Below are 144179 nucleotides of genomic sequence, written 5' to 3'. Positions count from 1 at the left end.
GAGATCAAGGATTTCCTAGAGGGAGTGGACCTTACGTCTAGATCTAGGAATTACTGAAGAGGCAGACAAGACTATTACAGACAGAAGACAGAGTATGTGCAAAGGCCCTGTGGTAGAAGGGAGCATGAAAAACAAATTGAAGCAGATTTATGCAGTTGGAGCAGAAAGAGTAAGATCAGTGGACACAAGATGAAGCTGAAAAAGGCAGGTAGGGGCCGGACTACTAAGACCTATGGATCTCGTCAGGGAATTAGACTCTATTTAAACACAGAAACTATGGCACAAGAAGTTAAGTAACGTGCAGTACACTGTATAGCTAGTGAAAGACAAGCTAGAGGAGTCTGTTTATCTCTAGACCCAAATTCTGTATTCTATTCACTTTGGTTTTATGTTTGCCTAGTGTCTTTACAAATTTCCCTTTATGAAACTCCAAATGCTCTCAACTAAACTAAAAGGAAAGGAAATTTTGTTCACACATAGACTAGAAAGTTAGCAAGTCCTCAACATCAGCTGCAAACCAGAGAAAGCCTCATAGAGAAGTCCTAACTGCAGAGAAAGAAGTACAAAGATTGGGGATATCTGTGTTCTGTACTCTCTTCTCATTTCCGAGGTTCATGGAGACTTATTAAATTGTTCTTTATATTCCATGTCAAATAATGGTCTTTAGAATATCGCCAGACTCCTTACCAACTCTGACGTTCCTTCTTCATCTAGCCCCTGCCTACCTCTGTGGTTGTCATCACCACCTCATCGGCCTCTCTCCCCTCTGAGAAAATCGGACAACTTGAAAATTTCCATGAAAACTCCTTCTTTAATTCCTTCCGCTGGAAAGCCCTCCCTTTGTCTGGATACCTGCCCTTTTTTAAGAGTCAATCCAGCAATTACTCCTCAGGCCTCCCTTTCTGCAGGAAGCCTTCCTAGCCTCTTCCCCACCTAGCCAGAACACTGTGCTCCTGTTTGCTCCCACAGGTCCCTGTGTTAATGGCTAACATCCTGAACTACTGCTCATGGTCAGCCTTCCCCACTGGACTCTGCCTGACAGCAAAGAACTTATCTGATAGGCATTTAACATTTTCCATGTAGAGGTTAATTTGCTGTTACTCCACTTGTTTCTGCTTCTTAATTATCCTCATATTTCTCCTTTCGAGTTCCTAGAGTCAGCAGTTCTCAAAGTGGGATTCCTGGTCTGACAGCATCAGCATCACCTGGGAACCTGCTAGACATGCAAATTCTCCAGCTTTCCTCCTTCTCACGAATCAGAAACTCTGGAAGGCCAGCAATCTGGGCTTTTCAGAAGCCTGCAGGCAGGTCTGCTGTGCACTAACATTGGAGAATCACTGCCTTGGAGGAAGTTACTGTTCATTAAGCTGCTGCTGGTTCCCTGAGCATGGCACCCAGTTGTTTTCAATCTGGAAAAGAAAAAGCAGAACTGAGGAAATGACAATTTAAGCTTTTATTAGGCTGGTGTTTTAGAGAAGGAACGTTCTGACAGAGCATTTCAAATATGCGACTGGTTGAACGAAGGCTCTCCTTCATATGCCTTTAAAACAAGGCTGATTCTCCTCCAGTCTGGCTCAGTCCAGCTTGGGTGTAATTTTGCTGAAGGGCTGGGGTTTGGATGAGATAACCTCACCACCTACCTTCTAGTGCTCAGGTTCTCTGCTTCTAGGATATTCTATACACTATGAACGATAGACAAGTTAGGAAGCAGAGCGTTATTGCTAGGGGACTTTAGGCTTTCAATCCACAAGGAAGTATCTGCTTATTTTTTCCCCCCTCATAGGTGAGTCTGCCACTCTACACTCGTAAAAAGAGATGACCGGGACCTTTTGAGAAAGGTAATTGTTTGGTGTTAGGTCATAAAAATGAATCCTTGCTTTGTTTTCAAAGGAACACGCTCTTCATGCAACCTGTACAAACTGAATGACAAGCAGGTGAGGTCTAAGATTGGAAAGATAAAACTTCGTTTGTTGATTTTTGGCCTAGAGCTGAAACAATGGGACAAAGGAGCGGCTTGTTGGTATAAGCCCCATAAAACATAATAATATTAGTCATGTAAACAGAAGAAAACAGGAGAGGCTTAATGAGATAAATTACACCAGTCACCACAGTAGGGATTAAAATATTCTGATAAAGCAAACACTAAAAGGTCCAAAAGAAAGGATAAAGGGAAGAGTGATAACTTCAGATTGGCAAAACAATGGATCCTTCTATCTCTCACAAGAGGAGCTTTCAGAGGCTGCCTCGGCTGACTGGGAGTGCCCATTAAGATCCCACTTTTCATCCAAAAAAGAAAAAAAAAATCTCCCTCTACTCAAACCAATGGCAGACAAAGCCAACATGTTCTTTTCTTCTTTTCTATTCTTTTTTTTACCCCTTCACAATTGTGAAGCAATCCATTTTGTTCTGGAAGTCTGTGAACAGAATAAAGGAGCTCACAGGTTTGCAACTCTCTATTAGCATTCTCGAGATTTGCTGGTCTGACTTCCAAAGTGTTCCCCAGCCTAGGGGAAAACAGACAACTTATGGATGCTTAAGACTGCCCATGTACACAAATGCAAGTTTTTCAACTGGTTTCATAAGGACATTTGAACAACTGAAGTACAGTGCATGGATTTGTGCTGTTTAATAGGACTTGGTGTAGACAGTATATATCTATCTATACCTATTGGTTTGGCATAGATAGTATATATTTGTATAGTTATCTTTTTAAAGTGTATATCTCTATCTATGAAGAAACAGAACTTTTTCAAAAGTTAGAACAAGTAAACTCTCACTGGCTCACACTTCTGTAAATTTCTTGGCAATGGTAATGAACGAACACAAGGTTGCCAAAAGTCAGTGAACATTTTAAAAACAACAACAGCAACAACCAGGCTACCAGACTCAGTTTTAGGTCAAGAGCTGACAATGCAACTGCTAGAGGAGGACTCCATCTGTGCTTTTCAGGAACATCCTTCCTGAGTGTCAAAAAACAGAACCTCGGTGTTTTCAAAATAAACTTTGGTGGGTATAGTTTTTAAAAGTAATATGTACTCATTGAAAAAGCCCCCGATGCTGGGAAAGACTGAAAGAAAAAGGAGAACGGGGCAGCAGAGGATGAGATGGTTAGATAGCATCATCAACTCAACAGGCATAAATTTGAGCAAACTCTGGGAGATAGTGAAGGACACAGGAGTCTGGTGTGCTGCAGTCCATGGGGTCGCAGAGGGTCAGACACGACTGAGCAACTGCACAACAACAACATGTATGCATTTGTTATGGAAGATATTGAAAATGCAGAGATATTAAAGAAAAAAAATAAAGCAGCTTTGATTATAAGACCTACATAAAGTCACATTTTGGTTTGTTTCCTTACAGGCTTTGTTCTGTGCATATATTAAGATGTACACACACACATATACACAAATATTATCTAACTCAATATCATACTATGATATACTACATTTACGATTACACATTTATTATATATGTGTATATATATATACATTTATTATATATGTATATATTATATATGTATATATATTTATTGTATATATTTATTACTATATATTTACTACTACAGAACCTACTTTTTTCATGTAACAACTATAAACATTTTCTTGCCAACAAAAACTTGAAAGCAAAGGTTGTAAATTGGTGGCCAATGAAAACTAAGATCATGGCATCTGGTCCCATCACTTCATGGGAAATAGATGGGGAAACAGTGGAAACAGTGTCAGACTTTATTTTTTGGGGCTCCAAAATCACTGCAGATGGTGACTGCAGCTGTGAAATTAAAAGACGCTTAGTCCTTGGAAGAAAAGTTATGACCAACCTAGATAGCATATTGAAAAGCAGAGACATTACTTTGCCAACAAAGGTTCGTCTAGTCAAGGCTATGGTTTTTGGATGTAAGAGTTGGACTGTGAAGAAAGCTGAGTGCTGAAGAATTGCTGCTTTTGAACTGTAGTGTTGGAGAAGACTCTTGAGAGTCCCTTGGACTGCAAGGAGATCCAAGCAGTCCATCCTGAAGGAGATCAGTCCTGGGTGTTCATTGGAAGGACTGATGCTAAAGTTGAAACTCCAATACTTTGGCCACCTCATGTGAAGAGTTGACTCATTGGAAAAGACTCTGATGCTGGGAGGGATTGGGGGCAGGAGGAGAAGGGGACGACAGAGGATGAGATGGCTGGATGGCATCACTGACTTGATGGACGTGAGTTTGAGTGAACTCCGGAAGTTGGTGATGGACAGGGAGGCCTGGTGTGCTGCGATTCATGGGGTCGCAAAGAGTTGGACATGACTGAGCGACTGAACTGAACTGAAGTGAAATACATCTGATGGGCTCACAGGGTGTTCAGACGTGTGGAACTCGGCTGATCCTGTGTGATAGGACTGTGCTTCTACTTTACTGCAGTTCTCACTGTGCCCTGTGGTTCTCCAACTTAGACTGTCAGTTGCTGTTTACAATTTCTCTTATACTCTTTGAAAAATTAGGAACATGAAATAGTTCTCTTCTCCATGTCTCCATTTTATAGCCAGACTACTTTACTCCTATTACTGTCTGGCATCCAAATGCGGAATCCTTTTACTAAAGGATGCTTTGCAAAGGCTTTTGAAAACACTGCATTATATGACTTCCATAATATATTGATCCAAAATTCTGTTATTGGACATTCAGTTTGTTGATATTACAAAAAATACTAAAAGGGACATCATTTTACATAATTTTGAAAAGATGAGTTCCTAGAAGCAGAATTGTTTTTGAAGGGTAAGAATATTTTCAAACTTTTGATCTATACTTCCAAGAGACTTTCAGAAAAATTGCCCAAATACATTATACTAACAGTGGAAGACTTTTCTTATTTCCCTCTCTATACCAAATCATTACTTTTTTTTTTTGGCCAATTTGAGGAGTTAAAAATGGCATTTCAAGCAGTATATTAAGTGAAACAAATCAGACAGAGAAAGACAAATGCTACATGATCTCACTTATATAGGAAAACTAAAAAGAAAAAGGCATTTTATTTTTGCTTAATATGTATTTCATATTCATTTTTTCATATGTATTGATAATTGTATTTCCTTTGGGAATTGTCTGTTCATGTGTTTGCTCATTTCTCTACTAAGATAGTCATAGTTTCCTGAACGGATTACATAAAGTTTATATATTAATGACATTACTTGATCATCTGTGCCACAGGATTACCTCATTTCTTTTTTTTTAAGATTTTTTTAATGTGGATTATTTTTTAACAGTCATCATTGAATTTGTTACAATACCTCTTCTGTTTTATGTTTTAGTGTTTTGGCCACATGGCATATGGGATCTTAGCTCCCAGTTCAGGGGTCGAACCCTCACTCCCTGAATTGGAAGGCGAAGTCTTAACCACTGGACCATGAAGGAAGTCCCTCTACATTTCTTATATTAATGTTTTCTTATGATCTCTTTTGCCTGCTGAAGCATATAACATTCAAATGTGGCAATACTTTGTTTTTCCCTTTGCTTTTATGCTTACAAAGTGCTCTATCTTGTGATCAGGTAAAATTTCACCTCTATTTTCTTCTGTTCTTTTATGGCTTCTTTTTTTACATTTATGCTTGTAGTAACTCTCTTGCCCTCTCAGCAACATGACACAGGGATCTGCAGTAAAACATTCTGTTTTTTGGTTCTGTGCATTTCATTATCCAGAGATACCTATTACTTCTCTATATTCTCAGACTTATAATGGCTTCTAGCATTTTTGCAATCTTTTAAACAAATATTTCTTACACTGATATGTGCACAAAGGGTAATTTAGAGAATACCTTAACATGCAGTTGTCCTGCTCCCTGAGGTAGGTCCCAGAAATATGCATGTTCACCAAGCATCTGAAAGATTTTTTCTGCAAAGTGGTGTAGGAACTATTCGGCCTTATTATCCATTTGCACATGTCTATATTTATACATGTATGTCTACACAGATCTATCTCCACAACCATGTCTGCGTAGCCTCCATTGAACATCTTCAGCTGTGTATCTCCCAGGTGCCCCAAACTCAAGCCAAAGGAGAATTCATTACCTCTTCATTCAAAACTCTTCATCCTTTGAGCACCATTTTACTTACTGACAGTGAAAGTGAGAGGTTTCCCTGCCCCAAATCTGAATGAGAGATTTTTCCCAGAAGCTCTGGTACCTATCTGTGGATAATAGTATTTAGAAACTAAGACCTGGGCACTAGGTATACTTATAATTATCTTGTCTTCCTTTTAACTCTTTCCTTGACCACCATCCCAGCAGTGGGATTATTGGATTAGAGAAGATGAAATATTTTATGGCTCTTGATTCAATATTGACAAAGGTATAACCAGTCCATTTGTGGGCTCTGTTGGGATACATACCATTGCCTGTCTTCCCCCAGACAGTGTCAGTTGCTAATATTAAAGCCTTAGCATTACCTAACAGTGTCCTCCTGATATTAGAACTTCAGGAAGAGGTTCTGAGGTATAGCTCCTGTCACTGCCCTCTCTATTCCTCCAGGGATCTTTGCCATAAGGGAGAACAGACACACACTGAACAACAGTCAAATGGGGAAAAGGAACCAGCTGGGCAAGTGCCATGTCCAGCTCCCATACCTACCCCCTTCCAAATCAGTGTGTCTCTGATTCATTTGGAGAGAAAGATGGGGCCAAGACCAGGACTCCTAAACAAATCTCCCTACTTTGCTTTGTTTCCTTAGTCTAAACATCCTCAGAAGGCACCGGGAAGGCCAGCCTGGCCCTTCACAATAGCAGGAAGCAAAAAAGAAAAAGGTTAAACAAAGTTTCTTGACTGCAATGAACAGTAACAGAACCCTTCAATAAATGTGTCCTAGATTATCATGTTGGGGGGAATGGAAAACACTGAGGGTGGTGGTCAAGAAAGGGGTAGAAAGGGGGCAGAAGTACAAGGGCAAAAGGGAGCCCCCAGAGTTACCATCTGTGATGAGACGGGGGCTGGGGGCAATCCTGTCTCCTAGAAGTGCCACCAGGCACATTATCCAGCCATGTCTGTCCTCCCTTCCCTGTGACGAAGCCCACATTTGCCCACTCAAACTAACTCTACAGGAGACCCAAGAAGCCCTGAGAAAGAACAAGTCTTACTACAGGCTGTTTCAATTTCCTTAAGGACTATAAGAAAAAAGATGCCAGGGAAGAATCAAAGCAGGTGTGGTTTGTCTTGACAAATCTTACACCAGTTCAAAAACATGCCATTTCTGTGTTGTTGCTGTCTGTGAGTTCAAGAGAGCACTCTTCTAAGACTTTTCTCACGCTCTGGGGTGACAGGAACTCTGACCATTTCCAAACTGGACTTCTCTAGGTCCATCTTCTTCAGTTAAACCCAGAGGTTAGGCTTTGGCTCAAAGTGGTAGTCAGTAACCCACCTGAGGGGTGGCAGCCCCCAGGTTGAGGAATGCTGACTACAGAGTATCTCTGCCACCCACTAGCTAGTGAGATTTGAGGAAAGCCAGTAACTCTCTGACAAACATAGACAATGTATTAAAAAGTAGAGACATTACTTTGCCAACAAAGGTCCATGTAGTCAAAGCTATGGTTTTTCCTGTAGTCTTGCATGCATGTGAGAGTTGGGCCACAAAGAAGGCTGAACACCGAAGAATTGATGCTTTTGAGCTGTGGTTCTGGAGAAGACTCTTGAGAGTCCCTTGGACTGAAAGGAGATCAAATCAGTCAGTCCTAAAGGAAATCAGTCCTGAATATTCATTGGAAGGACTGATGTTGAAGTTGAAACTCCAATACTTTGGCCACCTGATGTGAAGAGCTGACTCACTGGAAAACACCCTGATGCTGGGAAAGATTGAAGGCAGGAGGAGCAGGGGACAACAGAGGATGAGATGGTTGGATGGCACCATTGACTCAATAGACATGAGTTTGAGCAAGCTCCGGGAGATGGTGAAGGACAGGGAAGCCTGGCATGCTGCAGTCCATGGGGTTGCAAAGAGTCAGACACAACTGAGTGACTGAACAACATCCACAACAAAGCAACTTTCTCTGCCTCATATTCCATATGTGAAATAGAGATCCTCTAGTCAGAGTTCTCTAGAGATAAACAGAGTCAATAGGATGAGTATATATATGTGTGTGTGTGTGTGTGTGTGTATACAGAGAGAGAGAGGAGAGGAGATTTATCAAAGGAACTGGTTCACATGACTGTGGAGGATGAGAAGCCACATGATCTGCAGTCTGCAAGCTGGAGAACCCGTGAAGCCAGTGTGTAGTTCAGTCCAAGTCCTAAGGCCTGAGAACCAGGAGCATGATGTTGGACAGCTTAAGATATTTGTCTCAGCTCAAGCAAAGAGCAAATTTGCCCTTCCACGTTGTTCTATCCATTGGATGATGCTCACCCATATTGGTAAAGACTATCTCTACTTCGTCTACTGATTCAAATGCTAACCTCTTGCAGAATAACCCTCAGATACAGCAGAAATAATGTTTTAACATCTATCTGAGCATCTCATAGCCTTGTCAAGACGACACACAAAATTAACCAGCACAGGAGGTGATAACATACTGACTTTAGAATCATTGTGAAGAATAAATGAATTCATACATAAAGTATTTAGACGAGTGAACTCAGGAATGATGGCTAGAAAATGAAGATAATGATAAGTAGGACTATAAAGCTGCCAAAAGGCATCTTCCTTCAACCTGCCATGGAACCTGAAGATTCCCTTTTGATCACTCTTACAATTTTCAATGGTCCCCAAAGTATGCTTCAGGGGGTGCAAGTATTTCAGGGGCTGAGCCAAAGTAACTCACTGCTAAAACTGAACAATGACAGCCTTCCCTGAACCCATTCTTCACTAGCTGCAGACCAAATTAAGCTAATGGATACAAATTTTAAACTTAAATTTTCATCCTACTTATAAGTTTTTATACCTTTGGTGCTATAAGTGTTTGGAAGGAATTAAGGGGTAGAAAATAAATATTATTGGCAAAACTCAAATGCTTGGTTGCCCAAGCCTAGCTCAATAGCCAGATGACTTTTCATGAAACTATACTCAATGGTTTTTACTTTAGACTGAAGACCTGTGAGTCATTTTTTGCTAGTAATATTAGTTTTTATGTATATGAGAGAATGAAATGTGTCTGTATTTGGTTGTGCCCTAGCATGAAATAGAATCAAGGCTCAGTGCCACCTGAAAGAATGAGTCCCTTGGTCAAGTATCAAAGGTCGTCATTGGTACCATCTCCAGGAACATGGCTCCACTAATCCCTACAGGGCTCACTGAGTGTAACAATCATTTGACCCTTAGCATGCAAGGGCGGCAACCGAGATGAGCTACCGCACGACTGAGGTCAAGGGCGGCGGCCCAGAGGAGCAACCCTACGTCCAAGGAGCGGTGGCTGCGCAGGGCGCAGGAGGGCCGACAGGAGCTACTACACATTCAAGGTCAGGAGGGGCGACCTTGTCCAAGGTAAGGAACAGCGCTTGCTTTGCTGGAGCAGCCGTGAAGAGATACCCCATGATCAAGGTAAGAGAAACCCAAGTAAGACGGTAGGTGTCGCAAGAGGGCATCAGAGTGCACACACACTGAAACCATAATCACAGAAAACTAGCTAATCTGATCACATGGACCACAGCCTTGTCTAACTCAATGAAACTAAGCCATGCTGTGTGGGGCCACCCAAGATGGACAGGTCATGGTGGACAGGTCTGAAAGAATGTGATCAATTGGAGAAAGGAATGGCAAACCACATCAGTATTCTTGCCTTGAGAACCCCATGAACAGTATGAAAAGGCAAAATGATAGGATACTGAAAGAGGAACTCCCCAGGTTGGTAGATGCCCAATATGCTACTGGAGACAAGTGGAGAAATAACTCCAGAAAGAATGAAGGGATGGAGCCAAAGCAAAAACAATAGCCAGCTGTGGATGTGACTGGTGATTGAAACAAGGTCCGATGCTGTAAACAGCAATATTGCATAGGAACCCGGAATGTCAGGTCCGTGAATCAAGGCAAATTGGAAGTGGTCAAACAGGAGATGGCAAGAGTGACTATTGACATTCTAAGAATCAGCAAACTCAAATGGACTGGAATGGGTGAATTTAACTCAGATGACCATTATATCTACTACTGTGGGGAGGAATCCTTTAGAAGAAATGGAGTAGCCATCATGGTCAACAACAGAGTCCGAAATGCAGTACTTGGATGCAATCTCAAAAATGATAGAATGATCTCTGTTCGTTTCCAAGGCAAACCATTCAATATCACAGTAATCCAAGTATATGCCTCAACCAGTAACACTGAAGAAGCTGAAGTTGAATGGTTCTATGAAGACCTACAAGACCTTTTAGAACCAACACCCAAAAAAAGATGTCCTTTTCATTATAGGGTACTGGAATGCAAAAGTAGGAAGTCAAGAAACACCTGGAGTAACAGGCAAATTTGGCCTTGGAGTGCAGAATGAAGCAGGGCAAAGGCTAATAGAGTTTTGCCAAGAGAACGCACTGGTCATAGCAAACACCCTCTTCCAGCAACACAAGAGAAGACTCTACACATGGACATCACCAGATGGTCAACACCGAAATCAGATTGATTATATTCTTTGCAGCCAAAGATGGAGAAGCTCTATAGAGTTAGCAAAAACAAGACCAGGAGCTGACTGTGGCTCAGATCATGAACTCCTTATTGCCAAATTCAGACTTAGATTGAACAAAGTAGGGAAAACCACTAGACCATTCAGGTATGACCTAAATCAGATCCCTTATGATTATACAGTGGAAGTGAGAAATAGATTTAAGGGACTAGATCTGATAGACAGAGTGTCTGATGAACTATGGACAGAGGTTTGTGACATTGTACAGGAGACAGGAATCAAGACCATCCTCATGGAAAAGAAATGCAAAAAAGCAAAATGGCTGTCCGAGGAGGCCTTACAATTGCTGTGAAAAGAAGAGAAGTGAAAAGCAAAGGAGAAAAGGAAAGATATAAGCATCTGAATGCAGAGTTCCAAAGAATAGCAAGGAGAGATAAGAAAGCCTTCCTCAGTGATCAATGCAAAGAAATAGAGGAAAACAACAGAATGGGAAAGACTAGAGATCTCTTCAAGAAAATAAGAGATACCAAATAAGAGATAAGATAACATTTCATGCAAAGATGGGCTCGATAAAGGACAGAAATGTTATGGACCTACCAGAAGCAGAAGATATTAAGAAGAGGTGGCAAGAATACACAGAAGGACTGTACAAAAAAGATCTTCATGACCCAGATAATCATGATGATGTGATCACTGACCTAGAGCCAGACATCCTAGAATGTGAAGTCAAGTGGGCCTTAGAAAGTATCACTACGAACAAAGCTAGTGGAGGTTATAGGATTCCAGTTGAGCTATTTCAAATCCTGAAAGATGATGCTGCGAGTGCTGCACTCAATATGCCAGCAAATTTGGAAAACTCAGCAGTGGCCACAGGACTGGAAAAGGTCAGTTTTCATTCCAATCCCAAAGAAAGGCAATGCCAAAGAATGCTCAAACTACCGCACAATTGCACTCATCTCACACGCTAGTAAAGTAATGCTCAAAATTCTCCAAGCCAGGCTTCAGCAATACGTGAACCGTGTCAACTTCCAGATGTACAAGCTGGTTTTAGAAAAGGCAGAGGAACCAGAGACAAATTGCCAACATCCGCTGGATCGTCAAAAAAGCAAGAGAGTTCCAGAAAAACATCTATTTCTGCTTTACTGACTATGCCAAAGCCTTTGACTGTGTGGATCACAATAAACTGTGGAAAATTCTGAAGGAGATAGGAATACCAGACCACCTGACCTGCTTCTTGAGAAACCTCTATATAGGTCAGGAAGCAACAGTTAGAACTGGACATGGAACAACAGACTGGTTCCAAATAGGAAAAGGAGTACGTCAAGGCTGTATATTGTCACCCTGCTTATTTAACTTCTATGCAGAGTACATCATGAGAAACGCTAGGCTGGAAGAAGCACAAGCTGGAATCAAGATTGCCGGGAGAAATATCAATAACCTCAGATATGCAGATGACACCACCCTTATACAGAAATTGAAGAGGAACTAAAGATCCTCTTGATGAAAGTGAAAGAGGAGAGTGAAAAAGTTGGCTTAAAGCTCAACATTCAGAAAACTAAGATCATGGCATCTGGTCCCATCACTTCATGGCAAATAGATGGGGAAACAGTGGAAACAGTGTCAGACTCTTTTTTTTGGCGGGGGGGGTGGTGCTCCAACATCACTGCAGATGGTGATTGCAGCCATGAAATTAAAAGATGCTTACTCCTTGGAAGGAAAGTTATAACCAACCTAGACAGTATATTAAAAAGCAGAGTTATTACTTTGCCAACAAAGGTCCATCTAGTCAAGGCTATGGTTTTTCCAGTGGTCATGTATGGATGTGAGAATTGGACCATAAAGAAGGCTGAGTACCAAAGAATGGCTGCTTTTGAGCTGTGGTGTTAGAGAAGACTCTTGAGAGTCCCTTGGACTGCAAGGAGATCCAACCAGTCCATCCTAAAGGAGACTAGTCCTGGGTGTTCATTGGAAGGACTGATGCTGAGGCTGAAACTCCAATACTTTGGCCACCTCATGTGAAGAGTTGGCTCATTTGGAAAAGAATCTGATGTTGGGAGGGATTGGGGGCAGGAGGAGAAGGGGACGACAGAGGATGAGATGGCTGCATGGCATCATTGACTCGATGGATGTGAGTTTGAGTGAACTCCAGGAGTTGGTGATGGACAGGGAGGCCTTGTGTGCTGTGATTCATGGGATCGCATATAGCTGGACACGGCTGTGCGACTGAACTGAACTGATGCACTGTTTTAAAGTTGTTTTTTATTTTTATTTTTTATTATTTGTTGTTGTTCATTCGCTAAGTTGTGTCAGACTGTTTGTGACCCCACTGACTGCAGCACACCAGGCTTCCCTGTTCTTCACCATCTCCCTGAGTTTGCTGAAATTCATGTTCTTGAGTCAGTGATGCTATCTAACCATTCATCCTCTGCTGCCCTCTTCTCCTTCTGCCTTCAATACACAGTTTGAAAGCATCAGTTCTTCAGTGCTCAGCGTTCTTTATGGTCCAACTCTCACATCCATACATGACTACTGGGAAAACCATAGGTTTGACTATGTGGACCTTTCTCGGCAAAGGGTTGTCTCTGCTTTTTAATACACTGTCTAGATTTGTCAAAGCTTTCCTTCCAAGGAGCAAGAGTTGTTTAATTTCATGGCTGCAGTCACCATATGCAGCGATCTTGGAGTCCAAGAAAAGAAAATCTATCACTCTTTCCACTTTTTCCCCTTCTATTTCTCATGAAGTGATGGGACCGGATGCCATGATCTTAGCTTTTTGAATGCTGAGTTTTAAGCAAGCTTTTTCACTCTTCCCTTTCACCCTCATCAAGAGGCTCTCTAGTTCCTCTTCACTTTCTGCCATTAGAGTAGAATCATCTGCATATCTGAGGTTTTTGATATTTCTCCCAGCAATCTTGATTGCAGCTTGTGATTCATCCAGGCCGGCATTTCACATGATGTACTCCACATATAAGTTAAATAAACAGGCTGACAATATACAGCCTTGTTTTACTCCTTTCCCAATTTTGAACCAGTCCATTGTTCCATGTAAGTGTCTAACTGTTACTTCTTGACCTGCATACAGGTTTCTCGGGAGACAAGTAAGGTAGACAAGTAAGGTATTCCTATCTCTCTAAGAATTTTCCAGTTTCTTGTGCTCCACACAGTCAAAGGCTTTAGCATAGTCAGTAAAGCAGAAGTAGATGTTTTTCTGGAATTCCCTTGCTTTCTCTATGATGCAATGAAAGTTGGCAATTTGACCTCTGGTCCTGTGCCTTTTCTGAACCCAGCATGTACATTTGGAATTTTTTGGTTAACATAATGCTGAAGCCTAGCTTGAAGGATTTTGAGCATAACTTTACTAGTATGTGAAATGAACCCAACTGTACGATAGTTTGAACATTCTTTGGTACTGTCCTTCTTCAGGATTGGAATGAATGAAAAATGATCTTTTCCAGTCCTGTGGCCACTGCTGAGTTTTCCAAATTTGCTGACATACTAAGTGCAGCACACTTTCACAGCATCATCTTTTAGGATTTTAAATAGCTCAAGCTGGAATTCCATCACATCCACTAGCTTTGTTTGTAGTAATTATTCCTAAGGCCCACTTGACTTCACACTCCAGATGTCTGGTTCTAAGTGAGGACCACACTATCTTGGTTATCCTGGTCATTAAGACCTTTTCTGTATAGTTCTTCTTGAATTCTTGCTACCTCTTAATCTCTTCTGTTCCTGTTAGTTCCTTACCATTTCTGTCCTTTATCATGCCCATCCTTGCATGAAATGTTCCCTTGATATTTCCAATTTTCTTGAAGGGATCTCTAGTCCTTTTCATTCTATTGTTTTCCTCTACTTCTTTGCATTGTTCACTTAAGAAGACCTTCTTATCTCTTCTTGCTATGCAACTCTGCATTCAGTTGGGTATATCTTTCCCTTTTTTATTAGTACTCATCATTTAAAATATAAGTTTGTAAAAACAGAGTTGCCGTAAGATCCAACAATCCCATTCCTGGGCATATAGCCAGACAAAACTATGATTCAAAAAGATACATGCACGCCTATGTTCACAGCAGTGATATTCACAATAGCCAAGACATGGAAACAATATAAATGTCCATCAACAGATGAATGAATAAAGAATATGTGATATATATTAATATCTACACATATATATATGCATGTATATATACAATGGACTATTACTCAGCCATTAGTAAGAATGAAATAATGCCATTTGTAGCAACATGGATGGACCTAGAGATTATCTTGCTAAGTGAAGTAAGTCAGAAAGAGAAAGACAATACCATATATCATTTATATGTAGAATATAAAATACGACACAAATGAACATACTTATAAAAGAGAAACCAACTCACACACATAGAGAACAGACTTGTGGTTGCCAAGGGGCAGGGGGAAAAAGGAGGGGAGAACTGGGATTAACCAAGGCAAACTATTATATATAGGCTGGATAAACAACAAGGTATATAGTATAGGATGGGGACCTATATCCAATACCTTGTGATACATCATAATAGAAAAGAATATGAAAATAGAATACATATATGTATATGTATTCATATATATTTTTGCTGTATAGCAGAAATTAAACAAAACATTGTAAATCAACTATATTTCAATAAAATTAAAACAAAGTATAAGCTAGATTTCCCAGCTATACTGCATGCTCTCTGAGAGAGGAATTAATGTTTATATAGCTCCTGATGTCCTCAAAGCCTAGGGCAGAAACTGTTTTTGGTATATCCAAATAAACATATTAGCTCATAACTTGTTACCTGGAATGAATTATGCTTCACAACTTTTAATTTTCATTTAATCCCCCATTGGAATTGGAACATTGGGTAGCTAAGTCTTAATGGTTAAGACAGTAGAAAATGTCCACCTACTGAGGATCAACAGCCCAGTTCAACGGATCTAGATGGATCATGAAAAGGTCCATAACTGGAGCCTCACGAGTAGGGCATTAATCCTTATAAGAGTTATGGCTGGAAAAAACCCACTTCACCACAGAAATTCCATTCGCTTTAAAGGCTTGCTGGGTTGCAAAGGAATTGTACTTTTCTGGTTTCTAAAGTTAATATTTGAAGAAGCTGTTTCCCTACTGATTCCTTTTACATAGAGAAAAACTGTACAGACCACTGAGCTAAACCCAGTGAAACAAAATCCAGCTTGAGATTCCTCCTGAGTATCTGATGAAATTGTAGAACTATGCAGAATCCTTTCAAAACACTTTTCAAGAATATGAATGATAGGGTTCACAGAAGGAACATCTTAGGCTCTTTTTCACACTGGAAATAAAAAATTCCCATCATTAATGTCTTCCATCCACAACCAACACTCACACCCTGGTCTTTCCCCCAATCCATGTTTTTTTTCCATACTCAACCTAAAAGGATGTTGGAAATGAGAATACTTCATTCATTCCTAGAAAAAATTTCCTAATTTTAGCCCAATGTAACTGTGGATCTTCTAATCCATGCTGGTCCTAATGTCTGCTAATCTATTATTATGTGAACATGCTTATTGAAAAAGAGGGCTGTGTTTCCAGGGATTTGTCTGAAGACGGCAAATACGAGTTGACAGACTGCAAATTCTAGATATGCCTCCCAACTGACACTGAAGGAATTCTTACTAAGAAAAATTTAAGAACTAAGTACCACCTACTCCTTGTTCATTATCCCTTCCTCTTCTCCCCTCCCCCACAGCTGGGAACTCTGTACTGTTCACAGCTTTGTTCTTTCTTCCTAAATAGAACTCCTCCTTAAATGGCTGCAGTGGGGGAAGGGTGTGGCAGTGATGTAAAAGCTGTGAGAATTGGTCTATGGACACAGCAATGCTAAACATACAACCCTTTATAAATCATGAGGATTATGTTTTTCTGTTTTGTTTTTTTTTTAAAGCCTGATTTGGGTAGCCAAGCTTCTTTACCCAATGGTCTAATTGTTCCTTAATGTAAAAAGTGAAATCTAGAAAGAAAAATCCCTTCTCTTTTTCTTTGATTTACTCTCTTCACAAATGAATGTCTTGTATTTCAATTTTTTTTATCTTTCTAGGGTAGCCCTGATTTCAAACAAAAGATGTCAAATGAAGAAAGACACATAGAAGAGGTCCTAAAGAGTTCCTTGGTTGACAGAGAATTGTTGGATTTAAAGATATTTGAGATTGACTTCTACCACAGAACAGCAATCCATGGCCATTAGGATTCTTACTTAGCCAGGGCCCATCAATTCTCACTAAACCCTATTCACAGAATGAGAGACCTCAGCCATTGCTAATTAAATAGATGATGTGGAAGGAAAGTGGAAGTTCCCAGTTCAAAAAGAATCCTAGGGCAGATCACATTCCTCAAAAGAATTAAGTTAATATCTAATCGACTTCCTAATTTCTATATGTGTTTCTCAAGGTCTTCTCAACACACAACTTCACATTCATAGGGTGAGATGGTATGACACTCGAGCGTATTTGAGACATAATTCCATTAACCTCTTGCTGGTAAGCCACATTTTTCTTGTTATATTATCTAAATGAGGGAATTCAGGGGATTTAGCCATCCAAAATAACCACTGTATGTAGCTCATGATTTGTTTTCACAGTACTACTCCCACACCAAATTGCATTTTCACTTCCACAAAGATTTATTTACTTATTTAATTTTTTGACTGTGGTGGGTCTTTGTTGCTGTGGGGGCTTTCTTAAGTTGCAGTGAGAAGGGGCTATTCTCTAGCTGCGGTGTGCAGGCTCCTCATTGCAGTGGCTTTCCTGGTTGCCAAGCACAGGCTCTGGGCACAAGGCTCTCAGTAGTTGCGGTTCCTGGGCTCTAGAGTGTAGGTTCAGTAGTTGTGATGCAGGGGCTTAGTTGCTCTGCAGCATGTGGGATCTTCCCAGACCAGGGATTAAACAGTATCCCATCCAGTATCCCTGGCATTGCCAGGCAGATTTTTAACCACTGGGCAACCAGGGAAGCCCCTTCACTTCCAAAAAGATATGTGTACCAGTGGCATTTTTTCTTGAGTATGAAACAGCCTATGAATGGGAGGGCATTCATGATCTATGGCTCCTGCCTTTTACAAGATCCATTTATCCTGCCTCCAAGAAACCCATAGTGATGTATTTCTGGGCTGCAGAGTATTCTTGGGCCTCAGACGTATTTCTTGGGGCCCCCACACAGGCCATGGCTGGACTAGAGTTCCTCAGATCACCCTTTTAGAATCTGTCCTGCTAGCTGATTTTCAAGGATGCATAATAGCAGGGGGGATAATCCCCCAGCTCTTTAGTGACCTAGGTTAGGGCCCTTCTTTCCAGGCAAAAAAGGGAAAGGAACAAGGTTCTTAGGGCCAAGCACTGAGTGGAATAGGATACTGTGTTATCTCAGCTTATCTCTTTCAGTCCAGGCAACCACCTTGAGAGACCTGTGCTTTTATCCTGGTTTTATGGGTGAGGAAACTGATGCTCAGAGAGGGGAGTAGTTTGCCCAGTGTCATACAGTAAGAGGCAGACAGGGATTCCATTTCAGGATCCTCTGTCTCTAGGCTTGGTGCACTTTTTGTTAAACTTCTCTAGGCTTCAGGGTTGGGTGGGGCAGGGAGGAGAATGAAGGATGTCACAGGATGTGGATGGGGATCCTGAGAGGGGAGATGGAAACAAGAGGCAGGAAAGGGCCCTCAAAGAAGAGAAGGACAAAAGAATTATGCAGGAAATTCTCTGAAGGCCTTTGAATCTTACTGATTTGGAACTTTGTAACTGAATGTAGGGCTTCCCTGTTGGCTCAGTGGTAAAGGATCTGCCTGTCGATGTAAGAGATGAATTCCATCCCTGGGTTCATCCCTGAATTAGGAATTTCCCCTAGATAAGGATATGGCAACCCAGTCCAGTATTCTTGCCTGGGAAATCCCATTGACAGAGGAGCCTGGCGGGCTACAGTACAGAGGTTTGCAAAAAGAGTCGGACAGTAGTGACTAAACAAGAACAACTGCATTTAAGGCACGGATTATGATTTATCGTTGCCAAAAGTGTAAAGAAAGGTCCTAACGTTATTGAGCAGACTTGTTTCACCATTTTTCATGAATATGGTTTTGGGGTTAATGACTTTCCATAAGCTGAAGTTGTTAATAATCAAACTGAAAAATTCTATAGCTGTGATGGTTCATTTCAGGTGTCAACTGGGCTAAGGGATGCTTAAATAGCTGATAAAGCATTTCTGGGTGTGTCTGTGAGAGCGCTTCTGGAGATAAGCATTTGACTCAATAGACTAAATAAAGCTCACCATCACCAATGCCCAATGCCGGCGGGCATCATCCAATCCATGGGGGCTGGGGGGGCCAAACAGGACAAAAAGGAGGAAGGGTGAGCTCTCCACTCTTCTTGAGCTGGGATGTCAAGCTCCTGATTCTCACACAAGTAGCCCTTGGTTCTCAGGCCTTTGGACTCAAAATGAATTATACCACTGGCTTTCCTGGTTCTCCGACTTACAGATGGCAGATTCACGGCTTCCATAACTTCAGGGGCCAATTCCTTTAATAAATCTCTCCTCTCTTTTTCTCTCCTATTGGTTCTGTTCCTCTGGAGAACCCTGACTAGAACAGTAACAGTAATAATTTAAAGTAATGTTTTAAAATCGTGCTGCAACCTGTTTATATGACCCCTGTGAATGTAAAAGAGAAAAGAACCGGACAGAGATTTTTTTAAATGTATTTCTTAGTGTGGTTCATGGTCAAAGATATTCAAAATCCATTTATTTTAGGAGAATTTGGAGGATAGAAACAATCCATTTACATTCAACAGGTCAAATGTTTCCAAACATATTATCAGGACCCAGACCATATGTCTACCATTACCAGGACACCCCAAACCATTATTAATTACAGAATTCTATATATCTCCCTGCCTTTTTTTTTTTTTTTTTTTTTTTTATCATTTGTGACATTGTAAATCAGGACAGTTGCTTTGCTATCCTAGGTGAAATTAAGACTTGCTGTCTTTGGCGTTCTTCTGCTTCATTTGGCTACTGAGTCCATCTTTTTTTTTTTAACTGAACTGCAATTTAGGGCATGGATTGGGTGCTTCCAGAAAGCACATAACTGAAGGTAGCTGCCTTTCTCTGCTGGCAATGCACACAGTTCTAGAGCCCAGAGGCAACTCTGCAAGAATATAAGTCCTTAAAGTATCAACCTCACCTCCAAAGTACTAAGACAGCCTACCAAGCTTGTGAGCAAAATACATATAAATGTTTTCTATCAGGAGATCAATGAGGGATTTGATCAATGAAAGAGAACTCACTGTGGCCAGTGGCTGCTAGTGAGTTCTCTGGAGTACCAGGCTTCAGAAAACCCAGCTCTCCTACAAGTGACTGAGAAAGTACTGGGCCTTGGGCTTCTGGTCAGTAAAATAGGTATAGTAATACAAATGCTTTGATGGTCAAATGAGGTAATACGAACAATAAAGCACTTAGAACAGTGCCTGACACACAGTAAGTGCTCAATAAACAATGGTATGCACATTCAGGAAATGAATAGGATGAGAATCCACTGTAAAACTGGTACATACCCAAAAAAGAAATCCTACTGACTTTAAACATATAACTAACAACATACACAAAATGTGTCATAAGCATTTTTAAAGGCATAACGCGGTGTCACTAAGTACATTCACGCTGTTGTGCTGCCTTCACCACCATCCATCCAAGAACTCTATGCCTCTTGCAAAACTAAAACTCTGTACCTGTTAAGCAATAACTTCCTCTCCCCAGCCCCTGGCAACCTCTGTTCACTTTTCTGTCTATAAATTTGCCCAGTCTAGGTACTTCATATAAGTAGGATCATAAAGTCCTTGTCATTTTGTGTCTGGCTTATTTCACTAGCATAATGTCCTCCATACTATGGTATGTGTTAGAATTTCCTTTGCTTTTAAGGTCCATTGTTGTTATTTTTCAGTGGCTAAGTCATGTCCAACTCTTTTGTGACCCCCATGGACTGTATCCCGTCAGGCTCCTCTGTCCATGAGATTTCCCAGGCAAGAATACTGGAGTGGTTGCCATTTCCTCCTCCAGGGGAATCTTCCAGACCCAGGGATCAAACCCGTGTCTCCTGCCTTGGCAAGCGGATTCTTTACCTCTGTGCCACCAGGGAAGCCTAAGGTCCATTGATTATTTAATTGTTTATATATTTTAAAGGTTACACTCCATTTACAATCATTACAAAGTACTGGCTATATTCCCCGTGTTGTACAACCCAGCCTTGAGCCTATCTTATACCCAATGCTTTGTACCTCTCATTCCCCCACCCTTATATTGCCACTTTCCCCACCTCGTCTCCTAGCTGGTAACCACTACTTTGTTCTCTGTATCTGGAGTTTGCTTCTTTTTTGTTATATTCACTAGTTTGTTGTATTTTTTTATATTCTACATTAAGTAATAACATACAGTATTTGTCTTTCTCTGATTTATTTCACTTAGCATAATGCCCTCCAAGACCATCCAGGTAGCTGCAAATGGCAAAATTTGTTCTTTTTTATTGAAGCCCACTGACCTGTCAGACGGTAAAGAATCTGCTTGCAATGCAGGAGACCTGGGTTCAATCCCTGTGTCAGGAAGATTCCCTGGAGAAGGAAATGGCAACCCACTCCAGTATTCCTGCCTGGAGAATCCCATGGACAAATGAGCCTAACAGGCTACAGTCCATGGAGGTGCAAAGAGTCGGACACGACTGAGTGACTAACACACGCACATACACACACACACACTGATCTTTTAACCTATCAAATTTTTGAAGTTTTCAGAAATTAAAGATATAAATATGAAAATGCCTCCTTTCACTAGCAAAGGCAAATAACTTCTTGAAACACTTCCTGGAGTTACCTAGAGATACCATCTCCATAGAAATGCTAATTAGAAATCCAGTTTTCTTAAGAAAGGTATTATTCCTTGAGGCAGGCTGTTTACATTAATCAACATTTCTCTAATACTAGTCAGTGTTTTGTAACACTTTTTCAAGTGCCAATTGTAGCTTGCCAGTTCTTCTGAAGTGTGGAGAACACCAATGGGGGAAATTAGAATGGTTAACTCTGTCCCCATGGGATTTTTTCTGTCATCGTGAAGGAGTTATTTTTATCGTTTTCACTTTACATAAGCATTATGTGGATGGTGGCTAGAAATATTGGACACTGTGTAGAAAGTCCTGGTTTTTCTGTATTTTAATATTTGCCTCCCTGTCAGGCACTCAAGTTTTTCAGTGGAAATTGTGGATTTAATCTGTTCACACACAAACTGGAATCTGTTTACTACTGTCACAGAAATGTTTCCTTTCAGTCAACATAATGGCAATGGGGAAAACAAAATTCATGCTAAATGGACACAATTAAAGGGAAAAAACTGATGGATGGGGCATTCCAATAGTCAATGCTCAGATTATGCTTTGTCACTTTTCACAACTTTTTGGAAAACTATTTACTTGCACATCATAAATATGTGCCTCTGTGATTCTAGATGAACATAACATCAGAATCCAAGATTTAGTGCTATTTTCATTCCTTTTAAAGATTAATATTTAAAGCCTAATACACAGAGCAATAATCAGTTTCAGTATTAAATTTAAAAATCTTCAGGAAGTTTCCAAATCAAACTAACAATTTATAAATTTCACTGCTGGGTTCAAGTGATGGAAAGGCCAGCAGAACACCTATTTATAATGGGAATTAAGAAACTGATATAAAATTTATTTGCTACAATCTTATTCTTAATATGTAAGTAGTTTTGTTCCTTATTTTATAGTAGATTTTCTGGTTATTCTGAGCCTGATGGTCCACAAAACGATGCATTAGAGGATTGCTAATGTAATGCCCTAATTTGTTTAAAGATTTTCATTTTATGTTAATTGATAACTAAGGGACATTTGAGACAGCGGGGAAAAAATAAAATACCATTAATAATAAAAGAACTAAAAGATCCAGAGAAAAACACTGGGTAATACTTTGGATATTAGTACAAGAGCTTTAACATGATGGGGGGGCACTTTTTTCGTACTTTTAAAAACTGGAAACATCATAAGCCAATCTTTTAACTATGAAGGGAATTTTTATTACCATGTGAAGAAAAAGATGCAGACAATGAACCTAAAATGGCTTTCCCACTTTTTGTCATGAAAAATTTCAAACAGAAAACTTGAAAGGTTAGTAAAATGAAAAACGACAGACTCTGCTCCTAAACTCTACAGTTTCTGTTTACAGATTTGCTTTTCCTTTCTTTTCAGATTTGAAGATTTGGTTTCTCTTTCTCTACCTACACATTTTCTCTGCAGTTGAAGACTTCATTTGAAGTTGCATGCATCAGTTGCAAGCATCTTCTCAGAATATCCTTTGACATGATCACAATTTTTTAAAAAAATTAACCATAATCCCATATTACCTAATAACCAGTCCATATTAAAACTTGTGAAGAACATCTTTCACAGATACGTGATGGGTTTTTGTTCTTTGACCTAGGAACCAGTATAGATTCATATATTGCATTCTCATCATGTGTCTTTGCTTTTATGGAATAGTCCTTTCCATTTTTTTCCCCTCTCATGACACTGAATTTTAGAGCAGAGGCCAGTTGTCTCATGAAATGTTCCAACATTCTGTAATTATGTCACTTGACTTGTTCATCTAGGTCTACACTTAGCATTCTAGAAGCCACGGAAGTATTTGAAATATTCACTTGCTATCTATCCCATTTTTCATCTCCAGGGCTCACCTGCCTTCAACCAGTGAGGAACATCAAGAGATCAGAGATTAGCTGAACTCAGCTTTAACCCTTCAAAGAAACTGTGTAGCTCCAGGAAGAAAAGTTATTTAAATGATACTCCCAAAGAAAAGGCAGAGGAAAGGTGCCCCTGTGTAATTTTTCCTAGTAAGTCCAAGGCCTGTGGTAAAGTGGGTCATTGAAGAGAATTATTAAATCAACAAAGTTTGCTCCTTTATGTGAATCCCTAGGAAGGAGCGTCAAAGGTACTTCCTTTAACTACTTTTTCTTTTGTCTATGAAATACCCTTCAGCTTCTCTTGAGCTAAATGCTAAACTGAAAAGTTAAAAAAAAAGTGTGTATTATTCCAACTAGTACCAGGCCACATTAACAAATTAACACGTGCTCCATACACGGGCAAGAGATGTAAACAGGCCTAGAAGGGGCAGTGAGATGGAGAAGAACATTTGTATCTGCACTTCTAGGATGACTTATAAACACAGGCTATTTTGGACCTCCACCTCTCTAGAAGTTCAGACTTAAATAAACACAAGTTCGCCCTGGCTGAGGTGGTTTCTTCTGCAGGCGAGTGTTTTTTAAAACATGATTGGCCAGCTAAGAAGTTTATCCGCCTGGTGCCTCAAATTCTCAAACAGTTTATTTGAATACCGTGTGAATGGCTAATCTCCGACAAGTTTTGGGGCTTTAGCAAGGTAAACAAGTGGGTGGGCTCTGAAAGTAAACACTGCATTTCCTTCCAGTCTCATCCTCCTCTCCCAAATTCCGCTCCCTCATTCCTTTCAGCAGCCCCAGCCTCCCCCTTCCAAAGCTTGGTCTCTTGTACCCTGTAAATGTACTGAAATTGCAAAGGAGACATTTTTAATTATAAGTACTACAGTAATGAATTCAAGTACACTCGTTTATCATAAAGGGCTTTTCCATCTGTCTCTAAAGTATACTTAAAAAGACTGTGTATTTGATAACATTAGCACTGAGCATCTTCCACATGTTGATGTTCGGCGTTTTAGATATTCGCTCCCCCCACCCTCAAAGACAGCACGGTGGTGGTTCCAGAAACAGCACATTTATCTCTGTGTTTGGGAGTGCCTGTGTGGTCTCTTCCTAATTTATTTGCACTCCAATCCTCAGGGGTAGCATCGCAATCCCCCTAGGCAAAAGGAGATTAGGGACTGGGCTGTCTGCTTCTCCCCACCCTGACAGAGAAGGGAAAACAACTTCCCCAAGTCCCACAAGTTCTCTGGCCACTGTACAAATTGTTCTTGAGCATGGAGGGTTTCCAAAAGCCCTAATTAGCAACTCACAGCAAACATTTCTTTGCATTAGCTAATGATCCGGCTACACTTGTAAGCAAACAGAACCAACATATCTAATCAATGCTGAAAAACCAACCAAATGCCTATTAAACATCTGGATGTAATTTTCTAGTTAGAACAAAATGAAAACATATGCAGGTTCCTTTGATCTGTGTTTTAACAAAGAAATTGTTGATAAAAAAGCATACTGGTCAGTCAATGTGTCATTTTCATAAAGTCTGCTCATTTCTCTTCAAATGCTCCCAGTTTAATTTAGTTGGTTTCCTGCAATCTCTAATTTTACCATATTGTGTGAAACCGCAAGAGATTCTTTGGATGTGATTTTATTTGAGGTTTTACTGCTTCATGGATTTGCTACTGACTTTTTTTTCCCTTTCCTTCTCTGCTTTCTCCCTTCCAACCCCATGCCCATCCTGTTCTTTTCTTTGGTAAAATGCTGAGGGAAAAAGGTTATAAAGCAATGCTGGGAAGATTTCTTCTGGACCCTACATTCTTAGGTTTAAGAAAACTTCCAGTTTAAAAAAAAAAGTCAAATGAGAAAATGTATAACAGCTGAAAGGAAGAGAAAATGACAAAAGTGATCTTTTTAAAATGTGTGTAATTAGTATTTATTTCAAATAAAAAAGTGACAGATTTAAAAGATGTATAATTTCCATGACCAGCATTCATAATTTTTCCTATTGTGTCTAGTACCTATACTACAGATAGCACCTAGTTTTTGTAATCACTTATACTATTAGTGAATTGAAAATCTGATAACTCAGCAACAAATGAATGGAAACATACATGCATCAATGATAAAGAGCAATCTTTTTGTTTTCTTGCAGAGGATAAAGAGGGAATTTTTTTCAGAGACAATTTCCTATGGAAGCAGAGTACTTAATATTTCATGTAAAAACATCATCAACGTATGAATATGTTAAAGGTAAAGAAGATTATGGTTAACAGACTTTAAACAGAAGACCAAAATTACAGATTTCGTGAGTAGAACTATTTTCCTTTAAATAGGCTGTAGGCAATCTGCACATATATTATTTATTTAAAACATAAGATTAAAGCTACTTGATTGTTTAAACACCATCATTTGTAATGCAGTTTGATGAGAGTTTTGTAGTATAATTATTACAGCATGACAATCACATAGGAAAAATGACCTTGAAAGGGGGCCCAGCCTCCTCTCTCAAGGAGGATGCGCTGTAAGAGAAAGAAGCCATCGAAAACCAACCATCTTTATGCACACAATTGAAGGCCTTTCAATTTTCAAATCAGTATTCTTTCTTTTCGCCAAATACTACATCAGAAGGAAATCAGAAGGCCTGGTGTATCAAACTCTACTGGTAAAGAAGCACGAGTTAAAAGAGAATTTCTTGTTGTTCACCTGAAACTGTCACAACATTGTTAATCAGCTATATCCCAATACAAAATAAAAAATTTAAATAAGCAAATAAAAGAAAATTTCTAATTTTCCCCTTTGGCAGACTAGGAAATATGGTTGAGTAGACATGTTCGCTGTGAAAAGTTATATTAGAGACCATTGGCCTGGCTGCAGTCCATGGGGTCACAAAGAGTCAGACACGATAGAGTGACTGAACTGACTGACTTACTGACTGACAATATATTAGGGATTTCCACAGTGGTCCAGGGGTTAGACTCTGGGCTCCCAATACAAGGGGCCCAGGTTCCACCCTTGGTCTAGATCCCACATGCTGCAACTAAAGATCCTGCGTACTGCAGCTAAGACCCGACACAGCCAAAACAAATACATATTAAAATTAAAACAAACAAACAAAAATGTGTTAGAAGACATTTTGAAGGGGATGAGGAAGGGTGAGAAGTAGCAACATTTTTACTCCTGTTTTAACTTCTCTGAAAGTGAAATTGCTCAGTCGTGTCTGACTCTTTGCGACCCCATGGTCTGTAGCCTACTAGGATCCTCTGTCCATGGGATTTTCCAGGCAAGAGTACTGGAGTGGGTTGCCATTTCCTTCTCCAGGGGATCTTCCCAATCCAGGGATTGAACCTGGCCTCCCACATTGTAGGCAGACGCTTTACTGTCTGAGCCACCAGAGAAGTCTTAAACTTAACTACTAGCATGTGCCAGTAAATCAAAGTAAAGTTTGGGTAAAGCCATGAAGTCTTGGTTGCCCTAGTTGTCCCCGCATGCAGAGGCATATTTGTGGAATCCAAGAACTTTCTACACAACCCTGGAGCTGATTACGGGATGAAGCAACCATAGACTGGTATAGGTGACCCAATACTATGTGATTTCAAGGCACATAGGTTGCCAATCCCAACTCAAGGAAGCTATGAACCAAGCCGCGCAGGGCCACGCAAGAAAGACAGGTCATGGTGGAGAGTTCTGACAAAATGTAGTCCACTGGAGAAGGGAATGGCAAACTACTTCAGTATGTTTGCCTCAAGAATCCCACAAACAGTATGAAAAAGCAAAAAGATATGACACTGGAAGATGAGCCCCCCAGGTCAGTAGGTGTCCAGTATGTTACTGGGGAAGAGTGGAGAAACAGCTCCAGAAAGAAAGACTCAATGGACATGAATTTAAGCAAACTCTGGGAGACAGTGAAGGACAGGGAAACCTGGTGTGCTGCAGTTTATAGGGTTGCAAGACTCAGACACGACTGAGGGACTGAACAACTAACAGGTTGCCAACCCATGGTTGTATGATTCAAAAACTCCTGTATGTGGAGCAAGACTACTCTCATCACTAAATATAACCAAGAAAAGGGGCAGTGCTTCCTTGCTATTCATTTCCAATGTCAGCAGAAATGAATAATAGAACCCACTCCTTTAACCCCACTTAATGAGCCACAATTCTGAATTTGTTTGAGAATTACTATGGCGTTGTACAGACTGGCTAAAATCGCTCCTTCAATTTTTCATTTATAATTGATATTTGGGATTGATCCAATTATAGACAAATCAATATCATACATATTTAAGAACTCCACCAGTGAAACGTATTATCTAAAATGATTCTTTTAATATTTCAAGGAAAAGATCTCTGTAAAAGCAAATCTTCGAATAAATTGTATTTCTGTTTAAATAAATGCCTTTCCATAATTCTCTTGAAAGTAAAATAATGGGAACATGGGGGCCATTAACACCAAAAACTGAAGTATATTCCAACATTAGATGAATGCTTGTCAAAGATGTGTCTTTCTCATGGAAGAATTCACCCCTATTTGGCTAAAACAGCATTATTCACTTACCAATCATGTGGAAATAGCTCAACTGAACTGCTCTTTAACGTATAAAAGCAGCAATATTGAAGGTTTTCTGTGGGATGTATTTTAGAAAAACTGACAAAAACTGGAGATTTACGCAGTATGCTCCGTTTATTTAAAATCTTAAAATCCTTTTCAAGTCAAGTTCCAGCTCATAAGAATTTTTTTCGACGTCTTTTCCACAAAGCTTCCCATTTAGCTCCTTACATAGCTTAAGGTAGGGGGGGGGTACCACCCGAACTATGGGGGTGAGGTGGGCAGGACAGGTTTTTCAGGTCTCAATGCTGTTTATCCCATTGTCTCCCTTTGTTTCTAGAAATTGGAAACAGACTCGTGGTCGTGTTCCTGAGAGGCCCCTGGAACTCTCAGTAGCCCTCTTCTACCCAGTACAGCGAAATCGGGACTTTAAAACAGAAGGACCCGAGATTTCGCGCGGCGGGCAAAACATCTCATCCTTGATCGGGACGCGCCAGCCTTACCCTGACAGCTCCTCGGGTATCCTTCCCGCCCCAACTCAGGTCGATCTTTTTCCAAGGTGGTTTGAAATACTCCAATAAAAAACAATTCCTACCACCTTGAGTGCAAAAGGGGGCGTGGGCATTAGAAGCCTAGTCCTAAGCCGCTAGTGTATCTACGCAGCCAATGAGTTGCCTATTTATGCAGTTTCCATGAAGTGCACAGTCCACTCCTCGGGCATCCGCGTAAAGACAGCTCAAGGGAAAACAATCCTCACAGAAATTTTTTTTTTTTTCAGAAATTTTGAATATGACCTCACTTTCTAGAGTAGCATCGAACAGGGGCCTCCGAAAGACACCTTTGGCTTGAACTACCAAAAAGCACCCACTCTCCCTCTTAAGAAACTACGCGGTTAGTCTCCGGGTTACTTTCACTGAGATCTGAGGATTTTCATTAAAGGGAAAAGTGAACAAGTGGCAGGATTTCTGCAAACTCGAACCCCCGGCTTCCGAGGCTGCACGCTCGCGTGTCCCTCCTGCTCGCGCGCTCCCGCGCGCTCCCTCGCCGACCCCACGTTACTTTGATTGACAGCCCGGCCCCGCCGCTCTCCTTCCTACCGACCTTCCCATCCACCGTGCCAATCTCCGCATCTCGCTGCTTCCCATTGGCTGGTTTCGGCATCCCGCGGCTCCTCCAGGAACAGTTCCTCACCGAGCCCGGGAGGACGCGGCTGGCGGAGGAGTGGTGGGGGTGGATGGGAGGGGAGACGGGGGAGACGGCGGAGATGGAAGCAAGTGGGGTGGGAGAGGAGAGGGGGACCGGGTGAGACGGCCTGTCCGGTGCCGCGCTGCCATAGGCTCTGGGGAGGCTTCTCGTCAGCACCCCACGTTGGGCGCGCCGTAAGCGATTGGCTGACGAGGGCCTTCCCCCCACCCCCCTCCACCAGACAGGCTCACGTCCCCTGCCGGCTCCGCGCTCGCGCCCCCCGCCCGCGCGGTGCTGGGCGGGGCCGGCGCTGGTTAGCTCCGGAGTGTGAAACCGCGTGTTAATGTAACCGGCGCGAGAGGCGCGGGCGGCGGCAGCGGCTGGAGCGGCGGCTGCAGGAGCGGCGGCGGCGGCGGCGGCGGGTACCCTGTGTCCTGCGTCCCCGAGGCAGCCGACTGCGCCACTCCCGCCTTCGCAGGACCGGGCGGGAACCGCGCCACCAACCGGGACCTCCGCCTGCCCTCGGCAACTTAACCGCCTCCGCGACTACTCCGGACTTGCCCGCGGAGTTTGCCGGCCCGGGAGGGAGGCCGAGCGGCGGAGCGCACTCTTGGGCTTTTCCTCACCGTCTCTTGGATGTCTTTCTCCGGGTCGTGAGAGAACTTTGGAGCGGGCTGGAGCGCCCTTTGAGGAGAGGCAGACGAAGAGAAGGAAAGAAAGGGGATCAACAGAGAGGCTCTGAGAAAGGGTCCGGAGAGGTCTGGCCGGCGGTGCAGGACGAGTGCGCGCGGGCCGCGGCGCCTGGATGCGCCCAGGTCTGGAGGAGCAGCGGGCGGCTGCGGGATTGCCCTCGGCGGAGTAGACCCGTCGGCCCAGGAGGGTTTGTGCAACCTCGGAGAACACCCAGAGCCGGCTGCACTGGGCGTGCCAAGCCGCCTCCCGGCGCGCCCTCCGCACTTTCCCCGCCTCGTCGTCATCCCGCGCTCCTCGTCTCGGGTTAAAGCTGCGGAGCGCGGGGCGGGGAGCCTCCGCTGCCACCGGGACCTCGCACCCCGCCGCCTCACGGGAGCCTGCGAGCTCCCGGTCGTGAGCGCTGCCTGGGCCCGAGGGGGTCACCCCTGAACACAGTCAGGTTTGTTTGTGTGGGGTTAGCCGCGGGCGCCGCGCCACCTGCACCTCGCCGGCGGGCGCCTCGGGGAATACCCGAAGCAGAGGCGGGCCGGGAGAAGAGCAAAGGAGAGCAGTCCTCCTCTGGATTTGTTGCCCGGGACCGCTGCGGCGCACGCGGATTGCCGAGGGGAGCACCGAGTCACCGGGCTCGTCATCTCTCAGCCCGGGCGGCCGAGGCCCTAGGGTGGAAGCGCAGCCCCCGCGCCCTCCCCACGAGCACCAGCGGCGTCCCGCAGGTTCTTGGTGCGGCCGGGCCCGGAGTGCCCTGTGATGTGGCCCTGAGCGCGGGAGTCCGCACGGGCGGGAGCAGAGTGGCCTGTGCGTCCCGCCGAGCGCGCCTGCGTGCGTGGCCAGCGCGCTGCCCGCTTCTGCCTGGCTTCCCGGCTTAATTTTCCTCGGCGGGATTAAAGTTGGAAATTGAGCGGAGAATTGAGTTGCCCGGGAACAGAGCCGCGGCCGCCGCCAGAGCGATGTTCCCGCAGAGCCGGCACCCGGTGAGGCGCGGTGGTGGCGGAGTGGGGGGAAGGGAGGTGGCGGAGTGGTAGTTGTTCTTTCTGTGCGGTGAGGAGATGGGTGGCTGCTACAATCTGACCGAGCCCCCTGGCCTCCAAGGGTACAAGACTTGGGAGGTCCCGGGCCCTCTCCTCCTGTGTGGGAAGGGGGCTGAAACTCTCAATTCAACCCCTTTGCTCTAGGCTCCCTCCTACTTGACGTCTAGACTGGGCGGGCGGGGCGCTTGGGGAGACTGGGGTTTCTCCCGCGGCCGTATCCTCTCCCTTCCCCAGGCGGGTAGTGCGCCCCCGCTTTGTTTCTCGTCTCGCCTATTTACATATCAATGAGGCCCCGGTTCCGGCGCGCCTGGAGGTGGCCCCGGCGACTCTGGGAACGGGGAACATCAGGGAGTTTTCTCCTCTGGTCCCCCGGGTCATTATCGCCCCCTGAGGGAGGAGGCGGCGTCGTCGACGACAGTCTGGCCAGGTCCTCCACGGCCGCCGCCGGGAACCCTTGTCCCTTCAACCAGGTGACCCAGGCGCACTTACCGCGTCCCGCCCTGGAGGCTGGAAGAGGCTGCGAGCGTCATTTGAGGATCTTCGGATCTGGGAAGGTCCACCTTCCCTCTCCCCAAGTGAAGCGCTAATTGGAGTTCGGGACTCCGTTTGGTGCCACTTCTAACTTTATTTTTCGTTTATGTCCCACCCACTCTTTGATACTCCGACTGCTTTATCCAACCGCCCGCATCCCCGTCGCTCGGTCCCCCTCGCTGGTCGCCCTTAGACGCCGCACCAGGCTGCAGGCCAGCCCTTCAAGTTCACTATCCCGGAATCCCTGGACCGGATTAAAGAGGAATTTCAGTTCCTGCAGGCGCAGTATCACAGGTGCGTGTCGCGCCGCGCCCGGTGAGTGGTCGCCCGGGCAGCGCTGTGCCCCGGGTCGCCCATCCTGGTGGTGGCGGCAGCTGTACTTAGTACTTGCGTCCAGGCGGTGGCGCGTGGAGTCACAGTTAAGACCTGTCATTCACGTTACCCCTTTCCCCTGCTCTTCCCGGGCCGCCTCTTCTCTTGTCTCCTCCTCCTCCCATTGTTTCCCCTTTGCCCGTTTGCTCCTGTTCCAAGGAGCCTTTTTTCGTGTATTTAGGAGTTGCATGAGAACTGTCAATATTTGCACTTCATGTATTTATTTTGCAACAGGCTGAGCTTGGTTCAGTCAATGCCCCAGCTCAGGAGTGCAGGTTCAGAGAGGCAAAGCCAGTGTTGAAATCGCTGTTTGCCATATTAGAATGGGTTCTTTGAGGCAAAGTCCATTATGGGAGGGCAGATGCTTTTAGCTGTGCCCATCCTTAGTGGGGGTGCTGTGGATGTGTTTAGGGGATAGCTCACCTGCTTTGGCTTCATTCTGGGTTGGTTTGGGTAGGGCACGAGATTGGAGTCACATTTGTAGTCGTCTCACCTTTAGTCTCTTCATCTAATGAAAGCTGCTTCAGAAAATTTATAAAGAAAGCTATTTGTAAAGCACCCAGTCCATAGTAAATTTTCTAGAAATGTTAGTTTGTTCCCGTTTCTATGAAATCTTAGCTGATTAGAGCTAAGAAATAACTGTAATGACAGGTTTTGTTTTTGTCATGCCCCAGAGAAAGCACACAGCTGCTGGGGTGTGAACTTTCTTATTTTTGTCAGAGGCTTTCTGACTATTGACCTTTTGTCTACTTGAAGATAATAGTCTCTAGAGCTTGAAACATCCCTGCCCACACCATGTTTACCAGGAAGGGAGGACTTCAGCCCACTTTAATTGCAGAAGCTATATGACATATTTTGGCAGGGAATTAAAAAACAAAGGTATTAAAAGGGACCAACAATTGTAGAAGTAACTTTACAGGTACAGTTTTCAAACCAAGAGACTGAGTTGGCAGAGGTGACACAGCCTGTGCCTGAGACTGAAGGTTATACAAAGGCCAGATTTTGGTTAAGTCCAGGGAAGCAAACTTTGATGCAGTGAAGCAAGTAGGAGTGAACAGATGACCATGAGGAGAAATCAGTCTTCTGAGTAGATCAGAGGTTTTGACAGATCTTTTGGTCTTGGCATCAGAGCAGGTATGCACGAAGAAGGAAAAGCTTAGTTTCTAAGTGGATACCTTGCACTGTTCCTCTTATTCCTTTTCCCCATTTCATGCAAGGACAAAGCTTTTGGGTGTTTACCTAGATAGTTTATGGCTTTTCCAAATTGGTCTGTGTTTTTACTTGAAGTGCAAATATGTGAGGCAGATGTTAAAACAAGTGACATAATGTTTACATTAAGTTGCCTGTTTTGTTTTCGTAGCCTTAAATTGGAATGTGAGAAACTGGCAAGTGAAAAGACAGAAATGCAGAGGCACTATGTGATGGTAGGTATCAAAGATGAGGTTTTTTCCCTTTTCATGTAATAGTAACAAATATGTGTTCTCGGCGTTACAGAACATGAGTTAATGAAATACTTGGTTCTTTTTTCTTTTTACAGTATTATGAAATGTCATATGGATTAAACATAGAAATGCATAAACAGGTAAGCTTTAGTGAAGTCTCAAGTTGAAATGAGAAATAAAGTCATGATTCTATAGTGCTGGCTTTGTCCTCTGTAGTGGGAGGTATCTGCATGCCATGTTTCAGCCGTGGTTTCCCTTCCTGGGAATTGGGGGGCGGTGTTCTGGAGCAAGAGCTGGTTCTTGACAGTTATAGAATGTTTAAGTTCCTAGGTGAGAGGTGCTTTGGAAGTGTAAACTAGCCTGTTTATAGGCAGGTTGGAATCGAGGCTTTGACTTGACTTTACTGCCTGGATACATTTATTCTCCTCTTGGAAGACGTGGATATCCTGTCAAGTTCTGAAGTTCAGAATAGCTAACGTTTTTGTGCTGATTTGGAAAGAAGTGTGGCCCTTTGGGAGAAAGATGGGTATTCAGGAGTTTCTTTACTCAGGTTAAACAAGGTATAAGATGAACTATGGAGTTTTGGGGGCTACATAAAGCGACACTCAGGATTAGTGGCATATTAGCAAACAATTTTTAAAAAATGTCTCAGTTGATACAGGTTTGGAGGTGAAAAAACCATCCTTATATGACCACAGCATATGTTGGGAGTTGCTTCAGTCCTAGTGGTTTTAAAAGCATGAAAAGATTAGTGACTGGAAAGCTCAAGCTATGACTATGAGTTTGCAAGTTCCCATAAAATTCACACTTATGGCTACTATAATGGTGTATAAAAAGAGTATTGAGCTGGAACAAGGCACTAAGGACCTCATAAGAGAAGAAAAGCTAAATGATTGCTCAGCCCAAAGGACCCTCGATTGAGTAGTCATTGTCTGCCAAAGAAAGCATTAATGGCAGGGTGTAAGTATTCTGGAGATATGCTGACATTCACTTTTTCATCAAGACTCTGGTACAATAAGTCTTTTAGAAATCGATTGCCTCTTAAAAAATTATCATCAGATGAAGTTGCACAGTTGGACACATTTCAAAGTGCAACAATACAATTCTTACTTGATGTATATGTGCTATTTCATCTCAAACCCTTGTTTCATTAAATTAAAGAGCATGGCTGACCGGCTGGGGCACAGTGGAGAAATTGATTAGTTCAGCCTTCAGATCTTCCTTATATTCAAAGACTTTCATTAAGCAAGTGTATTTCAGAGTTGAATTCTGCTTTTGTAACTCTGCACTCTTTGATTTTTAATTCATCATAGATTTCATAATGTTATGTTATCATCGTGTACCTTAGATCTGTTCTCAGATACGTGTTTGGAAGGAGATGGTTAAGTTCAAGGCTTTTCATTAGCAGTGTAATGGGCCTTTAAAAATGCCAGTTCTGTTCCGATTTGCAAAGTTGGTAGCCTAGTTTCTGCTGGGTTTGTGTCTTTGTTTCTATGTGCTTAAAGGGGCCAGTGCCTGATTGAGGCAATTGTAACTTATTGATAGTAATTATACTGAGATATATGGTCATTTAAATGAATTATGCAAAAAAACTTGGTGGAGGATTCTAATGTGCCACCTTGTTTTTTTAAAGTTACCCTAAAGGCACATTTTTTTCCCCCAAGAAATTTTCTGGAAGGGTAAGGAGGAGATTGAGCTTTCTCTTAAACTCATGAACTCAAAGGATGTAATAACCTCACTGACTCCGTACAGGGGAACGCCACCTCTGTGTGATGTGTATTGGTGCTGGATTTATTGGGGGAGCTACAGGAGGTGTGAAATTCTCCTCGGTTCCTGTAAGTTACTTGGTGGAGGACTTCTATCAAAACGAAGAAGGGATAAGGAGGATCAGGAACCCCATGGTGTGAAAATAGTTTTCTAATGAGTTTCTGGACTCCATTGGGCATTTGTGGGTATATATTGTCTGTTCATGAGCCAGTGTGCGTTAATAATATGCTGTGTATAATTGGCTCAGTAATTTGAAAAATGTGAAAAGCTGAGAGATGTTGTGTTCTCCATAGTAGGATATTAAGCCCCCTGAAATTTGGTTTGTATTGTAAATGCTGACAGACCCTTAACTAGAGTAGTACGCAAAGCCGTGCTGTAATTCAGTTTAAAGTGGCCTTACATTTGAAAAACATCCTTCTGAATGTCACACATTAATAATAAGTTCTGAGGAGGCATTTGGTGCAGCTAGTAATCATAATTCTTATTAAAACTGGTGACGTCTGGCCCCCAGGGTGTAGCCAGGCTCAAATTGATGCTTTTTGCCGCCTGATCACCAGCATGGCCTAAGTGCTCATTATATTGTAGAGAGGGCCTTTGGAGCTCTCATTAGATTTGACAGGAATTCTCTCTAGGGGGAAACTGGGCATTAGCAAGACTCCTGACAGGCTGAAATTAGTCCTGCTTTATGGCTTATAACCAAATGCTAGCAAGGCATCATCAGGGGACACAAAAAATTGTCATTTCTGACAACATCTTTGTTACTGGAAAAAAAAAAATGCAGTGATGGGGAAACTTTCCATGGAGAGTCCTTTAATGTTGTTAAGATTTGTCTCCAGCGTGACGACCGCTCTCCTCCCCACCTTTCAGCAGCTTTGTTGAGGGGTGAGTTTGAGAGATTTCAGTGTCAAATCTCACCACCACCTTTTGCGTCTGGAAGTTTGAAAGTGGAAGTACATCCAGATCAAGAATGGCATAATTGTGGTTTCCTTAGCTGGTTTGGTGCCCGCAGTCCGTGTGTCAACACTTCCTGATAAGCCTTCCCCTTACTTTCTCTGCTGCCATCTGTGGCCAGTTACCAAAAAGTCAGTGAAATCAGGGTGGTCATGGATATTTAAATCTCTAATTGTAGCATGAAGACAAAATTTTTTTCCTTTGTGCTTTTTATAGCTTCCCACCTGTCTGTCTGTTTTCAGGTAGGTCATGTAAACTCTAGATATCTCTATACAGGAAGGTGGGGACTGTTCATGAAAGCTGGAGCAATTCTGATACCACCAGTGTTCAGGTACATGAAAAAATAGGTTAACGTGAGTCTAGCTGTTTTTGAGGTTAGGACTGTGCCTAGTGTATTTGGCAGCTTGATAAAGTTTTTTTTTTTTTCCTGTCATGTGGCATGGTATTGTTTCATTTATATTTTGGGGAACAACATGCACTGTAAATCCTTACTTAGGGCTTATTTATCCCACTTGTGTACCTGTTCAGCACACTGATAAAGCCATGCCATAAGTTGTCATTAGTGGCATGAATTTGTACAGCACTTAGTTTTCAAAAGCAAATTGGCCTTGTCCTCTGAAGAAAATTGGCTAGGTGTTAGATTGGGTAGGTGTTGTGCTCTGCCTTGTAATGTGGGGCCAAATGCTCAGAGTCTGCAACTTGTCAGGGCCAAGAATCTACTGAAACTTGAGTTTGGGTCACCTGGTTCCCCATTCAGTGCTTCTTCCGTGTCTCCTCCAACCCTGCTGCCTTTGGAGGATGAGGCCAGTAGTGGAATCACACTTGAGCCTGTGTTTAGCGACCTAAATCTACTTTGCTGCGTGCCTATGTTTGATCTTTATCTGTTTTGACCAATTTCACAATTTGCAAGACAGCTTGGGGCAAGGCACATATTGTAGAAATTAGGAATATCAGCAGTACTGACTGGTGGGTGGAGGCCACAGCTGTGGGCAAGTAGAAAGTTGTAACTAACTGAGCAACACTGTCCACAGGTTAAAATAGGCCTAAGAACCAAAAAAAAAAAAACCATGAAACGCGTTATCAGGATTCCTAGTTGAAACCCAGCAATGCAGTGAGTTTGATTGATTACTTTGCCTCTCTGTGCCTGTATTCTTTTGAAGAGCAGGCAGTGCTTAGGGCTCTCCAGGGTGGTGGAAGAATTTAAAAATAAATGAAAGGACTAGTAGGAAGGTTTTCTGCAGTCCTGATTGTGGGGTGGGGAAGGAGAGGAGAAGGAAGGAAAAAAAAAAAAAGATGAGAGCTGAACATTTCAAAACTCTGTGTGATAATTCAGCAAGCACAGTGTCTCAGACCATATAAATTTTGGAGTTAAAACTGCTTTCACAGTTTTGGTAAGTGCTTTAAAGTTCCTCTCTAGAAAGAAATGTTCTTCAGTAGTGTTTTAAAAGTGTTGTGGTGGAACTTTTAGGGGTTCACTCGTGGGTTAATTCCTTAGATGTGACCCTTATTATTTTGTCTGTACGCTTTACCTTTCTTCCTGCTTTTAAACCATGTGGGTTTTCAGTCTACAGCTTCTCATTTTGAGATCTTTTTCTTTTTTTTCTAAGTCAGCATCTCCGAATGGAACTGATCAGCTGGAGTATAGGCACTTGGAGTTAAACCTCCATCTTGTAATACAAAGAAGACAGCTGTCATCAAGGTTGGAGTGGTCCCTCACTTCATTTCATTAGCCAGGCCTGTCCTTTACAAGTAGGAGTTAAGAGATAAAGCTCCCTGTGTGTAGAACCTAGATTCCGAGGTGCAAGATTAGCCTTTGTGGGGTTTTTTTTGTTTGTTTTTATCCTTCGCTCCTTACACAGCACCCTCCTGACCCCTTCCATAGCTGGGCTCGTTGTGGGTTTCTTTCCAGGGCCATGACTAGGGTAGGTGAGTAAGGCATTTGCCTTGGGCACAGAGTTTAAGGGAGGTATCAGAAAGCCTCATTGTTGTTCAGTCGCTCAGTTGTGTCCCACTCTTTGCAGCTCTATGGACTGCTGCACGCCAGGCTTCCCTGTCCTTTACTGTCTCCCGGAGTTTGCTCAGACTCATGCCCCTTGAGTCGATGATGCCATCCAACCATCAAGCTTTTTAAATATTTTTAAAGTTCGAGATCAAAGCCAAAAAACCCGTGAGGAACAAAATGCCAGCATTTTATGTAGGGGCAGAATCTAACAGGGTTGGGAATAGGGTGAGGTGAGGCCAGGGAGGCACATGTGGGGTCAGAGAGCCGCCCTCCCCTCCTCTTTGCTCTGCATCTCCAGAGGACAGGGTGAGGTGGAATGTCCCAGTGATGTGTGGGATCTATCTTGGTGTAAGATAGAGCTGACTGAAGTCACTTATTAGGGACCCTGTTAGCGATGGGGTGGGTCATTAACAAGTTGCCTGGACCCTGGTTTCCGGCTCTGAGAAGAGGGTGATGAGACTAGACAGACTCTGACGTAGAGCTCTGCCCTGCAGAGGGGACTCACTCCTCCAGAGCAAGGAGCATCCTCCACCGGACTTCGAACCCAGCTCCGTGTATATGTCAGCTGAGGAGAATCTTGTCTGGAGGCTTCAGAGGTCCCTTCAAACAGTGTTTATTAAGAAACACAGAAAGAAAATCTGTTCCTTTAGCAAATATTTAAATAAGTATCTTGTGTGGTAGTTTCACTAAAGATATATTCAGTTACTGGCTCCTGGAACCATTTTGAGTTTCCCTAGATCTGAGTCTTTGACTTGTCTATTATTAAACTTTTGTGGTCTCCAGGCTTGGATTAAATTTGAGGAAACTAAGAAACTGACTGGGCTCTCATTAAGCCTTGACTGACTCAGTCATCTCCTATGCCCCCTGCCCCCTACCCTTCCCTTCCCTGGTACTTAGCTGTTGCTTCAGATTTTTTAAAATTGAAATTCTTAGGACCAGTACGTTTGATGTGGAGTATTTGGTTTAATGGTCTTTAATTAAATTTTAGACAGCTGTTCTGGGAGGTTGGCTGATTTGACAAGATTAGGCATTTATAGCTTCAAAAATAGTGTTCGATAATGGAACTGGTGAATTCTGTAGTAAGAAATGTGCCATAGGATTGTTCCATGAATATGGCTTGGTGCTTGAAGTAGAGAGAGAGAGAGAGAGCGTGTGTGTGTGTGTGTAGGCATGAGTCCCTCAAGTGTGGGAGAGATTTTCTAACTTTTTTCTGAGGCATGGTTTGATTGGAAAAATGAAAATAGTTTACACTGAAATTTTAACATAAATTAAGAGATTCCTGTATTACTATTCACTTGGCTAAAGAAAAAAAAATGGTTTCTAAAATTGTTTGCAAGAGCACAGTGATTACAGAACTGTTCAATTTATAGATCACCCAGTCACCATAATGCTTTTTGTGAAACTACAAGAAATTTTGACACAAAGTTTTACCAACTAACCTGTGATTTCAAACAAGTCTGTATTTCATTATTTTACATTTCAACTTTTGGTACCTAGTAAATTTTTAATTCTATTTGCCTACTTTAAAGCAGCATAACAGTCATAACCATGAGAATATTGTTTACCTTCATCCCCGCCCCACCATGTTTTCATACTAGATATAACAAACACATTTTTCTAGTTTTTCTAGTAGCATTATTTGCTACTTGGTCATTCTTTGACCACAAAATATGTTTGCCAGAAAAGGGAAGGATGAAGGCTATTTTGAGTATAAGGAAAATCAAACCAGAAGAATTCTGTTCATTGAATCAGCTTTTCCACTTGCCAAATAGAGGAAAAATTGCTATTAAGTGTGGTGGGTGTGCATTGCTGTGCATGCTGAAAGGGGTGGTGTACCTATTTTCAGTAGATTCTCATTAGACAGTCATTATTCATTTGATAGTGGAATCAGTTGTCTTTGAGAACATAGGTACATTTGAACTTGTATGTCCAAATCATGCTACTTGTTAAACCGCTGAAATAAATACAGGTGGTACTAGGTTGGGGTTTTTTTTTTTTTTTTCTTTTTTCCCCTCTGCTGCATGACTTGAGGAATCTTAGTTCCCCAGCCAGGGATTGAACCTGCACCTTCAGCAATGAAAGCATGGAATCTTAACCATTGGACTTCCAGGAAATTGTCTAGGCTGGGTTTGACTGTACTGTCTTCAGTGATCTAACTAGCTTTGTACAGCCTGTCAGTAAAAAGTTAAAAAATGTATCCCCAGACTTGTTTACTTGTGAATTGGTAAGTTCTGTAAATATGTTACTATACTGATTGTTGTATACATGTATAATAAATGGGAATTTTAATTGGAGGGGTTAACAGCAAACTTCTCACAGTCTCTGTGCTCCCTGTTGGCTTGTCCGGTGTGGCCCTTGGGCCCACGGTCAACATTAACCCACATTGTAAACAGTCTTGGAACGCTCATCCTGGAAGGGAGCATCTTTAAGGGAGTGAATGGGGGGCTTGGGTCTTTTCGTCTCTTCGGTATGCCCAATTTTTCTAAATTTGACTTCCCAATCGGGTGGTTGCTTCTCTGCCCATCACTCACAGCCTCTGTGTCTGGCTCTGGTCACTGTCCCTGCCAGTCTTACCTGGTCACCTCCATCCTCTTCCCTCCAGGTCATTTAATCCAGCCAAATGGGTCCTTTCTTCATACCTAAAACATGCTTTGTGTTTTTCTGTTTTCTTAAATGTCCAGGCTCTTTTGTCAAAGTTCACATGGCCTTTTTCAGTATCCTTCAAGATCCAGTTCAAATACCAACACTACCTTTCTACTTCAAGGCCTTCCATGGCTACTCCCAACAGGAGGCTGTCACATCACTTATTTTTGCTCTGATTTTTGTAGTGGTGTTTTCATGTGCCTTTTTTCTGATACTTCAACTATGCTGCAGTCTGCTTGAGGCTTGAGTTTGAGATTTGCATCTTTCCCAGTGAGTTTGAGTAGGCATTTAAAAATTAAAAAAGAAAATAAGGAGTATTTATTTATCTATTTGGCTGTGCCAAGTCTTAGTTGTGGCATGCAGGACCTTTTTTCTTTTTTTTAATGCAGTGTGTGGGATCTTTAGTTGTGGCATGTGGGATTTGGTTCCTCAACCAAGAATTGAACCCAGGCCCCCTGCATTAGGATTGTGGCATCTTAGCCACTGGACCACCAGGAAAATCCCTGAGTAGGCATTTAAGAAGCATTTATTGTGCCCCTCAGAGCCTGTAGAGTAACAATTTTGGATCCTGAACCCATATGAAAATCAGGTAAAACCTGCTTGGCAAAAAACCGTATGCATTTTGATACACATGCAGCTTTGCCAAACAATTTTGGCTCTTTGTGGACATCTTAAGATCCATCAGCAAGTCCATGGAATCTAGATTAAAAACTTGACTCTAGAGTACCAGTATGAGTCCTTATGATAAAATTAAGAGTGAAATCTGTTTGGTTTCACCAGATGTTTTGTAGGATTACAGTTCTAATCTCATCCAACCACTTTTGCTCAGATGTTTTTCTTTTGAAAAATGATTTATAGTCAAATATCTATAGAGGCTACTTAGAGAAGTTTAATTACAGTAATATATTTCAGTTTGTAGTAAAAAGGTAAAAAGAGAGAAAACAGAAGTAGTATGCTTCTGAGGTCTGGGTTTCCATGTGAATTGAGTGTGTGCATGCTTTACTGCCCTGGGAACCACCATTTATCTCCTAAGGATGACCACAGCCGCTAACAGAGCTGTGGATAAGTTGCATTACAAGCTTCTTCCAGGGCATTAGACTTGACTTAATCACCAGGTTTCTTAATAATTATACGATTGATTATTTACTTATAGAGGCTTCCCAGGTGGCTCAGTGGTAAAGAAGCCACTTGCCAATGCAGGAGACGCGGGTTTAGTCCCTAAGTTGGGAAGATCCCCTGGAGAAGGAATGACAACCCACTGCAGTATTCTTGCCTGAAAAATTGCATGAACAGAGGAGCCTGGTGGGCTACAGTCCATGGGGTTGCAGAGAGTCAGACCCGACTGAGCATGGGCATGATTTACTTGTCTTTACAGAGTTCATTCCCCCACCCCAAACATTTTGCTATGAAGAGTTTCAAATATACAGAAGAGGAGAAAGAAATGTAAAGTGAACACCCTGTATTATACCCACCTATTTGATCCCAGGAGTCTGTAAAGTAGCATTTTTGTAGTATCTCTGTCCCATATTTTGCATAGAGCGCTTGCCTTCTGCTCACCCTGAAAGATAAATAGGTAATTCAAGCCTTTCTTTAGCAACCTTTGAGTCTGGTGCACATGGAAGGGGAATTTCTCCAAGTATACACCATCTGAATAGGTGTTTATCGCATTTTGTAACATTTTCCTTCTAACTTGCCCTTTGTGTTTTTGGCGTGATTGTATTAGATGATCCACCATTATTTGGTGTTGGGGCGCTTGCTCTTATGCTCTCATCTGAGAGCAGAGGTTGGTACTTAAAAAAGCCCCTTCCCCTTTTGGTGCTTGATAATGCACCTTTCAGATGTGATCAGCAAATTCACCAGGGGAACAGCTTTAGTGTTGATAGGTAGGAAACTGGGAAGGATTCTGATCAGGACTCTGATTTTGAACTTTGTGTGAATGGAAGCTCTCCTGATGGAGAATTTAAGGTGGCCTCTCAGATGCTGTGGGTGTTACTAGGATGTGGATTGCCAGAGACCAAAACCTCTTTGAAGATCCTGGCCTGAGGAGGAGGCTCTCCATCGCTGGAGCCTCTAGGAGCACAGCCTTTGTCCTCTGTGCCCTCTTGATGCCTTGAGCAAATAGCTGGGCAGAGCCTCTTACAAGTAAGGTGACTGGCCAGTGTATTGACACTCACAGACACGATAAAAAACTGCATTAGGAGGTGAGCCACTGGGATTTGCAGTAAATATATTACAGAACACAAGTGACTTGCCGATACTGCTTGTTTAGCAGTTTGCAAGGGCAATGGCAGTATGGATTTTTGAATTAGAAGGGAAGGGCTGTTCTTTCTCTGTGCAGGAACATCTAGTTGATGGCTGGGGAGAAAATTGATTTAGAGAACAAAATGCAGCCGCCTTTATTTGTGCCATTTGAAAGGCTTCTATGGCTTAGTGAGTGTAAATAAAAAGGTTGCTTTTGGTTTAGGAAAGGGGGTCTTAAACATTGATCTGCATCTTGGTCTGGTATGGAAAGAAAAATGGTTGGGCCCCTGGGATGGAGGAAGGGCATCTGGTCCCCATGCAACCTGCAGCTATAGGTGCCCACTCAGTTCTCAGACATTTGTCTGTTTCAGCACTTTGGCTTTCAAAAGTCAGCTTCTTAGGTCTATTATTGTTGTTATTGTTTAGTCGCTAAGTCGTGTCAGACTCTTTGAAACCCCATGGACTGTATCCCTCCTGGCTCCTCTGTCTATGGGATTTCCCAGGCAAAATACTAGAGTGGGTTGCCATTTCCTTCTCCCAGGGATCTTCCCGACTCAGGGTTCGAACCTGTGTATCTTGCATTGGCAGGCAGATTCTTTACTACTGGGCCACCAGGAGTAAGCTTATTTGAGACACGAGAGTAAATATTCTTAGCTCCATGTATTGAGCCACATGTGCCCTAGAAATTGTACAGTATGTTGTTATTGAGTCACTAAGTCATAGCCGACTCCTTTTGCAACTCCATGGATTGTATCCCACCAGACTCTTCAGTTCATGAGATTTCCCAAGCAAGAGTACTGGAGTAGGTAGCCATTTGCTTCTCCAAGGGATCTTCCTGACCCAAGGAACAAACCCTTGTCTCCTGCATTGCAGGCAAATTCTTTACCACTAAGCCACCTAGGAACTCTCTGTAAATCCTTCCAGCCTCCCTTGGGTATTAATTATTCCCCCTTGCAAAGGAAAAAAACAGGCAAGAAGGTTAGGGGATGACAGTAGCATCTACTGTATAGGGTAGTTATCAGGATTGAGCGAGTTTCTGTGTGCAGGAGCCTGTACTTGGGCAGTCTCAGGACAGCTGTTCTCAGAATCTGTTATTGACTCTATTATTGATTCCTTTTAAACTATACACTGTATTTGGAATTCTAGGCCATGCTCCCTATTGTTTTTCCAAGTCCAGTTTCCTTCCTTCCTGCATCTGAACTGTTTGCTTTCCAGTATTTCCCCTCAAAGTTTTTATTGTTTGTTTACTTTTAAGATCAGGAGCATTTATCTGTAGGTTCAAAAGGGCATTTTTTTCCCTCTCTTTTTTTAATCTCCTGTTGGCAGCCTCTATGGTGGCTCAGTGGTAAACGAATCCACCTGGAGTCCAGGAGATGTAGGAGATGAGGGTTTGATCCTTGGGTTGGGAAGATCCCCTGGAGGAGGAAATGTCAACACACTCCAGTATTCTTGCCAGGAAAATCCCATGGACAGAGGAGCCTGGCAGGTTACAGTCTGTAGGGTTGAAAAGAGTCGGACACAACTGAGCACGCACATACGTACACACGCACACACATGTGCTCTAGAGGAATTAAGGTGCCTTATTTAAGTCAAACAGCAAAAGGTGCCCTTGGAAGGCAACAGTGCTAAGTAGTTAATACAGCTACCAGTGAGAATAGTTTTGTGTTGAGTTTTTTCATTTATGGGGATGGGTGAACAACAGAGAACAGATTTGGTTCATTTTTATTGAAGTGAGTTCTGGCAGAATAAAGGATGGGAGGTGTGTTTCCTATATTTTTTTTCTTTTTGATGTAACGTAGAAAATCAAATTTTGAATTGGAAGATAATTTTATTCTGAAAAAAAAAAGGTGTGTGGATGAATTAAAGACAGTTGTTGCTTTGTTGGAGAAAGGGAGAAAAAAAACGTGTGTCTTGATGACGTATACATACATACAGTTTTTTGGTTTATTTTTTTTTATTGAAGGATAATTGCTTTACAATATTGTGTTGATTTCTGCCATACGTCTACATGAATCAGCCACAGTTATACATATGTTCCCTCCCTCCTGAACCACCCCTGCCTTCGCCATCTACCTCCCCATCCCACCCCTCTGCTGCTGCTGCTAAGTCGCTTCAGTCATGCTCAACTCTGTGCAGTTCCATAGATGGCAGCCCACCAGGCTCCCCCGTCCCTGGGATTCTCCAGGCGAGAACACTGGAGTGGGTTGCCATTTCCTTCTCCAGTCCCACCCCTCTAGGTTGTCACAAAGCACTGGGTTGAGCTCCCAGTGTCACACAGCAAATGCCCACTTGCTGTCTGTTTTACATATGGTAATATATGTTTCCATGCTGTTCTCTCAATTTGTGCCACCCTTTCCTTTCCCCACTGTGTCCACAGCCTGTTCTCCGTGTCTCTGTCTCCATTGCTGCCCTGCAAATAGAATCATCAGTACCATCTTTCTAGATTTCATATGCATGCGTTAATATGCAATATTTGTGTTTCTCTTTCTGACTTACTTCACCCTATGTAATAGGCTCTAGGTTCATTCACCTCATTTAGGACTAATTGCCAATGAAACAACTGACGAAGGATTGATCTCCAAAATATACAAGCAACTCATGCAGTGCAATACCAGAAAAACAAACAACCCAGTCAAAAAGTGGGCAAAAGACCTGAACAGACATTTCTCCAAAGAAGACATACGGAGGGCCAACAGACACCTGAAAATATGCCCTCATCACTCATTGTTAGAGAAATGCAAATCAAAAAAGTGCAATGAGGTGTCATCTCACACCAGTCAGAATGGCCATCATTAAAAAATCTACAAAATTGCTGGAGAGAAAGTGGAGAAAAGGGAACCCTCTTACACTGTTGGTGGGAATGTAAATTGATATGTATAGTTTTCTTTGGCTATGAAAATTCTGGAGTGCATGCAAAAGTTTGAGTAGATGTGTTGCAGTATTTTCCATGTACTCCATGGGCTTGAGATTTTTGTAGACTGTCAGTTCACAATTGCTACTTAAGTGCTAGTATATGAGGAAGCAGGAAAACACACACACACCCACAAAACCCACAGGAGAGAGAGAAAAGCAGGGCCATTGGGATTAGATGGACTGGAAGTTAGACTGTTGACTCTTACTGCCAGGCATGATGCAGTAGCAACTTTTTGTAAGTATTTGGGTTAAAAGAGGTCACACCTGGACAAATTGTGCCAGTGCCTGCTCTCACGTTTGCTTAAAACCCCTGCTGCCTACTGACTTCAGTGTGCTGAGACGCCCCACGTTGTGGCTCTGTGTTTAGCTCAGGTCCTAAAGTCCTCCGAGTGTCTGTAGGCGAAGCATGAAGTTCTTGACAACCGCTTGGCCTGCCAGTTGGCCGGGGTTGCAGAGCCTTTTCGTTTTCTAAGCTGGCTGGCCCTCTTACAGTGCCTGGGCCCTGTGCTCCCTCGGAGCCAGTGTCCTTGTAGAGCTCCCGAGAAGATTGGAATTGGACCATTGAAATGTGTCCAACTCCTGTCCTTTTTAGCTCACCAAAGGCCAAAATTATACCACTAACTCAAGAGCGGCTGACTTTTGAATCTTACAAAAAAATCTCTATTTCATAATTGATTATTCTGAATGCTGTGACTGTTCTGAATTCATGAATTAAATTAAATTAATGGGGTGTCACATTTCAACTGGATTTCTCTAGGGATACAGAGATTTTTGAACTGGTTGCTAAATCTGTATTCATTCTTACTTTTTATAATGTACAGTGTCAGATGTGGCTTACCCAGAAAGAGCCCCGGACAGAGCAGTGGTGGTACACTCCTGTCATCTTGTGCAGCCATTGTTTTGCTCATGATTTTATCACAAGGTCAAGTACCCACCAAAAGCTGAGATTTTTATTTTATTATTACTTTTTCTGATAAACTCTTTGGTTTCCCTCAAAATGCTGAAATTGCTCAAGATTAACATGGAATGGGTACCAACTGTTGCTTTGCAAATTAAAATATTATAAAAGGGAAGGGGCTTTTGGGTAGACTTTGCACAGTGAGGATATTGGTGTTGACATCCTTAGAGTTTGGAGTGTAGTTTGAAGACCAGATTCTACTGTTTGTCGCATACTGGTTAATATGGCCGTAAAGAGGAGATGAATGTGGCTACTTTTCCAAGTCTATTACTCAGGAGGACTGTAAATTTGATTGGCTGTTACAATTCTAGCAGAATCATTCGATTTGAGAGCAATAGAAAGATAAGATATCCAATTACCCAAATGATTTGCAGGGTTAGCCAACGTTGTCATGGAGACACGAGTTGGAACAAATTAAATTTTAAGCAATAAAATAATCTTAAAGCCCGTCTGGGAACAAGAAAATTTGGCAGTGGCACTTACCTGAATTGAATCTTAGCTTGACACGATGTTGTTTGACATTGATATACTGTGGGGGCCTAAACTTACATATGGACCATCATTACCTTCACAAAGGAGCTTGACCAAACCAGGGAAGAGGAGTATTAGCGTAAAGTCAGGGTATTAACATTTATTCCGTGGCTTAAGTGATAATTAGGCTCTGGGTTCCCAGGAATATTTTGTATTTAATGATTGAAATGCTTTAATAATGATTAAGGAGCATTAATTGGACACTTGGAAGAAAAAAGATTCCTCAGCAGCACACAGCTTTTGGAACTGCTGTTCCCCTTTGTGTTAGCAGACGTAATAGAAATCGTGTGGATGTCTTTTGGTGGCGGGGCGGAGGTGTGTGAGCATGCATATATTTGCATGTACAAATAAGGAGATTTTTGGCACATGCCCTTGCACTGCAGACGATTCTCCATATTCGTTAGAATTTCTCCTTTGCAGTACTGCTCGCAGACTGGAAAATTGCTTTCCAAACTTGAGCTGATGCCCTAAAACCTGAGTAAGTGTCAGTCTGGGGCTTAGAAGGTTATTTCCCCTTATTAACGTATTGTTTAACTGGTTCCTGGCTTGTGCGGTGGATTTGAAAACAGCAGAGTGGCCCAGAAGGAGGGAGGCTTTTTATCCACATGTCTATTAGACAGATGGAGATGGAAATTGGTCTGAGGTCAAGCCATTTGCAGCGTTCTCACAGCCTTCGATTTTCCTCTCATCCTCACCACAGATCATCTCAAATGATTCAGTAATGACCAAAAGTGCAACATTGACCTTTATTCCCTGGTGGATTACTGTGTTTCACAGTCCAAATGGCAGGAAGTCTATTCTGTTCTTCCAGAAGAAGCTCGACATTATTGAGCCAGCCCAGCCCTGTGGGAACCATGCGAGTGCAGACCCGTGTAACACAATACGTGGGTTAAATTTGGTTTCTTGTGCTCTGGGAAACAAGAATTGACATGTCTTGAACCCACATAATTAATGGAAGAATATCTAGGATGCTTTCTAAAAACACACGAGCACAAAAATTGATTTGTCCACTTGTAAAATAACTGGTGAATGATAGGAGTGGTAACTTCTGATGACCCCTGGTTTATAAATTGTTCTCGCTTGGATTATCCAGTATTCTTTCAGTATTCTTTCATCCCTTCTTGTTTAATTCTTCCCTGGTAAATGTTAGACAACACATGACATTGATGTGTCATTTTAAAATTACAAGGTGATATGACGGCATAAGGGGGCTTTTCTTTAAATACTTTTAATTATATATATATTTGTGGTCAATCCATGTAGCCCTGACTAAATTATCTTCAGACAGCACACTTTTTACCCCCTGAAAGTAGCTTGATTGTTATGTTGGAGAAGTGATGATTATTTTTCTTACTGCTTAGATTTCTCTGTGGATCGTATTGTGATGCAATGTGATGAACAGGTGCTTTATTTAAGAATTAACTTGTATTTATTTATGTGTGCTGGGTCTTAGTTGTGGCATGTGGGATCTAGTTCCTCAACCAGGGATTGACCCGGGCCTCCTACATTGGGAGTCTGAACCACTGGGCCACCATGGAAGTCCCTTAATTTGTGTTTAAAATGCTGTTTCTCTTTGCATCCACCTGCATAGCCAAGTTAATATCCTGTGGCTCTTGAGTGTACTAATGAAGTCTGACATCTAGGATCTTTGTGCTTACCATCTTATAAATACTTAAAAGTTTTTCCAAAAGGTGATGCTTTGAACACAATTTTCACCAGCCTATCAGATTTCATTTTTTGTAAATTAATACTTTATTTTTGGCTGCATTAGGTCTTTGTCTCTTTGAGTGGGCTTCCTTTAGTTGTGGTGAGTGGGGGCTACTCTCTAGATGCAGTGCACAGGCTTCTCTTGTGGCTCACAGGCTCTACAGCACTGGCTCATTCGTTGTGGTGCATGGACTTCGTTGTTCCACAGCATGTGGAATCTTTCCAGATCAGGGCTCACACCTGTGTCCCTTGCATTGGCAGGTGGATTCTTAACTACTGGACCACCAGGAAAGTCCCCAGATTTCATTTCAATTATGATCTAAGGTGCTTTTGAGAAAGTAATTTTTTCCTTGACTTTTGATGTCACTGTGCACATTTTTTTTTTTTCCCCTCAAACTTTGATGCTTTTCTGGCACTGCTAGGTTCAGCAGAGGACTGTCCTGAGGCAGAAGCCCAACCGCAGTCTGCGATAGAGCCCCCTCCCTTCAGATTCATCCTCTGGCCACTCTAGGGGGTAACTTGCATTCTGGAGTTTGTTGGTACATGATGTTGATGGAAAAGAGAGCCCCAGGTTTCAACTGGGAATGCCAGGAACCTTGTCTTCCTTCCCAAAGGACCACCTCTCCAGCAGTTCAACCTGTGAGGAGTCAGGCCCAGAGATGGGGCTTTCCACCTTAGACTTGAGTTTGGGACTCAAGGATGGCCTTACCAGTGCATACACACACACGTCTTTCTAACTTGGGCCATTCTCCTGCATGTCACATGGCTTTGATGGCGTAGACCTCTTGATGAAGTAGCTGCTTTTCCCAGGAAGTTGCTCTGGAACAAGAGTGGCAGCCATCCTTCATGTGTATGGGTCATTCAGCTGCAACATGCTTATAAAATTAGTGAACCACTGTTCATGGTCCGTTCAGGCAGGAGATTCCTTTCCCACCATCTAGACTGGCTGAAGATTCCAACCTTTTAGGGCAACATTCATACCTATCCAGTGATCTCCAGATAAGATGTGGGGAGAGGGTATGATGAGAAATACTAAAGCTGATGATAAATTGTGCTTTATAGTTGTGTGCACTGGATGTTTGCTTTATCGTGATGGGGGGCAGGGGCACAGTGATGCAGACTGTTAGAAGCCAGTACCATCCAGAAATGGGTTTGTTGTTGTTTAGTCACTAAGTCATGTCCAACTCTTTGTGACCCCATGACCTGTAGCCTGCCAGGCTCTGCTGTCCATAGGATTTCCCAGGCAAGAATACTGGGACCCTTTCCTTCACCAAGGGATCTTCCCAACCTAGGGATAGAACCCTCGTCTCCTAAATGGGCAGCTGGATTCTTCACCACTGAGCCACAGGGAAACAGACCTAAAAGGTTGCTCTGATGAAAAAGAAAGGGTTTAAGTGTTATTACAAAGAAAGTAACTTTCCAAGTTTTGAATCAAGACCATTCTCATAAACCCGGTTTTCAGAGGCTACTTGGTTTTTGCATATTCTTGTGCAGTCTTTGTCTTTACGTAGGTATATTTTATTTTCGTAATTGTAATTTTAGCCTTCGTGCCATGATGATGTAGCCCGTTCTTCCTCCCACTGATCTTCCTGCTGTTGTATGATACTATCTAATTTCTCATGAGCTCCCTAAACGACTAAGCCCTGTGAAGAGGGTGAAAGGTGTAGGCTTGCTCTCTTTCCATTCCCAGAACAATAGGTGATTAATTCATAGTATTGTTCCGTGGTTCACCCCATGGAGTTTGTCTTGAAACCCTTCTTGTGGCACAACAGAGCGCATTTTCCTCTTACACCACCAAATGCTGTCTTTTTGCATCATGGAACGAGTCAGAACGATTTCTTGTGAGCAGCACTTTCTGAACTCCGCAACAAGGGTTTCTGAATAATGGAAATGTGCTGTTTAGGCACTGAAACAGCTGCAATGCTTTTGTCAAGGATGCATCTTTACCAAAATGACAAATTAAAGCCCAAATGCTCTGCTTGGCAACAGTTGGGTCAAAACATTTAAGTCATTAATTAGAAGGAACTGAAGGGGGAAGAATTTACACAAATACACAGCTTTGCAGACTCAACTTCATCTTGGAAAATGCAACTGAATTCTTTAAAAAAAAAAAAAAGAGGGCAGCCTTCAAGTGGGGCCTGCCAAGCTTGTCATTTGCAAATAAATCAGAAAACTGTCATTGCAGGAAGGAGGACCAATGAATAGAGTTGCTTTGTCCTTCTTTGATGGGCCCCACACTCAAGCCTGCTATTAAAAATGAATGCATTCAAGAGGCTCTGCATTAAGGACATAAACAATTAAGGGCACTTGAGTTGCTCTGCTGAGAGCTGCTGCGAAGATCCGAGAGCTTTCTCCGAAGATGCAGGCCCCTGCGATCTGCCTCACAAGGAGCCAGAGAATGGGAGCAATTAGCGTTGCTATCTCCGCCCAGGCAGCCTTCAGCAGGTTTTTCTTTCCCTTTATTTTAACTCCTCCTTGCTCTGAGAGAAACTGTGAGTGTGAAAGGTGAGCAGTGGAAGGAGAGAGTCGGCGCCCTGTTGGAAAGGGCTGGGGTCTAGAATGTGCTTGTAGAAGCTGCCAGATGAGGAGGAGGCAGAACATGAAAGTTATGATCTTCCTGTAATTGGCGACTTTGTATTTTGATTAATTGAGCCACTGAAGGGGTTCTGTCATCTGGCCCTCTTTGTTTTGCTTTAATTATCGGGTTGAAGAAGGGACGAGATTACATTGCCATGGGTGGACTCATTTAAATGAATATAGTTTGAGCTTTCCCACAGTAGGCAAATGGCTTGCTCCAGCCTTGGTTTGTGTTCTTGCCTTGGTCTGATTTTCTAAAAAGGCATGGAGAAAGGCGATTGTCTCTCTCTGTGGCAAGGCTTTGGAGAGAGACAGATCTGATCTCCCGTCCTGCTTAATTCTGACCCTGGGCGAGTTATTTTAACCTTTCCGGTCCAGTCTCCAAGGGTACCTACACTAACTGACATTTAGAGCCTGTATGTAATTGGAGCTCAGGTGTGTTAAGCAGTAGACGCTGCCTCTGTCATGATTATTCAATTTCCAAGGTTCTCAAAGTGTGGTCCCTGGTCCAGAAATCTGCAGAGCACCTGGGACCTTGTTAGAAAGGCAGATGCTGGGGCCCCAGACCTCCTGGCTCAGAAATTCTTTGAGTGGGTCCAGCTGTCTGTTTTATCAAACCCTTCAAGTGAACCTGGGGCACTCTTATTAAACATGATAACCTCATGATCAGTATATCCTCAACTTAAAGAGATCGCAAGTCCTTTTCATTTGGATTTCCCCCAAATCGTGGCTAGTCATTTATCTCCGTCATTATATTTTAAACAGAAAAGCTACTCTGATGCATTAGAATTTCTGATAAAATTCCTCTTTCATGAGTGTGCTGGTGAAGCAAGGTGTTAGTCTGATGCGTAGCTATTGTTCTGAAGGCAGTCTCTAGCCTAAAGGGGTGGGCAGAGTACTGGAAGATTATTTGCAGAGTTTTGCATAGATGATTTTGGGTATGCTCTACCAGGCAAACATCTTGAATTATCTTTAGGTACATCAGAGACAATGTTCAGGAAATGAGAGATGTATTTGTGGCTTTGTTTTCGTGGATTCTGCTTCATTGGTGGGCCAGGTTGTCTGAAGTTAGTGCTGAGGCACTAATTCTCTTTGCCTCTGAAAGGTGAGACAGAGGTGTGTAGTTTGGCTGCTGTTGTTTATTTAAGGTTTGCAGTTTAGGACTGAGGCTCCTTGTGAAATGCCTCCTTTGCCTTGCACTGTACTTCTGCCCAAGGCAGCAGGAGTCCAGTGACCCTGTCACTGACATACGGTGGCCACGTGTTGTGGTCCTGTCGTTGGCTCAGCAGTGACATGGCCTTGTGCTGCTGTGGCCCTGTGTGGGCTCTATTGCTTTGCATACAAAGCTGAGTGTTTAAGCTTTGTTTCTGGTCTAGAGTATGTTCCAATTTCCCACTTCCACTTCCCTGGAGAAAGAGCTAGGCAGTGAACGTGGCTTCTTATCTTTATGATCCTGGGCAAATCGTTTCATTTAGGTGTTTGCTTCCCCATGTGTGATAGGATGTTTGTGAGAGGGCTGGGCACCCAAAGGGTGTCAGGGTTTGTCAGCATCCTTATGACTCAGGGCCAGGGTCCATCACAGGAGTGGGGGGCCTGATCACCCTTCCCCATTGAATAATACATTCAAACGGTAAATCAAGGGCAGGCGACATCTGCAAGGTCACTCTTGGGGGAAACAAGGCATTGATAATGCTGCCATTGCAGGATAATCACTGGTTTTATTTGGGGTATCAAATTACAGTGCTTCGCCACATGCATATGTTGTTAAAAAAAAACAAAACACAAGCACATGAACACCACAGCTTTGTTCTCCTCCTGGTTCATCTAGTAAATATGTTGGCTATTTAAGCATCATTATCATAAATATGACTTTAAAATGGTTACCTGCCATGCCTTTGGGTTGATGTCGTGTATTTAACCATTCCCCTAGTACTAGACAACTGATTTATCAGGAGGGCAAATGTTAAGTTTTTCAAAAACTCTGCAGATGGTTGTGATGTGTCGAACTACTGTTATATCTTTACCTGACTTTTTCTCTTTTGCTTTGAAACTTATGCTGCAGTGAGCAGCTTCATGCATGGAATGCTTTTCATTTGAACTATTTCCTTAGGATAAATTCTTAGCTGTGGGAAGCCTTACCAAAAGGTTTGAATAATTTCATGCTCTTGAAACACATTGCCCAGTTGCTTTCCAAGATGACTGTACCAATTTACTCTGTCATCAGTAATGTATGATTGCTCCAGTTTCCCAGAAGACTCATCAGCTTTGGATTTCATTAATTTTTTAAAAAATAAGCTAACATAACTGGTGCAGAATGACCCACCTTACTTAGAACTACATTTGCATTTTATTTGGTTGCCGCTGAGGCTGAACATTTTTTCTGGATTGAAGGCTGTCATTTCACAGACTCTGAACCTTCTAGTCAGAAGGGATTTAGAGATTATTTATTTCCTTTTGTGTGCTTTGTTTTCATGTTCTTGCCCGTTTATCTTTTGCCAGATACTTATGACCAGCTCTCCACTGTGTTTTTCTCTTGGCCTCCCGCTTGGTTCGAGGAAACCAAAAGATCAGTTTGCCAGCCTTCAGCATAAGCGGCATTTTTTATGATCCATCAATTTGCAATTTAATGGTGGTGGAGTTTCCCCTCCCTAAGCTGACTTTGGGCAGGGTGCCATTGGATTGCTTTGAGACCCATGGGCAATTTACTCTTAAGCAGCCCTCGCCCGGCTTTGAGCCTCCAACAACCCTCATTATATATTACTCGGTGTGTAGTGGAGATCAGTGGGCAGCCGTTGGAAAGCGGGCTGGCTCTTCAGTCTGGTAATTAGATGAGGTGGAAGGAATATGATAAGGTGGAGAGCTGAGCTTTTAGGAATCGTGAAGTCCAAAAATGTAAGTTCAGATGCTCAGAAGATCATATCTTCAGTTTAAGAGTTCGGTTCATTGCTGGCCTTTGAGATATTTGACCTCTTTAACTCTGTTAAAATATACATGTATCTGAATCTTGCAGGCTTCCCAGATGGCTCATTGGTAAAGAGTTCACCTGCAATGCAGGAGATGCAGGTTTGATGCCTGGGTCAGGGAGATCTGCTGGAGAAAGAAATGACAATCCATTCCAGTATACATTCCTGGAAAATCCCATGGATAGAGAGGAGCCTGGCAGGCTACAGTCCATGGGGGTTTCAAAGAGTCAGACACGACAAAGCGGCTAAGCAACAACACCAACCTGACTCTTGTACTGAGATGTGATTTCTTATTGTAAACAGAGCCTGTTCCTAACACTGGTTAGGAATGGTTTATGTAGTTCCATGTTGGTCATTGAGTTTAGGATGTATGGGGATTCTGTTTTGGTTCTGTAAGGCATTCCTTTGAAAGTTCCAAATGTGGAAGGAGTATCCTGTGGTCAGTTTTGATGGGGAGGGTTCAGCGAGGAGCTGAATCAGGAGTCTTCTCCTGCTTCCCTGTTAGGTTAAGATGCATGATGCCAGCCTTGATGCTGGAAGCTGTAGGAAACTGTCCAGAAGCTTCATGTCAGATGTGATTTTCAACATTTAATCTTAGTTTACTAAATAAAGTTAAATTGCTCTGGAGGATCTTGAAGGGCCTAGAGTTTGTTTATTGGTGTTACAGGGGAAAGGCAGCTTCTATTTGGATTTGAGGTCGTCCTTAAAAGACTGGGATGAGAGCACAGCACTTTATAATAGTGCAGCTGTAGTTTACATATTAGCTTATGTGATTCTGATAAATCACTGAAGTAGATTGGTGATAAGAGACCTGGCGCTCAGCCGTTGAAGTGACTTAACTCAGGACGCCTAATGCTATTTTGCTGAGATGCAAACCCAAGTTCTTGGATTATGAGGGCTGACTCTTATCACCATAAGCAAATCAGTGAGAAAGGAGTTGGCACTGATGAGAATAAAAGCTGGTTCTGGGGACTTCCCTGGTGGTCCAGTGGTTAGGAATCTGCTTGCCAGTGCAGGAGACAGAGGTCCAATCCCTGCTCTGGGAAGATCCCACGTGCTGCAGGGGAACTAAGCCATGAGTTGCAGCTACCAAAGCATGAGCACAGCAATGAAGACTCAGTGTAGCCAAAAATAAAATAACTCATAATGCACTTTAAAAAAAGCTGGTTCTGAACAGACGAACTCCTGCTGCCTTGGTGGGTGCTTGCCGTCCCTGAGGCAAGGCCTGATGCCGGGGCCTTTACCAAGCTGGGTAAGTTTTTGGGCGCAGTGTTTCCATGCAGATCTGGTTTGGGTCTGGCTCTTGAGTGCTGACTTAGTGTTGTTGCCTTACATGGTGTCAGAAATACAGACACAGGGTAAGTTTACTTATAAACAATATGTCTGTTAGCAGGTACCAAATACATCTTCATCTTGGGTCAGGAAAATGATTTCTAGGTGGAAAACACAGTTAGCCTGCAGTTTGTTTTTTTTTTTTTTTCTTCCATTGGAGTTGTCTGGTCTTTGGAAGAGGTAGAAAGAAGGCAGTCTGAAAAGGTTATGGGACTTTCTCAACACCTGCTTAAGCAGGGTCAACTATCCAGTCTAACCTGCTTGTAAACTCTGTGGTCAGGAATAGAAGCACAGGTAGAAAACACTACTACTCGTTAATTTGTGCTAAGTTCTTGTCAGAATATCCTTATGTTGAAGCAAGAGATGATGCTGGAGGATCGCTGTCAGTTGTCATCCAGACTGTTTGAAGGGCGGCAGTGGTGGTGATGTGTTAGACCTCCCAGAGCACTGTCAGGGAGATCAGATGCGTCCTCACGCTGCCAGGAGCAGGGACTCTACAGCTGGCTCAGAGAATTTCAAGGTAAACCAGAGGTGAGGTTGGAAGCTAGATTTCCTGGCTCAAGTCAAGCTCACTTGTCAGAGGATGGTTTTAAGATTAGGGATTAGAGACCTGGCAGAGGAAGGAGACAGCTGGGACAAGATCCTTCTCTGTTATTCTTGTTTCTGTTTCTTTTCCAAACCGTTTATTTAGAATTCCCAGGACAAATGGTATGGCTTTTGATGTTTCTGCATCAGTTTGAGCTTTGATCTTTAACACTCGTCCTCCTGTTGCAGTCTTAGCTGCTCTAACCCAATTTATGTGGTCTGTGCTCTTAATCCGTACTTCTTTTATTTTCCTCTTAATATTAAAGGATTAATATTAAAGGTTTATGAGTTCGTTTCATTCAGACCAGGTCTTAACTGTCCCCTGACAGTGAAGTTCACTTCTACCTTGAAGCCACTCTGTGTAATAACATATATAATTATTAATTAAAGAGGAGATCATCTTTCCTTCTTAAACTAAAATAAATTCCATGTAGGTCAAGTAATTAAATGTAGAAAGTACAGCTGTAGCAGCACTAGAGGAAAATTAAGAATGGCTTCTTTAATTTGGGAGTGTTCTAATCCTCACCCAAAGGCCAGGAACATAGGAAGGCTATTCTTTAGTCCGACCATGTAAAAATGTAGTTATGTATAGCAAAAAACCCATACTAAGCAAGGCTGAAAGACAGGTGACAAGGTGGAAAGACCGTGGAAAAGTCAGTATTTATCTTATAGAAGGAACTACTACAAGAAGACAAGGGTGAATAAATACCAAAGGAAAAATAAAGTGGGCCAATCAATATATGAAAAGATGTTTAACTTCAGGAAGAATCGGAGTAATGCAAATAAAAATGAGATCATTTTTTAATCTATTAGATGGATAAAGATTATAAAAAGGTCAGTGAAACGCAGTATTGACACTGGGTGGGGGAGCAAGCACCATGATAGACGGATACTATAAATTGGTAAGCTTCTCTGCTGGGCAGTTTATCAGCATGCATTACAGTTTAAAATATGCAGACACTTTGACCTAGCAATTTCACTTCTAGAGATTCCTTTTAGAGATCTAGGGAAAGGGTTAGTTGATGTAGAGCGTGTAATTGTGGAATATTAGGTGAAAAATAAATATCCCCCGATGTTGGGAGTGTTCAGACACCTGACTGCTTGTGTAGTGGGATATATTGATGATGTTCTTACTTACATCTGTTTTTATGGAATGGAAGGGTGTCCATGACAGGTTTGAGTGGAAGGAACAAATTGCAGAAGAGCAGTATACCTCAGGGGATCCGTTGATATCAAGGTGTCTCTCTCCACTCTGGGCTTGTGCACACACAGATAATGAGAGCTTGGGGGGTTGCTTCCCAGGATCACCACAGAGTTATTGTGGTTGTCTCTGGGTGGCAGACTTAGTTCTTGTGTATTTCTGTGTAGTATACATCTGTGGATATGTACTTAGAGTGAGCAGATGTCATTTTTAACATAGGAAAACATGAAGAGAATTTTGGAGGCCGGGTAAGAACAGAATGCTGTTGGAATGTATGGCAGGTGGAAAGTGGGGAGCAAGGACTCAGACCCCACAAAGGGCATCTCTGCCTCTTTATGTCTTCCCAAACATACAGGGTAGAACCTTGTTGCAAAGGCAAGGGTAGCTGGCCCGTGCTTTCCAGGAGAGCCATGACCTTGTGTTCACTTGAGTGGGTGGCTGTGATCAAACGAGCTAGGTGGGCTGACCCAGTTTTGTGATTGCACCTGGTACAGCTGTGCCCTTTTTGCATATGCGTATCTGTTAGCTCCACTTGTTCAAGCAAGGTCATGGGATTGTTCTCTATACCAGTGATTTCCCTTTCTAGTACATTTCTTCCAGTGCATGGTCTGTAACCCTGTCTCAGTGGTGGTCAGGGAGAATTGAGTTGGATTGGCATAAATCCAATCCCATAAAAGGAAAGGCTTGTTGCTCAGTTAACTGGAATCATCTCAGAGGACAAAAGGCAGCTCTCTTTTATGTACTTGATTATACAGTTCCTGAGGTTTCTACTTTATCTCACTTATTCCATTCTGTCTTTCTCAAGGGCATGGGCTGTGCTCTTCTAATTTTTTTCTCCCCATAGTCCTTTTCATTGCCTAGTTCAGTAATAGAGGTAGCATCAGTAAACATTGACACAGAAATGACAAAATATATACATAAGGTCAACCTGGGACTCTTCAGATGTCTTTCCCCCTCCACCCCCCAAAACAAAACTGTTCTTCAGAGTTAGAGGGAAGCAGGGTTCCTTTGCATAGCTGCAGGGTGTTGGAGGAGGGGTGGGCAGGGGGAGCCTTCCTAGTCTGGGAGCAGAGCACACTGTATTCCCTCCTTTGCCAATTTGTCCCTCTTCCAGAGGGACTCCTGTGCCCTTGGAGCTGAGCAGGGACTATTCCTCCTTGCTCTAGAATAGCCTGTGCCACGGACACTCAGGACACATTTTCTTAAACTCAGTGGAACCGTGGGCTCCTGGCATTTGATGCTGAGTTGTGGTAAAACTTTACAGATATCTAGAACCCCTTGGCTTGACTGTCTGGATTTGAGTCTGTTTCAGCGGTGTTTTCTAGGCTTGTTTGAAATTTTGAAACTTGGTGAAGGCTTATTAACATTAAAGTTCAATTTCAGTTGTGCAGGAGTTGAAACAAGTGGAAGGAGGTCTTCCACTCTCACTCTGGACCTCAACTTGAGAGCCAGTCTGCTTTGGCAGTGCTTCTGCTCTCCAGGGTTCTGACTTTGGTTTGAATGAACTTGCTTCATAAAAGTGCTCTGGTATGCCATAATTGAATAAGTGTACAGAAGGGTTTGGAATCACCAGGTTAAGTGATTATGTAGCCTCAAACTGCATAGATTTTCTGACTCAATTAAACTACCCATTATCTCTTATTTAAGTGACCAATAAAACGTGCGATTATGTCTTTCTTTGCAAGTGGGATTAATATCTACTGTTTATCTCAAGATAAATATTGCTAACATAGCCTGGGAAAGCAATTTTATGCCCTTAAGAGTGAGGCAGTAGAGGACTCCACTGTTGTGTATGAAGTTTTATCTTCTGAACTGATTATGAAATATGCTAACCATTTATATGGCTTTGTCTTTATAGACTGAAATCGCCAAGAGATTGAATACGATTTGTGCACAAGTCATCCCATTTCTGTCTCAGGAAGTAAGTAAAACTGTTCAGCTGTTAAAGTGCAATTATGTTGCTTCTCTGTTTGCAAATTAGCTAGTTTTAAGATGTTAATTTTATCACAAGGAACAAGTGTGAAGAACATCTGTTACAGCTGAAGTGTGTAAACCCCCTGCTATTCCATCTCATAGATCTAAGGGCACACTGTGGAAGCAGTGACGATAGCTCAACCTTAAATTAATTCTTTTCTATGGAAAACTGCAAAATGACTATCAAGCATAAAGCTTTTCTTTTCTTCCAGGAGTAGTATAAGCTTGATCGCTTCTGATGATTAATGTGTCCTTTTACTGTTTCTTTTACTGCTTTTTAAAAATGGTTCCATCAGGGTTGACTTGATCATGGGAGCAGGTATTTCATTTGTCCTTGTACCTCAAGGCAGATTGACTTAATGCTGTCTGTGGAGGGAGTGGATGCCAATACTCTTAAGGTTAAGAGCATTCATGTTACATGTTCGTGTTACCTTGGCTTACAGAGTTATATCCATATATGAGCCATTTTATTGTTACAAAGTCATAGATAGTTTAACCTTAATATTTTGAGAGGGGAAAGCTCTTTGTGTGAGTAAACCTATGAAATTGACTCAAAACCAGTATGTTTTAGTTTTGCCTTAAAGTTTACTTTTGGATACAAGCTAATAAATGTAAAACTGTGTTTTAAGTGTGTACAAGATGCATATATCTTGAGACAGAGTGAAAAGCTTATGGGCCTTGGAGCTGGAATGCTGAGTGTCTGCTCTTATTGGCATCTACTGCTCAATGCTGGGTAGCACCATCCCTGCTATTACTATGGCAGCCTTTTCCAGTATAGCATTTACGTGATGTTACCATTTAGATTTGTTGGCCTTTTGAAGCCTGTTGTTAGTTAGACTTTAGTAATTCCGGGTCTCTGCTATATATAGTCTCCTTTCTCCCAAAGAGACGTGCAACTTTGTTTTTATTTGTGAGTGGACCTGGGAGGTGTGTGGGCTATTTCCATATTTCCAGCCTGTGATCTCAGAGTGTGTGTGTGTGTGTGTGTCTTTCCTTTCTCCTGTGGCGGGTGAAACATCTAAGGACTAAAGGAGGAAAGGAATTCCCAGAGTCCAGAACCAACTGGTGGGTTGAGATTTGTTGACCAGAGAAGAGATTGCAGGTTTAATGTTTAAAATTTGAGTATCCAAAGGGGTGTTTTAAATGGTTGTAAATTTCTCCTGCTCAAATCTATCATAGCAAACCCTTTCTGAGAATCAGGATGATCTTCCAAATCCCATACTATTGATTTCTAAGGCTTTACATGAGCATTTTTGGTATCTTTTTTTTGCCTTTCTACCATTCTGAACCCCAAATTCCCATCAGAAGTTAACTAGTGCTGTTTAGAAAGATGGGCAGCACCACTGTTTTCCTTTCCCTGGTTGTGTTCTGTGAAATATGTGCTCCAGCAAGTTCACATTTAAACTCATATTACACCTCAGTCTGTACCACATGCAGCATTTGTCTTGTTGTTGAAAGGTACAGTGAAGTTCTTGGCTGCCTCACTAATACTTTTTCTTCTTGTTTTCAAAGCATCAACAGCAGGTGGCCCAGGCTGTCGAACGTGCCAAACAGGTGACCATGGCAGAGCTGAATGCCATCATCGGGGTACGTGGCCTACCAGGTCTACCTCCTACAGTGTGTATAACCAGCTTTCATTTCTTCTAAATTTGTTGGCTTAATCTATATCTAATCTGTATATAATATGAAGTTAACCTTGACCTTTTTGATAAGTGGGAGAGGGGGAGGCAGTTTCAGGTACAGGGAAGTGGTTTCAGGTACACTGAGGTGTATAAGGGATGAACACTTGGCATAAGGGAGGTAATAGCAACCTTTTTTAGGATGGGAACAAAATAAATCTTCTTTTCAATGGAAAAATAAATATAGTTTATCCCCCTCCCTTAGGTTAAAACTTTAGGTAAAGGTTTTAAATACCTACTTTCCTTACTTCTGTCATATAACTTTAGATCCCAATTGGGGTCAAGACATCACTTGGAATTATTTCATTTTGTTATCTTTTGCTTCTTTTGCCTTTTGCTTTCCCAGGGTATTAGAACCTATGTATAACTGTTTTGATTTTCTTGTGGCTCTTTCATGAAGTTTTAAGTGGCACCCCAACGAAAAGAAAGCCCTCTTGCCGTTGAAGAAGTGATAATTGTCTGCCCTGGTGCCCTCTAGCCTTTCACGAGGTTTCTGCTCTTCTGGGTTGAGTTCAGTTAGTGCTCCTTGCTGGCAACTGGTTGTCAATCACAAGTCATTTGCTCTGCGTTAATGAGCCCGGTGAACCGTGGGGTCATCTCCTGCATGAGTTCATTCCCCACCCCCTGACCACGCCCCCTTCCTTCCCCTCAACTGCAGGATCCAGGACGGTTCTCATGTTTTCTGCCCTTCCAGACTAAGCGAGAGAAGTAGCTGAAACAAGGGACCGTCCTTTCTGATTTTATTCATACGTGAGTGCCTTGAGCGGATTCAAATCACTCATTTATCAATTTATGTTAATTGCTTGTGAGAAGATGCCCTGCTGGTCTTTATAGTTCCCTCAGACACTTTGTAATGATAATTAGACATGCTGCTCTACGGATTAAGAGTGCCATAGTGCAGTGACGGCCACAGACAATGGAACCAGTTAATCCATCAGGGTTTAAAATTACATCCCAACTGGAGATGGAGAAAAACATAAGAGCCAAGGAGGATTAAAGAATGAGCCTCAGCTTGAAAACTCTCCTTTCATCAGTTTCTCAATTGCAGATCTGCAGTCGGGTTGCCTGTGGTAAGCTATTGGCAGTCAATTAGGTGAAATAAACTGGGAGGGTGACCTTCATTTCCTTTTAATAGCTTTTTCCTCCCTGAAATGGGGAGCTTCAGTGGATTTTCAGCTTAAATTTTATTCAAGCTGCTTTATTACACTTGACAGCTTAGCTCTGCATAAACAATTCTCCCTCCTCCCCTTCACCCCAGATCCAGGCTCTGCATCTCTCCCCCTTCGTATCACATTTTTGACTGTTACTTAGTGGGCTCTCTAATCACATTCAACAAAAAACACAATTACATCTGCATTTGTCTGCTGCCTTCTGTACCCTTTTCTTGTGTAATGAATTGCTTTATTTCAGAGATCAAATCAAATATTCACTGGTACTTTTGCATGTACTGTGTTTGATTAGCAAAGACTAATAGCAAATTGTACTTGTAGCTCTAGCGCAGAATTTTTTAACCCAAATGAATGAGGATGGAAAAGCCTGTTTTGATTAAAGGAAAACATATGCAAAGCAGTTCTCAAGTACCCAGTTCAACTTTGTGGAACATGTTTGTTTTCTGATAGGCTCTAAATTTTTACATATCATTTCTTGATGGTAAAACTTTGTACTCTTTATGTCCTCAAAGCCACTGCCCAATTGTACCCATTAGAAAGGAGGAAATTGTGTTAACCACATGTTTATAGGTAATACTCATTTCACGTTGAATCAGAAAATAAAAATAACAGGTTGTTTTGCAAGGGCAGATGAATCGCTAATTTTATGAGTGGCTTTAGTCCAGGAAACATGTTGTTGAGATTATAAAGGCAGATTAGCTCTGATAGCTAGCAACAATAACCCAAATCAGTGAATTGGGCCCAGCACAAGACTTAACGCCAATTGTGAGTCTTCAGCATATTGGCATGTGTGGCTTTTATAATTGTAATGTTTGGATCAGTATATTAATTTATGTCGGCAGGCTCTTTTAAAGTTTGTAGTGATCAATAATTATCCTGCACCATAAGTTTCATGCTCTGGCATATGCTTGATTTTTGCTTGAAAGGAATTGTGTGCGTCCTGGAAAATCGAAGTAGCATAAAATTGGGTTGACAATTCAGTGGACCTTTGCACCCCTTCATTGAACATGCAGTGTGTCAACCTTTCTCCCCAGAGGGGAGGAGGCTCTGGGAGGCTGTCTGTTCCTACAAGCAGCAGCTGCGCGCAGAGTAAATGCAGCCTGGTTTGATAGCAGCTGTCAGTATTGTTCAGGGACCGACTTAGGGTAAAGAACAATGGGAGAGGCCACGGTCTTCGTCTGCATCGACTTTCAGGCTAAGAAAAGAAATAGTAATTTAACGGTTTAGACATCTATTACAAGTGTGAAAGATCATGAAAGAGTACCCTTTAAAATGCAGATGAACCGAAAATTTCTCATCCCCTTTAAGGTACAATCAAGGAACTTACTGCTTGCTTAACAGGGCTAAAGATTTCTCTTTAGCAAACCTGGAAAAAGTTATATCTTCCTAAGGACACCAGGCTTCTAAGTGAGATTAGCTGTGTCCTGGGACTGTGGATGCTCTTTTAGTAGGAAGAGAGAGGTTCTATTATTTTTTTTTCCATTTTTGTGAAGTGAATTAATGATACCTGTTTTGCACTGGCATAAAACACTTAGTTCTCATATCTGATGGGAAATACTGAATTTTAAATCTTTTCCACTGCAGCACCTGCCTTCAACTTACATAGATTACTGGTATTTAAGAAAGATAAACTTCTTAGATATTTGAGATATTTTTGGTTATACTTTTTAAAAATAACTTTGATGATAAATTTTATAATTGTCAGAATAATAACTGCAACCCTAGATTTTGAATTTTTTTTAAGCTCTCTTGCTATTAAACATATGTTCTTGTAACAATAAAAAGTAATAATGCAGAGATCCTAATAGGCACAGGGTTTATTCACTTTGACACAAGCTGACTTGTATTTTAGAAAACAAGTTCATTGTGGGAAGGGAACTTACTTGAACCTTGATCCCCCCCCCCCCCAAACATTGGGATAAACAACACAATTTAATCAGCATTCCTCAAATATTTTTTTAAAATTTGGAATGCTATTAAAAATGCTCAAAATGAAATAGTTTATTGACTTAATGTAACATTTTATTTGTGGAATAGCTAATGGCTACCTGAAGGAAAAGAAAATTGACCAAAGACCTCTTTAAGTTCATTACTCCCCATTGTAGTATTTGGGTAGTTGGAAACTTAGAACTCTCCTTTACCTGCTCTGACACTAAGTAATTGATTCTAAACTGAGATTAGGATTACAAATAATTAGTGTTGTCTTTTAACTGGATTTATTATATCACATATAATTGGTTTTATATCATATAAAATTAATATGTCATACAAATATAGATATGGCTATGTACATACCTGTACACACATGGATTTTTAAAATTTGATGTGTAATTTACACGTGAAATGCACAGTGTCCAGACTGACCCCTGGCACAGGCACACACCCTTTGGGCCACACTCTCTCTCAGGGTACAGATTGTCCCCACCACCATAGAAAGTCCCCTTGTCTTCTTGTCAGTCAAGATTTCCCACTCCCTGAAGAAACATGGTTACTTTTTGATTAAAAAGTGAAAGGATAATTAGCAGAGGGCAATTTCTTTTTTAAAGAAAACAATTGCATAGTTTACCTATTTCTAACCAAATACCTGCTGCCTAACTTCTCAGTGTTTCATTTATGCTCAAAAAGGCCATTTACATCATGTTCTAGAACTAACACCCCGAAAAGATGTCATTTTCATTATAGGGTACTGGAATGCAAAAGTAGGAAGTCAAGAACACCTAGAGTAATGGGCAAATTTGGCCTTGGAGTACAGAATGAAGAAGGGCAAAGGCTAATAGAGTTCTGCCAAGATAACGTACTGGTCATAGCAAACATCCTGTTCCAACAACACAAGAGAAGACTCTACACATGGACATCACCAGATGGTCAACACCAAAATCAGGCTGATTATATTCTTTGCAGCCAAAGACAGAGAAGTCCTATACGATCAGCAAAAACACGACTGGGAGCTGACTGTGGCTCAGAGCATGAACTCTTTATTGCCAAATTCAGACTTAAATTGAAGAAAGTCAGGAAGACCACTAGACCGTTCAGATATGATCTAAATCAAATCCCTTATGATTATACAGTGGAAGTGAGAAATAGATTTAAGGGACTAGATCTGATAGGTGGAGTACCTGATGAACTATGGACGGAGGTTCGTGACATTGTACAGGAGACAGGAATCAAGACCATCCCCAAGAAAAAGAAATGCAAAAAAGCAAAATGGCTGTCTGAGGAGGCCTTACAAATAGCTGTGAAAAGAAGAGAAGCAAAAAGCAAAGGAAAAAAGGAAAGATAGATCCATTTGAATACAGAGTTCCAAAGAATAGCAAGGAGAGATAAGAAGGCCTTCCTCAGTGAACAACACAAAGAAATAGAATAAAGAAAATAGAGATCTCTTCAAGAAAATTAGAGATACCAAGGGAACATTTCATGCAAAAGTGAAGTCGCTTAGTCGTGTCCAGCTCTTTGCGACCCTGTGGACCTGTAGCCTACCGGGCTCCTCCAAGATGGGCTCAATAAGGACAGAAATGGTATGGACCTAACAAGCAGAAGATATTAAGAAGTGGCAAGAATACACAGACTGTACAAAAAAGATCTTCATGACCCAGATAATCACGATGATGCAATCACTTACACTCACCTAAAGCCAGACATCCTAGAATGTGAAGTCAAGTGGGCCTTAGGAAGCATCACTATGAACAAAGTTAGTGGAGGTGATGGAATTCCAGTTGAGCTATTTCAAATCCCAACAGATGATGCTGTGAAAGTGCTGCACTCAATATGCAAGCACATTTGGAAAATTCAGCAGTGGCCACAGGACTGGAAAAGGTCCGTTTTCATTCTAATCCCTAAGAAAGGCAGTGCCAAAGAATGCTCAAACTACTGCACAATTGCACTCATCTCATATACTAGTAAGGTAAGGTAAGTCACTTCAGTCGTGTCCGACTCTGTGTGACCCCATAGATGGCAGCCCGCCAGGCTCCCCCATCCCTGGGATTCTCCAGGCAAGAACACTGGAGTGGGTTGCCATTAATCCTTCTCCAGTGCATGCAAGTGAAAAGTGAAAGTGAAGTCGCTCAGTCGTGTCCGACTCCTAGCGACCCCATGGACTGCAGCCTACCAGGCTCCTCCGTCCATGGGATTTTCCAGGCAAGAGTACTGGAGTGGGGTGCCATTGCCTTCTCCGCATATACTAGCAAAGTACTGCTCAAAATTTTCCAAGCCAAGCTTCAGCAATATGTGAACTGTGAACTTCCAGATGTTCTTGCTAGTTTTAGAAAAGGCAGGGGAACCAGAGATCAAATTGCCAACATCTGCTGGATCGTCGAAAAAGCAAGAGAGTTCCAGAAAAACATCTATTTCTGCTTCATTGACTATGCCAAAGCCTTTGACTGTGTGGATCACAATAAACTATGGAAAATTCTGAAGGAGATGGGGATACCAGACCACCTGACCTGCCTCTTGAGAAACCTGTATGCAGATCAGGAAGCAACAGTTAGAACTGGACATGAAACAACAGACTGGTTCCAATAGGAAAAGGAGTACATCAAGGCTGTATATTTTCACCCTGCATATTTAACTTAAATGCAGAGTACATCATGAGAAATGCTGGGCTGGAGGAATTACAAGCTGGAATCAAGATTGCCCGGAGAAATATCAATAACCTCAGATATGCAGATGACACCACTCTTACGGCAGAAAGTGAAGAAGAACTAAAGAGCATCTGGATAAAAGTGAAAGAGGAGATTGGAAAAGTTGGCTTAAAGCTCAACATTCAGAAAACTAAGATCATGGCATCTGGTCCCATCACTTAATGGCAAAGATGGGGGAGACAGTGGAAACAGTGACAGACTTTATTTTTTGGGGCTCCAAAATCACTGCAGATGGTGACTGCAGCCATGAAACTAAAAGACGCTTACTCCTTAGAAGGAAAGTTACGACCAACGTAGACAGCATATTAATAAGCAGAGACATTACTTTGTCAACAAAGGTCCATCTAGTCAAGGCTATGGTTTTTCCAGTGGCCATGTATGGATGTGAGAGTTGGACTGTGGAGAAAGCTGAGCGCTGAAGAATTGATGCTTTTGAACTGTGGTGTTAGAGAAGACTCTTGAGAGTCCTTTGGACTGCAAGGAGATCCAACCAGTCCATCCTAAAGGAGATCAGTGCTGGGTGTTCATTGGAAGGACTGATGTTGAAGCTAAAACTCCAATACTTTGGCCACCTGATGTGAAGAGCTGACTCTTTGGAAAAGACCCTGATGCTGGGAAAGATTGAGGGCAGGAGGAGAAGGGGGCAACAGAGGATGAGATGGTTGGATGGCATCACTGACTCAGTGGACCTGGGTTTGGGTGGACTCGGGGAGTTGGTGATGGACAGGGAGGCCTGGCATGCTGCGGTTCATGGAGTCACAAAGAGTCGGACATGACTGAGCGACTGAACTGAACTGAATCTTGGATAACATGGTGCCCGTGTTGGTACCCATGTTACCTGGTCCTAGGATAAGGCTGGACTTTTTTGGGACACTTGGCACTATTATGCTTTGTGACCTCGTACAGCCAGTTTAGCTCCATCAGCATCCATCTTCAGGTGGACAATGCCATTTACCTTGTATGGCTTTTGTAGAGGGTAAGACTGACCAGCAGCCTTTGCCTGACATGTGGGTGAACTGACTGCCCTGAACTGCAGTTTTGCCTGCCTGGTTTCTCTCGGTGCCTGTAGCACATCTCTGGGTCCAGTTGACCAAGCTTCTTCAAGGGGTGGTTACTGCAGGCAGTGGGTCACCTCCTCTTTTGTCTTTTCTGGTGGTTACGTGGATATTGTTATTTGAGATTAGACCCAGCCAGATGCTGTGCTTCTGCCATTAAGTCGTGTGCTTGAATGAGTTTTAATAAGGACACAGCAGTGTAGAAGCATTGCCATTTAACTTTTGGTGAACAAACTTAAAATTCAGAACCGAGGGAAAAGTTAACTTTGGGGAACAGATGGAGAGAAGTTTGAGAAGCAAACGTGTGAGGATCAGGCACTTTTGGCTTCCTTACTCAGCATAAAGCATGAGGGACCAGTTCTTTTGTTGGCACTGAGAAGTGGCAGGGATCCTTGAGATGGAATTAGAAGGAGGGCAGAATTAGAAGAGATGCCCAGATGACCAATTCCCCTACCACAAAATGCCAGATTTCTGATAGCTGCCTCCATGCTGATTGTTGGACATAAGAAAATGTAAACAATTTTCCATAGCAGTATATGAAGGTCAGGAACTCAAGGAAATTTGGAGTTAATATAAGCAACCTTGTTTATCCTTTCTCATTTATTTGGATGTGATCTAACTTACTTTCCCCAAATATAACTTCTGTCAAGGTCTGTGGGGCTCTGGTTTGGGGCTCCAGTTTTGGTCAGGTGTGTGTATTCTTGTTTCATAGGCAAATTTATAATTCTCTATACTTTAAAACAACTTAGTATGTAATAAAAGAAGCCTAGTGTGGTTTGTGGTATCTGACTATGTGTGTTTGTGTAGGTGATGGCTGTGAATACAGACTTCTGATGTGTCAGAAGGAGCCTTTCTGTCCTGAAGAGATTGAGTTGTAGACCTAAAGGACTCCCCATTGTTGCATGAGATGATTGGTTTAAGGATTAGCAAAAATGTTGGATTATTTTTCTCCTCCGGCTGTAGCTGTCAGCCATCTATAGGATTGTAGTGTGTGAAGTTTAAGAGGATGAGGTTAGCCTCTTATTCTTATGAGTATGCAGTTAATCCCTGGAAAGCCCATCAGTAACCCAGCTGTAAGTTTCTTTATAAAACAAAATCACCCTAGGAGAATAATGCATAGCCTGCTACCACAGGAAGTAACTAAAATGACAACAAACATGGATCTTCCAGTTCTACCAGCTTCTATTTTGTGACTTACCTGCCACTTAAATTCCAATAGTTCAGCCCGTTTATTAATTTTCCAAAGGGATGGAGCAATACAGCCAAGAAGTCTTCTCTGCATCTGACTTTTTTTTTTTTTTTTTAACTGAGAGTACAGCTAGGTATCTCTAACAAATGCAGGGCTTGGTTTCAGTGTCTGAGTTCCTCTGAATAGGTAGTGTGCTTTTAATTTATTAGGAAACTTGCTGAAGCGTTGTTTACTTGTTCATGTCCCCATATATTTTCATATGATTTTTATTTGGATTTATTAGAAGGCATTATAATATTTTCCCTCTTTTCAGGGGAAGAACTCTTCAGAATAGAAAGTAGAGCATCTCATTTTAATTATTAGATCTATGCAGGTTTTTTTAATTGATGGGTGATTTATGTACCGTATCATTCACCCTGCTTTTTTTTTTTTAAGAGTTTTTTAAAATGTGGACCATTTTTAAAGTCTCTACGGAATTTTTCACAATATTGATTCTATTTTATGTTTCTTTGGTTTTCTGGCTGTGACACATGTGGACTTTCAGCTCCCCAACTAGGGTTTGAACCTGCACCCCCCTGCATTGGAAGGCAAAGTCTTAACCACTAGATTGCCAGGGAAGTCCCTCACTCACCCTTTTAAAAGCACAGTGTTTTTAATATATTTACAAACATGTATAACTATCACTAATATGTAATTCTTGAACATTTTCATCACTCCAAAAATAAACCCATATTCATTAGCAGTCAAGACCCCCTTCTCCATCCCTTCAACTCCCTGGCAATGCTTAATCTTTCTATCTCTTATGGATTTTTCTGTTCTAAATATTTCCTGTAAATGGAATCACATAATACGTTCCTTTGTGTCTGGCTTATTTCACTTGGCATAATGTTTTCAAGGTTTTTGAGTCCTTTTTTTGATGAAAAATATTCTATTACGTCAGTATACTGCATTTGTTTATCTGTTCAGTCACTTGCTGGTCATTTAATTGTTTCTTTTTGGCTATTATAAATAATGCTGCTGTACATATTTGTATGAGGATGAGATGGTTGGATGGCATCACTGATTCAATGGACATTAGTTTGAGTAAATTCTGGGAGCTGGTGATGACAGGGAGGGCTAGCGTGCTGCAGTCCATGGGGTCGCAAAGAGTCAGACATGACTGAGAGACTGAACTGAAACATTTGTATAAAAATTTTTCTGTGGACATGTTTTCTTTTATCTGGTATTTATATCTAGGAATGGAGTCTCTGGGTCATATGGTAATTCCATCTAACTTTTTAAACAACCCAGTGGCTGTACGATTTTACATTCCCCCCTAGCAGTGGGTGAGAATTCCAGTTTCTCTGCTGCTTCTCCAACACTTGTTATTGTCCATTGTTTGATTCTAGTCCTCCTAGTGGGTGTGACATGCTGTCTGATTTGTGGTTTTGATTTATATTTCTCTGATGGCTGGTTATGGTGAGCATCTTTATATTGAAAATTATCTGGTTTTAGAAGTGGATCTACTTAAGTGCACATGACTTGTAAAAACTCACTCTAGTTTAGGTCTTTAAGTCATGATGGAAACAGGCACCCAGAGCAGGTAGAATGAGTAAGTCAGGGTGATGATGCAGAACAGGTTGGCCTGTGCAGGTTAGCCGAAAAACAGAAACAGAAAAGAAGAGTTTCCATCCTTTTCAGAATTTTAGGCCTTCTGGGCGCCTGCCTACATGTAAGTCAGCAGTTTTGTTTCTGTGTGCTCCTGCATCAAAATGGGGCCTTTCAGTGGATTTATTTATTTACTTACTTTTTATTGTCTTCAAGTGGCTTGTGAATTCTTGGCCCCAGCAAGCAGTTCCTGCCTGTTTATCACCCCTGCCCCTCTTCACACGAGAGGCCATCCACATAATGGGAGGTTTTCAGAGAACTCCCAGAGTAGTGTCCTTGATGTTTCTGCTGCCACACAGCTCTTCCCCACTTCTCCCACTTATTTATCGTAGCGTACCAATTTTCTTTTTATGCACTCTCCCAAGATAAGAACTGAGCGTTTTAAAGAACAGAGTAATAGCAGAAAATCAAGGAAGAGTGATTTGGAGAAAACTGTCAATAAATGCTACTTTTCACTCCCCCCTTCCCCACCTTTAAAAGTGTTTAAATACAAAGTGCTATAAATGCCACTTACTGTCACACTTTTAGTATTGGAGATGCTGTTTTGGGGCATCGTTTTAGTTCTGTTTGGGTTCAGTTTGTGGTCTGTGTGACAGTTTTCCCAAAGGTTGTAAAGTGGGTTAAATTTCAGAAATTCAAATTGATTCAGTGGTTGGTGATGAGAAACTTACTAACATCTAGTGGGGATGAGGATATTGGTGTTCATTTTTCTGGTTTCCTTTCTACTTGTATAGGCAGCTTTGTGGTGATAAATCTTGTGCTATACCTGTTTTAGAAACAAAAATGTAAAAACCACCTCACTATTACATTAAAGCTCTGAATGTAAACAGCAAAGTCAGTTTCATTATAGCAACATAATTGACCTGGGCTGCACTAGGTAAAATGTGAATTAAAATTCTAAATGCATGGCTGTTGTTTGACATGGATGAGGTTATTTTATTCCTTGTGGGTTTTCAGTATCATTAACTCAGGGTTTGGTGTTTGTTTTCTTCATCTCATTCCCAGCCTATTCAAATTGTTTGGGTAAGAATGAGTGCATTTATCTCCTCATGCCCCAAACTAAACCTTTCCCTAATCATCTCTGCGGCACCAGAACAGTCCATAAAAGTTCCCAGTGTAGCTCTTTCTCCAAATTGTTTTGTAAAATGTGAAGTTTCTGTTTGTTTTAAATTGTTACTGGAGTCAGCATAAGCAGCTGCCCATTTTGGGGGGTCGTGACAAGGTACTTGATGGAGAAAGGACAGTGAAGAGTTGAATGCTGAAAAGTACTTTTGGGTTTTAAACAATTTGGCAAATCCTTTGGCATATAAGAACATGGATTCTAACATAATGGTACAGAATTCTAGCTTAGATCTAGACCAGAATTTCTGTGTTTCAGTGTTACTGACATTTTAGGCTTGTGAATTCTCTGTGATGAGGGCTGTTCTGTGCATTGTACGGCGTTGAACAGCATCCCCAGCCTCTACCTACTGGATGCCAGTAGCACTTCTCCTCCTCTCTCCCTCCCAGCTGTGACAACCATAAATGTCTCTAGATGTTGCCAAATGTCCCTGGGGTGGGGGAAAAGGGTGTCAAAATTGCTTTGTTTGAGAACCACCTGTTTAGATTGATACATATTGCCTCAGCCACCACTGTTCATCAAAAATGCCTTTTCTGATAGCTTTGTAAACTGTTTTGCTTGTGTGTTCTGTGGTTATAAATCTATAGCCAATCACTTAAAAAAAAAGTTTACTAATTAGTGCAAGCTAATGAATGGGTAGAAGGTTGAATTTTTCCAGCCTTGCTGTCATGTTGAGAAACATTTTAGTTTCCCCAATGATTTGGGCAGGTTTGGGTCTATGGAGGACTGATGCATGTAAATTCCCTTAATTGGCAGAGCCATTGGGTGTTTTGAGGTGTTGCTGGCTGTATAGTAGTGTCTTTTGTTCTAACACGTATTTTTGAGTAGCATTCATGTTTTTTTTCTTTTCGTAAAGGTGATGGGTATTAGGCTGTCTCAGGTAAACTGGGGGCGGGGGGGACACAAAACAACATGTTCTTTCAAGAACACATGGGACAGGTCAGCTGCTCTTTTAGAGTCAGCTGTTTTAATCTCCTGGATGTGGGCCCTCTATTCATTTCCATGAATATTTTATCTTACAACACTTCTTATTTATTAAGCGTCTTCTGAGAGAAGCCAGACTATCTCTGTTTCAGCTTGATTCTTCCTTATCAACTTCCTTGGAAGAGAGCTAGAGTGAAAGATGTTTTCATTTCTCATATGTAGGGTGTTGGGAAGTGGAGACTGGAGAGATGGCACTTGTGAGTTGTAAATCTCAGAACAAATTCCCATCTGTCACTGCTGCCGAGGCTGCATTGTGGAGATCATTTTATTTCCCAGTAAACATCTGACAGTGAAGTGGATTATCTCTGGGTGTACAGTGTTGCGTGCCCTCAGGAGTATCTCCTTACCTGGGAAGGGAGAAATGTGAAGTCATCAGTGGAGAAAGAGCTTGTCTTCTTCCTTAGGCTGCTTGGGAACTCTGGGTCTGTCACTGACTCCTTATGAACATGCCTGGGCTGCTGGGGTCACAGGAGAGATGCTGTTGAAGGGAATGAAAGGTTTTCAATCATCATTCTGGCTGAGAACCTATGGCAAGCCACTCTTTCATCTGTGAAATGGGAGCCATGATTCCCACCCTCCCTCCCTCTGGTATGTTCTAAGCTGAGGCCAGATAAGGAAGCTGGAATTATGATCTAGGAGCTCTGCGTGGCAGGATAAAGAAGTAGAATGTGAGGCAGCAGTGTTCATGTTTCCTGGGTCTGCAGCATCTTCAGTAGCTGTGATTCATCCTGTTGCTATCTACTTAAGTATTCCTTTCATTTTGTGAGAGAGTTATGCTTTTTTAAAAAAGGTGGAAGAAGGCACTTTCAAGATGGCCAAGCTCAGGATGGAAGAACCTCATTGCCTCTAATAATAGACTGTCTTCATGGGCCTGAAACTCTCGAGCAGGATAGAGGTGGGGGTTACCTATGGCCAGTGTAAGCTGTTGGAGAGTTCTGTTGAGAGCCATTTGCCTAAATGTTGGGTTTAACCTTTCAGGTCTGCTTCACAGCTAAGGCAAAGCCCCTTTATTTTGTAAGCTTAGTCTTCTTTTTAGTAATGAGAATGCTTTCCAGTTCATCTTTCTAAAAACCAACTTGGCTTTGGCAGAAAATTCCCTTCCTTCTAGCGTCTTCAAATGTCACCTGAGACTGCCTTAACTCTGACATAAAATCCCACGTCTGGAGTCATTTTTTGGTAACTCCATTTAGGGGGGAATTTTAGGGGGGTAACTGGGAGGGACGGGGTGCAGGGAAGGGTGATAGGGTTGTATCCTCCACCCTGTAGTTAAAGTCCTTCCCCTCTGTTTAGCCTCGCTCATCTTCTTTTAATCAGTGCTGCTCTTAATTACCCCACTGCACCCACTTCTGTATGCATCACTGCCTTCCCCCGACAGCAGCCGGACATAGCTCTCACTCTCCGAGTAATGATAGTAATCGCTGGTAGGGCAGACCTGTTCCTCATCCTTCTCTGAGCACATTTCTTATGGCAGGTGTCTAGTTCCTAATTAAGTGCTAATGAGCATGCCTAGTGGACCGTGATGCCTCTGCCAGCTTCTTCAGTTTTATGTCCTGCTATTGCTGAGCTCTTAAAAGGTGACAGAGCAGGAATTAGTGTCTTTGGGATGACAGGAAGGTGATTTTATGCATAAAGAAATTGTTATTATGATCTCAAATGGTGAATGAGTAGTTTATAAATACTTTCCAAGAATGCTATTAATGTTGCTCTCTGTGACCTCGCTCCCTTTTCCAATTTCCTTCTCATTAGAACTGTGCTCTCTTTGGAAGGAATGGAAGTTTAAAGAGGTTGGCTTCTAAAGATTTTTAAAAAGATACTAGGAGTGGTTGAAAATTCACTGTAAGATAACTGTAGACACTGATTTCTGCCTTTTAGCTGCCGCTTGCTCTTGAGGGCTGGAAACCTGTTTAGTATTCAATCAAATATCAGTAGTTGGGGTGGAAATTACTGAAGATCTGGCATAAAGATCTAATATATTCAGTACACGCAAGGGGGTAATAAATAAAACTAGTAATTGAGTCCCAGGGAAGTGAGCACAAATCAGAATCTTAAGAATTTCCTAACATTACACCTTAGAAATTGAGCTTTAATCGTTTTTACTATCTCATCAAAAATGAGTTTTATGTTGGACAGCTGAAATGCAGCCAGATTTATGGTGGAGGGGCCATTTCTGGGATACTTTTTCATTTCCTGTAGTGTGTCTTAAATATAATATATGAGAGCAATGGTACTTTTTTAATATGAACCGATTTATAACTTCTGGAATGGGTTAAGCGATAGAGGTGAAGGCATTTAGGAACGAGGGACTTGGTCATCAAGAGTGTTTTCCTCAGCAGGCTTCTTAGCCTCACTGTATCCTGGTGTCTTCCTCTGTGACATGGAGAGGGGCTGGTTTGGGGCATGAAGCTCAGGAGAAAGGAAGGGATAATCAAAGTTCTGCCTCTGTGGTTTCTTTGAGTTGTCACATACATGTCTCCCTGAGGCCTCCCTCTGTGTGTGGTAGTACCATGACGGCCCTTCCTATGTTGACTTCACTCCCCTCCCACCTGGTGGGAGAAACTCAGTGCCTTGAACCTGGCCCCCTGTGAAATGGGAATATCAGTACTTCCTCATTTCTGTGAGGGTTTGATGAAGTAGAACTGACTTAAGATGAAGATAAACCTTGATGAAGTAAGGGCACACCAGTGCATAAGAGATGCTAGTTCTTCCTTCTTTCTGGGTATGTTAATATTTGGTTTTGTCTCATCCTACCATTGTGTTAGGTTAACACAAGAATGCTGGGGTAGAATGGAATCGCCTAGTAACCTGTGACTCGTTGAGAATATAGGTACTATATTGTAGGATGTATATCTGTGCCTCCCCTGTTGTAACCTTTCTGAAATCAGAATGAACCCAAAATCTGTGGCATCTTAGATTCAGTGACAGCACTGGATTTCAACCCTGGAGCTGCCTAGAGATGGGACTAATATGTGAGGGCTTACTTACCTATCCAAGCTTGCACAGCTATGCTCTCAGGGTGTGAGTTAGGCCAGAAAGTGACAATGTTAGTCTGAAGATTATGTTTTGGGAAGATTATATGATATCAGGTAACTAAGCAGATGCAGGCTTTTGATGGACTGAACGTACTAACCACATTTTTTTTTCTCCCTTTCCTCCCTCTCTCTCTCTCTCTTTGCTGTGTGTGTGTGTAACCTCCTGATCTGTCTCCTCCATCCTCTCATGTCATGTCTGGTTTCTACCCGGATGCCACCACCACCGCCGCCACCACCACTCTTTGTTTCTCTCTCCCTCTTCCTCTCAACCACCACCTCCAACAGCAGCAGCAGTTGCAAGCTCAGCATCTTTCTCACGGCCACGGACCTCCAGTGCCCCTCACCCCTCACCCTTCGGGACTTCAGCCTCCTGGAATCCCGCCCCTCGGCGGCAGTGCCGGCCTCCTGGCGCTGTCTAGTGCTCTGAGTGGCCAGTCTCACTTGGCAATTAAAGATGACAAGAAGCACCACGATGCAGAGCACCACAGAGGTGAGAGGCCGGGCAAGCCAGATTAGGACCTTGTCCTAACACTCTTACAGTGCTGCAAAGTTTGTGCACCGCTAAAGAAAGCCCCAACCCATACAGAGCGCAAACAATGAGCTAAGAGGAACTGTCTGTCGCAAAGCTTGGCCACTGAAACACAGTTCACCCTGGAGGTTTTCAGGGTTTAACGTGGGCATCTGTAGATTTCTCCATCTCTTTAGATGGCAGGCATCTTGACATCTTGGCAACTGCCTCGTTAATGCCAGTGGCCTGTACCATATTATGGAAAACTGTTAACTGCTTAATTGGGTAATTTTCAAAGAAAGTAATGTTGTTAAATGGGGCGAAATAAGAAGTTAAATTTGAAAGTGAATGTGTTCAAATGAAAGGTTTGATAATTGCATCTGTTACTACTTAGTTTCATAGGCTTTAATTCTAGTATGCATTAAATATTGGGCAAAATTGCACTTGACTAATTTTTTGAAAAAAAAAAAAAAAGTAATTTATTCTGTCAAGAAATTTTAAAAAAATAGGCTTTTGTGTATGGTTAAACTGTAAATCTTATGTTTACAAAATACTGTAATTTTCAGGAAATCACTGTATTAGGAATGTGCAATGACTTATATAAATAAAAGCCATTTTTAAAACTGTTTGGGGCTTGTGTTCTAATTATTCCCCCCTTTTTTTTATTTCTGTTCTTGCCTCTGTGTCTGAACGGGCATGTCTGTGCGTTTCTTGGTAACCTCGGGAGCAGACAGAGAACCAGGCACAGTAAGTACCCCGACTTTATGTGCCTGCTGCACATAAAAACACGTTCCTCCTCCCACCCCCACGGTGCACCCCAGCCGCCTTTCTGTACATATAGGCACAGACACGTGTATTCTACTCTATCTCTCTCAGCAACTTGTTTTTTTGTTTTTTTTTTTTTTAGTATGTCTGTTCTCTCCCCCACCCCCCATCTTTTGTATAAAACTTTTTATCAGATGAGAGGGAGGCAAAGCTAAGATTACTCACTTGAAAATACACTTTGATCCTTATGTGCCCCATTTTAAAAATGTGTTTATCATTGCACTTCGAGTCCAGGTTTACCTCTAATGTAAGAGAGTATTCATTTTTTTCTTAAGTCAGTTCTGCAGGCAAGAGGTCATAATCCATATATGAAATTGGTTAGTGTTGTGTTATTTCTACCTAAACCATCATTATCCTCTGCAAATGCATCTTAGTTGCTAGGTTTCTATATCTGGTTTTCTTTTCATAATCGTCCTTGGAGTGTGAACTTGAACTTTATTTTAGTCCAAAGAACTGAGTCTTTGAGTAATCTCTCAAAACCAAGAAAATTGAGTTCACGGAGCTCTGTGCTTTTTGAGTTCATTTTTTCACCAGCCTAAATCTCAGTATATATTGAGTTTCCTGCATAATTATTATAGAAAACTCATGGTAATGGTTATATAAAATGGAGAAACGCACTTTATGTACTATTTGATCTGTTCACATATCTGCCAGTTACTTGTGGGGTTGCCTGTCTCTAGAATGCACCTCTCATGTTGTGGAGCAAACAGTGAGAAACTGGCCCCTTTTCAGCTAAGATAACCTGAAGTTTTTACCCCTTCCCTCCTTCCTTTTAACTTTCTGAACATGACAGTATTTTGATGATCTTCAATCTAAATATGGTTTAAAAATGAGATGAAGTGAAGTGAAGTGAGCTCGCTCAGTCGTGTCTGACTCTTTGCGACCCCATGGACTGTAGCCCACCAGGCTCTTCCATCCATGGGATTCTCCAGGCAAGAATACTGGAGTGGGTTGCCATTTCCTTCTCCAGGGGAACTTCTCGACCCAGGGATCGAACCCGGGTCTCCCGCATTGCAGGCAGGCGCTTTACCCTCTGAGCCACCGGGGAAGCCCTACTGAACTTTTAAATCACTCTGATACTTTCTTATGAATCTGGGGGGAAGATATGTAATTTTTTTCAGTTTGAAAAGTTTAGGTCCCCTCTCCCTCCACCTTCTGGGTAGAATAGTAACTGTTTTAAGAATTTTCTTTGGGACCAAGCTTGGTATACTTTATGTGTCAGAGTATATTAGGGGAATAGATAATGGTGAAAGGATGAGAAAGCTGGTTTTGAAATTCTTGTTCTGTAAGTTTTCTTTGGAAGATGTTAGGAAGGAAAAAGAGGGGAGAAAAAATTAGACCTAGGGAATAAAATCACCTTCTCCCAAAGTACAGACCTAAGTAAACTGATACATGGAGGAACTAACTTGATTGATGGGGAAGTTGTACCTTAAAGAAGTACAAAATAGTTCTTCAGTTTCAGGCAGCTGTGGATTGTTTTTAAGTCCAGCTAGTTTGGTTATTAGTAAGTCCATGTTGAGTTAGCAGTCAGTGAACTTTGAAGTCCAAATGTGGTAGATACATTGCATAAACCAATGTATGATAAAATACATAGTTACTTAATGTTTTGTTTGCATGTCTCCTTTTTTACACCAAACTTCTGTCAAGTCTTAATTATAATTTCAACATTTTCAGAAGTATATATACTGAGTTTCCTGCATAATTATTATAGAAAACTCATGGTAATGATTGTATAAAATGGAGAAACTAGATTACTTTGTAACCTAAACATTTAATTCAGTCTGTAGAGAGGAATTAAATTGTTCACTGTCCATATAAGTGGGATTTTGCTGCAGTTATGTAAAATTAACTAACTCTCTTCAAACTTTATGTAAAATTAAATATGAGACTCAGTGGGTAATGAGATGATGTGTACTATTAACACCTAAAATATTATAATACTTAACTATTTAATAAAGTGGTTTGAATTATGAAGTTGAATTTTACTTGGCAGATAAAGTCAATTGATTATACAGGTGTTTTGTTTTTTCACTCAATGAGGGGTTAAGAGCAGTGGCTATCTAGGGCAATGATTTTCACACCTTGTGGTCTCAGAACCTTCATATCCTTAAAGTAATTGATGACCCCAGAGAACTTTTGTTTATGTATGTCACATATTTTGAAAATCTCTGGGTTAGAAATAAAACAGATTTTTAAATTACTTAAACAGATAGTTACTTAATTGTGTTAAATAACATTTTTAGTGAAAAATAACTAATTTCCAAAATAAAAAATTAGAGTGGGAAGAATGTCTTTGTTTTTTGCACATTTGCAAATGTCTTTATTGCCTGGTTTAAAGAGGGTAGCTGAGTTCTTGTCAATTTTTTGCATTCTGTTTGTTGACATATATTGTTTTGGTTTAAGTATTAAAATCTGCCCACAAAGAGACACCCTTGAGGTCCTTGGACCAAACTCTTGAGAATCTCTGCCATAAATAAGACCAAGGAGTTCTGAGAAATTCTAGGCTGGCATATAGTTTTATTTTTTTCCTACTCTTCTTTCTATGTTGAACAGACATTTTTTATATCCAGTGCAAAAATCAAGGACTTACAATAGATCCAGAGGGAACTGTTGAGTGTGTATGTATTGTTATCTGAGTCTAAACTATTCCATTCGCTAGTTGAAGGTTTTATGGTGGGAAAACAAATGAATTATAATGTAACCTGTTTTATGTAAAACCCAGGAAAGGAGAGAGCTAAGAGCAGAGAGGACACAATTTTTTAAGTTTCTCATTTCTGAAAGGGATGAGTGGTAAAGCTAGTAACTTAAGAGAGGTGTAATTTGCTGTTTGGCTATTGATTTTAAATTAAGATTTGACTACTGTTTTTCTAATTCACAAACCTTTTTTTATTTTAACATAAGCCTATTTATCAGAATGCTACTACTGAGCAAAGAAATGACCTGACAAAAGCCTTTATTTCTTCAAGAGTAATAAAATTTAGATACTCAAGTTAATTTAAAGATGAATTGCACCAAATTCATTTTGGCTGAAGAAAATCTCCTTTAAATTAAGTCTGCTTGAAAGACTTGGAGTTAGAGAATTGACAAGGAGCTGTATGGCTTTTAAGAAAATGTGATAGGATGTTTATTTAAGTACTCATTCATTAAACAAATATTTATTGACCATTTACTATCTGCCAGGCACTGGCTGAGAGCACTGCATATACTTGCTGCCATTTTACAGTGATGTCTTGTGATGTCAGAGTCAAATTATGTGTTGAATGAAAAGCACTGAAATACCTCACTCGTGTGATCATTATTTGGAACATCTAGAAAAGGGAGGAGACTTGAGCAGGCTGTCTGGGAGAGACTCTAGAATGGGACAGTCTGTAAACTTAGGCAGGCTCCTGAGTGGACTTCAGAAGGCCCTTGAATACCCCTAAGATTGTATGTAGAGTACTGTGGGTGAGTGCTCTTATGTAATGCTGGGAAAAGATCATAACTCTCACTAAATTCTCCATGGGGGGTTCCTGGCTCTGAAAAGTCTTAAGCACTTTTCACCTGCTTTAGGTCAGAATAGTGCATCACCATCATTTTCTTCCTAGGTGGTACTAGTAGTAAAGAACCCACTTGCAGGAAACATAAAAGATCCAGTTCAGTCCCTGGGTCCGGAAGATCTCCTGGAGGAGGGCACGGCAACCCACTCCAGTATTCTTGCCTGAAGAATCCCATGGACAGAGGAACCTGGCAGGCTACAGTCCATGGGGTCGCAAAGAGTCAGACATGACAGAAGTGACAGCACACATCTCTTTTCTCACACGCAAAGCACAAGGAGGTTGGGTGCTTCTGTTCATACAGATCATCTTTCTGAGGGACTCTATTACCACTCCTGTAACTGATTTCTACAGTTACCATGCTCACATTTAGAACTTATAATCAAGTGGTTATGACAACCATCACTTGATGTTAAGATGGTGTCTTTATTTTTTTCTTCTCTAGCTGTTGTACTTGACTAGTTAATTGGCAGAGGCAGGACCAGAGCCTAGTTCTGGACCACCCACCCCTTCCCTTTTTCTGAAATGACACTGTGCAGAATAAAGGGCAAAGAGGGAATAAGCTACGAGGCTTGCTTTGGGAAGTACTTCACCCTTGGCTGTTTCTGAAATTTTATTTTTTTGAGTGTCACATTGTCTCCTCATGGCTTTTTATGACCATGGCAGTGTGGGGGTGTGTGGGGGGGAAAGGAGCAGTGATAGAAAGAAGGTAGGTTTTGGACTAAGGCAGACCCAGTGGAATTCTGGCTGCACAGGCAGTATTCCTCATCCTTTTGGACCTTCTTGTCTCCTCTGTAAAATGGCGATGGTGGCTGCCTGCAGGGTAAGGGTTCAGGACCCACAAATGGAAAGTCGTCAGACCTGCCATTGCAGGCCTTTAGGCAGGTCCTCCCTGCATCTGCCTGCAGGGGAGCCAGACAACAGGAAACATGTCGTTGGTCACCTTCAGCATAGTTACTTGTGGTTTCCTTTCCTTCTCACACAATGTGTGAGGCTTCTGTGGCGATGAGGGCCCACTTGACTGAGCGGCTGGTCCTGATTATCTGTGTGTCAGCATCACGAAACACACCCCAGTCTCTTAGGAACTTGATCAGTTGAATGATGCTGGAATCCATCAAAGGTAAATGGGGGCTCAGAGGAGGTGTTTTCACCTAAACATTGATGACTTTATCTTGGCCTATGCCAAGGAATTGTGTGGAGACAAAGGATAAAACTAAGATGAATTACCTGAAATCTCTATATTTAAGGCACAGTAGGAAACACTTACATTTTCTGAAGCAGTGGCCTCAGTAGATTTTTCTTTTGGCAGAACTTAAAACACTGTACTTAAAAAAATAAAATAAATCCTCTGGGAAAACCAGCATCACTGCCGTGAGAAGGGTGAACCCCCAAGGGAAGGAGGACCCTGGCGGTTTCTTGCTTGTTGGGAATGGTGTGTTCCTGTGCCAGGTGAGGTGTCTGCTTATCATTTTCAACATCCCCTCCTTAACATAGTACAGCAAACTGTATCTTTCCGATGAGGAGAGATGGGTGTAAGTGCCGTCAGATACCAGATACCACAGTCCAGTCCTGACCCATTGCTTTCTAGTTTCAGGACCTTTTTCTTTGCAGTAGAAGCTTCTCACCAGGGGCTGGCAAATGAAGAGGGGCAGTAGCACCTAAGAGCGCTTTACAAACATGCTTCTAGAAAAGGTTTGAGATATAGCTTGATTTTTGCTGTGACCAAGGTCCTGATTAGGGGAATAAAGGTGTTATGAGGTCATTTAAAGATTATTTTTAAGTAGTTATGTTTCTTTTCAGCTTCATAGTTTTTATTGAAAGCGTTTTATTTTGTTTTACCTGGAGAAGGAGGGTGGAAAAGCAAACTGTGGACCTAGAGAGTGACGCTGAAGGCATTTCATGGTTTAGCACTTTCAGCCCAGATGTCACTGGGTGTGTGTCTATAGCTCTTTTATCTTGAACATCCTCTCGAGTCACCCATCTGCATCCAACAGTGCTGAGTTCCTAAATGCAGGTGCACGAACATGTATTTTCTTTTAATTTTTTTTTTATTGTTCTCCCCATATTTTGCCTTCAAACCATGTGAAAAATAGATGTTTACCCTTCAGACCTGCTTCACAGCCAATCTTCTGAGACATGTTTTCTATGTTTCCACACATCTCTATTTGCTTCCACATTTTGCCATTGACAAGTGGGGATTCTGTTAGTTTTATACATTAAAAGTGCATTTGTCACACAGAATGCATGAATGACCAACTGGACCGCAGCACAAAGTACGCACAGAGTGACGGCTTAATTGGTACCAGGTGTGGATGAGGCGGTGCACAGATGTGATGGGGTGTGTCGTTACCTAATTGTTTTAATGTTCACTGAGAAGTTAATTGTCAGCGTAGAGTGTGCTAGCAAATTAGGTTCCCACTGCCTTAGTGTAACTGAGGATAAATGAGGTGTCATGAGTTTCCAATCTGTACCTCTGACACAAACACTTTTCCTGTGAGGAGGAGACTGTTCCCAAGGGGAATCAGCATGGCAGCTAAAGAAATCCATTTGAATAATGTGCATTATTTTCACATTAGGGAAACCTGTCTAGCTTTTGCTGTCTCCATAAACGGGTTTTCCTTTCACATTTGCTGCTGGTGGCTTCAGGCTTTAGATTTGGCTGGCAAAAGAATTGCTTTGAGGTCTCAGAGTAGATGAAGGTAGACGTGAATGCTCTTATGAAGTGTTCTGGCAACACTAACAGTGTAAACCAGCTCTCTTTCATATATCTGGAATTTACCTTCCAAAATACCTCAGTGTACATGAACAGCCATTCTTGTTAAATTGCCCAAGAAAAGTAAAATTCTCAAAACAAGACTATAAAGACTGTTTATTATTCATATTAAAGCAGCTAAGTCTCTCTATGTTGGTCTTGAGTAGGTGGGTGTTCAGAGCATGAAATAGAAACATTATTTTCCAGAATGGTCAGAATAAAGGTAACACAAAGTCCAAATCTTGGCATTTTTTTCTGATTCGACTGAATGCTCTTTGAAATTCAAAAGATTCTTCTATTTAAATTGTAAGTTCTTATAGGAAGGTATGGTTTGTTATTTACATGTATGGATTTTATTTTTACTTTAAGAGATTACATTGTCCACTTCTACCCGCTAGTTCAAATACCACCAACTCTCTAGTTAACTTGGGCCCACTCATCTTGAGCAGGGAATGATCTGGTGTGTTTTTATGCAACATGTTTCCCCTATTTGGGAAATTGTGCTCTGAATCTGACCACAGGTTATAACATTTGAAGGCTTCCTATGCTTTCTGGGTAGCTTTTTTGCTCACTCTCATTTCTGTTCTTAACCATCACATCACTGTTAGCGCAAGAAGGGACTCTCGGGAAGCACAGGGTAACCATAGTGAACAGTTCACCTGTTGTCAGTTCACATGCCCAATGAGGTTTTAGGTTCTCAGATATTCCAGATTTTAGAAGGGATGGGTCCCTTCTTGTGGTTCGTACCTTTTCTCTGTTCTTAGACCTCATCTAATCATTTCATGAATAGTTTCTTTATATAGATGGAGAGAAAAGCATGCCAGTTGGGATAACGGGTCTTTTAGACACTCTGTCTCTGGGCTGAACATTCCAGGGGGATCTTGTTTTCTTTAGAGACTTTTTCATCTGCCTCTCCCTTTATTGTTTTACTTGGCTCTATTCCCACCAGTGTGTGTAACTTGAAAGGTGCAGAAAATCATCACGGTTTTCAAATTTTAGCTTATTTTGAAAACAGTGTGTTTTTAGATCTTGATTTGCTCAGATTTGTAATATCCCCCATGGGCTGTACGAAACTTCTATTTTTGAGTTCTTGTAAGAAAGACATAAGGTAAATAAGATGATTTTGTTTGGTTCTTAAGAAAATTTTTAAACAAACGAAAACTTATATACAGTCTGGAAATCCCAGCTCTCGGAACATTTGTAGTAGAAGTCTGCCCAGTAATTATAGTGTTTGAAAAATTCTGGCAGATAATTAAATTTTACCAGCTGCAAGGTGAAATAAAACATCAAGTTTCTTGGCTAGAATTCGATTCTATCATTCAGTGTGGTAACACTAGTTTTCATGTTGATTAAAAAACTCTGATTCACAATTAAATATTTATTTGGCAAATAAATATTTGAAAAGTGAATTTTACTTGATGAATGCTGTTTGGGAGATAAATACCTTTCAAAATACAGACTCTAGGGGGAGAAGCAGTAAATAAGTATATGGAACCACTGTTGGCAGTAATTGATGGGGCATGAAACTGGGGCTGTGGATACCTGGGCTATTTTGTTGCTGTCTGCTGGGGTGTTTCTTTAGTGTGATTCTTGGGTTATAAATGGCAGGAATCGTGAGTGGAAAGCCAGGAATTTGGGATTGTTTTCAGGTCATTTAAAACTAAGCTGTAAAATGTTTTTGGTGTTTGACATTATGTTCACAATTTTGTTACGGTGGGCATATACCAAGTAAGGCAAGATGTGTCTGTGTTTAGGAGGTGGTGGAAATCCAAGAGAGCATACATTAGTAGCTATTATATCACATTAGAATTTCAGGCTCACTAGGTTAAAGAGCCAATATGACTTTTAAGTGAGAGGTATTTGGGGGGGTCAAGTATTTGGGTACAAGTATTCAATGTACATAAACTGAGTTTAAAAATCACTCTTTTGGGAGTGCAACACTTTGACTTAATGGACAGAAGCTTCTTGACTTCAGGAAAATCACCTCCCCTTCTGGACGTCCTCTAGATAAAACAAGGGGGATAAAGGCAATGAATATGTGTTAAGGTTGCTTTAACCTCATCAGAGGTTTGGTCCTAACTGTCTTCAGTAACTTGAAGCAACCTCAGTTTTATTCTTTTACAAACAGGCTCTTCTTAAATGTTGATTGAATATTAAACTTTAATGTTAAATATGATTCTCTCTTGTCCTCTTTCAAATCTAACAAATCAAAATAGAACCATAAATTTTGAAGGACCCAAAGGATATTCAGTCAGCACCCAGGTATAGTCTCTTCATTCTTAAAATGTGTGTAAAATGTCTCAGAACAGCCATCAGAATGACTATTCTGCTGCTGAGCCCTGAGGAACGTAAGACAATGTGTGAGAACAAAACATAGCACCAGGGAAGAAGACTTACGGTATCAGGAGACATCCAGCACTACCCATGTGGTCACTTGCGGGTTCTGAGGATCAAATGAGGGAATTGTGAAAGATGAAGGTCACCTAGGCAGTAGTTTAGCAAAACTGTTGCTGCCAACAGTGCATTGAAGTTCATTAGGTTGGAACTATTTGCTTAAGTCAAGAACAACAATGAAAGCAGTGTCAGAGCTCGAAGATGCTGGGGACAATTACAGCAAACAGGGCACATGGGAACCACAAGAAAGTGGTTTGTCACAGGTGGGGCTGCAGCGGGGGCCAGGCACCCCCTGGCTCCAGACTGCGGCTGTCCCAGGCCTCTCTAGCCCGCACTCCTTGCTGCCGTGTTTTGAATCAATTTTATACCATCAAAGGTATGATGAGACATTTCATTTCGTAACTTGTCTCAATCTTCCATCTGAATGGAGCCAATTTTCAGATAAGCAGGAGTGCTAATTACCAACCCCATCTAAATTTAGAAGTACTTTCAGAGCTTTGCAGAACTCATTCAGATTATAGGCCTCACTTAAGCTGCTCAAACAGGAATGAGAATTTAACTTCTGACATGGAAATGCAGAAGCCTCACAGCTCGCCAGGGTCCAGCCAGAGGAATGTTATTGTTTCTAGCAAAAATTGCGTTGTTCCTAGAAGGTACGTCGTTTACTTTCATGATCACAGTCCCATTTGATGAGAAAAATCAGATCATTAGAAAGCTGTCTTTGAGTAGCTGAGTGGTTTGGATGCCCAGTGCTAGTTATAGCAGGAGAGCTGCTCAGGAGACCCTGGAGAAAGAGACTTTAAAATTGCCAGTGGACACCGACACTGCTGTGTTCTGCTGGGCGCATGCGTAGGTGTCCAGTTGAGAATGATGCAGCCTGGCCCTCACTGCTTCTGGTCAGAGTCTGGAGGAAGAGACTTGGGGGCTGATATAATCTAGAACACAGACAAGCGTGTTTGGACACTTTTTCCACGTGAGCACAAGCTGCTGCTCCCCTCCCCAGTGCGTGTGTTAGCTCTTCACAGGAGTTTTGTTAAGTCTCCTGCGTCCTGTCAGGCAATGGGTCTGGGTCAGAGGGGTTAGTTTTTAGCAGACGTTTGCCAAGGTAATTAGTTCAGGGATCCAGCCGGCTCACCTTTCAGCCCCACACTGTGCTCGCGACATTATTCTGAGCTTCTCTATATTGAATGGTGTTGGTTCCTACCACTGCTTTTATGTAAGCCTCCCGGCATTTGTGGAGCTTGAACGGTCATGAATGAAAGCTCAGCTGCTTCAGAGGCAGCCTCTGAAGTGGGCAGAGGGGCTTCAGCATGCCTTTTGATTTCCTCCTGAGTGTGGTTGAGCTGAGAATGTTCCCATGGTGGGGTCCCCAGTTTTCACAGGGCACAGAAGGGGGGCGGTTTGAGAGCAAGCCACCTGGCTAATTTCCTTGGGCTGGTTAGGACGGAAGACCCATCCAGGGCCTCTAAAAATGGACCTTTATTTAAAGATTTGCTCCTGGTTTTTATTGCATTAGAGGTGGTCTTACTTCAAGGTTTTCCCAAGCCCCTTTGTATTTTAAATTGCAGCTTAGAAAGGTAGCATCACTGTTTGTTGGCCGCGGACTGAGTTCTCCAGCATTTTTCAGAAATTGGGGTTATCTGGGCTTTGAGAAAGGAAGTTTTTGCACAGCCAGTTCAGCATTGTTCAAGGCAGTAACACATCACTGAACAAATTGCCCTCTTGCATATGCTAATCCCACACTTAAAAGAACTCATTGTAACATGTTCTGATGCTTTAGCCCAAGGGGAGATGGGAATTGAAGGGATGTCAGATGGTGTCATGTGACCCTCAAATATCTAAAATGCCTGTTTTCTTTGGGTCAGCAGTTCATACTCAGCACATGTGAAGGAAAGTATCCTGTGTGGTTTGTGGAAAAGATTAGTCCTTGTTCCTGCTTTTGTGTGTGGGAGCTGGCCTTGCTGTTGAAGATTCACTGGCTGGAATTCCTGCTTTGGGTCTTAAATTTCAGTGCTCTTGGCAAGGAACACCAAATCTTATTTTCAACAATAAATTAAAAGAATTCAAAAGAGTTCCTTCATTGTGACTGTGGAAAATGTGATTTGCCTTTTAGGAAAGCATGCTGTTAATCCCACCCGCTCTCTTTGTGTCTTTTTAGAAAGGCCCACATTGACTCTTACAGTGACAGAATACGTCTAATAGAGTGATCTCAGGTTTTGCTCATAGACATTCGTATTCCAGACCAGGGAGTCTCAGTGGGAAAGAATAAAAACACATCCACATATAAACAGCAGGTTCCCATTTCTCTTAAGAACAAACAGAACAGAGGAGCAGTTTAAGTGAGTAGGGCCAGAAGGATCCACGAGGCTTTGGATGGCTTGATTGCATAATCAGGGTCTCCCTTTTAAGTGCTTAAATCTCTATAAATGTTTGCCATCTACGTCCTCAGATGAGACGAATTAAATGGAATGAAAGGCTATGTAGGTATCACTTTTCCAAATCGGCTGTCACATCCAGGTTGGGTTTTCATGTGTACAGAAAGACTTGGGAAGAAATCTTTGATTAATTTTTTTTTTTTTTTTTGGCCTTGCAGAGTAATTCCCTCTTGGTCCCAGACAGTCTAAGAGGCACAGATAAACGCAGAAATGGACCCGAGTTTTCTAATGACATCAAAAAAAGAAAGGTGGACGATAAGGACTCCAGCCACTATGTAAGTAAATAAAGGGCTTGAAATAATATTTTGTTTGTCTTCTTGCTCACCTTCTAAGTGAGTCTATTAAAGATCTGATAATTTCACATACCTTAAAATAATGTATCAAGAGGATAGATTCTTACATTGTAGGATATTATTTCCCTCTAGAGCTGTAAATTATGTATCTTCTAGGCTCAGTATTAAATTTTGGGCTTTCTTCTGCAGTTATTCATAAGAGGGGATACAGAAATGTAGGACTAGCTTCATGGTGTGTGGTCTGAGCCAGCTGCGCTGGCCCTGCTCTTAAAAGGAACCTGTCTCACCCTTAGTTTCATCCTCTGCTCTCCACCATCTTTAAATGCTCAATTTTTGAGCCAGGGCCTGTATTTTCATTTTGTCCCAGGCCTTGCAAAATTTGGTACCCTGTCGTGCTGAGATAATGAGGATGAGAATTTGGTGTCACCAGCTGCCTTCTTGGATGCCACTGTGGTAATAGATTCAGGTCCAAATTAGGCCTTAAGTCAGAGTCTGTCCTCTGCTGCAGCGAGTGGTGCAGTGATAAAAGTCCGTGGTAAAAATGGAAGAAACACTGGGGGCATCTTGTTCAAACCCTACAGATGAGACCACACAGCTCGATATGAGGACTCTTGATTCAGATCTGGCTAAAACCACATTCATGAGGAGAGCAAACCAAGCCAAATGGCCATTGACTGTGGTCTCGGGGTCATAAACATTGCATCTGACAGATACCTTGTCATTCCTTGTGTGTCCGTGAGTTTCTATTTCAGGATGGACACATTATCAGAAGTGTGAGAGCAGAGGGTGAGTTGAGCCATTCCCGGTTGCCCCTGGAGGAGAACGTGTCCACCTCCAGCTGGCTGCTGTGCAGAGGTTTCCACGCTAGGCCTCTGTCTCCTGCTAGCTGGCACAAGCTGAGGGCTAATGTAGTGTTTAGAAATGGGTAACAGTTCTTGAGCAGCACCTCAAGGTAGTGCCAGGTACTGTATCCTTCTGTGTGGCTTGTTTCACTTAACTCTCAAAACCACCCTGTGTATTTGGTACCATCCCTCCATTTCATAGATAAAGGAACTGCAGCACAGAGCTTTTAAGTGATTGGCCCAAGGCCAGCGTTAGTAGCAGAGCCTGGAGACAGCCTGACTCTAGAATCCATGCTCTTGGTAACCATGCTAGGATTCCCAAAGCAAGAGCCTAGGATTGGATGTTTTGGCGCAGAATAGTGGTACCTACTTTGTTCCATAATAATACTCTAAGAACCCAAATTGTTGATCTCCCCACCCCAGCCCAAGCCTTTTTAGTATGTATTTGCCCCTTATCTTTTGCCCAGCACTTGTGTTGCACACAGATACTTTTATATATGACATTGATTGTTCGTCAGCCATGACATACCGAAATTTGCACACTTGCCAATGATACAATTCTAAGTTGCTCTGTGCAAGGCTCGTGTGGATAAATTATTTAGTAGTGAGTGATGTAGAATCCGTGGCTCTACATGACTTTTTCGTAACCTGCTGCTATTAGCTGTGTCTAGTTGTATTGGTAGTTGAGGGCAATGTATTGAGATGATGTTGGAGAAGGTGGAGCAAAGGACTCAGACCTTAGATGTTTGATGACAGATATGTACTGTACTGTGAAGGTTTATATTTGGGGGATGATCCGATACAAAGCTAACATTTACATTTCAGACTACTTAGGGATGCACTTCACAGTTCCATTTTAAATAAATGAATTGTCTGCTACTTCTTACCAGTTGGTCTGTACATTACATTAACCTTTTTTATTTTCCTACTCTTTTTTCCTAAAGGGAAACCCCTTCAGCTTGTATTTTGTCACTGTCACCTGGGTTCCTTTCTTTCTTTCTTTTAATCAGTGTTTTTTGTTGTTGTTGTTGTTTTGGTTGGCCGCACTGTGCAGCATGCGAATCTTAGTTCCCTGAAGAGGGATCAAATCCGTGCCCCCTGCAGCGAAAGGGTGGAGTACTAACTGCTGGACCACCAGGGAATTCCCATACCTTGGGTTTCTTAGTACCTGAAAACGTTTGTGATTTTCTGTGGGCTTTGTTAAGAGAAAGCAAATTTTTTTTAGTATTTTTTCTTTTATTGCATGAAAAAATACTTCTTTCAACAGACTTATTTTAAATTACCCAGGCTTCCTCATTGGTTGTAATTTCTTGATATTGCTAGTGAATTGCATGGGATTTTTATAACTATGACTAAAGCATATCTAGTCACACATTATTGAAGAAAGTCAATTGGGTCTCCCTCGTATAACACTTTAGGTATGACTAGATAAAACATTTAAGATGTGAATTTAGAGTTGGGGGTGTCTTTCTAGCTGGACTTGGGGTCCACAGAAAGTTAATGGGTTTGCACTTATACTGATATTTCTCAGGCATTATTAGTGTATTCTTATTTGACAATGACATCAGTATAAGAACTGTGTAGATCATAAACCCGGGGCCTGCTCCTTTTTGAGAATTAGGGCCCATTTGCGATAACCTGTTTTTTTGTATGTCGATTGTATGACTGTGAACTAAAGAGCATAGGCCTTTTGGCTAAGAAAGCTTCTTAACCTTAGTTCAGGGCTTCTTCAGCCTGCCCTGAACTTGATGTAAGAGTGATCACGTTATTAAATTGAACAGCTTTTTTCTGAAGCTTTTTCAAATTCAGTGCAACCATGGAGTTTCCTCTGATGAGCCAATTTTATGGCTTCATGTCAAGACCATAAAAGCTCTACTGTAGGATGCCAGTGCCCTCCAGATACTGCCATCCTATCTTCCTTCCATCACAAGAATATTCCAAGTTGATTGCTAAAGAGCCAGTGTGAGGTTAGATTAGATCTAGGTAGTTATTTCAGCCAGTACTTAGCTTTGTTGTTTGTACTTTATTTTTGCTTTATTTATTTTTTTGCTTTATATAACTTTTTTTGTAGTAATTAGTAACCCCATGGGAACAAGGTCCAAATTTGTCTTTGTAATTATGAATTGCCCATGAACACTAGAATTGTTGACAGCCTTCAAGGTGATACATATAAAAGCAATGGTATGAAATTGTGTTCTTAGTTTGAAATCCGTTGGGGAAAGATCTCTTAAAGAGGGACATGTAGTTTTTGGATTATAAGAGATTGAGCTGTTGCAAACATTTATTGAGTCTTTACTGTGTGCCAAGTTTTACAGGATGCCATCACCTGTATACACACTGTGACTGTATGGCTGGTGTGCTATTGCAACAGAGTTCCTGCCTGGGGCTCTGCACCTCCCTGGGTCAGATGAGAAGGGTAGAAGGTGATCTTAGTTACCAGGGCGGGCATTCTGTAAGGGAACCTGTAGGCATGTCCCAGGTCATTTTCTAGTCTGTCTGCTACCAAGAACTATAGGTATTTCATTGAGCCTCAATCCCTTTAGTAAATGGCATTAAAATCTCTTTTTTTTTTTCAGGATAGCGATGGTGACAAAAGCGATGACAACTTAGTTGTGGATGTTTCTAATGAGGTAACCATTCTCTTCATCAAACTTTATTTTTAGAGCAACTTGTGAGAGAAAGGACGTGGAGCCAACGTATGTTGGTCTTTTGCAACTTTACACATTAAGAATTTACTGAGTGTTCATAGAGCAGTAATGGTCTAAAAGCAACACAAACTGGTTTCTTTAAAAAAATAATCGGTCTCCCTAACCATTTTGGATTCCTAAGTTGGTGTCTGGTGCTCCTTTCTATCCTGTGCCCTCTGGGCAAAGTAGGTGAGCATGAGGGGAGACACAGTTGTTTCTAGATTTTTTTCTTTACAGTGTCTCCACCGGTGTGCTTGCAGACACCATCCTGTTCATTGTAACAACAATATTAGGTGCATGCCCTCAAATCGCCCAAATCTCAAGGACTTTGAGCACTCTCCTTTAATTTGGAGAATTGGTATGGAAACAGAGTGTGTAAAGGGAAAGATCCATCTGTTGTGAGTGAAATCATGAGACCTTTGCTTGTGCTTCTGGAGGACCCCTCATCTCCCCGCGCAAGCCCCGCCCATTCACCCAGGGAAAATGGGATTGACAAAACCCGCCTGCTGAAGAAAGACGCCTCCAGCAGCCCGGCGTCCACTGCCTCCTCGGGAAGTTCCACTTCTTTGAAATCCAAAGAAATGAGCTTGGTAGGTCATAAGAACTGTCACTTGCCTATTTAGCAGTTCGGTTTTCTTGGGGAACCAGAGGTTCCCTAATGTATTTGAAATATGGGGTTTTTAATGACTGAGTTATATTTTTAAGGGTTTTAAAGTGAAACTCATGGTTCTGTTCTCTGTCCCTGGGTGATTCCTTTTTCCCACTGGGTCATCTCTTCTGGGCCATGGTTAAGCAAGATAAGCTTCCGTGCCTATTGCCTGCTTTCTTGGGGGATGTGTCTGTGGCACAGACTCTCTGAAACTTCTTACTTGACAAATGGTTTGAATGCCTTAGGTCCTATGAAGTCCTTCACTTTCTTAAGCGGTGCATTTCCCCTGGTTTTAGACTGACCCGTCCTGTCAGGTCATGTTGTGACCGGGTTACTGGGCAAATGGTGATGTACTCAAGGTGGCACCAGAGGTAACCTGGACGTGGGGAGGGATGAGGGTGGTATCAGGCCCATTCATGCTCTCAGTCATTCACCAGACATTGTGGAGTGTCTCATCTCTCCACTCACCATAACTGCACCATAACAACCCTGCAGTTAATCCCTGTGTGGTCCCTCAAGGCATTATCCCATTTCACTGATGGGGGGGCAGGCCTCAAGTTGGCAAGCTTGAGGAGCCTGCCAAGTTTACACAGCACATGGACTCCCAGGCCAGAAAGAGCTGGGGTCTGTCTAGCTTATGTTCTTTGCTATCCCAGAGCACTTCTCAGACTGGCTAAAAGGACACGAAAGGTTGAGATGCAGAAGAAGGTGCCCTGTGACCCTGTTACCATCTTGACTGCCGAAGGCCTCTTGCACTAGTGGGTCCGCACTGTTTATGTAGGCAAATGGGTGCTGCTGCTGAATGCCAAAGAGTTATTTTTTTTAGGTACATCTCTTAAAATGACAGGGCTAGTTCTAGGGCTTTTGCCTCTGAAATGCTAGTTTGCTTCTCATCAAGCTGATGGCTCAGCTGTCTCTCTCTGTCAGTCTCAATCCCACTGCCACTAAAAGGCAAGGGTGGAAAGGTTGGTAAGGGGGTTCCTCCCTCTGATATTCTCGATGATGGAGGCATTTGTTTCTGAGTGACCTAGAACTTTCCTCTGGGTGGTCATCATTCTTACTTGGACTAGATCCGAAGTCCACAAGCCTGATGGAAAAATACTTTTTAAAATAAAATCTGCGGAGGAAGGCGTGTGATCATGTTCTGTGTCTCTAGCTAGAGTTTTAATTCTGGCAGGAAGAGGAAAGGTCAACATTTCTCACTCACAAGTTAATGCTGTCAACATTGTGTGGATTTATGAAAATTGGCCGAGGGAGTAGCTAGAAGGTGCCCAGTGTTCCAGCTGCTGTTGTGATAAATTGTGTAATATGGCTTGGATTAAAAATAATACTCATTTAATTTGTTTAATGATACCAGCATGAGAAAGCCAGCACGCCTGTGCTGAAATCCAGCACACCGACGCCTCGGAGTGACATGCCAACGCCGGGCACCAGCGCCACTCCAGGACTCCGTCCAGGCCTCGGCAAGCCTCCAGCCATGGACCCCCTTGTCAACCAAGCGGGTAAGGCATTGCCTCTCGTGGGCTGTGTTTTGTTTTTCTCTTTCCCAACTTGATTTGTCTGTTCATCTCATTGTGCATTTCCCCGTGAATATGAGAGGTGCTTTCTGCCTGCCTCCCTCCTGCTTATCTCTGAAAAGCTGTGATAAGAAACAGATGTTTGTCCTTGGGTTTCAGCAGCTGTACCCTGTTCAGTCTCTGACTGTTTACATTTGGCTTTTCTTTTATTTCCAAATAATCCAAATCCCAAGGACTTCAATAAAGTTTCTGATAATTATTCCGCGCGTAAGCTCCTTACCAAACTATCATTGTGTGTCTGAGATTGCTAATGTTGACTGAAACAGCCGGTCTGGCCGGCCCAAGTGTGTTTCTTGTGTGCTTTAGTTGGCCAGTGTTCTGCTGGTACATCCCTTAGGAATCAGTGGTCTCTCTTCCAGGAGAAATTGGGAGGGTTTCACTGAGACTCCAGCCCCTGAGCAAACTCATAACTTTTAACTATATCTTCCTCCCTGGGAAAGGGAGAATGTAATACCCTGGACCAGGCGGTAAAGAGGCCCCAGAATATTCCTCCTAAACCTGTGCTCTTGTTTACATAAATCTAGGATCAGGTTTTTATTTGAAATTGGTACCAGAAATGGAAAGTTCAAGCTGAAGGAAGAATTATGGATTTTTATCAGGAAAACGTTCTGAGTTTAAGTCAGAAGGTGGTGCTTTCTGTCAATTAGGTACAATAATGCTGCTTAATTCTCCTGGTTTCCCAGTGTTGTCAAGTGGAGGTACAGGGGGAAATGTGTGGGCAGTGCTCCCCTTGGAGTCCATTCTCTCCTGGAGAGGAGTTCAGCTGTAGGGAAGAAGGGACCAGGACCCTATGTAGGAATTGGAGGTGATACCTTCCCCTCCCAACAGCCCCCTAGACCCCCACACCCCACCCCTCACCCCCCACACCCCCAGCCTTCCCTCCATCTCTATAACAGGAGGCACTGAAGAGGGCCCTGAAATTGATGATCAGGCTGCTTTGAGTGGCCAGGTGAGTCACTGTGGCTTGTGCTTCCTTGCAGCAGCTGGCCTGAGGACACCCCTGGCGGTGCCCGGCCCATACCCCGCACCATTTGGGATGGTGCCCCACGCAGGCATGAATGGTGAGCTGACCAGCCCCAGCGCCGCCTACGCCAGCCTCCACAACATGTCACCGCAGATGAGTGCAGCTGCGGCCGCTGCCGCCGTGGTGGCTTATGGGCGCTCCCCAATGGTGAGGATAGCAGGGACTGAGGAAGGGTGTGGGTGGGGACCTGCGGAGCGCCAGCGGCTGGCAGCCCCCACACCTGCAGACAAAGACCCAGTGTCTTCACTGCTTCTTCTTGTCCACCTTCATCAACGTGCCGCTTCATTAAGTTAAGGCCAAACACTTTTTGTTTTACTGTTTTTGTGGATGAAAAAAGGCAGTGTTTAGGAGCTCCTTCCGTGGTTCAGGGGACATCTGGTTTTCTCCCACCAAGGTAGATTTTTTTTTCCTCTGGAAGGCGATGAAATGACTCAAGTAGCTCACAGAAGCCTTTTCATTCGTTTCTTGACATTTTTTTTTTCTCCTCTTTAATTCTTAGGAAAAAATATTTGAGAAGCCGTTATTTTCTCTTTCCGTGCTTATATTATTCTTTAAACCCAATTGCATGACTTTGGCGTAAGCGGTTATCTCAGCTCAACAGGGAGAAACACAGAGGGACTGAAGTTGTGGGGCAGGGTCTCCTTCTCGTCTGCCTTCTCCCACCCTGTAAATGACTCCTGCTTGACCAGGAAGAGATAGAACTTTGAGTAAAGGAAAAAGTTGACCGTGTGGTCCTTGATTGCATCAGGAAAAGGGACTAAATTATAACTCATAGCAAATGAAAGTCCCCAAATCATTTCTGTTGACTGTTTGAAATATGGCATGTGCATTTCTCTCCTCTCCCTTCTTCATTACCTCCAATAACTGGAGATGATATTAAAGTGCATCGTTTTCCCCTTCCTTTTTACTCCTAGGAAAGGCTATGTAGTGGAGGGCAAGATCATTTAAAGCAAAGGGGGCAGCCGAGGGACTAGGTGCACAAAAAAGAGAGTCCATGTGTGAATTTCTAAGCATTGACTTAGACCAGTGGCATGAAACTGGAGGTGATTTTGCCTCCTTGGGACATTCGATTGTATCTGGAGACACTTTTGTTCATCAGAACTGGGGGGTTGCTATGGGCACTTAGAGGGTAGAGGCCAGTGATGCTGCTAATTATCCTGCCATTCCAGGCCAGCCCCCAGCCAAGAATTATCTGGCCCAAAACGTCAATAGTGCTGAAGTTGATAGTCACGTTGTCCTGGGCTCAGACAGCGTATGTTCTTTGTACTTGTTTGAACAGGCAGAACATCCTAAGTCCACAGGACGTATTTACCATGGGAAGCTGGTTCTCAATACACAGATGGATCCTGTGCCATCCTACCTCCCAAAAAAGAAGTGTGTCTTGTGGTATTTAGTGAAGGCTGTATTATTTCTTGCATTATAATTTTTCTTTTGGGAAATGTTAACACGTGTCCCTGTTTCTGTTGCTTTGGGGATTTCTGAGTTTCTAGTAAAAAGTTTTTAGTGGTGTCACAAAAGTGCCTACCCTGCATAAACTGAGTCTTATGCCTTATTCTGTTCCCAGGTTGGGTTTGATCCTCCCCCTCACATGCGTGTACCAACGATCCCTCCAAACCTGGCAGGAATCCCCGGGGGAAAGCCGTAAGTACCTCTAACTCTTGGGTTCTGTTTTAAAGGCGGTTATTTAGTCACAGGTATCAGTGCACTAGAATTCCAAAGGGAGCACAGGCTTGGGCGTTTCCAAGGAGATTTCCACTGTCTTTTCCTGAGGAGTGTTAACACTTTCTATAAATAGACACTGGGTAGGTGTCATGCCTCTGTCTTCTCACTGTGGGTGATCTCATGCATTTAGTTATTTCTGGAGAGAAGCTGTTGGAGACAGGGCCAAGGAGGGAGGTGAGAACCAGGGATGGTCGGTCCCCCTTGCTTGACCCTTCCTCAGAAAGCTGCTCTGCCTTGCCCCTGGGTTAGAGGGTGCCTGTTGGAGGTTTCCCACAGAACTGTGTTGTGGGCAGTAAGCTGTCACAGACTTGAAGTCTCAGAAAAATGAAATGTGCTATTTCCTTACCCAGCTCAGTGCTACCTCTTCCTTATTTTGGTGGAAGCAAGAGTTGTGTGAAAGGTGGGGGAGTTCCGCCCCCCACCCCCACCCCCCCGGCACTCCAGTAAAGTTTTGCTGGGTGCCTTCCTCTGGGAGAGCCAGGATTATAAAGTGTAATATGGCATGATGGGAAGCAGTGAGAGGTAGGTTAAAGGGCAAAAGAGCATTCAGAATTTGAAAAGCCCTGTGGGTTATTCTTCCAGGGTCACTGAAAACCACCTGTTTTCCATAATATGTTAGTAATTAGAAATGTGATTTCAAATAATTCCTAAAGTTCTTCATTTTTGTACAAAGCAAGCTTGAAGTACCAGAGTCTGTCTGTCTTCTCAGCAAACACTCTTGTTTCCCTAGGTAGAAGATGGCAGAAAGCTGGTTCCAATTCACTGATTTTTTTTTTTTTTTCCTCCCAAAAGAGGTGCATGTCACAGGCCTTCAGTTTTTTTTGTTTTTGTTTTTGTTTTGCTTATACCCTTCACTTTCAAACGGTTGCATTCAGCTGTTACTTACATGTCTGTTGCATACTGCATTATTTTGAGTGGTCCGTTCGACTACTTGGTCATCCTTGTGTGGTTTTTATTGCAGCCTTGCTTCAGAAGACGGGAATCCTTACTCTATCACCTGCTTTTAGAAGGCAGATTTGCACTGCTCCTCTTTTCCTGCATTTTGATATCTATTTCATGATAATTTGACTCATGATGAACTGAAGCTTTGGTTTGTATTAGGAACTAGTAGAGACGTTAAGAATTTACAGTGACATCTTGGCCCAGGGAAGAGCAGAACTGGGAAGCGGGGCAGTGTTGCAAATACTTTCTTGGCTGGTAGATCTCTTCTGACTGAAAGGCTTCAGTGAACTACTGACCTGTGAACTACTATGTTGTGCTTTCTTAGGAAGGCCTCAGGGTGCCCATCGGTATTTCTTACCTGTGGTTGCTGGCAGAGTAGCTAGCTGTCATGTGTCCTTCTGCCTGGTGAGTGGATAAGGGGCACATGAGTACTGTTGAGCTAAGAGACAGTCATTAATAGTAACTGATAAATCTTCAGAGAAATATTAGGTAACTAAGGCCAAGTTCAACTAACCATTAGGGAAAGCCAGTTTCTGCAGTCAGAGCTGTGGAGGGTGTGCCCAAGACCCCACCCTGGATGTGAAATGTGAGGAAGGAGACTGGAGGTGGGCAGAGCTGACAGCCATAGAGTTGGTCCTGAAGGCTGGTATGAGGGATGGTTAACTCAGACCCAGTTCCTAACACTTGTGTGTGCAGTTAGACACCAAGTTTATACTTTCAGTGAACATGCTTCTTAGAGCCAAAAGAGTCATGTTCTTGACTTGCCAGCACCTTGGACTCCCCGTGTTCACGGCTCAGACCGCAACAGCGGACTGAGAGGCAAAGCTGTGAGACTCATGTAACAGTGGTTTTCTCCCCTTGATCAAAAAGGGCACTGGTCTGTGGATCAGAGGTGTCACTGCTTTCTAAAACAGTTAAGATATTTTTTGGATTCTCTTTCAAGATTAAGGTATTCTCTTTTAAGATATTATGGGAGGAAGATCAAATTAATTGGTAGCAGAGGGAAAAATGAACTTGCCCACTGTCCAGGATCTGGGCTATGCAGTCTTACTCCATGTATTAATCCATTAATTCGTTTGAGAAGACATACTGTTCTCATCGTTTAGTAAAGTCATACTGCCCGAGGCAGTGCTGTTCAAACCAACTATGATGACAGACCAGTTTTTCCCTGAAATGACAAAGATTGAGACTCCTGTAAAAGATAGATAAAGATGAGTAAGGAGGAAAAGATACAAAATACCAGTCCCAGGGTTTTATTACAAGAGACAGCAGTCGTGAGTTGACTTGAGTTGCTGTGTAAAAGTCTCTGGGAGAGTGGGCACCTCACCAGGGGCAGCAGTGAATGTTTGCCAACCACACTGAGCAGTGCCATCTGAGGCTCATAAGAGTAATGGTGACAAGCCACCATGTCTAGGGGAGGGTGAACAAAGTGGTAAAAATTTTCCAGTGTCTTTCTCTGAGAAATTCCAATGGAAATAATAATTGGAAAGGGCAAATGGAAGCTCTTTGTAGATGTTTGATGGAGAACTGTGTGTTAGGTACCCAGCAGGCTCCAGGAAAGACAGTGTTGGTCATCCCATCTCTGGGGGTGGCTACTGATGTTGGGTGGACCTTAAAGAAACAGTAAATACTTGAGTTACGTTTGTGACAAGTGCTGAGTGCTGTGAAGGCAGAACAATGGTGATAGACAGACAGGTAAAGAGTGACAGAGTTGGTAACGGCTTCCTTGGGGTAGGGTAGATATGCAGAAAGCTGAAGTTCACGCAAGAGGATAGGGCAGAGCTGGGCAGAGGGGGCTGGGAGGGTGGGCTGTTGCAGGTATAGGGGACAGCAGGCTCCCAGCACAGAGAAGCAGCTTGACAATTCACGGGCAGGTGGATGAGTGTCTGAGAAGTGTGGTACAGCCGGGAGAGTTCATTTAGGGTTGGAGGGACCTTAGAAGTGCCTCTAGTGTGAATGCTCATCTGTGGTTCAAGTTTCCTATAATGGCCTCACCAAGTGTCTGAGCATCTCTGACTGATTCTCTAGTGATATCAGCTCATTTTCCCTGGCCCTTTGAAAACTCTTTGAGCCCTTGAGTTGAACTCTGTCTCCCTGGAGCTTTTACCTGTCAATCCTGTTCTTATCCACTCCCTGGGACCACACAGTGCTCCACTAATCCAGCCTTCTCAAGACAGACAGCTCTTGAGATCTTTGGAGACCACCATCTCTCCACCACGTGTGTCTTCCAGCTGAGTGTGTCTGTAGCTTCAGCCTTGATTTATGGGATATGATTTCAGGTTCCTAGGCCATCTGTCAGTCACTCCACTTCCTTTCCTGTCTTCTACAGATGTCATCCAAATTTGCTGAATAGGCTAGAGGACCCTATTGGGAGCTCACAGCCTGATGATGGGGAGATGGTTTTAATCAAGTAATCACAAAAATAAATGTGTAATTAAATTGAGGTAGCTGTGACCATACCATACCAGTCAGGTATGACCTAAGTCAAATCCCTTATGATTATACAGTGGAGATGACAAATAGTTTCAAGGGATTAGATCTGGTAGATGGAGTGCCTAAAGAACTATGGACAGAGGTTCATGACATTGTACAGAAATCAGTGACCAAAATCATCCGAAAGAAAAAGAAATGCAAGAAGGCAAAGTGGTTGTCTGAGGAGGCTTTACAAATAGCTGAGAAAAGAAGAGATGTGAAAGGCAGGGGAGACAGGGAAAGATATACCAACTGAATGCAGAGTTCCAGAGAGTAGCAGGGAGAGATAAGAAAGGCTTCTTAAATGAACAGTGCAAAGAAATAGAGGAAAACAATAGAATGGGAAAGGCTAGAGATCTCTTCAAGAAAATTGGAAATATAAAGGGAACATTTCATGCAAAGATGGGCACAGTAAAGGACAGGAATGGCAAGAATCGAACAGAAGCAGAAGAGATTATGAAGAAGTAGGAAGAATACACAGAAAAAAAACTACACAAAAAAGGTCTTAATGACCTGAATAGCCACAATGGTGTGGTCACTTACCTAGAGCCAGATACCCTGGAGTGTGAAGTCAAGTGGGCCTTAGGAAGCATTACTATGAACAAAGCTAGTGAAAGTGATGGAATTCCATCTGAGCTATTTAAAATCCTAAAAGATGATGCTGCGAAAGTGCGGCACTCAATATTTGCTCAGCAAATTTGGAAAACTCAACCGTGACCACAGGACTGGAAAAGGTCAGTTTTCATTCCAGTCCCAAAGAAAGACAGTGCCAAAGAATATTCAAACTACCATACAGTTATGCTCATTTCATGCTACCAAGGTTATACTCAAAATCCTTCAAGCTAGGCTTCAGCAGTACTTGAATCAAGAACTTCCATTTCTAGTAGCTGAGTTTAAAAAAGTCAGAGGAACCATAGATCAAATTGCCAGTATTCATTGGGTCATAGAAAAAGCAAGGGAATTCCAGAAAAATATCTACTTCTGCTTCATTGAGTACACTAAATCCTTTGACTGTGTGGATCACAACAAACTGGAAAATTCTTAAAGGGATGGGAGTACCAGACTGCTTTACCTATCTCTTGAGAAACCTGTATGCAGGTCAAATAGCAACAGTTAGAAAGTTACATGGAAGAACTGGCTGGTTCAAAATTGGGAAAGGAGTACAACAAGGCTGTATATTGTCATCGTGCTTATTTAACTTCTATGCAGAGTACATCATGCGAAATGTTGGGCAGGATGAATCACAAGCTGGGATCAAGATTGCCGGGAGAAATATCAACAACCTCAGATATGCAGATGATACCACTCTAGTGGCAGAAAGCGAAGAGGAACTAAATTGCCTCTTGCTGAAGTTAAAAGAGGCTTGAAACTCAACATTCAAAAAACTAAGATCAGGGCAGCCAGTCCCATTACTTCATGACAAATAGAAGGGGAAAAAAGTGGAAACAGTTACAGATTTTATTTTCTTGGGCTCCAAAATCACTGTGGATGGTGACCGCAGCCATGAAATTAAAAGATGCTTGCTCCTTGGAAGGAAAGCTATGACAAACCTAGAGTGCATTTGAAAAAGCAGGGACATCACTTTGCCAACAAAGGTCCATATAGTCAAAACTATAGTTTTTCCAGTAGTCATGTATGAATGTGAGAGTTGGACCATAAAGAAAGCTGAGTGCCAAAGAATTGATACTTTTGGATTGTGGTGCTGGAGAGGACTCTTGAGAGTCATTTGGACTGCAAGGAGATCAAACCAGTCTATCCTAAGGAAATCAACCCTGAATATTCATTGGAAGGACTGATGCTGAAGCTGAAGCTCCAGTACTTTGGCCACCTGGTGCTAAGGGCTGACTCATTGGAAAAGACTCTAATGCTGGGAAAGATGGAATGCAAAAGGAAAAGGGGGTGGCAGAGGATAAGATTAGATAGCATCACCAACTCATTGGACATGAATCTGAGCAAACTCAGGGAGATAGTGAAGGACTGAGGAGCCTGTTGTGCTATAGTCAATAGTCCATGGGGTCTCGAAGAGTCAGACATGACTTAGCAACTGAACAACAATAACAAGAACTGTGATAGAGGAGTATTGTTTTCTGAAACTCTGAAAGCCTGATCCCATTTGGAGGGTTAAGGGAAAATTCTTGAAGAGTTTGAAGGGGAAGGGCAGAAGCCTCTAGGTAGAGAAACCAGCATATGCAAAGGCCCTGTGGCCTTTCATTGTTTCTTATCAAAGAGCATGACACTGCCACTATTCTGTACTTGTTCTGGTGTCAGCGTGATCTAAGATCTCAGTAGCTTTCCCAACCAACCTGGACATTTTTCTCTCTCTCCCACTTCTGACTTCTCTTGACTTCTTTTTGTTGAAGGCATCATCCCATTTCTTACATCTGTACTCAGACTTTAGGTTTGATGCTTTCCATTTTACCCAGTCTTATTATTTTTTAAAATCCTCACCAAGATTGTGGCAAGAGTTTTCTGTAATGAAATATTTATCTGATCTTATCTGTTTCTTGCTCAGAAATCTGCAAAAGGTGCATATAATCTCCTGATGTAATCCCTCTGATAGAGTCACCTCAGCTTGTTTTTCCAGCCTCATGTCCCATATGCATTGCATCTCATGCTCTGGCTGAATGGGATAACCTTGTATTCCGTGAATGGCTCTCCTCCTACTTGGAGCAACTTCCTCTCTAACTTGTCTCTACCTGTTCCTGCAGAAATATTTTCTTTAATTTAAAGACCACTTCAGGCTGCTGCCACCTCCCAGAAGCCTTTGCTGATGCCTGTCCCACATATGATCTCTCTCCACCAGCCCCTTGTAAGTCTTGTGACACTTTCCACACTTTGGCCTTGAATTATAACCATGTGTACAAGTCCTGTCTCTATTTGCTTCTTCCCCACTACAATTAAAGCTTCTGAAGTCCTCTTGTCCCCTTGAGCCTTGATAGCCAGTAAACAAATACTTGCCGCGTTGACAAGGTGGGGGATGAGCCCAGGATTGTGTAAGGCCGTATGATTCATCCTTTTCCAAGGGAGAATGCAGTTTGCATTTTAGAGACATGCAATGCTGATTTATAAGCGGTTGCTCTCACTGTGTTTCCAAATCCTCAAGGCGAAATTTAATTGTTGCGTTTTGTCGACTTAATTTGAACTTACTTTGAGTTTTAGGAAATTTATTCCCTGAACTCTGTGGAGCTCACTGATAAAAAAAGAAACCTAGAAGAAGTTTAGACAGATTGACATCTTTGTTATACTTTGTGCCTCCCTCCTCTCAAGATGTTTTTTTCCTGGCCTAAGGGCACCGCTTTCCTCCCCACAAATACTTGGGGCCAAGGTCTACTTGCCTCATACAGTAACATCTAGAGGTCAGTTGTAACTCACACTAATAATAGTTTGACTCAAGATTCCAGCTAAGTTCCAAGTTCCCTCACCCTGTGTTTTAATGCTAGACGTGTAATTGAGAAATCTTCCACCCACTTGTTTAGTGTTTAAATAAACCTTCTAAACTACCTTTTTGGAGTTGCAGCCTAATGGGAAGAGAAAATCTAAACTACATTTGGGGTAAAATTGCCTCTTAAGAAAATATGTTTTGCAGCATTGAAAAAGGCCATCCAGCTTCTAGCTGAGAAAACGTTTTTGTGGCCAGTCCCCTCTCCCTCCTGTCCATTCCTGATCTTGCTTCTGATCCCTGTGCTGACCATGTCTAGATTCCACACTTGGTTTATTTAGTGGATTTGGAAATCAATTCAGCCCCTGCCCTTTTTTACTTATTATGATATTTGGTTTTTTTTTTTTTTTTTGTCTATTAAGTGCATAAAGGAACATGCTTATTTTGTGCTATATTGTCACCATGTGTGTTTGAGTTTAACTTCTCTTTTTCTACCTTTGAATGGTCTAGGACTGTGTCCCTAATTTCTTAGGTTTATATTGAAGTGTAAGTCCTTTCCTTTTGATCTGAGTTATGTTTAGCTGCTGGACAATCGTCCCTTCCTTTTCTCTCCCTTTTTACCTCTTCAGAAATGGCTTTCAGCTTACTAGACATAGCTTGTCTTATCTCTTAAGTGAATGCTGCTATTTACCTGCAGTGATTGGTTCCTTTGCTAGGACTTTTAAATGGAGCTTTGAAGTGGCTGTATTTTAAACTTGTCTTTGTCTTACTTTTTGTCCACGTGTCTCTTGGTTTGTATCTTGTCCTGCATAGGAGCCCTGTTGCTGCCCCAGCACATTTACAGTTTGGAAAAATTTAATTGATGGAGAAAGTAGGGCCTTAGAATCATAAATGCAGACTTTGATCAGAGAACTTCTGGTGTATCAGCTAGACCATCTCTTCTTCATTACTTTGTCTAGTAATTTTTTTTATATCTATTTTAAGAAGTTCTGCATTCCCCTTTTTAAAATATGAGGATAGCTGTGTATTCAACTAAATAAGGGGAAAAGTCTCCCATCTTAATAGTTTAATGTCCTCTATTTGTATTTTGTTACTAAAGCCCTCCATTGATGTAGAAATGCTATCTTCAAGTGGGGTGAGGACTGCACCTTGATCTGCATGTTTACTGTTTGGGAGGATGCTCAGAGGCCAAACTGAGAAAATCCTGTGAAAGAAGTAAAGGATTTAACAGATGTTATAAGCTAGGCATGCAGACCCTAAAAAAAAAATTAAAGGTAGAGCTTGTTAGATTGGCAAAGAAAGATTTTTATCATTAGTAGATGAATTATATACCTGAGGACTTCCCCCCCTCTGAATCTTAGAATAATATGGCTCTGATTTTCTTATGAGTCCACATCCCAACAGCCCCAGCCACCACCTTCACTCTACTAGTTCTTGTGGCTGGGAGCATCATCCAAGATCATAACTTAACATTGTTCTCATCTGTCTTAGAATGAGCTAGATGCCACAGCCCTCAGCCCTCAGGGCTCCTTCATGAAGCACGTGGATGATGCCTGGTGTTCTCTTTTTGTGTAAGGAAGGTGTCTCCATCCTGGTGGGCCCCACAATCCCTCTTGAGGCGAGAGTGTCAAAGGTGGTGACTTGGAAGTGAAGTAGAGGTTAGAGCCCCACTTCTGTGATTGGCTGGCCCCTCCTTTGTATGAGCTGAGTTGAACCTGTTATGCATGCTCTCTTGTCCTGCTTTCCCTCCTCTGTAAATAAGAAGGGATGGCGAGCTGTCTCCTGTGACATGGGAACCAAAGGTTGAATCTATATAATGCTTCCTACTTTCCTGCAAGTACTTTCCCACATGACATCATTCCCCCCACACCTCAGCAGTCACATTTACAGGGTATGTTTTGTCACAGCACGCTGTAAAAATAGGGAAATGCAACCCAGATAACTTCTATATGGTCTCCACATCTCACTAGTGACTAAACTGAAACTCTGGCCTGGGTCCCCTCACTTCCTAAGCTTCACCGTATGCTCTTCAGTACCCAGACTCAGGAACCAGCTTGTCACACGTGACCCACGGCAACTTCCGCCACAGCTGATGTCTGAGGGGTCTCTCATCCACCAGGTTCTGCTGATGGGGTGGCCTGTGGATTTCACAGTTACTGTTGTTCTCATTGCCTCTTGTTCTGCTCTTCATCAGCTCTGTATCTCTGGGAATACCTCTCCCCTTTGAGAAACCACCTCCTAGGCACATTTAGTATAAGTTTTATGGGAAAGTTGGCTGGCAGAGCCCAAGTGGACTCCCCACCTTTCTGTAGCTCACTTTCCTTACTGGAGCAGTCTTTCATGCCTCGATTCGTAAGTGATTAGGTAGCAATTAATGAGGTGAGACATTCGGATTCTTCTACTGAGCACCAGCTGTATGCTCGCTGGTGCAGTCATCCCGCCTGTCCCCAGAAGACTCGGGAATGAGACAGATATAACTGTGGGCAGTCGTCCCCAGCATGATACCGATTTATATTGAATCAGGGCACTGGGAAGGGACTCATGGCACCTGGGGAGTCGAGGCAAGCCGCGAGAGTGGGGAGGAGACGTGCACTGAAGGGGAGGCAGTGCTATTCCAAGCAGGAGGGAACAGTTTGTGCACTATGTGGGGATGTGACAGTGTGCGATATTTTAGGGGAATGGCCTGTTGTGCCACACGGCTAGGAATTTAGGCTACAAGATGGTCATATGAACTGAAGCTCATAGGCACTCAATTGTGAAGGCTTGGTGAGCCATAAAAAGTGAGTGAAGGTTTTGATCTGATCAGATTTTTTTTTGATACCTGTTAATACAGCAAGAAATTCTCGCTCAGGAGGGCCAAGTCCACAGGCAGCAGGGTCTTGGCCACAGCCTTCATCGCCAGGGTCCCTGGTTCTTCATTACTGTGTGCTGGACCCTGCCTACTTCCAGCAAGCCCACAACTCTAGCACTGACTACGGAACACAGTGTAGTTTTATGAACAGGGGCCAGTCTGCTAGGGAAACCACCTGCTTCCTGGAAACACGCTGCCATTTCCCAGTTTGCAGCACCTGCAGGGACTCAGGGTGCCTCCATCTCTGCTGTGTGCCCCAGGAGTAAAGAGTCCCTGGTTCCAAAAGAGTTCAGTTTCATTCAGGTTTTAAATCTGTGATGTCCAGTGGGCCTTTTTCTGTTCAGTTCTGCCACCAGATTTCAGAATTAGATCCTGATCTGCAAGTGCTTGATTCAGACAGCCGGGTCTGGGGACTCAGCTCTGAGGCTCTGGGGTGTGGGTAGATGGCCCCTAACCGGGCCCCACCACCCAAGGCTCCTCATTTCCACCCCGCAGTTGGCCACAGTGCTTTCTCCAAACATCCTCCACTCGTCTTTGCCTGTGCTGTCTCCCCACATAGCCTTTTAGGATTTATGGGTATCCTGGTTTTCGTGGCCTCGCCATCACCACAAGCTTTCCTGGCTCCCACCCCACGCCTTCCTCCCTTTCCGCATTCCTGGCTGTCACACTTGTCCTCTGGTCAAGATAAGAGCCCTGGATTCAACATCGCCTCACTTTCCTCTTTTTAAGTCATGGGTATTTAGTATCTACGCTGTCATTTCCTGAAGGCCCCTGCAGGTGTCAAGCACAGTGTTAAGTGTTTTGCACTTTTGCAGCTGCTGGCCCTTTTTTTCCTTACTACCATCCCTGAGGCCCTTATGTTTCATTATTATTTCTATCTTGTCGATCAGGAAACAGATACGTAATAGGCTGCAGGTAGTTAAGCCCCTTAGGAAGACCATAGTCTGTGAGGCTGTGAACTGGGGCCCCTGAAGCTCATGTCCCTTTAAATCCAGGGTCTGGGCTGTCAACCTGGCTGTGGACCCAGCCTACAGTGGTCAGGAGTCCTCCTCTTCCCTCTTTCTTTCTTTTTAAAGATTTCTTTCTTCGTTTTTGGCTGTGCTGGATCTTCGTTGGTGTGTGTGGGCCTTCTTCAGTTGTGGCGAGTGGGGGCTGCTGTCTAGTTTCCGTGTTCAGGCTTCTCATTGCAGTGGTTTTTCTTGTCACTGAGCACAGCCTCTAGGTGCTCATGCTCAGGTAGTTCAGGCTCACGGGCTTGGTTGTGCTGCGGCACATAGGCTCTTCCTGTGTCCCCTGCATCAGCAGGTGGATTCTTTGCCACTGAGCCACCAGGAAAGCCCCTCCTCTTTTTCTTGAATAAACAAATCCAAGTTATTTTTTTTTAATTTTATTTTTAATTGGAGGATAATTACAATATTGTGTTGGTTTCTGCCACAGGTCCCCTCCCTCTTGAGCCTCCCTCCCATGAATCCAAGCATTAAAAATAGAGGCACATGTATAGGAAAGTACACAAATCACGTGTGTATAGCCCAGTGACTTGCACAAAGAGCACCCAAGAAACCTTATCTATGCCTCTTCCAGTCTCAAGGGGAGCCACCACCCCAACTTCTAATACCAGAGGTAAATCCTGCCTGTGTGTGAACTTCTATAAATGCGGTCATGCCATATGCATTCTTTTGTGGCTGGTCTCTTTCTAAATTCAGGCATGAGAAGTATTTATAAATGTACACTATCTATTTATAAATACCCACTCCTAATTGATCTTACTTTTCCTAGTTTCTCAGTCAGTAAAAGGCAAAGTTTACTTCTGGGACCTTGTCAACATTGTTAGGATGTGCCATTGAAGTGGGCTTTCTCAAAGACACTCATGTTCTTCCTGGAGGTGAATAACAGATTCCAAGCTGTTTCATTTGCTTCCCTGGTTTTTCCTTTCCATCTTTCCCTCTGTGAGCCACACCTGCTCTGTGCCTCGTTGGGGTCTGTTCATTTGATTAGGCTCTCCAGCACAGCGGGCAGCGCCAGCTTCCTCTGAGGCCCCCTGTGACTCATGTATTAACATCCGTATGGGTTTCCCCTGGGATGGACGAATGTTCACAGCTTCTGGCAGCAGTTCACTGCACTGTGAATCAGTTTTAAAACTGCCTAAGTATGATGATCACAGACCTCCTGTGTGGTTTAAAGAAGAGGACACCTGGGAGAGAGGTGGGTATCTCCCAAAGATAAGCATACAGCTCTCCGTCTGTACTTTGTGCATCTGTTTTAATCTGGAACATTTAACTCTATAATAAGCCGAGTTCCAGGGGAAGCAGATAAAATTTCCTTCCCCTAAAAATCCAGATTACTGGGAGAAATATCAATAACCTCAGATATGCAGATTGGCACCACCCTTATGACAGAAACTGAAGAGGAACTAAAAAGCCTCTTGATGAAAGTGAAAAAGGAGAGTGAAAAAGTTGGCTTAAAGCTCAACATTCAGAAAACTAAGATCATGGCATCTGGTTCCATTACTTCATGGGAAATAGATGGGGAAACAGTGTCAGACTTTTTTTTTCTGGGCTCCAAAATCACTACAGATGGTGACTGCAACCATGAAATTAAAAGACGCTTACTCCTTGGAAGGAAAGTTATGACCAACCTAGATAGCATATTCAAAAGCAGAGACGTTACTTTGCCAACAAAGGTCCATCTAGTCAAGGCTATGGTTTTTCCAGTGGTCATGTATGGATGTGAGAGTTGGACTGTGAAGAAAGCTGAGCGCTGAAGAATTGATGCCTTTGAACTGTGGTATTGGAGAAGACTCTTGAGAGTCCCTTGGACTGCAAGGAGATCCAACCAGTCCATTCTAAAGGAGATCAGCCCTGGGTGTTGTTTGGAAGGAATGATGCTAAAGCTGAAACTCCAGTACTTTGGCCATCTGATGTGAAGAGTTGACTCATTGGAAAAGATTCTGATGCTGGGAGGGATTGGGAGCAGGAGGAGAAGGGGACGACAGAGGATGAGATGGCTGGATGGCATCACCGACTTGATAGATGTGAGTCTGAGTGAACCCCGGGAGTTGGTGATGGACAGGGAGGCCTGGTGTGCTGCAATTCATGGGGTTGCAAAGAGTTAGACACGACTGAGCAACTGAACTGAGCTGAACTGAACTGAAAAATCCAGAATTGCTAAAATGGCACCTGATAGAAACTGCCTACCTGGAAGTGCCCACCTTGATTTATGGCAAAAAGAAAAGCTAACCCTCACATCTGCCGTAACTCTTTAGAAATTACAGAAAGCTCTAAGAAGCAAGTTTTCTCCCCATGTTGACCACCGTTCATGTGTCATCTTCAGACCTAGATTGTGGTGCCTGGTATTTGGGTCACATAAGTTGGAATGTAGATAGACTTCAACCCCAGCTCTTGTGGTCTTATCTTCAAGGGCAGTAATACAATGCTTTTTGATTCCAACCCCAAATACCCTGTAATAAATGGCATGCTGCTGCTAAGTCGCTTCAGTCGTGTCCGACTCTGTGCGACGCCATAGACAGCAGCCCACCAGGCTCCCCTGTCCCTGGGATTCTCCAGGTAAGAACACTGGAGTGGGTTGCCATTTCCTTCTCCAATGCATGAAAGTGAAAAGTGAAAGTGAAGTCACTCAGTCGTGTCCGACTCTTAGTGACCCCATGGACTGCAGTCTACCAGGCTCCTCCATCCATGGGATTTTCCAGGCAAGAGTACTGGAGTGGGGTGCCATTGCCTTCTCCAGAATAAATGGCATAGGTTCAACTAATTCTAATGTGCATGTATTGAAACATCATGTGGACCTGATAAGGACTAACAACACCAAAGGATACTGTGGGCTAAAAAATAGAAGATTTAATAATAAAAAAGAAACAGACTAACTGATGTAGGAACAAACTAGTGGTTATCAGTGGGGAGAGGAAAGCGAGGAGGGACAAATGGGGTAGGGAGACACAACTATTATGTGTAAAATAAGCTACGAGGATATTTTGTACAACACAGAATATAGCCAATATTTTACAATAACTATAAATGAACTATAACCTTTAAAAGTTGTGACTCATGTTATATGCCTGTAACTTACATAATGCTATATTAGATTTCAATTAAAAAATACAGATTTAGTGGTCTAGTGACATAAGTGCCTTGATCTATAATTGTTTTATTTGCATATTTATTTCCTATGACATTCTGTGCAGTTCCCATCATGTGTATTCTGTCATTCAAATTAAGGGTAATGTTAAGGATTTGGGCCAAATAGCCATTTAATATTAGTTATTGGAACCAGTTTGCCAGGAGATAACATATCTAAGATTCCTTTTGCCTTTTTGTACTCTAAGATTCTTAGAGTCTAAGGAGAAATCTTTTCATATATTTGATACTTTGTTTTTATAGAAGAAAAATAAGGACAGATATTTTATTTTCAAGCTTTCATAACTTTCAAGGAAGTTATATGGGTTTTATGTGCAAGCAGGTAGAAACCTGATATCTTGTATCAGTTTTCAGTTTTGTGCATGCTTAGTTATTTTTCAAACTTTGAGTTAGCATTGAAATGAAAATTTAAGTTCTATATTTAATACCCATGGTCTTTAGAATCTGTTAAGGGACTTCAAGGTGCCAATGATAAGTTCCAGAAGGAGCCCAGACTTACCCCAGAGCGTTATGGGAAGGAGAAAACCCTACATACTTCGTTTGTTGTTTATGTGTTCGGACTTATAGAGGTTTAATGTTGCACTTCTAGATTACCAAGTGATGCTCTGAATAAGAAGAAAGTGAAAGCGGTGGGCTTCAAAGTGCCTAGTTCAGATGTGGGTGGGAAATATTATCACTCCTATTTCTTCCATCCCCTACAGGGTCTTTACTTTGTAGAGATTTTATAGTATCTGTAATATATTAGTGCTTGGAGTTTAAGAGATTAGATTGTTAAAGAAAAAATATGCTTTAAGATTTTGGTTTAGAAACAAGTGTACATTGGGATTAGTGCAAGTGAAAGTGAAGTCGCTCGGTCGTGTCCAACCCTCAGCGACCCCACGGACTGCAGCCTTCCAGGCTCCTCTGTCCATGGGATTCTCCAGGCAAGAGTACTGGAGTGGGGTGCCAACATTGGGATTAGGTATTAACTAAATACAGGTATTTGTCTGTTTTTAACAGGGAAGAAAATAATAGCCAAAAAAACATAGAAGTTCATTTCCCTCTCCCATAAAAGATACTGGCTGTCAGCCCAGGGCAGGTGTCGCAGCCCCATAGTGTCATCAGGGTTTGTGCACCCTATCATTTTGTTTTGTGCCCCTCAGCAACTGATTTCCATCTTCAAAGTCATGTTGTGACCCAAAAAGGCTACGGAAGCTCCAGTCATCATGCTTATAGTTCAGTTAGCAGAAAAGAGGGAAAGAAGAGAGAAGGCACACTCCCTTCCCTCTTTTTAAATTCTTTTTCTTTCTTTTTTTTTTAATTAATAAACTTATTTTTTAGAGCAATTTTAGGCTAACAGCAAAATTGTATGGAAAGTACAGACAGTTTCCATATCCCCCAGATTCCCTTTCTTTTAGGTTATGAACTAAGTGCTACCCAGCAGCTTCTGCCTACATCTCATCAGACAGAACGTGGGCATACCTGGCCAGAGCAAAGCTGAGAGGAGTCATCTTTTACTGGGAGCTTTGCTACCTTTGATAAAACTGTGTTTTGTGGCCAAAGTAGACAGGGAGGTAGTTGAGGAGGAAACTTGAAGTCTTTATTTAACTTAAGACATTCTCTTTTATTATTTTATGTCAATTATGCAGAAGAGTTTTAAGTCCAAACATTAAACTGGTACATTTAGAAAGCTGTTTTTGTTTGTTGATTTTGAAATATACTGTACCATGTGTAATTATTATGAGCTCGTAAGGGCTTCATCTTAAGCATCAAAAATAATCATTTTAAATTGTACTAAGAAATCATACAATTATACTAGGTACATAGAAGGAGGAATTTTATGGTAATTTGGAAGTACATTTAGTGTTCTTTTGAAGGAATTTATTTTATGAAATAAAGCACAATTTAAAAATCTTTATAAAATTTTAAAATCTTATTCAATATATATATTTTTTTAAACCCTAGACTTTGGCTATTATTTATTTCATTTGTTCCATCAATAAACACTTCAACTTCTATTGCTTTCAAAAGGAAAGCAGAGCAAGAATCTTTCCTTTGTCTTTTTCATAGAAGTATACTGTGGTAATGATTAATTGCTTTATGATAAATATTTTTTCTGTCTTCTCTCATGTTCTTCTCCCTAATCATCCCATCTCCAAAAGCGCATACTCCTTCCACGTTACCGCAGATGGTCAGATGCAGCCCGTCCCCTTCCCCCCAGATGCCCTCATCGGCCCTGGCATCCCCCGACACGCTCGCCAGATCAACACCCTGAGCCATGGAGAGGTGGTGTGTGCGGTGACCATCAGCAACCCCACGCGACACGTGTACACGGGTGGGAAGGGCTGCGTCAAGGTCTGGGACATCAGCCACCCCGGCAACAAGAGCCCCGTCTCTCAGCTCGATTGTCTGGTGAGTGAGAAGGAACCGGTGCACCAGGGTAATTTCCCCTTGGAGACGCAATAAGGAAATCGCTGTCGGGGCCTGGGTTTTATTCCCATTATGAGGAAATGGAAGCCCATTCTGTTTCCTGTGTTAGCCATTTAGCTCTCCCCACCCTCTCCCCTCAGCGTGAAGGTTTCATTTGTTGCTATTTCAGTGGTTAAATCCCAGAGTTGATGGATTTCTCTTAAAAAAATATTTCAACGGTAGTTTACAGAAGCTGTTCTTGTTTGAATGTGTGTTCAGAAGGGGGTGTCCCGTTTAATGGATGGAGGGCAGCTAGGCCTGGACTCTGAGCCCTGTACTCCACTCCACTTTTAATTTCCCTGCAGCCTTTGGATAAATATTGAAGAGTAAACATTTGATAACATGACATAGAACCATTCTGAACAGGGGCTGTGTTTTCAGGGAGATCTGGCTGAGTTTTATGACCTTAACTTCAGGAAAGAGTTAATAGATCACACTGCACGAAATCAGGGCAGCCATCAGCAGAATGGGGGTGGTGGGGTGGGAGGGAGTGCTCCCTTCAAGCACCTATGCCACCTCCCCACCCCCACTCCCACAGTAAGAGAATACCATGTTGCATTTTTAGGGATCATAGAACATGTTGGGACATGTCCTTTACAGAGTACCCATGTACAGTACCCATTCATAGACCACGTACCATTGGCCTTGGCAGACTATAGGCTACCTTGTGGTCCTTGACCCACAGCCTGCAGGGCACACAGCAAGGATTCTGGAGAGGGTGTTTCCAAAAAGAAGACAGACTATGGTTTTGAGATGAAAAGGATCTTTGGGATAGTCCTTGATTTATTTTTGTAATCAAATAACTTAAACATATATCTATTAATGAAACATGAGGAAACATACTTAAACAACTTAACATTCTGTGGTAGTAGGAGAGTTCTGTAACACTCATTTTTTTGAAATCACACTGGTTACAGTTTCTCTCCTCTTTGAACAATAGGCCATGGTTAAAGCACAGTAAAGACTTTGGCTGTTTCTGTTGGGGATGCGGTTACTTCTTTGTTGGTGGTGGCAGAGGCAGGGGGGTCATTTTAGGTTTCACCTTCCTTTCTAATGTATTGGTTTTGATAGATAGATGCCTTCTTTTGTTGATTTCTTTGGCCTCTGGATTGAAAGGCTTAAATATGACAGCAGCCAGGTTACAACTGGAGAAAGCAGCTGTGTTAAATTCCCAGACAAGGATACATCTGGCTAATGAAGACACGGTACAAGCCTTAGGCAGAGAGACTTAAGAGTAATGAAAACCAAAACCCAGGCAGCAAGTCTGCATTTTGCAAATAGTAAATAACAGGGTAATGAGGTCAAAGATGTCTAAACTAGCTTTGAAAAGTGGTTTTTTTCATAGAGAAGTACATGTATACCCACCTTCCATGTACTGATGGTCTCAGTTTCGTCTCTTCAGCAGGAAACTAGGCAGCAGTGGGAGTTATATGTGAGCCTTCACATGCACTGAGCAGTCCTTTGAGGTGGCTTTGTTTACTACTCTGAAGGAGCCAGTGGCCATCAGACCCGGATCTTTACCATAGACTGCTTGCTTTGCTAGTGTCCGTGAAATACCACTTTTTAAGTCAACAACCAAGATAGCCGTTAGAGAACATAGCATTGTTACTGCTTGGTCATGCATTATAACAATTGAATTATGTTTATTTCACAGAACAGGGATAACTACATCCGTTCCTGCAAATTGCTCCCTGATGGCTGCACTCTCATAGTGGGAGGGGAAGCTAGTACCCTGTCCATCTGGGACCTGGCGGCTCCCACCCCGCGCATCAAGGCAGAGCTGACGTCCTCGGCCCCCGCCTGCTACGCCCTGGCCATCAGCCCGGACTCCAAGGTCTGCTTCTCGTGCTGCAGCGATGGCAACATTGCTGTGTGGGACCTGCACAACCAGACGCTGGTGAGGTGAGCGGGGGTGGTTTCCTAAGTTGGGGCTCCTTGGGTCAGAAAGGCCCCCTCCCCCCATTTCTCCTACTTCTCTGCCTGCCCCCAAGTTCTCAGCCCACACAGGCCAGGCTTGGAACGGGGTGTCAGGACCGTGTCGCTGCCCTCAGGGGCTTACACTCTTGCTGCCATGCTTGGGTGTCACCCAGACTTTGTATTTACCTCCCTAATGTTCCTATTCTTCATGCCAGATTTGTTTAAAAAACATCCCTGGCCTTTGCCAAGGGGCAGAATACCATGGATTAGATGGAGGTACAAAAGGTCCTCAACGCTAGATGTTTTTGGCTTTGCCTGGAACCTCATATGTGCAAACAGGAACCAACTGATACAGGATAACAGAAAATCAACAAAAGAACATTAGAAGAGATTCCACGAATTTAACCCACAAAATGGTTTTAAAGTAGCAGTGTTTCTCAATAACTAAATAAGCCCTGTCCAGGGGTCATTTCCCCCAGGAACAAGCCTAGCTGCCTGGAATCTGCCACCTTTGTGTCCCTCCTCGGCTCTGGCCAGCTCCCTCCCTCTGGCCAAGTTGATGCTCATGTCAGAGATGTTAGAGAAAAGCCTTTTGAAAAGGAAGCACCGGACTTCCCTGGTGGTCCAGTGGTTAAGAATCTGACTGCCATTGCAGGGAACATGGGTTCGATCCCTGGTCTGGGAAGATCCCACACGCCATGGGGCAGCTAATAAGCCCATGCGCCACAACTACCGATCCTGTGCTCTGCAACAAGAGGTCACCACAATGAGAAGCCCATGCACCACAGCTAGGGAGTAGCCCCCAACTCACCCAAAAAATAAATGAATAAATAAATAAAGGAAGCAGTGATTAAACATCTAAAGCAGAATGGGCCTATGTTTTGCCCTTTCATGTCACAGTTCATCTTCACTTAGAAACATTGCGTGTGGTACATTTTTAGACTCATAGGTTACTTAAGCAGAACTCCCTCCATGCTTCCAGGCCACGGGCTGGAGGGAAGGAAGAGAGCATGGAACTCATTAAAGCGGCTCACTCTTCAGCCTTTTCTGTAGAAATCTACCAAGTCTTACCACACCAGGCTCTGTCCCTGCATGTGGGTGACAGTCTGCAGTTATTTTATTTTATTTTTGTCACTCTGGGCAGCTCAGAATGAGCAAAGTGAACAACTGGAGCCAGAGCCAACAGCCACTTCAAACTTCTAGCCTAGTGATTGTTAGTTATTTTTTCTTTGTTTTCTGCTTTTTTTTTTAACTTAATAAATACACTTTCAAAATATTCATTTGAAGTGCTTTTCAAGTATTCATCTGTTTAACCCCTGTCACTTGTGCTTTATCCTGATGTTATCATGGAGGCGCTGCAAAGGGGTTTGGGCACCCTGCCCTCTCGTGTGCTCTGAACTCCTGCTCTGTGCCAGCCCCTGGGGCTTAAGTACCTGTTGGATATGATGGGGTCATGCCTCACACATCTCTCTGTTTGGACTGGCCACATGCAGCTGGTGGCCACCCTGTGTGACAGGGCAGTGCAGAGTCTGTTGAATATCTGTGTATGTCTGTGACCCAGCACGTTCTGAACAGCCCTAAAAGCTGCTTTCTAGGAGCCTTAGTGCAGAGCTGAGATGGGTGGATGGAGGGATGGAGAAATGAGCACCAGCTATGTGCTTAGGTCCCCAGAGAAACAGTTGTTCTCAAGGAGTACAGGTATTTCATGAGTTCCAGAGATAAGAATTCAGAGGCTGAAATGAAAAGGAGGTCCTTGGGTTTCACAAGGTTTTTGAAGATGGAAAAGCAGCACTTTGGAAAGGTGGGGTAGGACTACAGTAGGCCTGGGGGACCAGTGGGGACACCTTGGATGCAGGCTGGGACTTTGAGGGACAGAGTTGGGGTGCATGGGGGAGAAGACCATGGTGGAAGTTCTGAGTAGTTTTCAGAAGAGAGACTTTTGAAATACTGCTTTGTATCTTGTCTCAGAATTCAGGGCAGCAGTGGAGCTCACATCCTCTCCTCCATGCCCTTTACATTCCAAGCTCAGCTTTAAAGTGTGAAGCTCTGTGGGAATAATAAGGTAACAGGAAGAAGAGGCAGTGGAAACTCTGCTCTGCGTGTTGAGTTCCCAAGCAGTTCTCTCATGGATTCTGCCTGGTTTGCCATCGTGATCGAGCCTTGGAACACCTCTCACCTATTCCAGTCACTCCCCTGCCTGCTCCCTCTTGGTCTGCAAAACCAGGCCCATGACCCCCCACACCATCAGCCCTGTGGTGGGTTACATCACCCTCCCTTCAGCAAGCCCCACTTGAGGCCTGGCAGAGCATCTGTGCTCAGCAGACCCCTGTTGGTTGGTTATTCTTGGTGGTGATTCATTGTATGTGTGTGTGTGTGTGTGTGTGTGTGTGTGTTTAAGTATAGTTGATTTACAATGTTGTGCTAATTTCTGCTGTACAGCAGAATGACTCAGTTAGATACATATATACATTTTTTTTAATATTCTTTTCCATTATGGTTTATCTCAGGAGATTGGATGAAGTTCCCTGTGCTGCAGAGTATGACCTTGTTGTTTATTCATTCTAAACGTAATAATTTGCATCTACTAACCCCAAACTCCCAGTCCATCCCTCTCCCTCCGCCCCATCCTATCCTTGGCAACCACAAATGTGTTCTCTGGGTCTTTGGTGGTGGTTATTGACTGAGGCATGAGATTCCCCTTCAAGAGAACAAAGGCCTTGTGCTGGAATTCCAGGCAGGACCATGCCCAGGGGTCAGTCAGCAATCAGCTCTCTCTGCCCGTGCGTTTGAGTCAGGAGGCTGGCATGCCCATTTGTCTCTGGGAGTCCAGATTTCCTAATGCAGGGCTTTTTCTAATAGAGAACGCGAGGTTGAGTCAATACATGAGCTCATGCTTTGCTGGCACGAAGGGCATCTCGGTGCTACTCACTCATGGAAATGGGTGTGCTCCTGGGCCCCGAGTCTGTGGTGTGGTGATACAGGCCTTTGCGGTTAGAGGCAAGGCCTGCTTGTAAGGAATACACTTGGGATTCTGTGTGTTTGTCTTTTTTTTTCCCCCTTCTTTTCACACTTAAACACTTTTCCAGACCTGGGAGGAATTTCACCTTCCAGACAGATTTGTAAAAATAGCTCTTGGAGCGTATTTAACTTCTCCTGTGTGGTGACCTAAAACAGCATTCCATTTCTTCAGCACTTGGATCATGAAAAAAGGAAAAGAAAATCTGCAGGTGCCGTTTCCTCTCCTCCTCGAGGGAAGAAGGTTGGTTTGATCTTGCACATCAGCAGACACCGAGGAGATGACACATGCCCGGCGAGTCCAAAACTAACAACACAACAGTGTTTACCTTGAGCTCTGGCAGGAAATCATTATTCAATCTGGTTTGTTTTATCAGGCAATTCCAGGGCCACACGGACGGGGCCAGCTGTATTGACATTTCTAACGATGGCACCAAGCTCTGGACGGGCGGCTTGGACAACACGGTCCGGTCCTGGGACCTGCGCGAGGGGCGGCAGCTGCAGCAGCACGACTTCACCTCCCAGGTGTGTGCTCGTCCCTCCCCGGGACCCACACGGTGCTCGGTGTGTGGCACCCTGCCCCCACCCTCACCCCCAGGAGAGTGGACGCTAGACAAACAGACCAGACTTTCATTTGAGGTACACACACACACACACACACACACACACACCCCCCAAATCACCCTGAAACACTTAGACTGGCTTTTAAAATGCTGTAGGTAAAGACTTGTTAGTTGTTTTGTTTATCGGTGAATTCATTGCAGGAATTTGTGCCGTGAAGAAAGTACAGGGTCTGATGTGTTGTCCATCTTCTCACCATCTGATGTAGGGGTGAGAGATGATTTGATTCTCATATAAATAGACCTTTAAAAATATGCAGGGATGTCACAAGGAGTAGAGAAAAATCACAACAGCTCTACAAGTTAATTCATTTCACTTACATCAGGGAGCTTAAAAAATACAGTGGTATCTCAGTGGATGCCTGTTTTATTAGTCATCCCTTAGAAATTGGACTCATGGCTGACTAGATTTATGGAGTTTTGAAATGATAGGAAAATGGCAACTTTGATTGTGCATTGGGGAGATTATTTAGATGTCAAGTGTCTGAATCTAGGCCTGTTTGGGGAAAGACAGTGCATGCCATGTTAACTGTTTTCTGATGGTGGAATTGTTTTATTTTGTCATGACTTATTTACTTTTTTTTTGGTAATAAAAATAATTCGACTCAGAAAAGTAGGACAGAAATGGAAAGCAACTATACGTTCAACTAAATTTCATGTCCCTGTCAAAATTTTGTTGAGTTCCTTATAGTCTTCCCTGTTCCCTTCCAGCCCTGTTTCCGTTATGGTTAGGATTCTATTTTCCGTCTACATTTTTTTATTAAAAAAAAAAAAATTCTTATGAAAAATTTCAAATATATATGAGAACAGAGAATGTTCAAGCATATATGAAAGCACAGAGAATTATATGATAAACTCCATATGCCCATCATCCAACTTCAGTTCCTAACACATAACCCTTCTCATCTGTCATCCCTGCCTCCAAACACTGGATTATGTTTATTAAAGTAAATCCCAGACATTGTATCATTTCATCCATAAGTATTTCAGTTAGTATCTATAAAAGACAGGCTTTCAAGAATCCACGTGCAGTACAGGAGACATGGAGTTTGATCCCTGGGTCATTAAGATCCCCTGGAGGAGGAAATGGCAACCCACTCCAGTATTCTTCCCTGAAAAATCCCATGAATAGAGAAACCTGGAGGGCTATCGTCCATGGGGTCGCAAGAGTTGGTTATGACTTAGTGACTAAACCACCACCACTAACTATAAAAGACAACCCTTTCAGACAACACACATGAATACCTTTATTAGTTCCTGGGAATTTACTTCTTGGTTTTATCACACATGGAGTAAGTGTTGTTTTTCTTTCTCTCAAGTTGTTCCTTCAAGGTCTTTAACACTTGACTTATCTGGGTTGGGTTGCTTGTCCTGTAGACTTGGCCACAGCCTGCGCTTTACTTAATACATCCTCCTGTTCTTGCTAGTTTTCCCCTTTGTTGTCTGTTCACTTCCCAGGTCTATATGGGCAAACTACTCAGTGAGCCTCTCTGCTTCTTGTAGATATTCTCCCTTGGGTATTGCCCAACTGGGGAGTGGCTGGCTGTGGGCATGGAGAGCAGCAACGTGGAAGTCCTCCACGTGAACAAACCTGACAAGTACCAGCTGCATCTCCACGAGAGCTGTGTGCTGTCCCTAAAATTCGCTTATTGTGGTGAGTTCAGCTGAAAGGAAACTGGAGGATGCCGGTGGCTGAAATGGAAAATACTTCTAAAAAAATACAGTGGAGATCATATCTGGAAAAAATGTTGTTCTCTGAGCAGCTGGATGCAATCATTCTATTGTCTTAAAATTGTCCCTCAGAGCATAGTGATGTCTGTTTCAGTCTGTTTCCCTAATTTGAGAAAAGTCAGCAGGCGATAAAATTGCCTAATACAAGGTTTTGACGCATGTTTGTTTTTAGTAAAGAGAATCAGAAGTGTGGGTGGAGGGCAGTTAGGTACCCCTCTGAGGGGGATGGGTGGGAATTTGTAGGAGAATGGGGCAGGTCATTGTAGACTGACCAGGATGAGGAGCCCATGGTCAGAGAAGGGAGCATTTCGGGGCGCCCAGACCATTACAGTCTGCAGTGAGGAATATGAGAGAAGTTCATGGGGAATACTTATTCATGAGATGAAGGGTGGATTAATAGCTATCACATTATACTGACCACATTCTATGTGCCATATATCCTATCTGCCATTTAACTTAGATTCCTCATTCAATCCTTTCTAGTCCCATTTATCATAAGGAGACTAACAGAAAACAACTTCATTGATTGACAGAGGACCCACTGTGTGCTGGGTGTAAAGCTACTTGTCATGTTTCCAGTGGCTAATGGGACTGAAATGGTCCCTGCCACCGCTTTGATTAAACCCAAGATCACAGGTGGTTCACAATGGAGCCCATATTTAAAACCTGCCTTCTCTACTTATGTCACACCCTTGGGCATGATAGCTCATAATTAAACAATGCTCTGAGTTTGATTAAGTTCAGGTAGCTAATATATACCAGGAATTTTGATCTTATTACCTATTCCTTTGCTAATTCTAGGTAAATGGTTTGTGAGTACTGGAAAAGATAACCTCCTCAATGCTTGGAGGACCCCCTATGGAGCTAGTATATTCCAGGTAAGTCAGTGCTCCTCACCCAGAATGGCAACAGTTGGACTACAGTGTTCCTGATGATGCTGGAAGTGAAGGTGCCTTGGAGGGACAGGGCCTGGAGCATCTCTATTCCACACCAAACACACGTCCATTGTTTTCTCTTCCAGTCCAAAGAGTCCTCATCTGTGCTCAGCTGTGACATCTCTGTGGATGACAAATACATTGTCACTGGCTCAGGGGACAAGAAGGCTACAGTCTATGAAGTCATCTACTGAAAACATTATGTGGTTTAATGTTTATAGTTGAATTGGGCCAAAATGTTTTGAATTTGTAGAAATAGAAAAGTCGTAACTTTAAAAACACAAAAACCTGTTTCCAAACCTTGACACAAAACTACTTTGCGTCTACAAAGAGGAGGCAACGAGCACATCAAGAGAAGGTCACCTATCTACCTAGACCAAATGGAGCACCGAGGCAACGTGGACAGAGGGGTGAGGGTTGGAGGCTCCAGGAACAGAGCCTGCCGGCCCAGGCAGAGTTCATCCTTTTCTTTCTGTGAGGTCTGCCGAGATTACCTTTCTGTTCCTTGTGGTTTCCCTCCTATCTGTCCTTGGTAGATCAGTGGTGTCTCCAATGAACTTGTTTCCTGGTTTTGCATCTTGTGAAATGTTTTTTTTGTATTTTTGTTGAAGGTTAAACATTTGTATAAATTGTAAATATATTTGGTTTATTACAGTAAAGGCTTTAGTACCAATAAGTGGTTTTTCCTTCTCCTCCATTATTGTTTTTAATCATTGGTGTGGGTTCTATAAGCAAAGTTCAGAAATTTGTACAGGAAGTTTTAAAATGCGCTTCTCGTTTTATAAATATATTTGGTCACAGACTCCTGCTGCACTAGGACCTAATTACCTCTTCTGAGTTAATCAGGAAGTCAAGAGGAAGAATAATAAGTAACCAAAGGTTTATTAATGATGATTTTATTTGGGAAGCTAACATAACATGACTTAAGCCAAGATTCATTCTTTTGTTTGGATACTCTTGTGATTCGAGGTTGTCAATTAAAACTTTACTTTTTCTTGGTGATTCACTGGGAGACAGAATACTCTTTTTTTATAGGAAAGCCTGGCACTTTCAAATCTATAGTCTCCCTTTACAGGCTTTACATTTCAAGAAATGAAGGTGACTTGGGTTTAGTGCTAAGACATGATATCCACAAAGCTGTGGAGTTCATTAAACTGTAGAAGAAAGGTGAGGTGCCCGCTGGTTTTATCTCATTAATACTTATTTGATCTATTATATTAATTGACTTAAGCCAACCACACCCAGCACTTTGCTCCATCCTTCTCATTAAGGCTTTCCCTACAGCTGCAGCCCTTCCTGCCTGTCATTAGTCTGGTCTTTATCTTCGTGGACAAGCTTCTACTAATTTGATTAGATGGAACCTGTAACCCTGGGCTTTTAATAAGTTGCCATGCATGATTCCTCCTGAAAAGGCCACATGGCTCATTCTTTATATACCTATTATTTACTGCTATATTTTAAAAAATCATGGTTAATAATTTCAAGCCAGGTTTTCTGGCTGTTTAAAAATAGCACCTAAGGAATTTTATAATGTCCTTATTTTCTTATGATCCAGCAAATTGTTGGCAATTTGTCTTAATATTTTTTATTTGTTATCCAGACCATTTTGTTTTTATATACTTAACAGTATTTTGTTTACTTTTTGCCAAAATAGTGTTTATGTACAGTTTGTTAAATATTTTCTCTTCTCATTAAGTGGATGGCAAAGGCCTAATTACTGAAGCTGATTTCTCTCTCATCCCTTCCCTGTATAATGAAGTAGGTTTCTATACTACAGACTCTGATGGGTTCATAACATACTGTTTACCTTTTCTGGTCTCTCTCCTTCCTGCCTCACCTTCCCTGTTTTCTGTAATAGTAGAGTAGAGGTTAAGTTGCTATAACAGCACCCAACAATACAGTGGCTCTGAGACCACAAAGGGTTTGTGTCTTACCCACTTATGACCCAGAGACCCAGGCCATTAGTCAGCTCTGGGCATCCACAGTTACTCCCGTGGTCTCTAGTCCCAGCCTCCAGAGGGACTGGAGTCCTCCTTCCCAGAGGGAAAGAGTGGGAGTCCAGGGGAAGGGTGTCCTCCCAGGCAGGTGACTAGGAATTTCTCTGTCATTTCCATTACCAATCCATTGGTGGAGACCTAGACACGGGGGAGTCTGGGGGTTATGGTCTCTTCCTGTGCAGTGGGTACCCATGGAGAAGGGAGAATATATTTGGAGGGATTCTGGGTTAAGGAAATAGTCCCATTTTCTGTTAGTGCATTTTCTCCCTTCATGCTTTATGGTTTCCCAAGCTCCCAATATTCTTTCTCTCATGGGATTTTCTGAGGGTCTAGATCTTTATCAGTTCATCAATTATCTTCAATTTGATGAAACCACTTCCATTTGCTTTTGGTTGAGACTCTAGTCTGGTCCCAGAAGAGGTGTTCTGTAGAGCTCATCCCTCTGTTCAAGGTTCGGAATCTTGGGGGACTGCCCAGTTGATTGTTTCTCCACTCGCAAAATGGGAATGATAAAATAGTCATGCCTATATCTCAGGGTCTTGAAGATCAGAATCTGGTGTGTGAAGCATGACTGGGAGCACCATCTATGAGTGGGAGATTTGCTCCCCAACTATAAAGTTAGGAGGCCCCACCCCTTTTCCCCAGGAAACATGGAATCATGTGATTGTTAAAATCTGGGTAAGCCAAATGGTTATGTACCTCTTGCTTTGAAAAATGGATTGTGAATTAGGATTCAACAGATTCAGATCCATCTAGAGAGCCATGCAAGCAGGTTTGCATATAAAAATATCAAGAGATGATTGTCATTATCCCTATAGAAGTAACCAAGGTTCAGGGAAGCTGTGTCCTCCTGACCTCATGGGAGATAGAACCAAATTCAGGCTTATTCTTTTGAGTTTCATAAAGTGGCCTGTGATATTTCCAAGCTCTCCAAATTTCCTTTTCATTTCATTTGAAATATTTACAACTTGCACATTTCTCTGGTGTATATAGGTGTATGAAAGTGAAAGTGTTAGTTGCTCACTCATGTCTGACTCCTTGCAACCCCATGGACTGTAGCCCACCAGGCTGCTCTGTCCATGAAATTCTCCAGGCAAGAATACTGGAGTGAGTAGCCATTTCCTACTCCAGGGGATCTTCCTGACCGAGGGATCAAACCCACACTGTTTGTCTCAGTCTCCCACACTGCAGGCAGATTCTTTACTGTCTGAGCCACCAGGATTTATGACTAAATTTAAGCAAATGATTGTTTTCCCTATTCTTTTTAATAGGTTTTATTTAATATTTATTTAATCTTTTTTTTTTTTTCTATCACTCACAGTCTTAACCTTGAATGTAGGTTTCTGTCATGTTCTCTTTCATGGCATTGAAGTTTGCTGGATAATAATTGAAGGCCTAGTAAGATTGGTTTTGTAATACCTTTTTCATTACCAGATGTTTCTAGTACTACTTATTTCATAATAACAAAATATTTCATCAATATGATAATTAAAAATTTCAAAGTTTCTGTTATTTGACAGATGATAGGGAACTGTTTTATAAATTGTAAAAATCCTCACAGTGGCCTAAGAGATGGGACTTTCTTTTTTTCTTGGCTGCATGGCATATGGAACTTCCCTGGCCAGGGATCAAATGCATGACCCCTGCATTGGAAGCATGGAGTCTTAGCCACTGGATCACCAGGGAAGTCCTGAGAGATTTTTCCATCTTTGAAGATTCTTTGAAGAGTTCATGACTGGTAAGTAGCAGCTGGCTCCAAAGCATTCATACAGGGATTTTAAAAATTGCAGTTTTGCTAATGGCACAATGAGGTAGTGACTTTCCCAAAAGTTTCCCAGCAAATCAGACAGAGGGGATCAAATTCTTAATTTCAGCATGCTGTTTAATTCCATCAAGGGACTGTTGCCTCTGCCATCAGCTTGAGCATGAGGAAGGATATTTCATACTTTCCACTGCTGTAGATCATGGCTTGTTTGTTTCTCAAGGATGTCTTCTCTGTACTCTTCCTTTGGCAATGAAATCATCAAATCACCACAGTTTCAGGCTTCCCTGAGCAAGATGAAGCTTGTGTGAGGCGCATTTTCTGCCCCAGGAAACTTACTCTCCAGATAGCCAAGGCTTCTCTGGCTATATAGTTGTCCTAGTACTTAAAGAGTTATATGGTTTGGTGTTAGTTGGATTCCTGTTTTTAGACACATTGTTTTCAAACTTTAGTCTGCATCAGAATCACTAGAGGACTAGTTAAAATTCAGATTTCTGGGCCCCAGTCTCAGAGTTTTTGATTCACTAGGTCAGGGTAGGACCTGAGAATCAGCATTTATGACAAGTTCTAGTTGGTCTTGAGGCTGCTGGTCTGGAGACCACACTTTGAGCAGAGCTAATCTAGAATAATTACACATAACTGACAGAATGTGATCCACTGGAGAAGGGACTGGCAAACCACTTCAGTATTCTTGCCTTGAGAACCCCATGAAAGGTATGAAAAGGCAAAATGATAGGATGCTGAAAGGGGAACTCCCCAGGTCGGTAGGTGCCCAACATGCTACTGGAGATCAGTGGAGAAATAACTCCAGAAAGAATGAAGGGATGAGCCAAAGCAAAAACAATACGCAGTTGTGGATGTGACTGGTGATAGAAGCAAGGTCTGATGCTGTAAAGCAATATTGCATAGGAACCTGGAATGTTAGGTCCATGAATCAAGGCAAATTGGAATTGGTCAAACAGGAGATGGCAAGAGTGAACATTGACATTCTAGGAATCAGTGAACTGAAATGGACTGGAATGGGTGAATTTAACTCAGATGACCATTATATCTACTACTGTGGGTAGGAATCCCTTAGAAGAAATGGAGTAGCCATCATGGTCAACGAAAGAGTCTGAAATGCAGTACTTGGATGCAATCTCAAAAACGACAGAATGATCTGTGTTCATTCCCAAGGCAAACCATTCAATATCACAGTAATCCAAGTGTATACCCCAACCAGTAACGCTGAAGAAGCTGAAGTTGAACGGTCCTATGAAGACCTACAAGACCTTTTAGACCTAACACCCAAAAAAGATGTATTTTTCATTAAAGGGGACTGGAATGCAAAAGTAGGAAGTCAAGAAACACCTGGGGTAACAGGCAAATTGGGCCTTGGAATACAGAATGAAGCAGGGCAAAGGCTAATAGAGTTTTGCCAAGAGAACGCACTGGTCATAACAAACACCCTCTTCCAACAACACGAGAAGACTCTACACATGGAAATCACCAGATGGTCAACACTGAAATAAGACTGATTATATTCATTGCAGCCAAAGGTGGAGAAGCTCTATAGAGTTAGCAAAAACAAGACCAGGAGCTGACTGTGGCTCAGATCATGAACTCCTTATTGCCAAATTCAGACTGAAATTGAAGAAAGTAGGGGAAACCACTAGACCATTCAGGTATGACCTAAATCAAATCCCTTATGATTATACAGTGGAAGTGAGAAATAGATTTAAGGGACTAGATCTGATAGAGTGTCTGATGAACTATGGACGGAGGTTCGTGACATTGTACAGGAGACAGGGATCAAGACCATCCCCATGGAAAAGAAATGCAAAAAAGCAAAATGGCTGTCTGGGGAGGCCTTACAAACAGCTGTGAATAGAAGAGAAGAGAAAAGCAAAGGAGAAAAGGAAAGATATAAGCATCTGAACGCAGAGTTCCAAAGAAAAGCAAAGAGAGATAAGAAAGATTTCCTCAGCAATCAATGCAAAGAAATAGAGGAAAACAACAGAATGGGAAAGACTAGAGATCTCTTCAAGAAAATTAGAGATACCAAAGGAACATTTCATGCAAAGATGGGCTCGATAAAGGACAGAAATAGTATGGACCTAACAGAAGCAGAAGATATGAAGAAGAGGTGGCAAGAATGCACAAAAACTACACAAAAAAGATCTTCATGACCAAGATAATCACAATGGTGTGATCACTGACCTAGAGCCAGACATCCTGGAATGTGAAGTCAAGTGAGCCTTAGAAAGCATCACTATGAACAAAGCTAGTGGAGGTGATGGAATTCCAGTTGAGCTATTTCAAATCCTGAAAGATGATGCTGTGCAACTGCTGCGCTCAATATGCCAGCAAATTTGGAAAACTCAGCAGTGGCCACAGGACTGGAAAAGGTCATTTTCATTCCAGTCCCAAAGAAAGGCAATGGCAAAGAATGCTCAAACTACTGCACAATTGCACTCATCTCACATGCTAGTAAAGTAATGCTCAAAATTCTCCAAGCCAGGCTTCAGCAACACGTGAACCGTGAATTCCTGATGTTCAAGCTGGTTTTAGAAAAGGCAGAAGAACCAGAGATCAAATTGCCAACATCCGCTGGATGATGGAAAAAGCAAGAAAGTTCCAGAAAAACATCTATTTCTGCTTTATTGACTATGCCAAAGCCTTTGACTGTGTGGATCACAATAAACTGTGGAAAATTCTGAAAGAGATGGGAATACGAGACCACCTGACCTGCCTCTTGAGAAACCTGTATGCAGGCTAGGAAGCAACAGTTAGAACTGGACATGGAACAACAGACTGGTTCCAAATAGGAAAAGGAGTACGTCAAGGCTGTATATTGTCACCCTGCTTATTTAACTTATGCAGAGTACATAATGAGAAACGCTGGGCTGGAAGAAGCACAAGCTGGAATCAAGATTACTGGGAGAAATATCAATAACCTCAGATATGCAGATGACACCACCCTCATGGCAGAAAGTGAAGAGGAACTAAAAAGCCTCTTGATGAAAATGAAAGAGGAGAGTGAAAAACTTGGCTTAAAAGCTCAACATTCAGAAAACGAGATCATGGCATCTGGTCCCATTACTTCATGGGAAATAGATGGGGAAACAGTGTCAGACTTTATTTTTTGGGCTCCAGAATCACTGTAGATGGTGATTGCAACCATGAAATTAAAAGACGCTTACTCCTTGGAAGGAAAGTTATGACCAACCTAGATAGCATATTCAAAAGCAGAGACATTATTTTGCCAACAAAGGTCCATCTAGTCAAGGCTATGGTTTTTCCTGTGGTCATGTATTTATGTGAGAGTTGGACTGTGAAGAAAGCTGAGCGCTGAAGAATTGATGCCTTTGAACTGTGGTGTTGGAGAAGACTCTTGGGAGTCCCTTGGACTGCAAGGAGATCCAACCAGTCCATTCTAAAGGAGATCAGCCCTGGGTATTCTTTGGAAGAACTGATGCTAAAGCTGAAACTCCAGTACTTTGGCCACCTGATGCAAAGAGTTAACTCATTGGAAAAGACTCTGATGCTGGGAGGAATTGGAGGGAGGAGGAGAACGGGACAACAGAGGATGAGATGGCTGGATGGCATCACCAAGTCGATGGACATGAGTTTGAGTGAACTCCGGGAGTTGGTGATGGACAGGGAGGCCTGGCGTGCTGCAATTCATGCGGTCGCAAAGAGCCGGACATGACTGAGTGGCTGAACTGAACTGAATCTAGATTAATAATCTTTACAATAGAGCTGTCAGTGTTTATCTAGAGAGCTATCAACTATTGGAGTATATTCATATTCTCTCATAATGCTGTATTTTTAACTTTGGGCTGAGAATTAAAAGCAAAATGGCATAAAATGTAGATATACTGTGGTGAAGTTGCTGTTTCATTAGTCTCTGTTCCCAAAACTAACTTTTGAAGTTGACTATTATAATAGGTCTAAACCAAAATTGAGCCCTTAAAGTTTTTTTTTTTTTAACAACTTACCCATTTTTCAATGTGAATTGTGTGAGTGTTGTAAGGCTTGGAAAACCTACCATGATGACCTCATATAGTAGAAGAAGCCTTGAGAATGTACACAGTGTTTGATGGAAGTGGTGATGCATAATTAAGAGTTAGAAATCATTCTTTGAAAACTGGAATACTTACTATATGTAGGACAATAAGCTGCTGACTTTATCAAATGTCTTCATTCTTCAAATTATCATACTAGATTCAGTGAATCAGCAGTATTTATTGAATAGGTGACCTCAGCATGTGGCAAGGTGGTCACTGGGCTGACTAAGGTGAAATTATTCCATTAGGAGGCGCTGGAGAAGAATCTACTGGTGGTAGTGGAGCAGGATGTGGGAGAGGCTTTGCCCTAAGGAGACCCACAGTAGGATGGGCAGGCAGCTTGCGGCAGTCTTGGATGTGAATTACTCATTTGACATTAGCTGGCGAGGGTAGCCAGTGGGTACCATTCCAGCAAGCATTTGGAAGAACATCCATGTGCCAGGCACTGGGCCAGATGTTTTCTCAGAAAAAAGTTTTTTATTCATGAGAGTATCCTACATCTCTGACTTGGAAAATAGGGCAAGGTACAAAGAAGAAAATAAAAAATAAAAATAAAATACCACCTAGAAATAATACATTATCGTTTTTATGTCAATTATGAAAACTATAATATAGATGATTAATAATGGTGAGCAATTTGTTGAGTGTTTTCTATATGCCAAGGACAGTTGAATATTTTGTATTATCTCACTGAATTTTCACGAAAGTCCAATGAACTAGTTACTGGTTTCATACTCATTTAACCAGTGAAGAAACTGAGATTCAATAACCAACTTGAGATCATACAGCTAATTGTTGGCAGAGTGAGATTTAACCCAGGCAGTCAGATTCCAAAGCCCATTGTCTTAATTCTACAGTTTAACCTCCTTGCCCAAGTGGTTTTGGAACCTGGTGCTCAGTTTTTCGTTTTCAGCTCGAGGTATAATTGACAAGTAAAACAGTAGGTATTTTTATTGTAAAGTAATTAGCCTCTAATTTAAATAAATAAATTTAAAAAAAAGTATTCGTTGCTGTTTTAATTGTTACTGTTTTCCCTTGAGATGGACGTGGGCCTTCTCAGCCTGAAGAGAGCTGGTTGCTTTAGAGCTATAGTTCTGTGTTGGCTGAGATTGCCCTGTACACACATTATTAAAATTATTTCCAGTTATGGATAGTTTAGCTCTTCAAAAAAAATAAAAAATAAAGTGTCCAACATGATGAATTGATATATGTATACACTGTGAGAGGATTCTCCACATCCAATTAATTAACCTGGGCTCTTTTTTTTCCCCACATACTTTCTTTTTTTTTTTTTAAGTGAGAACACAAGTTTATTTTCCTAGCAAATTTCAGTAATATGATACATTATTATTATCCTCAATGTTGTTCATCTTATATCTGTAAATCTGTACCTTTTACCAACCTCTCCCTATTTCTCTCACCCCCTTCAGCCTCTGGCAACTATTCAACTCTGAGTGACTTTTTTTTAAGATTTCACGTATAAATGATACCATGCAATATTTGTTTTTCTCTGTCTGGCTTATCTCACTTCACTTAATGCCCTCTAAGTTATTCTATGTTATCACAAATGCCAAGGTTTCCTTTTTAAATGCTGAATAATATTGTTTTATATATATGTATGTATATATATATTGGAGAAGGCAATGGCACTCCACTCCAGTACTCTTGCCTGGAAAATCCCATGGATGGAGGAGCCTGGTAGGCTGCAGACCATGGGGTCTCAAAGAGTTGGACACGACTGAGCGACTTCACTTTCACTTTTCCCTTTCATGCATTGGAGAAGGAAATGGCAACCCACTCTAGTGTTCTTGCCTGGAGAATCCCAGGGACGAGGGAGCCTGGTGGGCCACTGTCTATGGGGTCGAGCAGAGTCAGACACGACTGAAGCGACTTAGCAGCGGTAGCAGCAGCATGTATATATATACCCATATACATACATATGTCACATTTCCTTTATCCATTTGTTGATGAACACAAGGTAGAATGTTTTTGTTATACCTTGGCTATTGTGGATGATGCTGCAGTGGGGGTGCACATATTTCTTTAAGATGATTTCATTTCCTTTGGATGTCTACAAAGAAGCGGGGTTGCTAGATCACATGGTAATTTTTATTTTTAATATCTTGAGAAACCTCTATCGTATTTTCTGTAGTGGCTGAGCCAATTTACATTCCCACCAAGAGTTCCCTTTCTTCATGTTCTGGCCAGTGTTTGTCAGCTCTTGTCTTTTGGATATTCTAACAGATATGAGATGGTACCTCCTTGTGGTTTTGATTTGCATATTCTGATAATCAGTGATGTTGAAAACTTTTTCATGTATTTGTTGGCCTTTTGTATGTCTTTTGGGAAAATGGCTATTCAGGTCTTTTGCTCATTTTAAGAAAATTAGGTTATTTGAAGATTTTTTGTATTCAGTTAACTTTATTAAAATTTATTCACAAACAACTTACAGTGCTGAATTTACTATAACTTGCCCTACCACTTATTAGGCATATAAGCTATTCCAAACACTAAGATACAATTCTTATAAAGCAAATGTTTGTATATCATATTCTCACCTTATTTCTGTTCCTTTCCTTAAAATTAATCCCAAGAAATGGAATTACTGCATCAAAAGATAGAATGATGTTTCAAATCTTTGATATTATTCACTGCCAAATTGCCTTCCAGAAATATTACTACTCCCAGCAAAGCATGGCAGTGGTAACTTGTTTCATGGCAAATAGATGGGGGAAAGTGGAAACAGTGATAGACTTTATTTTCGTGGGCTTAAAGTCACTGTGGACAGTGACTGCAGCCATCAAAAGAGGCTTGCTCCTTGGAAGAAAAGCTATGGCAAAGTTAGTGTATTTAAAAGCAGAGACATCACTTTGATGACAAAGGTGCATCTTGTCAAAGCTATGGTTTTTCCAGTAGTCATGTATGGATGTGAGAGTTGGACTATAAAGAAAAGCTGAGCACTGAAGAATTGATGCTTTTGAACTGTGGTGTTGGAGAAGACTCTTGAGAGTGCTTTGGACTGCAAGAAGATCAAACTAGTCAATCCTAAAGGAAATCAACTCTGAATATTCATTGGAAGTTGTGATGCTGAAGCTCCAATACTTTGGTCACCTGATGTGAAGAGCTGACTCATCTGAAAAGACCCTGATGCTAGGAAAGATTGAGGGCGGGAGGAGAAGGAGGCAACAGAGGATGAGATGGTTGGATGGCATCATCAACTCAATGGAAATGAGTTTGAGCAAACTTGGGGAGATGGTGAAGGACAGGGAAGCCTGGCATGCTGCAGTCCATGGGGTAGCAAAGAGTTGGACACGACTGAGTGACTGAACAACAATATTGTTCTTATTCTAAAAAATATTTGCTAATAATAGGCCATAAATGACATTTCGTTTTCCCGTTTAGTTTTGTTCTAACTTAGATTCATTCTTTGAAAGGATCCTGAAGAGCTTCAGTCAGTTCAGTTCAGTTCAGTCACTCAGTCATGTCATTGATATCCTATCCCCATACTTAAGATGTCTGTTCTGTTAACGATTCCTAGAAAACCTTTCATAGACTCTGGAGAGTTTCTTTTGGCCATTTAAAGTAGATGTCCAGCTTTTTCAAGGTAGCTTTCTCTTGTATAAACTTGTAGGTTTTAGTTTTGATATTAAGGATCAATAGTTTTTAATAATTAACTGTGTTAATATTTTCCATCATTATTCTTTGCTGGCCTCAAGGAATTCATTTAGAAACCACAATGATGGTAAACCTTAGTAATGAATTAAAAGCAGGGGACTAGGATGTACTTCTGTACCATTTTTGTTGTTTTTGTTCTGTTGTTTCTGTAGTTGCATGAGTAATATCCCACTTGTAATGAGGACATAAACCTGGTACTGTTACCAGTATAACGCATTTGGAATCAACTCCCATCAGGTAAGGATCCCAGGGGTGATTCATAGTTATCATTTGTGTATGGCCTTGGGCAAGCTTCTCAGTCCCTCAGGGTCTTTCTTCAACTGTCAAATTGGAATAAAAACGCCTATGTCATAGAACTGTTGAAGAAATTAAATAAGTTGCCTTTTCTTTTTTTTTTATAAGAATTCAGCATTGAACAATTTTAAGAAATTTGAGATTTTTAAAACAAAGTTTAAGAATTTTTATCAATTTTTGAGACTTTATGTTGAGAATTTAATATGATGCTGGTCACATTTTCTTTGAGAAACTGCCATTTGAATCTGAGTTGTGCTAACCACTGAAGTCACCTGCTAGTTATTACTTGTGATTACCTTGGGCAATGAAGAGGTGGTCTCAGAGTGAACTAAAGCTTGCACATCAGTGATTGGCATGGTCAGCAACCCCAGTTTAGTCTGTTCAAGTGCATCTGTGGATCTTGTAAAGTCAGGCCTTTGCATCCAGGATGCTCTGAACTGACATCTTTCCGTAGAAATAACCAGACTGGAGTGTCAACTTTTGTAAAGGCAATTTCTTTTTTTTTTTTTTACTTAAAAAAAAATTAATTTATTTTGATTGGAGGCTAATTACTTTACAGTATTATGGTTTTTGCCATACATTGACATGAATCAGCCAATGGTGTACATGTGTCCCCCATCCTGAACCCCCCTCCCACCTCCCTCCCCACTTGCTTGTCCCAGTGCCCTGGCTTTGAGTGCCCTGTTTCATGCATTGAACTTGGACTCATCATCTATTTCACATATGGTAATATACATGTTTCAGTGCTATTCTCTCAAATCATCCCACCCTTGCCTTCTCCCACAGAGTCCAAAAGTCTGTTCTTTTGCTGTCTTGCATATAGGGTCATTGTTACCATCTTTCTAAATTCCATATATGTGTGTTAATATACTGTATTGGTGTTTTTCTTTCTGACTTACTTCACTCTGTATAATAGGCTCCAGTTTCATCCACCTCATTAGAACTGATTCAAATGCATTCTTTCTAATAGCTGAGTAATATTCCATTGTGTATATGTACCACAGCTTTTTTATCCAGCCATCTGCCAATGGACATCTAAGTTGCTTCCATGTCCTAGTTATTGTAAACAGTGCTATGATGAACATTGGGGTACACATATCTCTTTCAATTCTGGTTTCCTCTGTGTATATGCCCAGCAGTGGGATTGCTGGATCATATGGCAGTTCTGTTTCCAGTTTTTTAAGGAATCTCCACACTGTTCTCCATAGTGGCTGTACTAGTTTGTATTCCCACCAAAAGTGTGAGAGGGTTCCCTTTTCTCCACACCCTCTCCAGCATTTATTGTTTGTAGACTTTTGATAGCAGCCATTCTGACCAGCATGAGATGGTACCTCACTGTGGTTTTGATTTGCATTTCTCTGGTAATGAGTGATGTTGAGCATCTTTTCATGTGTTTGTTAGCCATCTGTATGTCTTCTTTGGAGAAATGTCCATTTAGTTCTTTGGCCCATTTTTTGATTGGGTCATTTATTTTTCTGGTATTGAGCTGCATAAGCTGTTTGTATATTTTCAAGATTAGTTTGTCAGTTGCTTCGTTTGCTATTATTTTCTCCCATTCTGAAGGCTGTCTTTTCACCTTGCTTATAGTTTCCTTCATTGTGCAAAAGCTTTTAAGTTTAATTAGGTCCCATTTGTTTATTTTTGCTTTTATTTCCATTACTCTGGAAGGTAGGTCATAGAGGATCCTGCTGTGATTTATGTCAGAGAGTTTTTTGCCTATGTTTTCCTCTAGGAGTTTTAGTTTCTGATCTTAAGTTTAGATCTTTAATGCATTTTGAGTTTATTTTTGTGTACAGTGTTAGAAAGTGTTCAGAAGTGAAGTGAAGTCACTCAGTCGTGTCCGACTCTTTGCAACCCCATGGACTGTAGCCTACCATGCTCCTCCATCCATGGGATTTTCCAGGCAAGAGTACTGGAATGCATTGCCATTTCCTTCTCCAGAGGATCTTCCAGAGCCAGGGATTGAACCCAGGTCTCCTGCATTGCAGGCAAACACTTTACCGTCTGAGCCACCAGGGATGTCCTGAAACAAACAATGAAACAAGAAAGTGTTCTAGTTTACAGGTGGTTGACCAGTTTTCCCAGCACCACTTGTTAAAGAGATTGTCTTTTCTCCATTGTATATTCTTGCCTCCTATGTCAAAGATAAGGTGTTCACAGGTGCGTGGATTTATCTCTGGGCTTTCTATTTTGTTCCATTGATCTATATTTCTGTCTTTTTGCCAGTACCATATTGTCTTGATGACTGTAGCTTTGTAGTATAGTCTGAAGTCAGGCAGGTTGATTCCTCCTCCAGTTCCATTCTTCTTTCTCAAGATTGCTTCAGCTATTTGATGTTTTTTTTTTTTATTTCCGTACAAATTTTGAAATTATTTGTTCTAGTTCTGTGAAAAATACTGCTGGTAGCTTGATAGGGATTGCATTGAATCTATAGATTGCTTTGGATAGTATACTCATTTTCACTATATTGATTCTTCCAATCCATGAACATGGTATATTTATCTATCTATTTGTGTCATCTTTGATTTCTTTCATCACTGTTTTATAGTTTTCTATATATAGGTCTTTTGTTTCTTTAGGTAGATTTATTCCTAGGTATTTTATTCTTTTCATTGCAATGGTGAATGGAATTGTTTCCTTAATTTCTCTTTCTGTTTTCTCATTGTTAGTGTGTAGAAATGCAAGGGGTTTCTGTGTATTAATTTTATATCCTGCAACTTCACTATATTCATTGATTAGCTCTAGTAATTTTTCTGGTGGTATCTTTAGGGTTTTCTATGTAGAGGATTATGCCATCTGCAAACACTGAGAGTTTTACTTCTTCTTTTCCAATCTGGATTCCTTTTATTTCTTTTTCTTCTCTGATTGCTGTGGCTAAAACTTCCAAAACTATGTTGAATAGTAGTGGTGAGAGTGGGCACCCTTGTCTTGTTCCTGACTTTAGGGGAAATGCTTTCAATTTTTCACCATTGAGGATAATGTTTGCTGTGGGTTTGTCATATATGGCTTTTATTTATGTTGACGTATGTTCCTTCTATGCCTGCTTTCTGGGGGGTTCTTGTCATAAATGGATGTTGAATTTTGTCAAAGGCTTTCTCTGCATCTCTTGAGATAACCATATGGTTTTTATCTTTCAATTTGTTAATGTGGTATATCACATTGATTGAGTTGGAAATATTGAAGAATCCTTGCATCCCTGGGATAAAGCCCACTTGGTCATGATGTATGATCTTTTTAATGTTGTTGCATTCTGTTTGCTAGAATTTTGTTGAGGATTTTTGAAATGGTAATTTCTAAAGAGACTTGGAATTGCTTAGCAATTCTCGTAGGGGTGCTGCAGACTTGTTTCAGTCCTGACACCATCTGCTGGCAACTGGCATACCTCTACTCTACATAGCATCTCTCAGCTCTGGGAAAAAGATGCTGACAGTGCCAATAAGTGGATTTCACCTTAACAGGTTAGATTGGGAGGATACTGTTCATCTCTTACAACAGGGGTACCCAACCTGATCTGGATCTAATACCTGATGATCTGAGGTGGAGCTGATGTAATAATAATAGAAATAAAGTACACAATAAATGCGCTTAAATCGTCCTGAAACCATCCTCTCCCCCATCACCTCCCCAGTCTTTGGAAAAATTGTCTTCCATGAAACCAGTCCCTGGTGCCAAAAAGTTTGGGGATCAGTGTAACTCTGATTATTCAGACTGTTCTCTCTAGGAAGAAAATGTGTGTTTCAGTATCCCTTAGAGTTTGGGTGGTGTATATCTCTTGCAATTTTAAAGGCTGTATTATGCATTTTACCCAAAAGGGAGTGTGCTATAAGGCTTGCACAATTTCCACCTGTTCTGTTAATTGTCAGTGTTAGCATTTTTTGGATGCATGTGGCCATTGCCCTTGCTGTGAGCAAAGCATTATACTATTTCTTTATTTTATTCACTCTGTGTCTAGATGGAGAGGTAACCAGTGTAACAACCCAGCTTTACTGTATGCTATGGAACTGATAAGTAAGCAAGAGCCAACATGCAAAGCCACTTACAAAAGTGAGGCTGGAAGGTCCAGGAATCAAATTACTGTCTTATTTTATACATACAAATATCTTTATAGATCTATGTCATTAAGGGCTATAAAGCTTAAAAGAAACAACAACAACAAAGACGCTGCAAACCTCTTCATTCTAATATTTCTATTTTTGGTGTATTTCCCTTAAGTCTCTTTCTGAGTATATTCACATGTGAGCACAGCACTCATTTGACTCTAGTGTATTCCACTCTTCACATTTATCTATCACAAGTTCTTTCTCCCCACCTGCATAGTCTTCATTTATTTTTATTGGTTCCATCAAATGATACACCACCATTTATTAGACTACTTCTGCAATGTTGCATGGTTATTGTTTTAACCACATTGTCACTAATAACTACTACTGTATTAAGTATTTCTATAGGCAGAACCTTTTTCTTCTTTTAAACTATTTATTTGGTATAACCTTAAGGATAGGATTGTTAGATCATAGGGTGTGAATGTATTATAATTCTGTTTTTCACGTCTGTAATTGACTTTCTTATTTACATAAAAGTAAAATCTGTTCCCTCCACCCAACACAAGCATCTCAACCAAGAGTTTTATTTTTATCAAGCATTTCAGGTGTAATATTTCCTGAGAATGTTTTATATGGCAAAATGAAAGAAAGGAACACACTGTTTCCCTTTTCGTAATATGAACCATCAGCACTCAAGTGAGGCCTATGTGCCGAAACCTATGCCCTTCTGGTTTTCTTTCTAATATTGTATGAAGTGACCCGTATCTCACTTCTGCGTAAAAGACAGTTGATGAGAAAGACAAAGCTCTTGTTCTTTAGGTGAGTGATTCATTGGTTGATTGCCTAGAGTTTTCCACTTGGGAGCAAATTCCTTCGGTGGTTTCCAGAGCTTGAAGAGACATTAGTTTGCTTTTCAATTTATATGACCATTCTACTGAATCCAGTGAGCAGCACTCTGCAATTGTAATAGCTCTGATACATAACTTCACATTTGGAATGTAAAGTGCAACCATTCTTAATAGTTTGGTTTAATGGCCACTCTTTTCTTTTTCCTATGGTTTCTTGTATATTATTTTTTTTTAAGCAGACAGCCATTCCAATACCACCACCTTCTCCATTTAATGTACTCTCTACAGTGAAAATCCTTTTAAAAACAACTATAGTCCCTTGGAAAGCAAATCACTCAGTATGAAAAAACATTGATCTATGGGAAAAAATGATCCAGTGAGCCCTACTCTGGAATTTTTGTTTTGTTTTTTTTTCTCCTCTAAGAAAAGTGAGCATGATGTATAAGAAAATGCATGAGTGAACGATCTGAGCCATCGGGGAAAGCTGTTGTGACCTCCAGGATGGCTGTTTGTAAGGTCCCTGGCAGACCATCACCTGTATATTTGTTTTACTTGAATGACTAGATTTTGAATTAAAAAAAAAAACAAAAAACCCTTGTTTTATATTTTTTAATCCTTATGAAGTTTCAGGTCACTTCTAATTCCTTTTCGTCCTTCACCCCTTTGGCTCATCCCACGAACCATACCCTTCCTGAATCGCTCCTTCAGTGCTATCTAACAAGATCAGTAAAGTAAGAGTTCTTACTGTCAGCTCTTGGGGTAGAGGGGCAGCATCCCTGATTCTGTTACCAGGGAAACCAGTATCAGCTGGGTGCGAAAGGTAAAAGGTTCAAACATTTTATTTGAAATAATGAAATAACCAAACCCATTACTCCCCCTCCTCCCCCCACCACCTATCTAATGTCAATTTCCATGGAAACAGGAACAGAAAAGCCAGCAACTGACAGTAAACTCACATGTCTCTCAGTGGCAGACATCCTTTTGATATCCTCAAATGTCAATTTGCACAATCCCATGACATATCCTTGGGCTGGAAAGATTTTTAGTTGAAGAGTGAATAAAATAGAATTCACTCAGCCAAGATGTCTGTTCTTCTAACCTTTTATCAAACAAATGATAATTCAGGAATATGGTTCAATTGATTATTATATTATTGCTTTCCATCATTGCCACTTTGACAACGTGCACACCTTGTCTACCATGTTTATCTTCCTAATTTCTGGACTAATGCTTAGCAGCAATGATGACTATCTCTAGTGGCTGTCATTTATTTTACCAGATATTTTGGCACTCAGAATATATGAGCTTTTCATACCCTCAGTACATAGGATGTAAATCTTAGTGTTGTTTTTAACTTTTGTCTGTACATTTGGTCATGCATACATTCATGCTCAGTCGCTTCCATCATGTCTGACTCTTTGAGAACCCATGGACTGTAGCCTGCCAAGCTCCTCTGTCCATGGGATTCTCCAGGCAAGAATACTGGAGTGGGTTGCCATGCCCTTCTCCAGGGGATCTTCCTGACTCAGGGATTGAACCTGTGTCTCCTGTATTGCAGGTGGATTCTTTACTACTGAGCTACCTGGGAAGTGCACATTTGATCATATTATCTACTAATTAATTCATATATATTTTAGATGTTTTCCCTTCTAGAAGATGTGGGCTCTTAGAATGAAGTAGTTGGAAATCTTAACATACACATCTAAATAATTGAAAAGTTCTAAGTTGTCCCTAACATCTGTGGAGCTGAATCTCCAACAAGTAAGGGAACTACTGTTAAAAAAAAAAATGCCTCATCATGGCTGCAGTTGGAGAAGGCAATGGCACCCCACTCCAGTATTCTTGCCTGGAAAATCCCATGGACAGAGGAGCCTGGTTGGCTGCAGTCCATGGGGTCGCTAAGAGTCAGACAGGACTGAGCGAATTCACTTTCACTTTTCACTTTCATGCATTGGAGAAGGAAATGGCAACCCACTCCAGTGTTCTTGCCTGGAGAATCCCAGGGACAGGGAAGCCTGGTGGGCTGCCGTCTATGGCATCACACAGAGTCGGACATGACTGAAGTGACTTAGCAGCAGCACCAGCAACACGGCTGCAGTTCAATTGAACATTTCAGCAGAGGATGGTTATTTGTTAGTAATGTGAAAAAATTAGTAGAAGGGACTCTTTAAAAGGAACAGTGCTTCAAAGTGATTTCAGCTCTCACTGTTGCCGTATAGAAATGTTGGATCACTCACAATATGAGTTTTTGCCTCTCCAGTTGGCTTTTGTTAAAAATATGCTTTAGTATCCCATCAACTCCAGGCTTCTCTACAAACATTGGTGGTGGTGGTGTAGTCACTGCGAACATTAGACTTACATTATTTAGATTAAATCGACTAGATGTTCACTATTTAAACTTTAAACCTCAACAGATTTTGTACTTGGTAAATATCAATTGCTACCTATTAATGGTGATATGAAATATGTAAACTTAAAATTCTTTAGCACAAACCTGCCTTATTTATAAAATGCATCTGCAGAGCAGTAACCCTTTACGACAAGTTCTGCTGGAGACCACTCTGCCCTCATCAGCCACGTTCCTCTCAGCATCCATGGCTGGGGGAAGCTTTCCTTCCTGTTAGCCACAACTCAACACGTTTTCTAGGGTAAGGTGTTGAAGAGTTGGTTGGTTGTTGGTTGAATGACTCACACAAGAAAAGTGCTGAAATGGATTTTGGTGCTGGCCCTCCACCCCCTCCTGAGGGCAGAGAAACATGAAGATAAATCACCAGTTACCCAATATTTTCACAAGCTAAAAGACATTAAACTTAACATTTTCTCTGCTCCTCCTTCTCTTCTTTCCTCAAATCGACTGTGCAGTGGGCGAGGATGACGTCCTACCTGGCTTGTCTAAAGCCCTTTAGATGCAATTACAACTTCTTTGAGGTAGACTGGGAGATACAGAGATGTGTATAAATAAGTCTTTGATTTGATTTAAACAGAAATTTCATTGTGTGTAGTGTGTGGTTCCTTATGTCGGCTCTTGACAGCCGTTCAGAAGCAGGTTATTAAATGTCTTGCCTTGCGTAAGTGCAAGAACTTTTGGAATAGCTTCTTGGCACAGTCACAAAAATATCAGTGACTATCCTGTTAGAATGGGAAAATTTTCTCCCGGTGTTTCCATAGGCTGTTTCACAAGATTTTCCTGTCATCACTGTCTGTATTCTGAACAACTCTAGTTTACGACTACTTTTGTTTTAGGAATTACAATTCTATAATTTGCCAGTGATTAAAATCCTTAGAGTCATTCAGATCCCCATGTCAAAGATTCTGGCATGTGAGGAAAATCATAGAAGAAATGAATGCTGATCAAACTCTAGTTGACAAAAATAAACATTAGAGTAAACCCTAAAATCAGTAGTGAGTTATACTTTATTTTCTGAACTTTAGGAAAAAACACAGAGGCATGTAGTCATGTGTAAGCGACACTGCCTGGTGCACTTTTTATTGAATCGTAATGTTATTTTAATCACCAGTAAAATCCCAGAGCAAATGCATATCTGCATCACACTCCATAACAAGAGGGGCAAAGGAAACCAGCTTTCTTTTTTTTTTCCCCCAGTTTGATTAGAAAGTTTTTCTCCATCCAGGCTTCAGTGGAAGCATTTGCTACCTAAAAGCACTAGACTTTTTAAAATGCAATGTTTGAAATATCAAAGGTGAAAATAAACATATGGACAGGCCCCCAAACTCCAAATTTGCTCAGCCTGGCAAAACAGATAATAATGTGCCTTTTAAATATGTGAAAAGTAAGAGGATATTTGTAAAAAGCTATTTACTTCATTCAGCAAACATTTACTATGTACAGGTCACTGAGGTGCTATTTGAGGGACATAACTGCACTATGGATAACATTTATTGAGGACATTTATTGACATACAGTGGTATGTCAGGTACTTCTTACTCTATTTGCCATATTTTATTTTAAAATAATAATAAGACATGGTATCTGTCCTGATGGAACTGCATCAAGGGCCAGGTTTAGGGTGAGGTGAAGACTGAAAGTTTAAGGTGATGCCAGAAATCTCAGTGATCAAGATAAGTCACACTTTACTACAATATTTAAAATATCAAAATTGGAAGCAGCTTAAATGTCCATCAACAGGGGAATGGATAAGGAAGATGTGGTACATATATACAATGGACTATCACCCATAAAAAAGAATGAAATTGTGCCATTTGCAGAGATGTGGATGGACCTAGAAAGTGTCATACAGAGTGAAGTAAGTCGGAAAGAGAAAAATTATTATAGATTAATGCATATATGTGGAATCTAGAAAAATGGTATAGATGAAATTTGCAAGACAGAAATAGAGACACCTGAAACCTAACAGCTTTATGCTAATTACAGAATACTTGGTGCTGATTCAGATAACATTTGGAGGATTTACAGAATCTAGAATATGTACTCCTGATTGGGGTTCTTTGATTCCTAATTAACTGCTTCTGGATTAAGGGTTCTGAAGTAGGGTTCATGCTAACTCAGCAACCAGGGAGACTGACATTAACCTACATGCACATATGGAACACTGATTTTCTTGAAGTCTCTTCCTTCACCTCTTTAACCAGGCAGCAACCTTAAGCCCAAGTAGAACCCTGTTCTTTACAAGGTGCTATGTTGAAAGAGGGTAGGAGTCTCCAAGGGAGAAGGGCAGGGTTGACACTTGAGCTTGGGTGGACAACAGGGGCCCATCCAGGAGGAGTCAGGAAAAAAGCAAGAAGGCCTGCACTGACTTTTGACTCCCACTAAGTGTTTTTAAATCAGTATTTCCCAATCTTCCTCAGGTTGTGGCACATACAGAAAAGGAAAAATTCATTAGATGTAATGGGGGAACACAGAAGACTCTTGAGAGTCCCTTGGACAGCAAGGAGATTCAACCAGTCAATCCTAAAGGAAATCACTGAAGCTCCAATACTTAGGCTACCTGATTCAAAGAGCCAGCTCGTTGGAAAAGATCCTGATGCTGGGAAAAATTGAAGGTGGGAGAAAGGGACAACAGAGGATGAAGTGGTTGGATACCATTACTGACTCAATGGACATGGGTTTAAGCCAACTCTGGGAGACAGTGAAGGACAGGGAAGCCTTGCATGCTGCAGTCCATAGGGTCGCAAAGAATCAGACACGACTTAGCGACTGAACAACAGGGGTGCTGCTCCATTTGTCTTCTTATCACATCAGTTCTTTTCAGAATAATTTCATGCCAGTTGCCTGTTTCTTCACCTTCAGACTCAGCAGGCTTTTAATCCCAGCCACACCATAGAAACTGCTTTTGATGAGGTCACTGATACCCTCCTCACCAAATCCATTGGCCAATTCATGTTTTTCTTGTTTGACCTCTCAGCAGCTTTTTAAGCCCATTGATTACTCTGTCCTAGAAACACTCTCTTGACTTTGGAGACAGACAAACAGGTTGCTTCCTGCCTCTCTGGAATCCAGCTTCTCCTCACTGGCACTCCCTGTTCCTTTACTCCCTCCAGCCACACTTGCCTTCTTTCTGTTTCTGACACATGCCAAATGTGTTCCAGTTTGTCCAGTGCCTTTGTGCCAAACCATTCTGCCTCCTTGGTTGCCACATGCAGAATCCTGATCATCCAGTTCACATATCACTATCTCAGAGAGTCTCTGAGCTCATGATCTAAAGTTATCCTCCACCTCATCTACTTCTGTTAATTTTTTTATGCATGTATTTTTGTCTTCCTTAAGACTGTGAACTCCTTAAAAGCAAACTCAATATCTGCCAAACTGAAGATACCTGTGAAGGACTTCCCTGGTGGTCCAGTGGTTAAGAATCTGCCTTCCAATGCAGGGGATGCAGGT

General features: G+C 42.0%; 1 protein-coding gene across 9 annotated transcripts; it reads left to right on the top strand.

Annotated features, from left to right (window-relative positions):
* Positions 1–30551: 30551 nt before the first annotated feature.
* On the top strand, positions 30552–122327 carry LOC109562985 (TLE family member 1, transcriptional corepressor). Of its 9 annotated transcripts, none has more exons than XM_070794703.1 (20): positions 30552–30693; positions 31475–31575; positions 33014–33077; positions 33191–33235; positions 59325–59387; positions 60953–61027; positions 76238–76439; positions 77188–77204; positions 88555–88671; positions 92108–92161; positions 92656–92808; positions 94225–94369; positions 95428–95615; positions 97033–97109; positions 113127–113376; positions 115088–115335; positions 118743–118890; positions 120489–120639; positions 121518–121594; positions 121738–122327. In XM_070794703.1, the coding sequence occupies exons 1-20, from the start codon at positions 30670–30672 to the stop codon at positions 121843–121845; spliced, it is 2307 nt and encodes a 768-aa protein (XP_070650804.1). In that variant the 5' UTR covers positions 30552–30669; the 3' UTR covers positions 121846–122327. The 9 variants fall into 9 exon arrangements, with proteins under 9 accessions (XP_070650804.1, XP_019821671.1, XP_070650803.1 ...); XM_019966112.2 differs by having other exon boundaries at positions 95425–95615; XM_070794702.1 differs by having other exon boundaries at positions 76235–76439.
* Positions 122328–144179: the final 21852 nt, after the last annotated feature.

The sequence above is a fragment of the Bos indicus genome, chromosome 8 (assembly GCF_029378745.1).
Source record: "Bos indicus isolate NIAB-ARS_2022 breed Sahiwal x Tharparkar chromosome 8, NIAB-ARS_B.indTharparkar_mat_pri_1.0, whole genome shotgun sequence".
Classification (NCBI taxonomy): Eukaryota; Metazoa; Chordata; class Mammalia; order Artiodactyla; family Bovidae; genus Bos; species Bos indicus.
This window is presented reverse-complemented; position numbering and strand designations above follow the sequence as displayed.

Bases quoted from the DNA above. Each gene is read 5' to 3' on its own strand.
- LOC109562985 (XM_019966109.2), top strand. From the start codon at position 30,670: ATGTTCCCGCAGAGCCGGCACCCG. The intron at 92,809-94,224 runs GTAGGTCATAAG...TAATGATACCAG, and splicing joins AATCCAAAGAAATGAGCTTG to CATGAGAAAGCCAGCACGCC. The intron at 113,377-115,087 runs GTGAGTGAGAAG...TTTATTTCACAG, and splicing joins TCTCTCAGCTCGATTGTCTG to AACAGGGATAACTACATCCG.